At 32.1% G+C, this 144,179-nt stretch overlaps 9 protein-coding genes and 2 long non-coding RNA genes across 16 annotated transcripts; 4 read left to right on the plus strand and 7 right to left on the minus strand.

Moving 5' to 3' along the window:
• Positions 1-1,788: 1,788 nt before the first annotated feature.
• Positions 1,789-8,047, minus strand: LOC111708712 (uncharacterized; the record flags this gene model as incomplete). Its single annotated transcript, XM_023482171.1, has 11 exons — positions 7,946-8,047; positions 7,718-7,758; positions 7,274-7,324; positions 6,996-7,085; positions 5,944-5,977; positions 5,602-5,689; positions 4,866-4,920; positions 4,438-4,517; positions 2,827-2,855; positions 1,958-2,074; positions 1,789-1,841 (listed from the first exon to the last, which is right to left on the minus strand). Coding segments are annotated over exons 1-11 (682 nt in total), but the record flags the coding sequence as incomplete, so codon positions are not given.
• A 2,609-nt stretch (positions 8,048-10,656) lies between these two features.
• Positions 10,657-17,262, minus strand: LOC111708715 (uncharacterized). The gene is made up of 7 exons (XM_023482175.1): positions 17,129-17,262; positions 15,738-15,919; positions 15,065-15,245; positions 13,388-13,577; positions 12,676-12,825; positions 11,818-11,941; positions 10,657-11,525 (listed from the first exon to the last, which is right to left on the minus strand). The coding sequence occupies exons 1-7, from the start codon at positions 17,226-17,228 to the stop codon at positions 11,283-11,285; spliced, it is 1,170 nt and encodes a 389-aa protein (XP_023337943.1). The 5' UTR covers positions 17,229-17,262; the 3' UTR covers positions 10,657-11,282.
• A 2,819-nt stretch (positions 17,263-20,081) lies between these two features.
• On the plus strand, positions 20,082-28,264 carry LOC111708719 (uncharacterized). 2 transcript variants are annotated; one of them, XM_023482180.1, is made up of 10 exons: positions 20,082-20,165; positions 21,646-21,751; positions 22,526-22,636; positions 24,351-24,410; positions 25,322-25,396; positions 25,623-25,721; positions 25,994-26,015; positions 27,030-27,138; positions 27,655-27,738; positions 28,141-28,264. In XM_023482180.1, the coding sequence occupies exons 2-10, from the start codon at positions 21,682-21,684 to the stop codon at positions 28,186-28,188; spliced, it is 678 nt and encodes a 225-aa protein (XP_023337948.1). In that variant the 5' UTR covers positions 20,082-20,165; positions 21,646-21,681; the 3' UTR covers positions 28,189-28,264. The 2 variants fall into 2 exon arrangements, with proteins under 2 accessions (XP_023337948.1, XP_023337949.1); XM_023482181.1 differs by having other exon boundaries at positions 20,097-20,246.
• Positions 28,255-62,292, plus strand: LOC111708717 (uncharacterized). 2 transcript variants are annotated; one of them, XM_023482177.1, is made up of 27 exons: positions 28,255-28,304; positions 30,106-30,156; positions 30,998-31,036; positions 31,285-31,588; positions 31,809-31,880; positions 32,427-32,703; positions 33,205-33,435; positions 35,381-35,440; positions 35,725-35,856; positions 36,138-36,266; positions 37,593-37,723; positions 38,086-38,165; positions 38,462-38,541; positions 39,069-39,219; positions 39,659-39,733; positions 51,899-52,016; positions 52,135-52,257; positions 56,938-57,001; positions 57,078-57,145; positions 57,575-57,661; positions 58,015-58,098; positions 58,270-58,348; positions 59,248-59,297; positions 59,419-59,489; positions 60,407-60,463; positions 60,842-60,912; positions 61,792-62,292. In XM_023482177.1, exons 1-27 carry the CDS (start codon positions 28,255-28,257, stop codon positions 61,887-61,889), a joined length of 2,832 nt encoding a protein of 943 aa, XP_023337945.1. In that variant the 3' UTR covers positions 61,890-62,292. The 2 variants fall into 2 exon arrangements, with proteins under 2 accessions (XP_023337945.1, XP_023337946.1); XM_023482178.1 differs by having other exon boundaries at positions 28,263-28,304; positions 30,065-30,156.
• Positions 39,986-43,105, minus strand: LOC111708722 (uncharacterized). The gene is made up of 3 exons (XR_002766722.1): positions 43,043-43,105; positions 42,492-42,658; positions 39,986-41,534 (listed from the first exon to the last, which is right to left on the minus strand). It is a non-coding gene; the product is annotated as an uncharacterized LOC111708722 (long non-coding RNA).
• Positions 44,259-49,260, minus strand: LOC111708721 (uncharacterized). Its single transcript, XR_002766721.1, has 8 exons — positions 48,580-49,260; positions 48,234-48,331; positions 47,861-47,984; positions 46,129-46,758; positions 45,594-45,679; positions 45,077-45,152; positions 44,582-44,643; positions 44,259-44,527 (listed from the first exon to the last, which is right to left on the minus strand). It is a non-coding gene; the product is annotated as an uncharacterized LOC111708721 (long non-coding RNA).
• Positions 62,293-64,962: 2,670 nt separating the features above from the next.
• Positions 64,963-70,295, plus strand: LOC111708718 (serine/threonine-protein kinase dyf-5). The gene is made up of 3 exons (XM_023482179.1): positions 64,963-65,025; positions 65,715-66,963; positions 67,780-70,295. The coding sequence occupies exons 2-3, from the start codon at positions 66,627-66,629 to the stop codon at positions 69,246-69,248; spliced, it is 1,806 nt and encodes a 601-aa protein (XP_023337947.1). The 5' UTR covers positions 64,963-65,025; positions 65,715-66,626; the 3' UTR covers positions 69,249-70,295.
• A 2,649-nt stretch (positions 70,296-72,944) lies between these two features.
• On the minus strand, positions 72,945-86,401 carry LOC111708710 (probable tubulin polyglutamylase TTLL1). The gene is made up of 15 exons (XM_023482170.1): positions 86,328-86,401; positions 85,507-85,539; positions 85,250-85,328; positions 83,712-83,851; positions 83,578-83,656; positions 80,604-80,705; positions 80,421-80,457; positions 80,278-80,345; positions 79,903-79,968; positions 78,500-78,622; positions 77,909-78,008; positions 76,958-77,053; positions 76,520-76,578; positions 74,921-75,009; positions 72,945-73,364 (listed from the first exon to the last, which is right to left on the minus strand). Exons 1-15 carry the CDS (start codon positions 86,383-86,385, stop codon positions 73,291-73,293), a joined length of 1,203 nt encoding a protein of 400 aa, XP_023337938.1. The 5' UTR covers positions 86,386-86,401; the 3' UTR covers positions 72,945-73,290.
• A 5,840-nt stretch (positions 86,402-92,241) lies between these two features.
• LOC111708714 (peroxisomal sarcosine oxidase) lies at positions 92,242-98,368 on the minus strand. Its single transcript, XM_023482173.1, has 11 exons — positions 97,826-98,368; positions 97,246-97,319; positions 96,761-96,813; positions 96,001-96,096; positions 95,137-95,219; positions 94,346-94,382; positions 93,918-93,938; positions 93,594-93,672; positions 92,508-92,611; positions 92,408-92,439; positions 92,242-92,341 (listed from the first exon to the last, which is right to left on the minus strand). The coding sequence occupies exons 1-11, from the start codon at positions 97,851-97,853 to the stop codon at positions 92,262-92,264; spliced, it is 687 nt and encodes a 228-aa protein (XP_023337941.1). The 5' UTR covers positions 97,854-98,368; the 3' UTR covers positions 92,242-92,261.
• A 788-nt stretch (positions 98,369-99,156) lies between these two features.
• Positions 99,157-116,622, plus strand: LOC111708713 (uncharacterized). Its single transcript, XM_023482172.1, has 20 exons — positions 99,157-99,182; positions 99,506-99,622; positions 100,665-100,775; positions 101,966-102,094; positions 104,179-104,261; positions 104,548-104,613; positions 104,857-104,938; positions 105,206-105,287; positions 107,491-107,653; positions 107,962-108,072; positions 108,595-108,721; positions 109,348-109,418; positions 111,192-111,297; positions 111,582-111,653; positions 112,855-112,945; positions 113,062-113,144; positions 114,546-114,680; positions 115,512-115,626; positions 115,924-116,063; positions 116,119-116,622. Exons 2-20 carry the CDS (start codon positions 99,518-99,520, stop codon positions 116,410-116,412), a joined length of 2,166 nt encoding a protein of 721 aa, XP_023337940.1. The 5' UTR covers positions 99,157-99,182; positions 99,506-99,517; the 3' UTR covers positions 116,413-116,622.
• A 3,042-nt stretch (positions 116,623-119,664) lies between these two features.
• Positions 119,665-127,883, minus strand: LOC111708716 (uncharacterized). Of its 4 annotated transcripts, XR_002766720.1 has the most exons (8): positions 127,801-127,883; positions 123,466-123,552; positions 122,499-122,676; positions 121,573-121,709; positions 120,706-120,974; positions 120,539-120,576; positions 120,049-120,464; positions 119,665-119,747 (listed from the first exon to the last, which is right to left on the minus strand). XR_002766720.1 is itself a non-coding variant. In XM_023482176.1 (6 exons), exons 2-5 carry the CDS (start codon positions 123,538-123,540, stop codon positions 120,891-120,893), a joined length of 474 nt encoding a protein of 157 aa, XP_023337944.1. In that variant the 5' UTR covers positions 123,541-123,552; positions 127,801-127,878; the 3' UTR covers positions 119,665-119,747; positions 120,049-120,890. The 4 variants fall into 4 exon arrangements, 1 of the variants encoding a protein (XP_023337944.1); XR_002766718.1 differs by having other exon boundaries at positions 120,049-120,576; XR_002766719.1 differs by having other exon boundaries at positions 120,539-120,974.
• Positions 127,884-144,179: the final 16,296 nt, after the last annotated feature.

Here is a 144,179-nt window from a genome sequence, read left to right on the forward strand (position 1 = left end):
TACATAGTACAAATAATACTACATAGTACAAATAAAACTACATAATACAAATAATACTACATAGTACAAATAATACTACATAGTACAAATAAAACTACATAGTACAAATAATACTGCATAGAACAAATAATACTACATAGTACAACTAATACTACATAGTACAAATAATACTGCATTTGCTGATTTTCAAAATTTAATGGAAATCGAAATTTTGTGATAGAGGCTAATTTTTGAAATTTTGATCATTCATAAACGATCTTTGGGGTCACGTGAGGTCCCACACAGAATTTGGGTCCGATCGGTTCATATATTTGGTCCTTTATTGGATACCCAGATAGACACCCAGACAGACAAGCAAAGTTTATATATAAATGTAGTATCATTTGTACTACGGAGTATTATTTGTACTATGTAGTATTATTTGTACTATGTAGTATCATTTGTACTACGGAGTATTATTTGTACTATGTAGTATTATTTGTACTATGCAGTATTATTTGTACTATGTAGTATTATTTGTACTATGTAGTATTATTTGTACTATGCAGTATTATTTGTACTATGTAGTATTATTTGTACTATGTAGTATTAATTGTACTATGCAGTATTATTTGTACTATGTAGTTTTATTTGTACTATGTAGTATTATTTGTACTATGTAGTATTATTTGTATTATGTATTTTTATTTGTACTATGTAGTATTATTTGTACCATGTAGTATTATTTGTACTATGTATTATTATTTGTACTTTAGAATATTATTTGTACTATGTAGTATTATTTGTACTAAGTAGTATTATTTGTACTGTGTAGTGTTATTTGTACTATGTAGTATTATTTGTACTACGGAGTATTATTTGTACTTTGTAGTATCATTTGTACTATGTAATGTTATTTGTACTATGTAGTATTATTTGTACTATGTAGTATTATTTATACTATGTAGTATTATTCGTACTATGTATTATTATTTGTACTATGTAGTATTATTTGTACTATGTAGTGTTATTTGTACTTTAGAGTATTATTTGTACTATGTAGTGTTATTTGTACTATGTAGTATTATTCGTACTATGTATTATTATTTGTTCTATGTAGTGTTATTTGTACTATGTAGTATTATTTGTACTATGGAGTTTTATTTGTACTATGTAGTATTATTTGTACTATGGAGTTTTATCTGTACTATGTAGTATTATTTGTACTATGCAGTATTATTTGTACTATACAGTATTATTTGTACTATGTAGTATTATTTGTACTATGTAGTATTATTTGTTCTATGCAGTATTATTTGTACTATGTAGTTTTATTTGTACTATGTAGTATTATTTGTACTATGTAGTATTATTTGTATTATGTAGTATTATTTGTACTATGTAGTATTATTCGTACTATGTAGTATAATTTTTACTATGTAGTATTATTTGTACTATGCAGTATTATTTGTACTATGTAGTATTATTTGTACTATGTAGTATTATTTGTACTATGGAGATAGTATAGTATAGATAGTACTAAAGAGTCCAATTTTCTCTTCAGAGAATTTTAATTTAGCAATGCACACAACGGACTCACAAACTTCAATGCCGTTGCTGCCCGAATGAGTAGTACAAGGATTATTCACGAGAAAAAAAGTGGAGTTTCATTGCAATTTTTTTTCAAATACTCATCATAAAAAAATTGAATTGAAAATACCCTAACCGTAATCCCCTCTTCTGTGACAAATTGTCGATACACAATTAAATATAAATTTTTCATTTCTGAAAAAAGTTTATAAAACTGACCTCCGAGAAAAAAAAGTCGATTCGCTGGCTCCTGTAAAAACACAAGACACGAACTGATCAAACAGGTTCCATTAAGTTTACAATCAATAAATACTTAATTTTGATTTAAAAGAAAAACAAATTTTAATCTTATATTTTCAAAAGTTTAGTTTTTGGAATAAAACTCTCCCTAAAAGGAAATTTTCCGGGAAGAATTGAAACAACGTTGATTTGAACTTCATCTTTGTCCGGCACAAGCCGAGCAGTCATAACTTCAGATCCAGATTCATCATTGGCATAATTTAATCTAGAAACAGGATTTTATTCATCTCCTCATCTATATATAAACTTTGTATCCAATAAACGTCAAACTGGCTAAACTGATCGGGCCGAAAACTTTTTGGGACCACTCACAGTCACATGACGTCAGGGCAGGTTTATAGACAGTCAAAAGTTTAAAAGTTGTGTCCTCAAAAAGTGTTGACATTGAAAATGAATAAGCTTGAAAATGTGCCAATTTACATTAAAAATCCGCCAAAATTTTAGAATGATTAAAAATTGCGATTTTTCAGATTATACAGTATAAAGCAAAAATTATTAACGGGAAAGGGGGCGAAAAGCGCCTTAAAAGCAAAGTGCTCTTTATATCTTTGCAACCTTATTGGTTTAATCTTACAGCATGTTCATTTGCTGTGATTAAGCTAAAAGTGATAGCAAAATTTCCCATAGAACCAGTAGGAATTTGACAAGTCTTGTTTCAGATTATGATATTATTGAACAAGATTATTTGACAAGTTTTGTTTCAGATTATGGTATTATTGAACTAGATTATTTGACAAGTTTTGTTTCAGATTATGATATTATTGAACTAGATTATTTGACAAGTTTTGTTTCAGATTATGATATTATTGAACTAGATTATTTGACAAGTTTTGTTTCAGATTATGATATTATTGAACAAGATTATCGGTTAGACCAGCAATGCCTTATTCAAATATAGCTTTTATTTCTCTTTTTAGAAAAGTATCAATGTTTGTTATTTAATTATATAATACGAACCCAAATACAACACAATTCTCTGGTGTCATCTTCAGTTATCAGATTTTTAAAATTTGATTGTTATTTCTAAACTTGTTTTGCACAATTTAAATGGGTCTGGGTGTTCCATTTTCTGTGTCTGACAAAAATTATTTAATGTCTATCTGAACTCAACAGTTAAGATTCAAGAAAAATAGTACGCATGATCAGCCCGCGTAAAACAAGTGTTCACTATGGTTTAACAAAGTATAAAAAAAGAGAACAAGTGAAAATTTATGTGTAAGAGATCAAATTGAGGACGGCCTTGATCTGTAATAAATACAGCAATTCACATATTTGTTATCCTGAAGATACCTATGGATATATTACGTTGTGCATTGTCTGTAAATCTAAATGCGCTTATCATTAACCTTAAACGGGGGGGGGGGGGGGCCATTGGCGATCCCCCCCTGTAGTTTTATCGTCCTAGCACTCTCATTTTCGACTATATCACAGTGAAATTTTGTGACTTTTAATGAAAAGTAATTTAAAGGATTTTTTGTAATTTTTTTTTTAATTTATAGGGTAGGTTACAGGGTGGAAAAAAAGTCCGGTCTGTGAAAAAAATCTAAAATTGCCCATAATTTTTGTGTGAATAAAGCTACAGATCTAAAAACTACATTTTTTGAAAAGCCCTTGAAAAATGCATGTAGATACATATGTGTCACACTATAAGATTTGTTAAAATTTTTTTTTTTTTTCATTTTATGACCCTTTTTTAGGTTTATTTTTTAACCCTCCCTAGCGCCCAAACTACTAAAGTTATCGGTCCAACTTTTTTTCTATGAGCTGGCCTTAAAAAATTGGGCTATGAACATACATTTCAACCCTATACCTATTATCTAAGGCCTTTTTCTAGAGGGGTTTTGCCACCCCCGGCTATACATAGATTCAGATCACCCAGCCTTTCTGTGTTGACATCGATAGCTGACGAGATCGTGCCCATTGGTTTGGCATTGACAGTTTACAAGCTAGTGTCCGTGTTGACATCGATAGCTGACAAGATCGTGCCAATTGGTTTGGCATTGACAGTTTACAAGCTAGTGTCCGTGTTGACATCGATAGCTGACGAGATCGTGACCATTAGTTTGGCACTGATAGTTTTCAAGCTAGTGTCCGTTATGACATTAATAGCTGACGAGATCGTGCCCATTTGGTTTGCTAGTGATAGTTTTCAAGCTAGTGTCTGTGTTGACATCGATAGCTGACGAGATCGTGACCATTAGTTTGGCACTGATAGTTTTCAAGCTAGTGTCCGTTATGACATTAATAGCTGACGAGATCGTGCCCATTGGTTTGAAATTGATAGTAAAGTGAAAGTGAGTTGTACCTGGATAGATACGAGTTTGAGAAACCCTTGTGGAGTAGGGCATTTACTACAGATCGACAGGCAAAATTGTCCCCAATCAAGTATTACTTTCCATTAAATTTTCATATAATTGTTTTGGTGTACTGTTTTGACATCCGTTGTCTGTTTGTAAACAGTGCAAAACTTGCTTTATCTGATTAAATGTTTTGTCAAAACTTCAAATGAACCGGAGTTTTCTGTGAAAGTAAATGCAAGAAACAACCGTGGACAATTCAAAAATCTGCCTGACATGGCGTGTAGACTGGATACAGCATTGCATTTTCATCCTCATTCCATCTAGACTCCAATATCTCCTTTCCATCACCTTAATTCAAATCATTTAAAGGAGGAAAAGAAGCGAAAATTCAGAAAGAAATTAAGTCTTAGCCAAAAACTCTGATTTTCTAATCTCTATATCTTTGCAATCCAATGTTGTTGACCTTTGATATTTCAAACTTTGAATTCTGTTAGTTAAAATCGTCTAAGTTTGAAATATCAAAGGTTCACACCAACAGGTTGCAAAGATATAGGGAAAAGAAAATTAAGTTTGTGGCAAAAAAATTAAATGTTTAGATTTCAAAATTTAGAATTTTGAATTTGAATTTTGACACAAGGTGTAACTAATCTCATTTCAAAGAAAGGTTTATTTAAGTTTTCACGAAATTGCATCAACCTGTTATTGTTGCATTAACTGTTCCCTTTTTTCCCTTCCTCCAAATCTGACAACCCTATAATTAGATAATCCCTGTATTTAAATAAGCCCTAAAATTAAATAATCTCTATAATTAGATAAACCCTATAAATGAATAATCCCTATTATTAAATATTCCCTGTATATAAATAATTCCTATAAGTTAAATCATCCAAATAGTTAAAAAATCCCTATAATTAAATAATCCCTATAATAAGATAATCCCTATAGTAAATAATCCCTATAAATAAAAATCCCTTTAATTAAATAATCCCTATAATTAGATAATCCCTATAATTAGATAATCCCTACAATTAAAAAATCCCTATAAATAAAAATTCCTTTAATTAAATAATCCCTATAATTAGATAATCCCTATAATTAGATAATCCCTACAATTAAAAAATCCCTATAAATAAATAATTCCTATAATTAGATAATCGCTATAATTAAATAATCCCTAAAATTAGTTTAGATTTAAATATATTTTAAGAGAAGGTCTGGGATCCCTGAATCCCTGTATCCCTGTATCTCTTTACTACCTACGAAGGTATGGTGTCCCTGAATCCCTGCATCCCTGTACTACCTGAGAAGTTCTGGTATCCCTGTATCCCTGTATCCCTGTACTACCTGAGAAGGTATGGTATCCCTGTATCCCTAAATCCCTGTACTACCTAAGAAGGTATGGTATCCCTGTATCCCTGTATCCCTGTACTACCTGACTGGGTCTGGTATCCTTGTATCCAAGACAAACTGCAACTCTACTCCGTCCATCAGTTAGAGCAAACCCGGCTCCAGCATTAAAACTTGAAGACAATAATGAATATTTTATTTCTCGGGCCAGATTTAATGAATTATAGAGGTCATTAAACTACCTACCGGTGGCGGTTCAAATATTTATGAACTAAATTTTGAATAGGTCATTCAATATTTCAAATATTTATGAATTAAATTTTGAATAGGTGATTCAATATTTGACCCGGCGGTAAGTAGCTCACCGACCTAGCTTAAATTATTCAAATTCATTAGAATTGGTTTAAAAACTAAACTTAGTTCATACCTTAATACAAAGTCCTCTAACTCACAAGATTTCCCTGGATCAAACCAATTCTATTCTTAATCTAAGAGCTAGTAAGAGAACATCACCGTAATCAAGAATTGTTACAAAGGAGCAGATAAAATGGTATAAGAAAACTTTATTAGAAATTCATTTAAGATTTATTTATCCTTTTCATACAAGAAGAGAAAAAAAGCTTTCTACAAAAATTATTCATAAAAAAAAACTTTTAGCAGTTTGAAATATTCGCAAAAGGAAGAAAACACAAAAATTTGAAAATTCAAAATGTATAAAAATACAAAAAAATATAAGAACATACAGGGAGTCCCAAAAAACATTGGAATTCAGTGACGAATTTTATATCGTCTTTGCTATGAATTAGCATTGTAATACCTAATTTCAAAAGCCATAAAATTATTATGTCAGCTAGAGTTTATTTTATGAAAAGGGTAAAAGACTGTAAAGATGTGTCTATAATGTCTCCGCAAGATAAACAATGAAGACGGACAAGTTTGCTCTGTTTGTATACTGCAATTTTCTTGGTTTACAAAGTACAACCGTATGCAGTCAAAACATAAACAAACTAAATGTGAACATAAAAGACGAAACTCATAAAGATTACAGCTTTCTCAGTTGGTATCACTATACTAAATTAAAGAATTATTTAAAAAGACGATATCGAATTCGTCACTGAATTCCCATGTTTTTTTGGGACACCCTGTATCTCCAAGCTTCAGTGCTAAATTTAACCCATAATACTCGAAAAACCTAACATTTTCTGCAAGAAACATTTATATAAGCCTTATTCAATTTTACGAAATGATATATTCTTCTTAATATTTCTTATTAGTCCCAAAAAAACATAATTTAGACTGATTAACGATCTAATATGATATGGGACACCCTATATCTGGCCATGTAAACGTTTCCCTTCAGGGCTTGCTAAATTTTTCATTATCTTTGTGAACAGGGTCGGCTCAAACATTTTCTAAAAAATTTTCTACGTGAAGAATCTATAAATTTTCTTGTCAGGATGAAATTAATGAGTTGGTTTCCTGAAGGATAGATAATAACTGCAGAGTGTTGAGTATTTACTACTGCTCCATTCTCCTGGGTCTCTTCTATACCACCAGCCAGTAGGAGAACTAGATAGATAGATACATAGATAGATATATAGATAGATAGATAGATAGATCGATAGATAGATAGATAGATAGATAGATAGATAGATAGATAGATAGATGGATAGATAGATAGATAGACAGATAGATAGATAGATAGATAGATAGATAGATAGACAGATAGACAGATAGAAAGTAAGGTAGATTTTTACCTTCCTCCTTCTCAGTATTTTCAACCTTTATGATTTCTTCACTTTTAGATCCTTCACAAAATATTATTATAATTTATTTTCTATATATTGGTTCAGATATTAGATTAGAACTATAATTCAATTTATACAGAAGTTTTTCAACTAACGACTTTAATTCTTCTCTAATGTCGTCTTCTTCACAGTTCAAGGAGCTGTAACAGGAGATGCTGCAGACATTCAAGTCAACAATTTTGGGAAATATATCCCTTCTTTTTTTAAAATCCGCAAAATAATTGTCAGTTTTTCATTTTTATTTTGGGATATTTGTGCATGTAGTAAAATTTTATCTTAAAATCTTTTTTATATTTTTATCTCAGGAATATAGCATTTAACGTTGTAAAGAACCTCAAATAATGGAAATAATGGAAAAATATACTAAATATATATATGTTATCAAATTATTACCTCGGAGTTGCAAGATCACCAAAATTACGTCAAAAATTATTCTAAAATATATTCGTTTTCGGTAAATTTTTTTATTGATGATTAAAAAATGCCTTTGCTAGTTTGATCTTGAGCAAGGTGGTTGTAGATTAAAAATGGATAATTAAACTTAAACCCTATGAACAGAGTTATCTACATATAAAAGCGGTTGATTAAACCCCAAGAGCAAATATGCTGTTGTTTACAGACCTGTTATTGGATAATATGAAAAATGCTGACATACTTGTAAACATTAAGAACTGTACTGAACCCTGCTATACACTGAAACAATAAACAATAGAATATCCAGCAGTCAGAACATTATGTTGAAATCTCGGTATTAAGCATTCATCTCCATCAGAGCAATGGATTAATTCAATTCCTTTTTATTATTTCATGGTGTTCATACTCTGCAGGGATAAATTGTATTTCACGTCAAACTAGCATACTGCAGCGAAGTACGTATTCGTCGAAAGTAGTCTAAAGAATTTATAAACTTCAACATTTGAAATGTATGGACTAACACAAAGTCATAAATAAGCTAATTCAAAAATCTTTATTTGAAAAATGGGTTCTAAAGTTAAGTCTCACTGACATTTAAGCTGGGCCCGTAATTCACCGTGATTGAAGTATCATGCACGTATCCTCTAATTTTAAATTTTCCACAATATGATATTTAGATCAAGCCCAAGTAACAAAAGTGAGGAATTTCCCCAGATTCTCCAACCGTGGTGACTTTCTTTAAGGAATTTCCGAGGAATTTCTCGAGAATCATTTCCTCTAACTGATTCCTCGGAAATTCTCGAGAAATTCCCTAGAATTGGTCCCCAAGATGAGAGATTTTTGTGGGATCACAGTTTTGAGACTCAGTTTTGAGAAATTCCTGAGAAATTCTCCGGAATTTTTCCCCACGAAATTCCTCAGAATTTCTCCAGAAATATTCTCCGGAAATTCCTGAGAAATTCTTTGGACTTTGTCTTACGGATTTTTAGGGGAATTTATTAAGAGAATTAGTTTCAAGAAATTCCTGGGAATTTCTCCGGAATTTCACCCCAAGAAATTCCTGAAAAATTCTCCTGACTACTTCTCCGGAAATTCCTGAGAAATTCTTAGGACTTGGTTACCATATTTAGGGATTTTAAGGGGCATTTAATAAAAGAATTAGTTTCCAGAAATTCCTGGGAATTTCTCCGGAATTTCACACCAAGAAATTCCTGAGAAATTTCCCAAATATCCAGTCATTTGAGAAATTTCCAAAATCTTAAAAATATACCACCCTCAAATACCTACAGGAATTTGGGGAATTTCCCAAATGCCTGGGTATCTGGGAAATTTCCCAAATGCCTAGGTTTTTGGGAAATTTCCTATTTAAAAAAAAATGTAAATGCTGTCGTGTCATGGGAAATTCCCGAGAAATTCTCAGGACTTCCTCACAGAATTTTCAAGTTCCGTTTTTCACCAATAGGTGTCTCTGAGGTTCTCTTCTTTTATGCACTGCTCAAACTAAATCTTTTTTTCATTGCATCCTTATTGATAAAAAATGATAATTAATAATTAAGATCAAAAACGACTATAACATTCTGACTTAAGAAGATGGTTATACTTCTAAAAAGTTGGAGGGGCAATATAGTTGTTAAGTTATTCACTATTTTTGTGAGTAAATATTTCAAGATATTCCTGAGGAACTCTTGAGAAAATCTTGGGAATAGTTCCAGGGAAATTCCCAGGAATTGGTTCTGAAGACCTTTTCGCTACAAATTTTCTCTGGTTTTTCTGAAGAATTGGTAACAAGAAATTCCCTAGAATTGGTTACAAGAAATTCCTTGGATAGAGTTACGAGAATTTCCTCGGAATGGGTTACAAGAAATTCCTGGGAATGGGTTACAAGAAATTCCTCGGACCTGGTTCCTCGGAATGGGTTACGAGAAATTCCTGGGAAAAGCTGATGACATTTTCACCGGATTTTCCTGTGAAAGATTCCTGGGAATTTCCGCGGATTCCCAGGAAAGATTCCTGGGAATTTCCGCGGATTTTCCGCAAAATTGTTACTTGGGGGTATTCAAAATTACCGATATTCCACAATATGATATTTAGATCAGGTATTCAAAATTACCGATACTCCACAATATGATATTTTGATCAGGTATTCAAAATTACCGATACTCCACAATATGATATTAGATCAGGTATTCAAAATTACCGATACTCCACAATAAAGTTCCGACATCACGTATTTAATCTTAACTCTATTGAATAAAGTATTATTTTTATTATTATTTTAAGCCGTCGCATCGGGGATATTAATCCAATTTCTTTAGGATTTATTTATTAATGATAATGGCATCAAGAAATCTATATATATAAAGTTGCAATCTCTGTTTATCGGTGTGTTTGTTTGTTTGTCCGATCCTAGCTCAAGAACCCCTGAACCGATTTGCCTAAAATTTTGATTGGGGAACTCGAGAGAGTCACGGGAATGTTCTTTGCTTTGTTTTGAGACTCTAGTAAAATAGTAGTTTATGTCAAAGCACAGGTAATAAGTTGGACTAACTATGACTCCCCTGGGCAACGCTGGGTTCCCATGAGCTATGTCAAATAATGCTAAATGTTTTTGGAAATGTTAAATGAACGTTGATATTCGGATTTTAATTTTAAGTAGCTGGTGTTATTGTGATCCAAAAAAGGGCACGCTCTCGCGTTAAAATCTATGAGAATTTTGCCTATTAAAGAAACGAGTCCTTTACAGTATTAAAATGTACATTTTTTGGAACACAAAAAAAAATGACACTTTAAAGTCGATCCAGTCTTCGAATTGGACATTGAAAAATAGATTTTCTTTTATATACAAATAGGTTTATAAACAATTAATAACATTTATTTCAGTCATAAGAAAATACAGTTATACTTATTCCCAGCGATTTAGTAATCATATATCTTTAAACTGTTTTCTGTAAATATTACAGCGTGCACACATATATATAAGATCTAGGCAATATGCAAAACAGTTTCTTTATGATTTTAACAGTTAAACTTTTTACAAAGAATCATATATTAATCATTGATGGACGGTGGGAAAGTGTTAAATGACAAAGTCTTGAGATTCAGAAATTATTATTGTTTTAACTAATCTAATTTTGGTAAAAACCAGAATAAAGCAAGATAAAATAACTGTTTTAATACTTATTTCACTTAAAAAGACTTCCTGGTGTAAAAACAAGTTAAAGTATTGCATATATTGTCATAACCAGAGTAAAGCCGGATAAAAGTCGTCTTTGTTTAATCTTTATTTTCAATTTGTAACAGTTGACATCATACTAAAGTAAATTGTCGTTATTACTTTTAATTAAATAGCTGTTGATAAGAACAAAACTGAATTTCCAACATGTAGCCGAAAAATTGCTTTTCTCTTACTTGTTTGGCAAGCTACATGGTCACAAAGTCGCACCAATAAACCGGTTTTTAAGTGTGTTATGACTTACGACTCAACTTGACACAGTTTTAAAAGCAGAATTTAAGAACTATGATAAGTTGATAACAGAGTGAATCATCATGAGATTGCACAAAAGTGTTGTCGCTTGCACGTCAACCTAATTCCTGAGTAGAGGATATCAAGGTTAAAGAGAGGACACTGATTGACCTCGAGGTCTGCCCAGGTTAACCCTTGGCTAGAGCATCCTGCTCCAACAACTACAGGATCTATCCTGGACATACAGTGGGATGTGGTGAGCTCCGTGCAGCAGGTTAGTAGCCCCAGCTTCTTCTTCATCGAGAAGGAGTTCAGTATAGAAATCTAGAAATAAAAATTTAATTTTATTGTGAACAATCGATTACAATATATAGTCGAAACTTTTCCTGTTTAAAGGGACTGTTTAGGTAAAATGAACTGGGGTAGGGGGTGAAGTTGATTGTTTATCGTAAATATGAGTATTATTATAACTTTGACACAGTTTTATATCAATTTTTTCGAGACAGGGACATCAGATAGAACTAATATTGGTCGAGATCAACTTCTTAAATGTTTAGGGTTCTGCCAGGAGTACCACTTCTCATTTTATAATAACAGAACACACACATTGGTTTACCTCATCTGTAATAATCCCGTCTACCCCGGCACAGATAAGCCAAGCCATTTTTTCTACAGAGTTTACTTTCCAGCTGATAATACTGTGGTATCTTCCTTCAGTAGAGTTACGGGTAACAACAGACCTAAAAGTATTATTATCATTAGTGTAATCATCATCAATTACTTTCAAACATTCATTCAGCCTAAAACTTTATAATTATAAAGTGCATCTTATTTTTCGTAATCATTCATGTCATCCTAATTAGAAATCATAAAGTTTTCATTATAATCAGCAAGAAAAGGATCTTATTTTAAATTCTGATCATAAAAATGCACTGTAAATTTCAAAACAAAAAAAGCAAATTTTGCAGCAAAAGTTTTGTTGAATTAACGCGTTTTTTGTCCCTTTTTTTGGGAGACATCCAACTTTTATGCCAAAATTTGGAATCGAAATTTAGAGTGTATACATGTGTATGATCAGGATCTATTTAGAGTGTGAGTAGATGTACTTTAATCTCTACAAAATATTTTAAAAGTTCCTTTAGAAATATGACAGAGACACTGTCATTGAATTAAGGAGAGTAAAAAACATCCGTTAAATTAATCATACAATCATTAGAAATTAAAACAATATCTTTTAATCATTACAAAGACAAGTATACGTTTCACTTCATATTAAGAAATATACTTAACATGATGTTTTAAGCCTTTCAACAATCTTCAGTAGGAAATATTTTTTAAACGATCCAAGAGACATGAGAGATGGGGGATCATAAAATGCATGGAGAAATGTTTGGGTGACACTAGCCAGAAAAAATGTAATCTAAATTTTCTAATGATTCTATTTCTAGCAATCATATCTGCAGTCTAACTGTACCTGGTGATAATATCCTGGTATCCTCTCCAGCCTGCCTGGCTGGCTGTTCGACTGACAGCTGCTGTATCGTAGCAATCTGTTACAGCTTCTGAAACTGGGTTGAGAGGAACTGAACCAATATGGAAGCTTGCAGCTGAACTACCGAAATATCTAAATACAAATTTCTGTTTTACATTGTGGACTTACAGTGATAACCAGAAAACATTACTTGAGTGTATTTGATGTTGTTACAAAGCAAATAGCGTTACTTTTTGAATCACTAATTTAGCTAGTGAAATGGGTCTGTTTACACTGCAGAATTGCCCTGTCTCATGCTCATTGGACTTTTTAAAGTTATAACTTGATTCTAAAAGTCGTCTTCCTTTTTTAGAGTAGATTAACTCTGAGGCCGAATTCAAAGAATTTCAGCCATGGCTTAAATTTAAACCGCGGCTTTAATATGGTTGGTTCCATGCTTAACATTCTATTCAGTTTCTCAAAATTTCAGCGAGCGCGCACTGAAAACCGGTTTTTGGATGATTTGAGACGCAGCTTAAATTCATTAAATTCGGACATTGGAAATTTTAAATGCTCAAAAAAGGCAGACCACATTTGGAATTGGTAGGACTATATAGGGCTATTTTGTGATTATCGTTTTATCAATCATATTTGTAAAATTAGATCGTAAAGTCGCCTGATTAATTGTCTTGATTAGCACTGTACTTAAACTTACAGGGATGCCAAGCTGATACTTAAACCCTTCCTCCCAAGTGCTGTCTGTAAAGCAGCGGTCATAGAATAATCTGAACTGAACAATCTGATCTTAGAACTAACTCCTAGGGCTGAACTCTTGTCAAAGATATGGTTGACGAGAAAATCTGCTAAACTGATGTCGACCAACTTCACATCAATGTATATTCTCTCTAAAGTTTGGTTTAATTATGGTTGGATGTAATTGAGATTAAAGGGAGTGTTCACGAAAAATAGGGGTATAGGCTTACGGCGAAAAATTATTGATGGTGATCGCTAAGAATCTTACTTCTATCTGTTGCGTAGCTGTAAGGAGAAAATTATTTAAAACGACTCGTACCGAAGAACGTAGCGTCCATACAAATTCATAAAGTTGCCACATTCGATTCAGATCGTAAAAAAGTAAATTTAATTCCAAAGAAATCATTCAGATATTATAACCTATAATCATTGATTTTTGTTCGACGCATTCGTATATATAGTTGAGATTTCATCTAATTGTTTATTTTTTAATAATCAGAAAGTTACTTTTGAAAACATTCATTCATGTTTCGTGTATTTTTGATAATGAAGACGACATTTTCATATCTTCCAGGAATGTTCGAAAATCCAGCGCCAGCCGTGAAAACAAGTTGTAAGCGAAATATTGACTTAAAAATAAAATAAAATAAAAATCATTTTGAAACATCAAATATTCACGAATGTGCCAAAAAAAATCGATCATTATAGGTTGTAATATAGAAATGATTTGTTTGGTATTAATTTGATTTTTTACAATCCTAGAAATGAATATTGCAATTTTCTAAATTTGTATGGACACCCCTGTTTTTCTTTATGTGTCGTTTTTAACAATTTTCTCATCATAGACGCAACAGATAGAAGTCAGATTAGTAGCAATCACCATCGAATATTTTTCGACGTTATACCCTCTTTAATTTTTCGCTAAAACTCCCTTTAACACGTAAAAAATAAAAAAAGTTGCATGACAAATATTCTGCAGATGTGATGATAATTCAATTAAAATAAAAAAATCAAACATTTAATATTAATTAAAATACTTTTTATACCAGTTTTCCAAGTACCCTTTCAAGCAAGCTAATTCAGTTAAGTTGCTCTCCTGTGCATTCCAATTAAATAAAACTTAGAACTTGCTGCAAACTCTAATTTTCTAATCCCTATCTTTGCAGTCTAATGATGTATTCTAAACGTTGACTTTTTCATGTGGAAGAATTTTGAGATTGAATCATCAAATATTAACGGTATTAAGTTGCAAAAATTAGAAAGATTAATTAGAGTATGAGTAGAGTTTTTAATATCTAACGTCTAAATTACCCCCTAAGAGTAAAAGAGAATAATTGTCAACAAAAGTACATGTTTTCTTACAAACAACTATAAAACCCTCAAATTACAGAATTCCGACTTAGAAGTTGAATCTCTACCACAAACTCAGATTTTCTAATCCCTATATCTTTGCAACACAATGTCATAGACCTTGAATACTTCAAACTAGATATGAATTTAATCAAATCAAATAATCGAAAATTGAAATGTCAAAGGTTTACACTATAAGGTTGCAAAAATATAGGAATTAAAAAATTTGAGATTGGATCAAAGACTCAATTCTGATATTTTATTCACCGCAATTAAATTCCAAATATTCCTAGTTGTGAGTTAGCAGCAAACTGATCCATCCACTCTGCAAGGGTTGGTATAACAGTAGCCTGCTCTATCCCACTACTGTTCACGTAGATATAGTTCTTCTTAATCAAGCTGTAGACCATATCCCTAGCTGGTAGAATACTTTTAAACAGGGGCCGACACAGACCGTTCAAGAACAAACCCTAGGGGTAAGGAACAGTGTTATTAATTAATTTTTTATTATTTTAATTTATTTTGACAATACTTTTCTTTTATGACCATGAGAACGGAAGAATGGGATACGGGGACAAAATTTATTAAATTGAAGAGATCGCTGAACTACCACATAACGATTCAAATCCTGAATCACCAACTTAAGCACAACTTTGAATCGGTGAATCACGATTTGGTAGTTCAGCGACCCAGCTTATAATCATAAATTCGGTCCTGGGTTTCTCAAATTTAGTTGTGAGGCATTTAGTCAATTAAGAAACTTAAATCTGGTGTAAGAAATATATTATAATAAACAATTTCGCAAACTGTAAAGCATCTCAGTTAAAAAAACTTTAATATGTTTTAAAGTTTGAAGACCAGAAAAAATGTCGCCAACTTATGCGTTTGCATAATCTTAACATGTACGTATATATGGAGCTTCTAAAAACTGTCTCTGTAAAGAAATCAATAACACAAATTTCCTGTGATCGACCGATAGCTTCCGGGTCAAGTGGGTTCGGATCATTCCAGAGGAAGACGACCTGGTCCTTGCTCAGACTAATATCAAGTTCTACAGAATTCATCCCGGCAGCTAGACCAGCTGATGTAGCAGCTGCTGTGTTCTCACAAGCAGCAGTGGAGTCTCCACCCGACCCTCCAATCACTGTCAACATAATATAGTTTTATATTTGAAAAAAAAGTCCCCAGAAATAAAAGAGTTGAAAGAATTTGGCACCCCAAGGAAATTCTATGTATATAAGTATATATTCCTTTCTGTATGATAATTGATATATTATAAGTTGACAAATAGCGCAAATTTGAAGTCACAAATGTCCTTGCTATTTATAAAACACGCGCACTGTTAGTTAAACTCTAAAAGAAAATGCAATGCAAGAGATCCATAGGAGGGGGTTGCTGTTAATCTCCAGCAATACAGAGTATATATAACTTTGGTTTTTTATTCTATTTCATTAATAGTTATCATAAATAACATTATGATGGTGATCGGATACTTGTGACGTCAAAACAGTACAGTGTTTAAAATACACGTTTTTATCAAGAGCATTTCCTGAACAGGGCTGGGGTTGAATTGAAACAAAATGTACTTAAATATTTTTAAATTGTATAATTAAACAACGGCGACTTTTATGATTGTACAAACAGTTGAACCCATAAAACTGTGGAACAGGAAGACGACAGTTAAGTCATCTGATGTGTATTTTATGTTTACACTTTACTCTTAAAGGAGGCCAGTCCACCCTCTTAAATTTTTACAAAAGATTACAATTTTTCGTATTATTCAACTTTTATAAAGTTTCTCATATTTTTTTAGTTATTTAAAATTATTTATAATTTTTACTAGTTTGAATTTGTGTGAAAAACAACATGAACAAGGAAAGCCAATGTTGAACAGAATCAAATTGTTAATTTTGTCCGTTATTTTTTCGCGAGAAACTCTAGGATGGCCATTTCAGGTATTAATGTCAGAGTTACTGTTGAAACCAAAATCAAAATATAAGATCCTGTAAAACAAAGTTATAATGTTATACATGAAAAGGGAAATTTTAAGTTATAAGCTGAAGGGTTTGGTTCTGAGATGTCGATGGGTCAATCTTCTGATCAATCCAGAGATGATTTCAAGGATGTACGGGGGGAGGATCGAAGACTTAAGCCGCCCAAATTACCAGATTAAGTTCTGTGCTGAAGCTTTTTTCGAAGTGTCTTATTTATAAACAAAGTTAAAAAGTAAAAAGTTTAATCATCAGCTAAAAAAACAATTTATGAAGTAAGAAGGGTATGTGTATTTTGCACAGTTTTCCTCTTATTCCACAGTTTTCTTGATCCCACCGTATCACTAAAATGTCCTGCTTCCCTAGAAAGTTATCTGGTTTATTAATGGTTGTAGGACAGGTCAGAGTCTGTGTTCTGACATCAGTTATAGAGAGCAGATATACACACAATAACACAAACATTATGACTGATAAAACAACAGTATGTCTTACACTGATATTTATGAAATGTTTTGGTTAAACGTGCGTTACCGCGCGCATAGGTTGACCTTGTTTCTAACATTGGCCAGAGAATGATGGAGAAATAGCACAGAGAAAAAACATACGAAATAAATAATTCACGAAAAGGAACTTGCCCGATACACGTAACACAAGGTTACCCTTAACAATCACAATTGAAAATAATTAGTTTTCAAAATTATGAAATTTATGTTTAATTTAAAATTATGGAAAAATAATTCATGCTGGATCAGACAAAGCTTTAAAGAGTATCATTGTAATTCTGCCATTGTCATCTTTTCAAGGAGGATCACTTGAAATTACGCTAAATGTACACCAGAGTTTCAGTAGAAGTAAATATTTCCATTTGCTGGTAGCGCCGATTGAAGGATTTATAACTCTAATTAGATAATGAGATAGATAGAAAGATATATGTTACCGCCAAACTATTTCTATTGGTTCAGAATAGACATCAAACACATGGCTAAACCCTGATTGGATCAGGCGCTTATGGACTCTACATACAGGAGTGTGTAATATACTTGATTTTTCAAAAACTAAGGGTTTTTTGAGAATAGGATGCGTTGGACATGTTTTGTTTATAGAATACCATGTGGGAAGTGAAAAAAGTCCCTTTTTTGCGCCCACAAACTCAAATCTAAAAAGAAACCAATATTTTTGGTTTTACATATATTAATGTATTCGCAAATTCGCTTTATCAAAATATAAAATCTGCATATATATATGTAGTATGTATTCGCAAATTCGCTTTATTAAAATATAAAATCTGCATATATTGATGTATTCGCAAATTCGCTTTATTAAAATATAAAATCTGCATATATTGATGTATTCGCAAAAAAACCTTTTACAATTCTAATCCTATATCTTTGCAACCTAATATCGTAGACATTAGATATTTCAAATCGTGGATTCTGTTAGAGCAAATAATCAAAGTTTGAAATATCTAAGGTTAACACCATCAGGTTGTACTGAAATTTTTAGCAAAGGCTCAATTCCATTGGTTCTTAACAATTTAAAGTTTAAGCATACTTTTTTAAGCTGAGCAATTGAAGGTCAATCTATATTCAGATTTCAATTTTACCTCGTATTGTTCTACATACATAAAATACACCTAGAGCATAACCTCACATATTTCCTGTTTCCGTGGTTTCGCTTCAACCAAGAAAATTTTGAACAAAGGAATTAAAAACATTATTTTTTACTTAAAACTAAAATCATGATTTTTTCTCTACATTTTTTGAATGCGTTAGAAGTGATATAGAGACTCGCCTTAGAGGTTTATAAAAAATATTTTTTCTTATTTGATCAATTTCATATAAACTCAAACCTACCAAAATTAAACAACAAAAAAAACCATGCATGAAGGAACCAGTAGAAATTTGCACAATGCACAATTTGCCCTGGAACTACATGCTGTTTCTCTCGTTCTTGTGCCTAAAGCCTAAACCAGAGAAGCTACGAGGTCACAAAGTTTTACCAGCAATTCCACATAATTATTATATTATAAAGATTTATTCACACACAAAGATATTCTGCAGGTATATTTACAGTGAAAGGTCTTATGTAACAAATAAAAAACCAAGGATTAGCGACATAATTGAAATGTCATGAGAAAATGTTTGTTACGTTAACAACCCAACATAGAGTTGTTTTTATTTTTTATCGTTTTCCCGATATACCTAGTTTTCTTGGTCAGACCTAACGTTGTAGTGCTTTAAACTAATGTGTTAAAAGTGAATATAATAGGATGTATAATATATAATATGGCTGCGGGGTGCAATTATCTCACAGATAATACTATATATATCTAATTTTCCGTCTGCTGTAGAAACCTGTCATAATGAATATATGGAATAAGTTTAACAAAAAAAAAGTTTAATTGTCTTGGTGTCCAACCGTCTGCATAGCGATTGAATACTTAAAAAAAATAAAAATACCAAAAAAAAGATAACTTAATGGGAGTGTTCACGAATAATGAAAAGGGGTATCGGTTGATCACATGATCAATAACATGCTTGATTGAATCAATCCTATGTTTCTAGTTGTAAAGATATATAAATAGATATAAAACATTATCCCTGCCATCCGAAAACTCATAAGATTGAGGACAAAAAAACTTACATTCCTAATTCATCTGCTAAATGCTCCAATGATGCTAGGTAAAATATAATCAGATTGCAACACAAAAACTTACATTCCTAATTCATCTGCTAAATGCTCCAATGATGCTAGGTAAAATATAATCAGATTGCAACACAAAAACTTACATTCCTAATTCATCTGTTAAATGCTCCAATGATGCTAGGTAAAATATAATCAGATTGCAACACAAAAACTTACATTCCTAATTCATCTGCTAAATGCTCCAATGATGCTAGGTAAAATATAATCAGATTGCAACACAAAAACTTACATTTCTAATTCATCTGTTAAATGCTCCAATGATGCTAGGTAAAATATAATCAGATTGCAACACAAAAATCTAACTAAAATTACTCGTCTGTTGGCTTTTCTATTTTATAAGTTTTAGCTTTGCAATCGTCTATCAATACTAAAGAGTGAAACCTCCAACAGAACTTGGTATGAACTTAATTTATTATCATTCCTTAAAACAATTTGGGGGGTCGGAGGGGATGGGGGCCGATGCATTTACATGTGTTCTTGGGTCCCAAAAACGTTTAATCAACCCTGTACAAAATCCTGAGTATAAAGTTTCAGTCTCAGTAAGTGTACTGTACAATGTACATAAAACAAAGTACATATGTACTATGTTATGTACATTTGATTTTTAAACAATAATAAGTTAGTTTATATCCATAATTCATATCTCAAATATAGTTGTAAATGTGAATAACCTAAGAAGTGATTAGACCCAATGTAAGCTCTAAATTGATTAGCTTAGTGATTTATTTAAATTCATTGAAATGGTTTACTTAATAAGATATTATTTTACTTCAGGTATAATAAGCAAGGGCGTATCAGGGGGGGGGGGCGTAGCTCCCCCTAGAAGTTAGAACTCAAGAGCTATCACACTTTTAAAATCTGAAACTCAAAAGTGAATGACATAAAAATATTAGTTTGCTGTTTTTTCTGCTAGTTTTATTTGAAGGAGAGATAAAGTATAGTAAATGGAAGGTAATTGGACTGTATGTGTATTGTGTACCTTTAAAGTATCCAAGGAGCCAAATGTTTTGAATTTACACTTCAAATTTTGCCCCCCCCCCTCTAGGAGCTCCTAGAGGGAAGGGGAGGCAAACAAAAATTTGCGCTTTCCGCATATTTCGTCCCCCTTAGATTTATTTCTGTCTGCGCCCTTGAATCTATAAAGATAAACATTATGTTTGGGATAACCGATTAAAAAAGGTTAAGACGCAAATGTATAGTGGTTGAACTGAATTTTTAGTATGTAGGACAAATTTTTAGGATTCATTTGAGATATAAAAAACGTTACTACGGCGTATATTTACCGAGTTTGAGTGCAAATTCGACCTTCAAAGCCGTGAATTTGGGTGGTTACTTTTTTAAATCATTTTTTTAAATTATGAAATAACGACGACAAAAAATGTTAAAAACATTCTACAGTAAACTAATTAGTTGCTAAGTTGGAGAAAATAAAAATTATCTCTTTTCATCGAAAATAAGTAATCTTTTATAATTGTTAGTTTCTATAATCTCTCATTATTCACAAAGATTTTCTGAAAATTTTATTGAAAAGACGACATTTGAAGAATTTGTAGAAATCTGCGAACAAATTCATAGAAAATAAGAAATAATAATAAATAATTGAATATAACTTTTATTTATTGACATCTAACTACTAATTAGTTTACTGTATAAATTTTACTTTATTTTTCGTCGTCGTTATTTAATAATTAATAAAAAAACGATTCTATAAACGTGGCCACACAAATTCATGATTTTGAACGTCGACTTTGCACTTAAACTCAGTAATTATAATTGTGGAAACGTTTAATATGTCTCAAATCAATTCTAAAAAGATTTTCTACAATACTGCATACTCAGTTTAACCACAATACATTGCCGGTCACTCCCTTTAAGTGAGCCTCCAGGATCAGAGTGGCATGTCCGAATCCTCTGTCCTCTGTATGAGGAACACTTGTTCAATTTTGATAATTTCTTTCATTGTCTCACCAGCATAAATTCGTCGTTTTTAAAGAGAAACCTCAACATGAAAACTATCAATTTCCAGTCAGAAAAACCAGCATAAATCACTCGTAGTTCATCAAACTAAGATATTAATGGTGCCGTTGTAAATCGGACATGCTGCTCTAAATAAATGGATGCTCACTTTAATTTAGGTGTAAAGTCAATTAAAAAATATATTTTCACTTTTTAGGATGAGAAGAATAAAAAATATGTAATGTGAGAGAAAATGTGGCTGTTAAAATCCAGCTGTTTGATCCTTTTCTTCAATTTTATTCTGCTCGTGAGCCAAAGAACAGGCAATACAAGAATTTGACTTTTATTCGCTTATTTCTTCTAAATTCCCTCCCCCCCCCCGTATTAGGGTTTAACGTTAGCATATACAANCCCCCCCAGTATTAGGGTTAAACGTAAGCATGTACAATTTTACTCAGAAGTTAAACAACAGGCAATACAAGAATTTGACTTTTATTGGCTTATTTGCTTCTAAATTCCCTCCCCACCCCCGTATTAGGGTTTAACGTAAGCATATACAATTCTGCTCAGGAGCCTAACAACAGGCAATACAAGAATTTGACTTTTATTCGCTTTTTTACTTATAAATTACCCCCCTCCTTCTTGCCCCCCATATTTACAGAGCTAAATGTAAACATAAACAAACCTGCATTGCAGGTCCAACCTTCAGTTCTAAGGGCAGTTTCTTGGGTTGGGTTTTGAAACGGTGAAAAATTTGGAAAAAATAAGCCGTTAAAAAGTTCAAATATAGCTTATCTAAACATTCTATTTTTTGGGATCTTGATATCTGTTAGTTCCCTTATAAACTCTAGCGCAGTCTTTATGAATGTGCTATAGCCGGTCTAACGGCTGAGCCAAATAATAATTGGCGGAATGGTATCCTGGGGGTGACATCGGCTAAAAAAAGTTTTATTTTTTTGAATTCGAAATTTCTCGGGCAACGCCTGGCACTTCAACTAGCATAATATAATTGCCATGCATATACATCACTAAATTTTGATATTATCAAAAAATTATCTTTAATTAAGAAAAAGAAAATTAACTTATTCTTGTATTAGTCGCAAAGATACATTCTAACTTCCAGAGGACTCCAACTAAACAATTGATGATGATTGGTCTGGAGTTTGGAATGCCTTTTGATATTGCAAATACACTTTCTAACCCGCTAGGTCAGTATCAAACAGATATGTAGTCTAGACTAGTCGGTACGATTGACAAGTGCGCAACTAGTCATTAAGCAAGGGGGGAGGCAAAGGGAAAATAGTTAGCGCGTAGCGCAAATTTTTTTTTTTTTGCCCCCTGAACATTTTAGGGGGGTAACCACCTTACCAATTCAGGATATTTTGGGGTGAAAGCTTTATATTTGGGGCCATTCTTTTCAGTTTGGGGCAAGTTTAAATTTATATTTCAGGAGAAATTTTGTTTTTTGGGGGTAATTTTCAGTTTGTGAGCAAATTTTTTCATTTAAGGGCATTTTCAAAGCATACGATGGAACTTTTTTTAATCAAAGGGTTGGGCGCAAACCTCTTAATTTAGGAGTAATTACCTGAAAGTGGGGTGTATTAATAAAACATTTGGAGATAAAAATAGATTAAATTTAGGTGCAAATTATAAATATTTGGTGCCCTTCTAAAAAAGGGGCAAATTTAAGTCTGGTGGAGCAATATGAATAAGAATGTGTGAGTATAAATTTAAAAAATCCAATTTTGGGTCATTTTTTTAAGAAAGGGGCTAAAATAAAAAGATTTTGAGCTAATACTATCCTCCCTTATTCAGGCTAGGTGTGGGCCTGGCCTACCCCCCCCCCCCCCTAGTTTCGAGCCTGACGATTGAATACATATTTAGTTCAGTTAAACTTGTAAATTCGTGTACCGGTTTGGATCATTCAACGATTAGAACCATTTGATATATACACGGTTACCCACAAAGGATGAGACTTCAGAGACACGACTAAATTATACTGTATGTTTCCTAATATTCTTGATTCTCTACAGCTGACAAATTATACGTATGTTTCCTAAAATTCTTGATTCCCTGCAGCTGATAAATTGTTTTTTCTTTCCGAAATCATTAAATGTGCCTTTTAAAGGCAGACGTATCAATTTAACCTTGACATCGACATATATTAAGAGTTTCAGGTCGTCTTTACAGTCTCATCTTTTGTGGGTAACATTTTCACATATCCTAGAGATATTTGATGTTACCCAAAAATCTAATCTTACCCATCAGAAAGTTTTTCAACTATATAAAAGGGAGAACCTACAAAAAAAGTGCACAAATTACAGTAATAGTCTAACCTTAGACCTTAGAAATAGTTTGCCGCATTCAACATTAGCAATATTTGTTAGGACAATTATCACAAAATAGCCCTAATCCTGCCATTTTACCAAAATGTTGTTTAAATTTTAATTAATTCAATAAAATCACGAAAATGTCTCATTCTAAACGAAATCATTCATATCTCCGGTAATTGTCAAATCACTAAAATGGGAGACCACATTTTGGAAATGGCAGGACTAGGACTTTTCTGTTATACTTGTTTCATACAAATATATTGCTAAAATCAGTTTACCAATGTAGAATACCGCAAACTATTTCTAAGATCAAAGAAAACAATGAAGTATCAATCAATTTACATTGTACCGGCTTATTTTAGACTATCACTGTAGTTAATCAGACATAATTTAAACAATCCTTTTAAATAACAGAAATAATAAACAATCCCTTTAAATAACGGAAATAACAAACAATTCCTTTAAATAACAGAAATAATTTACAATCCCTTTAAATAACAGAAATAATAAACAATCCCTTTAAATAACAGAAATAACAAACAATTCCTTTAAATAATAGAAATAATAAACTATCCCTTTAAGAATTCAGGAAGGACCCTGACATCTCTAAGCTTGGTTGGAGTTTCTATCTTTCTTGCGCTGGGTATAGGTAAACAAATGCAGTATATACTTGAAAAGAATTCAGTAGCGAAAAGCCAAGATTGAGTGAAATAACAAATTATAATATACATATGTACATTATACATTATAACAATACTAACGATTAGTGTTGGACCAACTAAAGTTAATAAAAATACACAAGACATTCGCCTGGGGCGAATATATTTCCTCTGATCAGATGCTTCATGCCTAGATGGCCAATGATACTGCTTTCTTTGCCGGTTACATAAATGCTGTATATCACTCCTTTCTCTAGAGCATTGATCTTACCCTAGCTGCCCCTTAAACCACTCTTTCTATCTCTAGATTAGAAAAGGGGTTCAATACTCTTGTCCGCCTAGCCTATTATGTATTTAAGGCTGCAAACATACTCGGGGTTCACCCATTTGGACTGGATCTGGATTGTTGACTTTATTCTTGGATTGCATTTGTTAGGCATCATTTCTCCAACTGGGAGCAATGAACTTTTACGATACTATATACATATGGGGGAACCCTTGCTGGGTTCACTGTAGATATAATTGCTCGCAACTTTTCTGATAGATGCCAATTACAATACAAAGAAATATGTCGCTTAATAATTATGTTCATGTTTTTAAAAGGACCCTCCTCAAATTCTCATTTTCCATAAAAAATGCAGAAATTAATTAGATGCTGCTTTTTTAATAAATGCGTTTCTAACAATCATGCTTGAAGCAATGATATCTGTAGTGGCAAACCCTGTTTATACTGTATATTACATGTATGATATGAACAATTTTACACAAGGCCAATAATGTAAAAGGTAGCAAAGATTAAATTTGATGTAGTATAGATTTTTTTTTGTTAAAGGGTTGCAAAGCTCAAATGTTTATCAACCAAAAATAGTCTTAAAACACACATAATTAGATTTATTAATAGTTCTGGTTCCGTACAATATGGTGGCAAACTTCTTGGACCCTGAAGGAGTTTTCTCGGCTCCCGCACTTTTGGCAGGTCTTGGAATTTTTGGAATTTACAATTTACATACCTTAAAAATGTTGGGGTTTTTTAAACATATCTATTGCAACATGTAAAAACTTGTTTTCTACTTATTTTTCCCAATGTACCGTGTTGTTTATCCTAAATTCATTTGGAATTGTTCTAGAGAGACTTTTTTTACTTCTTCCTGGGGGGGGGGGCGCTTATCACCCTTGGGACCTGAAAACTTTGTTTGTTTCAGTGAGAAGAAAGAGATCAATTCTGAAAGAATCTCGACCTCCTCCGTCCTACGGAACCATTCATGATTATCTAGATATAGAAGATGGGTTTTCATTATTAGGTAATGTATAAAAAACTTCAAATGAGGGGTCCTAATAAAACATCTTTGTAATTATCTCACGCCACTTTTTCTGCACGGCTACTTTGTAACCAGTCAGTTGCTGAAACAAAGCTTTTCAAATTTACTGACCACTGCACGTGTTGATTAAGCACAATGTGTTGTTCTTGGTAAAATCTTGGTAAAATCTTATTGGTTTTCCGTTAAAACCAATTTCTGTATCAATTTGGATTCATAAAAATAAAGAATATCAAACTAATTTTCCCATTTTCTAGGAGAAAATGAACCTGCCTGCAGGTAAACAGTACAATTAAAAAGATTCGTGATTAATTTTCACAAAAGTTCCCTTGATCTTTTAGAAACCATGGTGAAGATTAACATTGATTCACAGATAAAAGTTACAATTATGTAAACTTTGTTAATTTCTCCATCTATCCGAGAGTCCGCTTCTAAAGAGAATTTTAAAAATTAAAAAATACCAAGTATCAGATTAAAACAAGAATATCTTCATCATTTTTGCTGATGCAAAGGTTTAAGGGGTACTTTTGTGAATTGTACATTTAACTAATTCAATGGAAAGTCACTTTTAGGCATTCATTGTAAGTGTTTTTTTTTAAAGGTACTGCAGTAACTGTAATTTTAAGGGCAATGCCCGATTTACAATGGTACCCTATACAATTCTATACAATATTCAACACAGACGATCCGGTACTTGTGTCCCTTGAAAATACCAAACATGTTACGTCCATTAAGCAGTTTTCAAAAATTCGAAAGTAAATATTTTTTCTGTGACTTCTAGTTCTAGAAATTAGGTATTAATATAAGTCCAACTTTAAGGGGGATTTCTTGTTAATTAAGTGGATTAACATCTAAGTTATGAATTTATGAATGGAGTGAAGTAGAAATATTATTACAAAAAATATACCGAATTTATTGACAATTAAAGGACGATTTAAAAATTTCTTTGATATTTTTCTTAATTTTTAAAATGTGGTCTACTTTTTGGTGCTTTAAAAATACAAGAGATTTGTTAAATTTGAATTGATTAAATAAATAAAAGTTGTCAATCATTCCAAAATATTTACTCAAAGGAACAGTCGGACCCTCTATTCTAATAAGTACATTCCCAATTTACAACAAGACTCAGATAAAGGAGTTTAAGGGCAGGGGTGGATCCAGCTTTTTAAAAAGGGGGGTCGTCGACCCCTTGACCCCGCCTGGATCCGCGCCTGATAAAGGGTACCCTGGTAGATTCGTAAATATGTCAATAGTCCTGTTTCCCACTTTTAAACCTTAAACTAAACTGCGAAGGAGAAGATTGGTTTGTGATCTCCACTACCTGCTGACAGATGTACCAGTCTGGGTTCAGATGAGTATCCGAGCCTTCTCTAGAAACCTTAACCTAGGGGAGTACAGGCAGGTTCGGAGATATATTACTATAATCGTTATAAACATGTTAAAAGAATCGGTGTCTGTAAGGTTAAATGGGTGAAGGATTGATATGACGTCTGGCCAGAGTACCAATTATTTTTTGCCATTTTCAGAAAGTTTTTTTTATCACGGAAATTTTTTAAATTTAATCAATTATATCTCCTAGGGACTTACATGGAAAATAGATCGTTCAACAGTCTGACAAATATTTACTACGAAGATTGGAATTAGAAATTTGATTTAGAATAGAAGAATATAATATCGCTCATATCAATGTCTAATTTTATCATGTGAACGATAAAAAACTTCAAAGTATAATTCAAGCCTCATTATTCCTGGAATAAGTAAATCGGGTTTTTTTTTCAGCGAGATATAATCCCAATTTCCTGAATATTTTTAAACAAAAAAATATTTTAAAATTTTGAAAAAATTAAAAAATATTTTGTTCAAAATTAAACTGTTCAACTTTTTATTTCTTGCTGTTTATCAATTGAATAAATTCTAGGCAGCACTGAATGGTTTATTGAGAAAGGATTGTCACATTGTTTACAAACACTGCACAAAATCTAATATGCAGATTTTAGCACAGGTCAGATGCACACGTTTTCAACTGTTTTACAGGGAATATATAAAACATTTTCCATTGCCAAGGTTTATCAAAGTATCCAAAGTGTTCTAAGAATGTTCCGCAGGACAAAGAACTAAGTTAAAAATTAACAAAAAAGAACTTTTAAATTTGCAAATGATTTATCTAAAAATTGTGACAAAATTAAATATTAGTATCGGAACAGTACATCTTAGATAGTGGAAAAACGACACTTACAACTTCACTGAACGACGGGTTGTCATTTAATAATAATAATAAAAATATTAATAATAATAATAATGATAATAATAATTATATATTTTTTCGTCTTTACTTAATCTTAGTTTTCGACCTGATTCTTATAAAGAGTTTTACATCTTATAGTTCTAAATATTCCTTTTTTAGGGTTGGCCGAATTTGAAATCAGGAAGAAGACGACCCCCGTATCCTTAATACATGAGAATTAAGATTTTAAATTAACAAGTTTTAGTTTAATTTTGTTAGATAATTAGTTCAAATATGTTTTCAGGTAAAATGAACAGTTCCAGCCTCATGGTGTTCGTCTCCAGGTGTGTTCAAGTTCAGGTTTATTTAGAGCATTGTTCAAATATTTGAACACAAGGATTTGGAGTACTATTTAATTCAGAAATAACACTAATATCATTGTTAAGCTTTTATATACCTAATAATTGACACATTTTGGAATAGTAAAGCGATGCTACATTTTTATTTCGATTTCTACAGTTTCACTATTAAACATTTTACCTTATCCAAACAAAACTTGCTACCAAACGTTAAATAGCTTGAAAATTATTATTGATTCTAATTTGTAAAATATGCTTTAAAATCACAACCTGCACGAAAATACAACTTACTTTAAAATTGGTTTAGCTTTGGATGTGTTTCATATTCACAAATAAAATTAAATTACCACTTAAAAATTAAAATTTATCACTTTAGCTCAATGTAGCCTTTTTTTCTGTCCGATTCTAGATAAAATCGGAAAGGTTTGAATTTCTCTTAAATCGTAAATCAGCGATAGTATTCGTTTTTCTCGCTGAGAAAATTTTTGAATAATAAAAAAAAATGTTGTTTGATTCTTTTTTAACCTAGAAAATCATTGTATCTCTTCATTTTTTGAATGAAGTGTAATTTTAAGCGGTTTTTTTAAATTGCACTGCACTGGAATTATTTATGTTCTGGCTACGCTCGACCCAAATAAATACGCTCAACTTTAAATATTCACATATGGTGGAAATATCTTGAAGTATAAACACATGAACTAGTAAAGTTTATAATCCTGAATTGTAAACATTGTGCTTAGTATTATTATATAAGGAATTGTTTTACAGAACACTTTAAGCTTACTTACATTAAAATCAGTAAGAATTACGGTGTATCAGAACTATGGATTTAACACTTCTCATTTATTTGTTATTTCTTGTTTATTGTTAAAATTTCTCCTTTTATTTATAAATTGGTTTGAGAACAGGCGTTATCTGGAAACTAAACTTTCTGTATCAAAGCAAACCCCATGTAAAAAAATTGTTATGGGTTTAACGAGTTCTCAAAAAAATTTTGAGGCAATTTAGTGAAGGGGTTCCTGAGTTATGATCGGACATACAAATAAACAGACAAACAGAGATTACTACATTTTATAAAAGTAGATGTGTTTCCTGCCCAGTATTTTGGCAAATCATTTACTGATTATTAAAAGGTTTATGTTTAAATGCAATAATTTAAAAACAGACAAGCGCGGCGGGGAACATTTCTATTTACATAATATTAGTGGAATAAGAAGACGACATTTAAACGATATTATTTGTATTCGGTGGTTTCTATAAAGCAAATTGTTTTACCTGTAACTTGGAAATGGACTTATTAAGTTGAATGATCTGTGTACAACTGTACAACTGTACAGTGCACAATGAATTATTAAACCCATAACTTTATCTTATTTTTTTCACAGTTTTATATTTATTTATTTATTTAAAGATTTATTCACACACATTTTTCTATTTATCCAGGTACCTGATTATAAAGTGGATGTGTCCTGGTTTTCCAGTTACCTTATTATAAAGTGGATGTGTCCTGGTTTTCCAGGTACCTGATTAAAAAGTGGATGTGTCCTGGTTTTCCAGTTACCTGATTAAAAAGTGGATGTGTCCTGGTTTTCCAGTTACCTGATTATAAAGTAGATCTGTCCTGGTTTTCCAGTTACCTGATTATAAAGTGGATGTGTCCTGGTTTTCCAGTTACCTGATTATATAGTGGATGTGTCCTGGTTTTCCAGTTACCTATTTCCATAGTAAATGTGTCCTGATTGCAGATAAAGGATAGTTATCTATGATTGAGGTTCAGTTTGTCCAGGATGAGACCAAGAATGGTTCAAGAGGATGAGAGAACAACTGACCATTACAGGGATATTTACAATCCTTAAATCAATCTTTTATATCTCAATCCTTTTTTTCTTGAAATTGAACAACACAAATTGTGTTCTTACCTAAATTCCACAAATTTATAGATTTATAATATGGCAATAAAATGTTTATACACCCCTGAGTTAATGTTGGTGTTATTAATTGTTAAAAATATGTTATTAAGACAAGAATCATAATAGACAAAGTGATTGGTATTATTATTTTTTCTTTTCCACGGAAAGAGATGCTGTTTACTTTACTTTTACTTGAACCCCAAAATGGGTATGTAGAAAACATATTTACTTCTTTTCACTTGCAAATGTTGATTAAAAATAATAATTTGTAACTAACTTACTTATTTAAAAATATAAACTGAAAAGTTTACAATTAATAAGATACAATGCATACATTTTAGTTAAAACCACTACAAATTTAATATTATTATTATTTAACTTTTTTCTGTATACTACTTCATGAGTGTTTCTGACAATTAAGTCATTTGATCATGGTTTGATAAAGGGTTCCCTTTAAAATATATTGTTTTTCTTCAGAAGACAGACATAATGACTTAATATACATATTTATACTTAATTGGGAACCCAGCTTTGCATGAAGATTTCCTTATAAAAAGTCAACCTACTTAACTACTCAAACTAAAATCGAGTTCCCAATATATCTTTATTTGAGGCAAATCGGTCCAAGGGTTCTAGAGCCAATATTAAACATCCAAACAAACACCCAGACAAACCGAGATTATTTTATATATATATATATATATATATATTTATATATAAATACAATATAAATAAAAACAGATAGAGGATTGTTTATACCTGGTTCAGGTTTCATCTAAAAGTATTATATCTGCTCTCAATCCTAAGGTAAAGTTAGCAAGAGTGACCCAAAAAAATATTATAATTAATTAGATACTTTTGGATTGAAATCTATTTTCGCAGTTTCGCAAATTGCCCATAACTTTTTTTTGTTTTTAATATTGTTACAGATCTGAAAACTACATTNCTATACATAGATTTAGACCCCCTAGTCTTCCTAGGATTAAATGAAAGGTCACTAAGAACTAAATTAACAATTTAGTTCTTTACATTAATTATTCATTTAATTTGTTTAGTTTGAGTCTTCATGCTACTGCAGGACGGAGGGATGAAATATCTCAACCCTTGAATAAATCCTGGAACTATTTCTCCGGCTGGTTGGATGGTAAAGAAATAGACGTAAGAGATTCAGGAACAGCTGATAATGTAAATATAGGTTCTAGAGATGATCAGAACAATTTTGAATTAGATTTTGGAGTTGACGGAGGCAAAAATGAGAAGAGAAACGAAAGAGAAAGAGAGAAGGAAAGCACAAGAGAAAGAAGAGAAATAAAAGAAGGAAGAATCGGGAGTGTGGAATTTGTTCATCCAAAGCTTAAGGAAAATTACCAAAACAAGAAAATGTTGAATTAATCCTGATTTTTGCCATTTGTAATTTTCTTTTGAAGTTCAGATATTGTCCAAGTTTGAAATAATAAAAGTTTACACCATCCTGTAGGAAAGATAGGAATCTTGTTGAGAGAGAAATAATTTTATATGTTTTTGTTTATAAATGCATCTTGAGTTCAATGTTAAAGATTAATGTTTTGAGTGTGTTTAGACGGACATAGAGAAGGATAAAGGGGATCCAAACAATCCCTGGGTTTGGTTAACCTCATTCTCAAGGATACCGGTATGTTTACTAATCAGAGACCAAAACTTTTGGTTGGGAAACCGTATTCGGCTTAACCACAGCAAAATATATCTATTATCTACTAAGAAATCTTAATTCAAGGGTTCAAAATAGGGTGCATTGTGTTTTTCGAAAATTTACATAAAACAACTTTTTCAATGCTCAATTTTTTATTTCAAATTATTTATCTATAATTCATTTTTTTTACAAATGACAAAGACAAATTATATTAGTCTGCATCTCTTCTTGAATTTATTTACAACGACTTTAATGACGACCTTAAAATCCTTAGATATAAGTATTTGAAGGATAAATCTGATATTTGGATTGGAAAACAGTCTTCTACGGATCTATAAATGATCTAAAAAGGAAATACAAAAGAATGAAGCTTCAGGGAATCATTAATGTAAGAAATATATCTGTATTGATTCTGAACGGTCGTCTCTGAAGTCTCACATCCTTAATATGACCCTGTAACTAAAAAAAATTAGGTTATAGAATTAATATATACAATAATTTAAACATAAGAAGTAAGTTTTATTTAAGGTTGAGGCTATTCAAGAGTTCTGTTCTGCTACAAGAGATTATTGTCCCCCGGGACGAGAAGGAGCTCAGGGTGCTCCTGGTCTTCCTGGTTTCAAGGGACAGAAGGGTGATCATGGTCTTAATGGTAACACAGGACTCAAGGGGAGCCGGGGACATCGTGGTTCAATAGGTCCAGTTGGTCCTCGTGGACCTAAAGGAGAAGATGGTAGGGCTGGTCTACCGGGACTGGATGGAAGGGATGGATTGCCCGGAGAACTAGGACTAGACGGAGTTCCAGGTTAAATATCTCTTAAAATCTTTTCCACTCTTTAATTCACCAAATTTTATCTTTATTTTGTTCTTGGAAACCCGACTTTGTCTCGAACTTTACCATTCTAGGTAATTAAGATAATAAGAGTCTATTAAAAAGAAGAATTTCTTCTAAAAATGGTCAACGGATGGGTCAGTCTGATAAACAATCCAGAGTTTATAGATATACCGAGTTCCTAATTAATATTTGAGGCAAATCTGTAAATAGAATTCTGATTTATGATCGGATATACAAAGAAACCAAAAACGACGAAAATATTAATTATACGGACTATACGGACTATACGCACTATATGTCATAATATTATCAATATATATAATTATATCTATTATAAATCCTGAATAAAAAGTAAAAAATTATAATAGGAGCAAATCTGAGATTCTCAGGTATCATCCATATACCCCTTTCATTTTTCCTTTACAATCCCTTTAAGAACTGAGAAATATTTTGATTTTGTTTCATATTTAGGAAGGAATGGTTTGGATGGTATCCCGGGGGTAGACGGTATCCCTGGAACCCCAGGTATGGCTGGTGTTCCTGGAACTAACGGTCGGGACGGTTTGAAAGGATCTACAGGTCCACGGGGTCCGGTCGGACCAGTTGGGGAGCGTGGTCTACCTGGACCACGAGGACGGGCTGGAGATGATGGTTTAGCAGGACGACCCGGTACACCAGGGATTTGTGCTTGGAAAGTGGCAGGCAAATTATAATTTTGTAATAATTAGTAGAAAACAAAGGCGCAACTAGGGGGGGGGGGGTTGCGCGACCTCCCCAGCACCTGAGGGGGGATCGCCCTCTCCCCTGCAGAATGAAAAGAAAGATTGGCGAATATCATTATCACAGGAGTCAGGAATAATAAAACTAAAAGAGTTATTGTAGAAATTGTATTCTTCTGGGGTTAGTTTAAAAAAATATATTTTTATCTTTCTGAATTCTCAAGGCTAAAGGCTATTGTAAACATTTAATGTAAAAAAGTTCCGAACTGTATTTAAACATGGAATTTTTTTGGTAAAATATTCTAAATTTGAAATATCAAAGGTTTACACCATTCAATGCAAAGATTTAGGATTAGAATATTTGAGTTTGTGGCAAAAACTCAGTTCCAAATCTAGAGAACATTCTTAGACTAAACCTGGCAAACTTCTAACTGATATCATATTTGAGGATCAGTAACGTTTCGTATAGTACATTTTCGTATAGTAACATTTTGTCTAGTTCATTTTCGTATAGTAACATTTGGTATAGGTAACATTTTGTATAGGTAACATTTCGTATAGGTAACATTTCGTATAGATAATATTTCGTATAGGAAACATTTTGTATAGGTAACATCCATAGTAATTTTTCGTATAAATGTAAAAATTAAAGAACGTCGAGATATTTTTGTAAGAAAATCATGAATATTTCACTAAGAAAACTGCGAACCATTTAAAGAAAATCCGCAATATTACAAAAACCTCAACCATGTCTCTGATAAGACTTACTAAGTCTACTCGTGGAAAGGATGCAATAATCGATAACAACTATCATAAATATACCTTTAATAGTACTAGGGAAAATGTTAACTAGTGGACCTGTGCAAACAGAAGTTGTAAGGCAAGGATTTCCACCCGGAAATCAACAGGGAACCTTGTAGGACAATCAATTCCTCTGCATGATAATGGTAATCAGCTCCTGATCAAGAAGGCTAAAGAACATGAGAACATGGCCAATCATCAACGTCTTAAGTTACTTGCTGAACAGTTTGGCGTTCTGCCTGACGAAGATTATCTGCAGCAGGTGGCTAATGAACTTCAAAAATCGGATAATTAATAAAACTGTAAAAAAATGAACATGTAACATTAAATATAAATACCAAAATAGCTGATATTCGGTGTTTCATTTTTCATCTTTATTTTTACATTTATACGAAAAATTACCCTAAGTGTTACCTATACGAAATGTTACCTATACCAAATGTTATCTATACCAAATGTTATCTAGACGAAATGGAACCTATACAAAATGTTACCTAAACAAAGTGTACTATACGAAATGTTACCTAGACAAAATGTTACTATACGAAAATGTACTATACAAAATGTTACTGATCCATATTTGATAACTGTAACCTGTTTATCTTTTTTGAAAGAACTTCTACAAAATCGAAAATAAAATAAGATTATGAATGTTGGTTAGATTGATCAATCATCAAATTCAATAACTTAAAACGTATTATTATCTGTCCTTTTTCTATGTAGTTGATACAAATTATATATGTTTTTTAATGGTTTTTATCAGAATATATAAATGATTAGTTCTTGTAATTATATCTGTAATTAAACCAGGTACTTTTTTTGCGCTCCGTGCACACATGAAAAGAATGTATTGACTTATATCGTTAATTTTACAGTTGTTGAAAGTAAAAATTTAAAAAAAACACACAAGAGAAAAAATGATTTGAATTGAACACAGCCAAATCAGAATTCAACCACTGAAAATTTCCTTTTTTCGACATCAAACCCTTTTATTTAGAAAAAATTTCCTACAGGGGGGGCCAGCCCCCCCCCCCATGCAAAAGTGCTAGTTGAGTCTCTGTTAGAAAACCTAACCTATTTGATTTAACATTTTTGTTTGACTTGACTTATTATTATGGTTGAATCAGGAGCTTGTGATGAAATGGAACATTTAATGATTCCTCCTTCAATCAGCAGCACTACAGAAGGTAACATACAATCAGCAGCACTACAGAAGGTAACATACAATCAACAGTTTTGATGATAGTTAAAGATTTGAATTTAATTTGTGCTTCTGCGTTTTTTCTTGAAAGAACTTTAAGTGAAAGTTCAGGTCAGTTCACAACGGTACCCTTTAAAGATTTTACTCATCTATATGATTTTTAAAATTTTTAGACTTTAGTTGATGGTTTTCTAGAATGCAAACATTCCCTTTAAATCTTAATTGTCACTGTCAGCTACATAGAACACTTTCATTTTATATATACTCCAGGTACCAGGCCGGTCATTGTAAAGGAACGTGAGAACCTAAAGTTAACATGCGCAGTATCCGGGGATCCTAAACCGGTGGTCAGCTGGAGTAGGACGGATAATCTCACTATTATTGATGGACAAACCTTGAGAAGTAGGTTTATGCTTGAGCGTTATAAAAACACTAAACCAGAGAGGAGGGGAGGGGAGGGGAGGGGAAGGGAGAGATTGCATCAGAGAAAATACTCTCATATGTGAATATGTGAGATGAGATCTGCAAGAAGCCCCATCTTGGGCAACCCATATTTGTTTAAATGAATTGTCTGCAAAAAAGTAAGATTTTCAAGCATGAAGGGGGCGGGGAGGGGTGAGCAACCATAGACCTCGTTCTCGACCATGGATTTGAATTATGTTTTCTAATATTTTTTTTTACAGTGAGTAATGTCATTGGTGGAGTCCTGAATATAACGCATATCAGTCGTGAGCATATGGGAACCTACGCATGCGTAGCTAATAACGGAATTCCTCCAGCTGCCACCCAGCTCTTTATGGTTCATGTCTACTGTAAGTAAACTCTTTCCATACTTAAAATATCAATATTTAATCAGAATGATTAGAAACTATTCCATTATTTTCCTCAATGTCATTTTGTTATTCTTCCAAATAATGTTAGACCGATTTTAGGCATATTTTGAGAAGTTTTGAAGCTAAGTTGTTTTAAATTAGCTACAAATGTGCTTTCATATTTTTTTAAAATTGTAAAATTATATCATTTATCATTTATATCAATCCATGTTTTTATCATGGAATCCTAAGGGAGTTTAAATTATTTTCACTGACCAAAATTTGTCTGTGGGTAAATGACATGTCTTTGTGAAGAATAGAGCATTTAGGCCTAAGCTGAGAACTCTTGTATTGTGGATATCAAGATCAGTGCTTTGTTAATCTGCAGATTTATTTAATCTTTATTTGATATCCCGCATGATATCCGTACCCTGGAGGAATAACTGAAATTAAGAGGCATTGGCCCTCAACTTAAAGTTGCCCGCAGTGGATATAGCGATTAAGCGATCGGTATTATGAGTATATTGAACATGAAAGTTTCCAATTCTGGATAGATTTGAAATATTTACATCTTAAACCTCGTTGAGACGTGAAAAGTCTTACAATGAAACAGGGGCGGATAGAAGGATTCTGTAGGGGGGGGTAAATATTTTTAATTTGGTTCGCGNCCCCAGGATTCTAGGGGGGGGTAAATAACCCCAATAACCCCCCTTATTTACGCCACTGATACAGTTCAAAATCTACGATTAAAGAAAGTAAAATACGCAATTTAGTATAACTCAGTTTAAATGCTGACCGTAAAACTGTTGTTAAAAAAAGGTTTGTATCAGACATAAGAGGGTTACAGAGATCGATTATCAGCTAAAATATACGGCATGGCTTGTGTACAAGTTATGTACACGACCAATCAGCAAACATCTGTATTCAGGGATATTTAAGGATCCTTTGGATACGAAACACAAAATATTCAAAAAAAAAAGACTGAATTCATAAATGTTACGTTTCATGTTTAAAATCGGAGCATTTCTTTAAAAGTTGTAATGGAATGGGAATATGTCCAACAAGTGGGCGTGAGATGGCACTCTAAAATCCTATCATAAAAACGTAGCATGTTGTGCCGGGTCAACTTAGGCATACCCAGGCCCCCCTGTGAAAAGAGATAAGCAGTCGGTGTAGTCTGTGCAGTTTGTATATAGTATGACTGGACAAATTTTTTATGAAAAACTTGGCAGTTTGAAATCAGCGGAATTCAATCAAAATCTAGTTTTACATTTTATATTGGGTAATGTACAATTTACATCAAACGATCATAGATTTTATTTTCAGTTTCTCCGACGGTAATAGTCCGTGAGCAGGTGGTGGGGGGCTGGGCTGGAGAACTGCTCACCCTGGAGTGTATAGTAGAAGCTTGGCCTGAACCAGTCAATTACTGGGAGAAGGACGGAAAGCTCATCCAGGTCAAAGGAATTGATCCTTTGCAACAAACTTAAATTTCCAAATCCCTATATTTTTGCTACCTGAAGATGTACACCTTTTATATTTCAAACTTGGATTTTTTGATCTAACAGAATTCATCGTTTGAAAAATCAAACATTGGGTAACAAAGATAAAGAGTTTGTGGCAAAGACTCAATTCCTTTAAGTTTTTTTCAGCAGTTCCACGACAAATGTGTGTTCGCCTTACAATACAGTAAAAGTTTAATTGCAGTGAGAATAATAAACTAAACCTCCATAGAATTTCGATTTTCAATGTTATGGAAATCTACAAAATAAAACAGACAATTCCGTACAATGTCATTTTTTAAATAGTAATATTTTAGGTTGATGAAAACCATGAAATCAAGCAATCTAAAGGCAGGCTACAGTATAAATACATCAGCACACTTGTTCTCACGCTCAGGTCCAGTAACATCTTTTAAATTTAATTTATTTAAATTATTAAACAAGTGTTAGAAGTAAAACAAAGACCAATTTTTGTTTCCAAATTACATTTCAGTAGATAATATTTTTAAACACTTGTAAGAAAGCAGTTTTTTGGGAGGGAGGGGGGTGCGGGAATAGGATAGCTTTTTTTAGGGAATAGGGAACAATAGAACAATGAAAGTTTTCTAAATATGTGTTCGTATACTTTGAAATGAGTTCTCTGTACGGTGTTAAGTGTTAATTCCGATTCTGATTCTTAAACTATATTGTCAGGGAGAGAAAAGACGAAGGAACTTATTATTGTGTGTCTAAGAACGAGATCGGGGTCACAAGAGGAAATATTCAACTCTATAGTAAGTAACTTTTTATAACGATCATTCGCAGATATTTCGTGGTGTGTGGGGGGGGGGGATATAGTTTTGTCTTAGTACTTTTTTTCCTTCACAATGCCTAGGTTGAGATTGGAGATTAAGGTTTTGTAAAGAATCTTTTCAAGTTTGAACTAAATTGATAATTATGTTTCCAAAATAAATAATGTGGGATTAATTACTTTGCTTTTAAATAAATAAATAAAATGGTCAACCATCACCCCATAGGAGTCAGGGTTAAGCTCTCATCAAATTTTAGAAATAATGTGAAAAGTTTTTAGACCATGTTGTAAAAATGGAAGCAAATTTTTGGTGATTTTGATCGTTTTCAGCAATGCAACACACTGTACATCAGAAAAAGTCTCAAATTTAAATTCTTAAATCTGACTTTCTCTTTCTAATTTTGATGGAAGAATACAATTTAAACCAATTTTTATCAAGTTACTTGATTCGGAGAATTGTAGATATCAAAATCATACAGATTTAATAATTTGTCAGTTCATTTTTTTCAGAGAGAGACCCGAACCGTCCCCCACCTCCGAAATCTACGGGTAAACTTGAGTTTGAATATTTCGGAGACCGAGCTCCAGAGCTCCTGGGATTCCAAGATATTTGTCCTAAACAAGAACCGTGTCCCGACTGCGCCAGTATGGGTCCTCTCAGGTTGGATATATTTCAATACATTCAACTAACAAACAAAAAAGATTTCAAACGGTAAATGAATCATGTTCAAACAGTGGTGGGCAATTACATCAATACAATGAAGACGGCCTTTTCATTATAAATTTGATTGTTAACAATCTTTTTTTTCGTATTACAAGTTTGCAAATAAGCAAAGCTTGATATGAATAAAAATTTAAATCGAAACTCGTGTTCATTGTATTGATACAATCGCCTACCACTGTACTAAAAAATAAATGTAGTTATTGTAGAAGTAAGTAGAGTTAACAGTTTTTATATGCAAACGTTTTCTTTCATTTTTGTACCTCTAAATTGTTGAATAAAAGAAACCGGATTTTATAGATACAAAAGAGCTAGATCATAATTTGGAAAACTACACAGTTGTAAAAACTTATTTTTCATATTTTCTTAATTATTCTAGATGTGAAGGTTCTGCTAGAATATTTGGAGTTGGTATTTCAGCATTTGACCCTTCACTTCCTGGAATATTTAACAGGTAACCCAATTTCACTTTTAATCCTTCACTTCCTGGTATATTTAAGTGGTAACCCCATTTCACTTCTAATCCTTCACTTCCTGGTATATTTAACAGGTAACCCCATTTCACTTCTAATCCTTCACTTCCTGGTATATTTAAGTGGTAACCCCATTTCACTTCTAATCCTTCACTTCCTGGTATATTTAACAGGTAACCCCATTTCACTTCTAATCCTTCACTTCCTGGAATATTTAACAGGTAACCCCATTTCACTTCTAATCCTTCACTTCCTGGAATATTTAAAAGGTAACCTTACTTCTAATCCACTTGCTGGAATATTTAATAGGTAACCTCACTTCTTTTCCTTCCCTTCCTGGTATATTTAACAGGTAACCTCACTTCTAATCCCCTTCTCTTCCTGGGATATTTTCCAGGCAACTCCAATTCACTTCTAATCATTCACTTCCTAGTAAATTTAAGAGGTAACCCCACTTCTAATCCTTGCCTTTTTGGAATATTTAACAGGAAACCTCACTTCTAATCCTTCACTTGCTGGAATATTTAACATGTAATCTCACTTCTAATCCTACCCTTCCTAGAATATTTAACATGAAACCTCACTTCTAATCCTTCACTTCCTGGAGTATTTAACAGGTAATCTCACTTCTAATCCTTCCCTTCCTGGAGTATTTAACAAGTAACCTCACTTCTTATCCTTCCCTTCCTGGAGTATTTAACAAGTAACCTCACTTCTAATCCTACCCTTCCTGGTATATTTAACAGGTAACCTCACATCTAATCCTTCCCTTCCTGGAGTATTTAACAAGTAACCTCACTTTTAATCCTTCCTTCCTGGTATATTTAACAGGTAACTTCATATCTAATCCTTCCTTTCCTGGAGTATTTCACAAGTAACCTCACTTCTAATCCTTCCCATCCTGGTATATCTAACAAGTAACCTCACTTTTAATCCTTCCCTTCCTGGAGTATTTAACAAGTAACTGCACTTCTAATCCTTCACTTCCTGGTATATTTAACAGGTAACCTCACTTCTAATCCTTCACTGTCCTCTTATATTTTTGAAAAAAAAATTTAAATTTAGTCTATGTTACCCCAGGGTATCCATAGGTTTCTTCAAAAAATGTCAGCCGTTTTGGTCCAGCCGTTTGGCCAGCTATAGCTGACAAAAATACATGAGCAAACAGCTTTATTATATAGATTTATTCCACTTCTTATTTCTAGTTCTTTTCTTCCTCGTATATTTAATGAACCCTAAAATAAAGAAGATTAAGAACTGGTGTAAAGTAGAAAAGAATTTGTAAGAACAAAACCCAAAATACCCCATGCCCCGAAATATTGTAAACCAAAATGATTTTCTTAATCGGTCTTGTAAAACCACTGAACCACTCACTTCCATTTTGGAAGATAAGATCCCCTTTCTGTACTTCTCAGTTACTATTTAGATATATATATATATGTATATAAACTTTAAAACTGCTCCTCTCTACCTAAAATTTACTTGCCTAAAAAGTTTATTTCATGATTTTGATAAAATCTCAAACAGTTAGAAATTGAGGAAAAAATTCAGAAATAAATGACAAAAATTTCTATTCCTCAGTTTACTATGGCTAAAGAACTTGGATATCCTTATTCATTTACAAGATATCTTTCTCCATCTTTACAATAGAGATGTTCGAAAATAAAGATGATGACCGATGAACATATTCCAAAGACCAAGATAAAGAACAACACCTTCACTGATTCATAAGTAATGGCATCATATTCAAGATCTGGTTTGCAGAAATTCTTTGATTTTTTTCTAGAAAAAAAGTATAATCAAGTATGGGATGGGTTGTGAAATTGTTAAATAGGTGCTTCTCCCTCAATATTTTCTACTGTTAGCGTTAGGTGTTTAAACAATCTTAACCCAATAAAGGCTGGTGGGGGGTCTGAATCTATGTATAGCCCCATAGAAAAAGGCCTTAGAGTAAAGAAATGCTTATTCATAGCTCAATTTTTCAAGATCAGTGTCTGAATTTGATGAATTTAAGCCACGTCTTAAATCCCTCAAAAACAGTTTTAATTGACCGCCGGCTTAAATCTTGAAAAATAGAAAACAAATTTAAATATTTGAGCGGTGGCTTAAATTAAAACCGCCGCTTAAATTCTTTAAATTCTGCCTCAGCTCATTGAAAAAAATAAATTATTAGTTTGGTTGCTACGGAGTGTTGAAAAATGCCAAAAAAAGGGTTATTATAAAATTTGATTTTTTTAAAACAAATATCAATATGTAAATCTTCTTTCTATATCCATTTTTTAAGGGCTTTATAAAAATGTAATATTTAGATCTGCAGCTTTAGTTACAAGAAAGTAATGGGCTATTTTAGATTTGATTTGATTTGAACAAGGACCAGACTTTTCTGACTTTTACCCTACCCTATGCATTAATTAAAAAAAAAATTACAAATAATCCTTAAAATTACTATTCCTTAAAAGTAAAAAAAAAATCAAAGTGATAGTGTCAAAAATAAGAATGTTAGGGTAAAAAATACAGCCTGTTTAGGCTTAAAATCCCAAAAAGTTAGTTAAACCCATTGTGACTCAGCCAGAAATAAAAACTGGACCATATCACAAAGCCACTTTTTCTGCAACATGGAGTCACAATTTCAATACCTCTTTTAAAAAGTAAGCTATGTGTTCAGCAAATTAAAAGTAGCGCATTTTACAATTGTCTTCTTTTAATTATAATTTCTGATATGCTGTTTGGCTGAAGTACCTGGGAACATGTTTATCAATTATCCTGTCCAATATTCCCCTTTCTTTTATCTCAAGTAGAACTGAGTTTATTTGAGGAACCAGAGGGTTGCCTTTCGTAGTTGCGAAGGAATATAATTCAAAGGACTTGGAAAGTTTCTCCTTAGATAAGCCAATATCGCAGACATCCTTAATTATCTTATACGATTAGTAACTTATCATGATTTGACCCTGCAGCCTACATACCAGGAGAATTATGATTATTTGAGCAATAATCGTTTCAAACTGGTAGCATAGGCAGTCCACATTTTGAAAATGCAAGGACCATAAGCATTTTGTGATTATTGTATGACAAAAATTTTACATGTGAAAAAATTATTATCTTTACTTGCATTATCATCCTAGCTAACATAATAAATATTGTATTTGTGTACACAGATTTTAATCACTTTCTGACCATTAACAGTATTTTCCTTCAGCCATTAAGATCTGTTGGAATATAAATTCCCCTTAACACCTACTGACAAAAATTTTCAAAGTGCCAATTTCTTGATGTTCTTTATTACTATTTACCTGGTGTTCCGTTTGGTATTTAGAGAAGTACATGTCAGTAATAGTAGTAACATAATCAGTCTGGTCTCTAAAAAAAACTTTATCTCCAGATAAGTTCAGACACATGAATTATTCTCAATCTCATTTATATTAGTATTTTATTATTTTTTTATATTTTCTAATAAAACTAAATGTTAAAACAAAATGTTGAAATGAGTTAAATAAAGGGTATAATAATAGTCCTAAAATTTCAACATGTATTGTCACAGTGTGTTATTCATTTATGCATTTTGAAAAAGTTCACACGGATTTTGCAAAATCAAATGTCTTTATTCAATAGTGTAAAGTCTTTTTTTGGTATTTTTAGTATTCTTACAAATCTATTGGGATTAGTTTTATGCAAACATTTTAATGTATCATATCTTTTTTTCAATTTAAAACTTGCCTTACAAGCTTAAGTCTGTCCAAAGGATTGCTGTTCAGCCTTACCAATTGTTCATACAATTTCAGATTCTTTTAATAGCATTGATTATTTATTTAATCACTCTGTTTGGATGTTATCAAATATTTAAGCTACAGACAGACTGATCTGTCCTAAAAAGATTTCAAAGTAGGATTGTAGCTGGCCAGGCTTTAATGTACAACAAAAATCTAATTTTTTAGTTTTTAAGTTTGGTAGGATTAAAACACTTAATTAATCTTCCTGGCCGATCTTTTCTCTTATCACTATTTCCCCTGATGTCATGGATTTATGGCAGTAAGCTTTAATAATATGGATGAGAACTTGGTTTATATTTCTTTGACTTTTTAGACATTTTTTTAAAAAGCAGCACAAAATTCTGTTTCATCAAAAGTAAGGTTACAACATTTTAAAATTAGCCCCAGCTAACTAAAAACTATGGTTATAAAACAACTGTATTTTTTTTCACACATATCTCTTCTCAATGTTTAAATTTTGCATATGTGAAATGCGAGGCACATGTTTAGAATTAATGATTTTGAAAATTCTTTAAATTTCTCAAATACTTGTAGATTCTTTTGAAGTCCAAACCCCATAAGAACAAACCAACTATCTTTATTATTCATAATTTGCTTTAAATTGGGAAAGCATTACTATGAATTAGATGAGAAGGCAATAGCTGATCATAAAACTGGTAAATATATCTCAATTTCCATTTTTTTTTTAACTAAATGTGCAAGTCATTAAGAGAATAATTGAGACAATTGGTATCAATATTTCACTATAAGTTTAAAAAACATAACAGTTTTGGATGATAGGTGGCATAATGTAGCCTCTTTAAACTTGGTTAAAAAAATTCTTTCAGTTTAAAATATTTTGTTTTTCAACAATTTTGTAATCACTTTTTTATGCATTTTTTACAATTCACGGTATGTTTGAGTGAGATAATCATTTTGCTATACTAAAATTTTTATGAACTATGTGGAAATGGTTCAACTCTAAAATGATCATAAAATCCTGCCAAATCCGCCAGGAAAAGTTCCAATCTGAAAGTAAACTCCGTTTAGATAAAAAATTGAAAATTCTTAATTTGTTTTCACCTTGTAGTTTCCTTCTAGTGCTTCTTCCAAGGTGTTTATTTCAACATCTTTATGATTTTCAACTGTAGTGGTAAAAAGTTTTATATTAAACTTAAAATATACACTTATACAAGAAACCTTATTGATCATTTGACTCCAGTTTTATTTCTGTTCCATCATTTCAGAAAAATACATTTAGTGGCGAGGTATCGAAGATATCTTACTCTCTACTTATTAAACAATATGCCAAAATGTCTCAGATGCAGGAAGGGTGGACAATCTAACCCCTTAAGTTTCCAGAAGAAATTATATTCCTATGCATTTCCCAAGATGTATACTTTTTAAAGATGCATAATATATTACTTCCAACTTATCAAAGCAAAGATACATGATATACAGGAGATACATATTTTTCAACTTATTATTTGTACAAAATGTCTTATTTTCAAGTTTCAACTTTACTAAATTTGCAAGCTATCTTGCTTTTTACTTTTTTATGAGACATAGATGCCTTACCCGCATTTGATGTAAGGACAGCTGTATAGGTATTAAACAAAATCATACCAAGAAACAAACTACTCAGAACTAAAATCTACACAATTTAAAACACTGAATGAATGAATACAAAATAAACTTGCACATTGAATTGCACACTGTGTTTCAAAGTATAAAGGAAAAAGGTTATTTTTGGATTTTTTAACTGAACTGACGTGTAATGTAAATCCTCTTGGTCTAAGTAACAATAATATGTCTAATTAGCGTGAGAACCCGGTGTTGTCCAGGTTTAGACTATAATTCATAGTTATAGTTACTTTTGCTGTTTTGCATTTTAATTTATTATTATGGTTGAATTTCTAAAATTTCAAATGTCACCCCAAGGTTAACCATAGTTCCCTTAAAAAAAAGAATGCAGCCAATTAGGTCCAGCCGTTTGGCCAGCTATAGCAAACTTGTATACATATATATTTATATGTCCATAGACACAGTGTCTTGTGCTAATAGGACTGATCAATACAGCTCAATTTATATCTACCTTGTTGCTGGTTGAAATTGGTTGATTGATAAGAGGAATCTGCCAGGCACTCGCCATAAAGAAATTGTAACAGTTCTCAGAGACATCTATGTTTAAAAGGAATGACTTAATTCTCTCTTTTAGTCAATAATCTCTATATATATATATATATATATAAAGAAGTAATCTATGTTTGTTTGTTTGTATGTCTGATCAGAAATCAAAAACCACTTGACCAATTTCCCTTAAATTTTAATTGGGGAACTTGGTAGAACCACAAAAATGTTCTTACCTTGGTATACAAGTTTCAAGTTGAGAAGGTTAACTTTTGTAAAAAAAACTTAGTTTACAGGCAAAGCTGGGTTCCTGGGCTATTTTCACAAAATACCAGATTGGGAACTCAGATTTGCTTGGAAACTACACTTTATAAAAGATTAAATTTGAGGAACATCGGACTAGTCAAGGAGTTTATGAGTTATGGTTGGACATTCAAACACAAAACAGACAAAAAAAGATTATCATTTTATATATTTAAAGATGCTTGTCAAGTTGTCACCTAACAGGGTGATACAGGGGTTTCCACTTTCTCTAGACTTAATCCATGTAAAGAGAATTCCTAAATGTATTATATTATCTTAAAGTTAAAAATATTTATCATATGTCTGAGAAGGAATTTGTTCCTTTAAGTAATTTTAACCTTTTGAAATGGTTCATTGACATCTTCTCTATTATAATTTTTCTATAGTAACTTACTACATTGTCATTTAATAGCTATAATTATAATTTAAACTTTTCTTCATAAATCATGATATTTTCTCTATTTTTTTTAATCTTATATATACTATTTATCTAATAAAACTAATTACAGGTCACAACTCTACACGTTGGATTGTTGTTAAAAAAGGGGGGCTAGGCACTGTGGTTAGAATAGACTTTGGGCTTAGTGGCCTATACGTTTAGGGCCAGGTTTGACAGATCAAATGTTGTATTTAGTTATAAAGCAAATAATGGATGTCAAGATCTAATGACTTACAGGGAAATTGATGTATGCAAAGCATGTTAAAATGGAATTAATTCAATGTTTATGATAAACCAAAGTTCCTGTTATTAAAATGTATATGGTAAGAGATATCCAGACATCTGAAGCAATTCCTCCAAATATAATTCCAAACAAATGTCGAGTTTTCTGAAATATTTTATGTCATAGAAGAATCATTGTTATTGATATTTAATGAAGTACAAGGTTTGTGTTTCAAAACAATTCTAAGATATTTCCAGAACTTTATTTTTAGTCTTTAAAATAACTGAAAACTTTGTTTATGTTATTTTTGGGACTTAATTTAATAAAATCATTTGATCTGGGAAAATCTTCATAATAACGCTTATGTTAACTATAACAGGGGGTAGAATTCATTCTTCATTCAACCAAATATACCTTTTGGACCATGTTTTTGAAAGGATCCCTTCAAGGGAAGATTGAATTTGACTAAATCATCTATATTACAAGTTCTCAGATATGGTGTTCACCTTTGTTAATTTACTGGTATTTAAAAGGGAGTGCTCGAGAAAAATGAAAGGGGGGTAAAGGCTTACAGTGAAAAATTTAAATAAGCACTTTTGATCGCTACTAATCTTACTTCTATCTGTTAAGTCTATCAGGAAAAAATTGTTAAAAACGACTCATACTGAAGAACGTAGCATCCTTACAAATTTAGAAAGTTTCAATATTCAACTTGAATCATAAAAAATCAATCTAATTCCTAACAAATCATTCAGATATTACATCCAATAGTCATCGATTATTTTTCGACGAATAGTTGACACTTTATAATATTTTTTTATTTTTTATGATCTGACAGTTATTGAAAACATTTTATTCCTGTTTCGAGGATTTTTTATATTGAAGACAACATTTTCATATTTTCCAGGAATGTTCGAAAATCCAGTGCTTGCGAAATAATTTTTGAAAATACAAAATAAATATATTATGAAATATTAACTTTATATGAATGCGTCGAAAAATAATTGATGACTATTGGTTGTAATATCTGAATGATTTGTTTGGAATTAAATTTATCATTTTACAATCCAAGTTGAATGTTGCAACTTTCCGAATTTGTATGGATGCTACGTTCTTCAGTATGTGTTGTTTTTAACAGTTTTCTCTTTATAGAGGCAACAGGTAGGAAGTAAGATTAGTAGTAATCAAAAGCGCTTATTTTTCGCTGTAAGCCTATACCCCTTTTCATTTTTGCGAACACTCCCTTTAATAATGAACAAGAAGCTACCTGGGTTTTAGATATTCTTGATACTAAGTAAATTCCATCCTCCCCAATTGGATGCAAGAACTGAAAATCTTGATTTCTTTCAGGTGTTATTGTTAATGATATAGCTGCCAAATCAATTTCTCTTCTGAAAAAATCACCCAGCTTTTAATATACAAGATTTCACGGAGCGGAATTCCCTCTTTAATTAACAATTTAAGCTTTTTATTGTGGCTCTTCAGGTTGGTATTATTTATCAAAAACAGCAAACAAAGTTTTTAAAGTGTAATCTTGTTAATCGAACACATCACTCTACAAATGAAGGGTTGTAACTGAGCACACTCATTTAATAAGGGCTCTGGGGGCTCATATTCTTACATAACTCGCTATATACTACCTTTCCAGACTCCCAAGTATTCCATTCCAAGACCCATTTATCTTCATACCAAATGTATTTGATTTCGGGTTAATACAAGTTATATTCCAACCCAACCTCTGAACAGAAAATATTGGTTTGGAGGGTCTTAATTTTAACTGACTTTGAATGGTTTGGTTTTTTTCAATCTGTAGGCTGCAAAAGCAATTTTATTAAAGGGTTTAAAATAAACTGACAGCCCCTTTACAACCACCTCATAAAATTGAGCAGTACAACAGAAAAAATGGAAGAATCATTTTAGCCATTCTTACACATGGTGCATTATTAGCGGAAACATAATGAATACTAATGTTCAGTGTTTAACAACCTCTTTTATGATTTCTATAATTTCCATTGATATTCCTGAAATACCAGAACAATGGGTCAAGTCAACATCCTTTCCATACAAGGAGAAAATGGAATCATTTAACACTCCTAGACGAACAACCGCAGGGAGAACCGATACTAAAACAAAAATATGTAAAGTAACAAAATTTTTATGAATTTTCTCAACTTTCTTTTATCTGAAACAGCTTGAGAAACCATTGTATCCGTTAATACTAAGCTTGAAACTGGTAGTGTAGGGATGATCAGAATCCATCTCCCAATCAGAGAGATTTTCATTTTGTCTTAACAAAGTTTACATATTAGTTATATCAGGTAAACTTTGATTGGACTAATTAAGAAAAACCTTTCAGGTCCTTTGCATGTTTAGTAATGGTATTGAAGTAAATACTCTGTAAAAATTAATGGTTGATGCTTTTTTTAACAATTTGAAGAAATTGTGGAACTACAATTCATTTGATCAAGATAAGTAGAATGTAATGCAGACTAAAAATATTAATGTAAATTTTCTCCGCAGATTTATATACAGTAAAATAACGTTTTATTGCTGCTATAGTAAACACTTTGACTAAAAATGTATCGAACAGAGGCTTCTTCAAACAAATTCCCTGTTAGTTTTTTTAGACTGACACACCCTAAAATAATAAGTGAAGGAGTTTATTGAGTTATTTTTAAACTATTATAAATTAGAATATAATACTAATGAAATTTACTCAGAATCCAGTGCGCTACGTGCCCTTATATCTAATGATGATCTTAGCTTTTTAAACTTTACTTACCCCGCGCTGTGAGCATTTTCGTATATTTTCTCAGATTTCCCTAGTTCTCAAGCAATGGAAACTTGAGTAAATTGCAAATTGGCAGCCTTAGTACATTCGATTTCTGAGCCGGGTCAACTTTTCAACAAGGTTGATGCGGTCAGACTTTAGGATGAATTTACTTTTACTGAAGGATCAGAGGTGAGAGTGTGCACAACAGTTTGAAATCTTTTATTTTTTCAACCAGTCCTCCTTTTATTAACGTGCTTTTGAGAAGACTAAAAATGTTAATAATTTCCAATATGTTACAGAGTAAATTTGCTTTAACTACTTCGTATAGGACTTTGTACCTGTATATAGTCCTGTATTGTATAGGACTGTATACACTGTATACTGTATAGTGTATATAGTCCTGTATTGTATAGGACTGTATACCCTGTATATATAATGCATATAGTCCTGTATTGTATAGGACTGTAAACCCTGTATACTGTATAGTGTATATAGTCCTGTATTGTATAGGACTGTATACCCTGCATTCTGTATAGTGTATATAGTCCTGTATTGTATAGGACTGTGTACCCTGAATACTGTATAGTGTATATAGTCCTGTATTGTATAGGACTTTTGACCCTGTATACTGTATAATGTATATAGTCATGTATTGTATAGGACTGTATACCCTGTATATTGTATAGTGTATATAGTCCTGTATTGTATAGGACTGTATACCCTGTATACTCTATAGTGTATATAGTTATGTATTGTATAGGACTGTGTACCCTGTATACTGTATAATGTATATAGTCCTGTATACTGTATAGGACTGTATATCCTGTATACTGTATAGTGTAAATACTCCTGTATTGTATAGGACTGTGTACCCTGTATACTGTATAGTGTATATAGTCCTGTATTGTATAGGACTGTGTATCCTGTATACTGTATAGTGTAAATACTCCTGTATTGTATAGGACTGTATACCATGTAAACTGTACAGTGTATATAGTCCTGTATTGTATAGGACTGTATACCCTGTATACTGTATAATGTATATAGTCCTGTATTGTATAGACTGTGTACCCTGTATACTGTATAGTGTATATAGTCCTGTATTGTATAGGACTATGTACCCTGTATACTGTATAGTGTATATAGTCCTGTATTGTATAGGACTGTATACCCTGTATACTGTATAGTTTTTATAGTCCTGTATTGTATAGGACTGTGTACCCTGTATACTGTACAATGTATATAGTCCTGTATTGTATAGGATTGTGTACCCTGTATTCTGTATAGTGTAAATACTCCTGTATTGTATACCCTGTATACTGCATAGTGTATATAGTCCCGTATTGTTTAGGACTGTATACCCTGTATACTGTATAGTGTATATAGTCCTGTATTGTATAGGACTGTGTACCCTGTATACTGTATAATGCATATAGTCCTGTATTGTATAGGACTGTAAACCCTGTATACTGTATAGTGTATATAGTCCTGTATTGTATAGGACTGTATACCCTGTATACTCTATAGTGTATATAGTTATGTATTGTATAGGACTGTGTACCCTGTATACTGTATAATGTATATAGTCCTGTATACTGTATAGGACTGTATATCCTGTATACTGTATAGTGTAAATACTCCTGTATTGTATAGGACTGTGTACCCTGTATACTGTATAGTGTATATAGTCCTGTATTGTATAGGACTGTGTACCCTGTATACTGTATAGTGTAAATACTCCTGTATTGTATAGGACTGTATACCCTGTATACTCCATAGTGTATATAGTCCTGTATTGTATAGGACTGAATACCCTGTATTCTGTAAGTGTAAATCCTGTATTGTATAGGACTGTGTACCCTGTATACTGTATAGTGTATATAGTCCTGTATTGTATAGGATTGTGTACCCTGTATTCTGTATAGTGTAAATTACTAAATACTCCTGTATTGTATAGGACTGTATACCCTGTATACTCCATAGTGTATATAGTCCTGTATTGTTTAGGACTGTATACCCTGTATACTGTATAGTGTATATAGTCCTGTATTGTAAAGGACTGCGTTCCCTGTATACTGTATAGTGTATATATTCCTGTATTGTTTATGACTGTGTACCCTGTATATTGTATAATGTATATAGTCCTGTATTGTATAGGACTGTAAACCCTGTATACTGTATAGTGTATATAGTCCTGTATACCCTGCATTCTGTATAGTGTATATAGTCCTGTATTGTATAGGACTGTGTACCCTGTAAGTCCTGTATTTTATAGGACTGTATACCCTGTATACTGTATAGTGTATATAGTCCTGTATTGTATAGGACTGTGTACCTTGGATACTGTATAATGTATATAGTCCTGTATTGTATAGAACTGTATACCCTGTATACTGTATACTGTATAGTGTATATAGTCCTGTATTGTATAGAACTGTATACCCTGTATACTGTATAGTGTGTATAATCCTGTATTGTATAGGACTGTGTACCCTGTATACTGTATACTGTAAATACTCCTGTATTGTATAGGAGTGAGGACTGTACCCTGGAAACTATTGGGAAGCCTGTGTTTAAGAAGTATACCCCTGACCAACAAGGAGGTTGGATGATGGATCCTAGTCCAAGAGATCCTACAAACCATCATAAGGAAATATTAGATATTTAGTTTATCCTCTAACAAATGTATATCTGAAGTTTTAATGTTTGCTTTCCTAAAAAGTTTCCTTATTTTTCAATTAAAAATATTTGAATATCATATTCTGAAGATCTGGACAATTAGTGGTGGATTAACTACAGGAGAGAGAAGTACAATTCAAGAATTTCCTGATGAGGATAGATTCAGGTCGGAGCAGGCTTCAAGAAACCATTCTCTCAGGATACCTTTCATGGTTAGTTTATTCATTACTCAGGACACCCTTCATGGTTCGTTTATTCATTACTCAGGATACCATTCATGGTTAGTTTATTCAATACTCAGGACACCTTTTATGGTTAGTTTATTCATTACTCAGGATACCATTCATTGTTAGTTTATTCATAACTGAGGATACCTTTCATGGTTAGTTTATTCATAACTCAGGATACCTTTCATTGTTAGTTTATTCATAACTCAGGATACCTTTCATGGTTAGTTTATTCATTACTCAGGATACCATTCGTGGTTAGTTTATTCATTACTCAGGATACCTTTCATTGTTAGTTTATTCATAACTCAGGATACCTTTCATTGTTAGTTTATTCATAACTCAGGATACCTTTCATGGTTAGTTAATTCATTACTCAGGATACCATTCGTGGTTAGTTTATTCATTACTCAGGATACCTTTCATGGTTTGTTTATTCATAACTTAGGTTACCTTTCATTGTTAGTTTATTCATAACTCAGGATACCATTTGTGGTTAGTTTATTTATAACTCAGGATACCTATCATGGTTAGTTTATTCATTACTCAGGATACCCTTCATGGTTAGTTTATTCATAAGTCAGGATACCTTTCATGGTTAGTTTATTCATAACTCAGGATACCATTCGTGGTTAGTTTATTCATAACTCAGGATAATATTCGTGGTTAGTTTATTCATTACTCAGGATACCATTCCTGGTTAGTTTATTCATAACTCTGGATACCATTCATGGCTAGTTTATTCATAACTCAGGATACCATTCATGAGTAGTTTATTCATAACTCAGGATACCATTCATTGTTAGTTTATTCATAACTCAGGATACCATTCCTGGTTAGTTTATTCATAACTCAGGATACCATTCATGGTTAGTTTATTCATTACTCAGGACACCTTTCATTATCAGTTTATTCATTACTCATGGATACTTTTCAAAATTAGTTTATTCATTACTCATGGACACTTTTTATATTAGTTTATTCATTACTCAGGATACCTTTCATGGTTAGTTTATTCATTAAGAATACCTTTTATGGTTAGTTTATTAATTACTCAGGATACCTTTCATTATCAGTTTATTCATTACTCAGGATACCTTTCATTATCAGTTTATTCATTACTCATGGATACTTTTCAAAATGAGTTAATTCATTACTCATGGATACTTTTTATATTAGTTTGTTCATTACTTAGGATACTTTTCATGGTTAGTTAATTCATTACTCATGGATACCTTTCATGATTAGTTTATTCTTTACTCATGGATACCTTTCATGATTAGTTTATTCATTAATCAGAATACCTTTATGGTTAGTTTATTCATTACTCATGGATACTTTTTATACTAGTTTTTTCTTTACTTAGGATACTTTTCATGGTTAGTTTATACATTACTCATGGATACCTTTCATGGTTGGTTTATTCATAACTCAGGATACCTTTCATGGTTAGTTTATTCATTACTCATGGATACCTTTCATAATTAGTTTATTCATTACTCAGGATACCTTTCATGGTTAGTTTATTCATAAATTAGGATACCTTTCAAGGTTAGTTTATTCATAACTCAGGATACCTTTCATGGTTAGTTTATTCAAACTCAGGATACCTTTAATGGTTAGTTTATTCAAACTCAGGATACCATTCGTGGTTAGTTTATTTATAACTCAGGATACCATTCAATGTTAGTTTATTCATAACTCAGAATACCTTTCATGGTTATTTTATTCATACCTTAGGATACCTTTCATGGTTAGTTTATTCATAACTCAGGATACCTTTCATGGTTAGTTTATTCATTACTCAGGATATCTTTCATAATTAATTTATTCATTACGCAGGATACCTTTCATGATTAGTTTTTTCATAACTTATAATACCTTTCATGGTTAGTTTATTCATAACTCAGGATACCATTCATGGTTAGTTTATTCATAACTCTGGATACCTTTCATGGTTAGTTTATTCATAACTCAGNCAGGACCCCCTGAATGGAGACACCTCCGAGACTCCACACCAGGAACCTCAGAGAACCTGTACAAGATCATCTCCCTGCCACTACCAGGAATGCCTGGCTTGCCACACACCAACCAATCATGTACGTGACCTCGATCCCAACTATGTCATCAGGAGTCTCACAATACAGTTCTGGCAGGCAATCAAGTGGAACGATCCCTTTGCCATAGAAGTCTTCAATGGATTATACGAGAACTGCATGAGGTCCAACCCAGGCCTCCTGACTTGCGACCGCTCTGCACTCTACGCCGCCCGAAGAACCGCCATGGACCTTCTGAACTCCCATACCAACATGACCGCTCCTCCCTCCAACACTGATCCTCCAACCAATCCAGCCTCTCCACTAAATCCAGATCCTACAAACAGCCTGGAACCTCCCACCGAACCTGATCTGCCCACCCATCCGATCCCTCTTTCCAACCCCAACCCTCCAACCAATTCGGTCTCACCTATCAACCCAGGACCTCCAACAGAACCTGATCTGGCTGCCAATCCAGCCTCTCTGCTCAAACCAGATCCTCCATACAATGTGGAGAACCTTGCTGAACCTGATCCGCCCACCTATTCCATCCCTTCTTCCAACACTGATCCTCCAACCAACCCAACCTCTCCGCTGAAACCAGGCCCTACAAACAGCCTGAAAACTCCAACCGAACCTGATCCGCCCACCCACCCAATTCCTCCTTCCAACCCTGTTCCTCCAAACAATCCAGGCCCTCCAATAGGACCTGACCAGGCTGCCAATCCAGCCTCTCCGCTCAAACCAGATCCTCTAAACAGTCTGGAACCTTCAACCGAACCTAATCCGCCCACCCATTCAATCCCTTCATCCAACTATGATCCTCCTACCAATCCAGGACCTCCAACAGGACCTGATCCGGCTGTCAATCAAGCCTCTCCGCTCAAACCAGATCCTCCAAACAATCTGGAGCCTACAACCGAACCTGATGCACCCACCCATCCAATCCCTCTTTCCAGCCCTGACCCTCCAACCAATCCCATCTCACCTACCAATCCAAGACCTACAACCAAACCTGATCCGCCTACCTATCCAATTCCTCCTTTCAACCCTGATCCTCCAATCAATCCAGCCTCTCCACTCAATCCAGAGCCTCCAAGCAATCTGGAACCTCCAACCATACCTGATCCTCCAATCAATCCAGTCTCACTTACCAATCCAGGCCCTCCAATAGAACCGGATCCGACTGTCAACCCAGCCTCTCCGCTCAAACCAGATCCTCCATTTGAGTTTGATCCGTCTACAAATACTGTTCCTCCACTCAACTCTGATCCTCCTATGAACCAGTTATTCCCATTCCTCGATGTAGAAAAGCAGCTCCCTCAGGAAACAATTCACGGACTAGCAGAAGATCCTGTAGCTGAGAACCTTGCTCCGGACAGCTCCACTCATCATATCTCAGAACTAAACCTAAAATCTCCAATCCTACTAAACCTACAAAACCTAGAATTCCAATACTCATTTATTGATAAAAAAAAACCCTTCAACTGTTTAATCTTTATTAACTATTATTATTTATATGCATGTACGCCAATAACAATCTGTATTTTGTAGGAAACCTCGTTACTGAAATATACTTTTTCAAGAAGTTATCATCTATCTGTGTCTGGTAGAAAAGAGGGTTTTCCTTGCCAACTCGCCTTTCCCTCTTTCGAGTATTATTCCTTTTGTTCAGCTCACAATATTGTATAGGGTCTAGGGAACCTCAAATGTATATTTTCTGGGGAACCTTGAATGTATATTGTCTAGGGAACCTTGAATGTATATTGTCTAGGGAACCTTGAATGTATATTGTCTAGGAAACCTCGAATGTATATTGTATAGGGAACCTCGAATGTATACTGTTTAGGGAACCTCGAATGTATATTGTCTAAGAAATCTCGAATGTATATTGTCTGGGGAACCTTGAATGTATATTGTCTAGGGAACCTCGAATGTATATTGTTTAGGGAACCTCGAATGTATATTGTCTAAGAAACCTCGAATGTATATTGTCTAGAGAGCCTCGAATGTATTTTGTCTATGGAACCTCGAATGCATTGCCTAGGGAACCTTGAATGTATATTGTCAAGGAAACCTCGAATATATATTGTCTAGAGAACCTTGCATGTGTATTGTCTAGGAAACCTCGAATGTATATTGTCTAGGGAACCTTGAATGTATATTGTCTAGGGAATCTCGAATGCATATTGTCTAGGGAACCTTGAATGTATATTGTCTAGACTCTAGGAAACCTCGCATGTATATTGTATAGGAAACCTCGCATGTATATTGTATAGGGAATCTCGAATGTATATTGTCTAAGAAACCTCGAATGTATATTGTCTAAGAAACCTTGAATGTATATTTTCTAGGGAACCTTGAATGTATATTGTCTAGGGAACCTTGAATGTATATTGTCTAGGGAACCTCGAATGTATATTTTCTAGGAAACCTCGAATGTATATTGTCTAGGAAACCTCGAATGTATATTGTCTAGGGAACCTCGAATGTATATTGTCGATGGAACCTCGAATGTATATTGTCTAGGGAATCTCGAATGTATATTGTCTAGGGAACCTTGAATGTATATTGTCTGGGGAACCTTGAATGTATATTGTCTAGGGAACCTTGAATGTATATTGTCTAGGGAACCTCAAATGTTGTGTACAATGGTTCCTTCTTCTACTTTAGTGAAGAAAAAGAAGCGATAGGTAAGCTAAACAAACCTTGAAGAATATCTGAAGATTTAAAACAATAAATTATTTTTGAATAAAAAAAATTATTTAGTGAAGATGGATTTATCTACTCATGAGCTGAGATGTTTACCTATACCTAGAGAGAAGCAAAAAGATTTGGTAATTTAAAAAAGCTCTTAAATGGATTGTTCTAGAAATTGAAAAATGGTATATAAAACATAATATTGTCAGGATTGGGATTATTTCTGCGCCAGATCTAAATACTAATATATTAGAATACCTTTTATAGAATCAATGACTATTGGAGTGCTGAGATAAGTTTTAGTACATGAGATCCGTAAAACTTTAGAATAGGAATACGATTTTTAATTTCAAATTTCAAATAGTTTTTGACTTGAAACAAATGAAACACAGTAATTGTTCAGTGAACAGTACACCGACCCATTGCACTTTACAAGTTGATTTTAAACTAGTTAAACTATTAGCTTTAAACCAACATCAAATACACATAATATCACTTTTTTTTCCGCAGTTTTACAGGCCTCGAAAATTTATCAATATGAAAACGTTATATTTTGAATAAAATAGATGGAGCCAAATCTGCGGTGTGAGGATGTTAAGAAACGAGAAGGACCAGAGTTCCTTACAAGACTCTACCCAGAGATGGGAGGACGGGTTAGTAGAAATTTTAGACAATAGTTTTATCCAATTTTCAAGAAAGTGCAGGCGCTAAACAGTATATGTAATAATGATAATAGTTGAATCAAGCATATCATTAAATAGATAGATCGATAGTATAGAAAACTGTCATTATACGGATTCCTAATCCGAATAATTATTATTATGATATCCAAAATATCCTGATCTCCAAATTCTGTATAGTTCCTTTATGGGTAGTTTTTTAAAGAAAGGTTACGCCATTTTTTCTAAACTTTTCTTTTAGTTTCTCAATGTGAATCCGTTATAGCATCGGGAAAGGTTTCGTAAGACATTTTCTTTATGGTATTTATTCTGAAACCCTGTTTTAGGTGTTTGTTGACCTTGCTATCGATGAAAATGGTCTTTGGGCAATTATGGCGATGAAAGAAAATAACAACACTCTAGTTTTAAAGGTCGTCATTGATTTATAACATTTCAGCCCTTTTTCTTGGTTATGGGCAAGGAGTATGGAGTAGATATCTGCATGGAATTTATCTATCTAGATATCTGCCTGTAATTTATCTATCTAAATATCTGCCTGGAATTTATCTATCTAGGTATATGCCTGGAATTTATCTATCTAGATATCTGCCTGGAATTTTGAGTTGACCTGGGCCTGGAATATTACGTTGAATCACAATCTTGTGGGAGATATGTTTATAGGTTTGAAAACTCTGTTGAATCATTATCTAAGCAGTATGCATCTATGCATTAAATTATATTAGCTTTATTCTAAATCTTAACCCTAACCGAAAATTTGACCTTGATTACAAGCAAAAGGAATTGAGTCTTTGCCACAAACTCAAATTTTCTAATACCTATATAGTGTAAACCTTTGATATTTCAAATCAGATTATTTGATCCAACAGAATTCATAGTTTGAAATATCTAAGGTCTATATGACGTTGGGGTTCAAAGAGATCACAAAATCAGAATTTGTGGCAAATAATTAATTCCTCTGAATTAGGGTTTCCAGCGAAAAGGAAAAAACGTTTCGCGAAAATTTCGCTTCATTTTCGCATTTCGTTCGCTCGCGAAAAAATACGAAAATTTCACGAAAAAATGGAAATTATGCTTGTGAAATCAAATTCTCTTCATCAAACATTTATTAAAGTAAAAGAAAAGAAATTATTTATATGACATAATAAAACTTCAAATATTGAGCTATCAGAGCAGAGAATTCCACAATCTCTTTGAGCAATTAATTTTTGAAGCTATAAAACTCGTGGTTTTCACTAAGTTTTCGCATATCGCAAAAATATTTTCGCGAAATTCTCAAATTTTGCGAAATTATTTTCGCATTTTCGCTAAAAAAATTCGCGAAATGTGACCGAAAATTTTCGCATTTTTTCGCGAAACTATTCGTTCGCTGGAAAGTGGAAACCCTACTTTGAATAGAAGTTTTCAAATTAAGTATAACCAAAATAACCTTCTTTTTAATATTTACCTTGCACGTGACCCTCGTTTCGAAATCGACCTTGACCCTGATTTTTAATTTAACCTTGATCTTGATCTTGACTTTGACCTTGACCTGAAAATATCTTATTCCTGATATTTTTAAGCTTGTGGAGTACTTTACGCAGTGGATAGGACTGATACTAGAGATACAAAGGTATCTCTTGAATTATAAATTTGTATTCTCGTGTTTAAAAATTTAAATATTTGCAGATATTTTATTTTACATTTAGTAAATCAAACATCGATTTAAAAGATGTGTTTACGATTTTATTTAGATACGACTCGCATTGGATCTATACACACATCAGATGCTGGAGATAGAACTACCCTTTACAAATCCCTTTAGGTAGCTGACATATATAGCTGATTGATAGTAGATATTTAGGTAGCTGATAGCTAGTTATAGATCTTTAAAAAGTTGATAGATTGTAAGTCTTTAGGTAGTTGAAAGCTAGTAGGTAGATCTTTTTGTAACAACTAGTTTGTAGATTTGTATGTAGCTGAGAGATAGTATATCTTTTGGTAGCTGGGTAGCTTATAGTAGATCTTTAGGTAGCTGATAGCTAGCATATCTTTACGTAGCTGATAGCTAGTAGATCCTTAAGTAGTGGATAGATATTAGATCAACCTTTGTGGGTAACCCTATTAATATATTCTATGAGCGGCGGAAGGCAGGCGGCCATGAGCCACCACTATTTCCCCTTCCGTGCCACATATCAGCTTTTTTCTCTTCCGGCAGCCATGAGCCACCACTATTTCCCCTTCCGTACCACCACATTTGACTCTTCCGGGCAAAACTACTTTTTAAATGGTATATTTAGGGCCTTTAAAGTGTGATTTTAAAAATCCAGCCGCGTCACGCTAAAAAGAGCACAACTCAAACCATTTATTCAATTCTACTTAAGATTAATATTTACTGTGTTGAATTCTTAAACTGTTTTACAATGAAATTTTTGACAAATTTGACTGAGTATTGCATCTTGAAATATCACAAAGTTGGTTAATGAGTGATTTTAAGATGGATTTAGTATAATGAGTCAATAATTGAATAATCTTTAGACTTTGTGATATTTCAAGATGCAATACTGAAGTACGGAAGGGGAAATAGTGGTGGCTCATGGCTGCCGGAAGAGAGAAAAGCTAATATGTGGCACGGAAGGGAAAATAGTGCTGGCTCATGGCCGCCTGCCTTCCCCTGGCTACTTCTATAAGTTAAATTTACATATTTCATTTTTCTTCAATTTAAATTATTTCATGTTTAAGGCACACAACTATGCTTGGTTATAATCCAAGAAAAGATAACAAGGATAGAACTAATAGGTAATATTTTCTGGATTTAATTTTTGATTGTATATACATTTCTTCAGAAAGTTTCAGAGTTTCCCATTTTTCCACCTGAAGAATTGAGGTAGATATTAAAGAATTTGTCCAGTTTCCAATTCTTCAAAACAAATAAATTTCCAATAATTTAAAAACTCATCAATGTTCAGTCTTTTTTAAATTCATTGTTTTATTCATCAATTATCGGAAATCAAAGACTTTCTAAATCCTTGTTCTGAATCCTAGTCACTTACACTATATAGTAACTGTTAAGTTTAAATTAATCATTGTATTTTCCTTCATTTGTGTTGTTTAGCAAGTTTAAAGTTTAATCAAGTTCATAAGGAAGACGACATTGTTTACTATCTTCCTACTCAGGCCTAGTGGGTTTCTGTATACCTGGGACGGAGGAAATCAGCTCACATATCCTATCAAATATCATGATATAGGCAAGGGTTTGTCAAATCAGTAATTAAGAACCAGTTTTTTAAATTGTGTGCATTAACATGTTGATTTTTAGTCTAAACTGTATTTTTAATAATAACTATCTGTACCTCCTGAGTCAAATTTTGACATTAGAATTTATAGTTTAAACTATTAATGGTCTAAGACATCAAATTGCATACCATAGAGATTAGCAAATTGAGACAATTGTAGACCTATCTATGAACCACTCCGATGTCATAAAAAGTAAAGCGTTAATTTATCGTGGAATTACTGGTACGTTCTTAAACGTTGAATTAAAGAAAAACAAATCCTATTTTTTTTTCTTTAACAGCTCGTCAAAATAAACGTCTTGTTAGAAAACAGTAAGATTTTAAACTAAGATAGCTTTAGTTTATGTGATCGCAGAATTATTAAAGACGGGTTAAATTTCTCAGGTTTATCTTTGAAATAGCCTTTTCATATTCATATTTATGAACTTTCTTTTTATGACTTAAGTTAAAAAAATTGTTGCCTGGCTTGCATTAAAAAAACTTAAAATCTTTTTGTTTCTCACAGCTCTTTAGAAAAGAATTCGGTTAAAAAAAACAAGAATCAAAATTTGGGTTTACTTCAGTTATGTTTCTATGAAAGGAATTGAGCCTTTGCCATAAACTTAAATTTTCTAATCCTTATATTTTTGCAACCTGTGTAAAAACTTTGATATATCAAACTTAGATTATTTGACCGTACAGAATTCATAGTTTTGTATCTAAGATAATGATTCAGATTCAGATATATATCATATATGGGATTAGAAAATCAGAGTTTGTGGCAAAAACTAAATTTTTTTCCAAAAAAGATTTTATTGCTGATGACTATTTGAATGACCCCTTGGTTTACAGGATACAAGGAGCCCCCACCTCTCACAACAGAACCTTCGGAGACAGGATCTTTTACTAATCCACCAACATACATAGGATTGAAACTACCGGAGAAATAAATCTACCGAAGACCTCCGAATTCTGTCGGATTAAATCTACGACTTCCAATGGATTTGAAGGATTAAGGAAACAAGAAACATATTCTCCGAAATCTGTCGGATAAAATCTATCGGAGACATCAAGTTTTATTTAAGTTTTGTCAAATTTGTTAGTAATATTGTATTTTATATTATTTGTATATTATTCAGATGCTTCGTGTTGAACATATTTCATTTAAAACTGAAAGACATTGCTTTGAAATTGCAGAAATAACCAGATGTAAAATCGTGTTACTTTGATGGCATTAAAGTTTTAAAGGACTAATTATTTTAGCACATTTTTTTTCATTTCCAATAAAAACTGTTCTCAAAAAGAAACATCTTACTCATTTTGAATCAATAAAGTCTGTTAATTTCTAATCTTGTTTATGTTAAGAGATTTAATAAAATTTAATAAAAAGAGATATAATCGCAATTAAATGAGGTTTTGGATTGACAATCTACCAAAAATAAGTCGAACTGTAATTTTTCTTTCGATTTTATGATTTTGAAAAGAGAATAATATGTAAACGTGGAGATTCCAACATAATCTAGCGGTAAATCAAGGGTCCATGGAGCAATAATATCTTTGTAGATTCTCTTTGATGTTTAAGAACACATTTTCTCGATTCATTTTTACTTTATTTTTAGAAAATGATTGAAAATGCAGAATTAGATTATGTTTTTATTAAGTTAAAAATCTATGTAAATAATGCTTGCAATACATGGATTCATGTGGTAAATCTAACACAGGTTGAGATATTTTAAATGTCCCAATAAACATGAGAATTCATTGAAAAAAAAGTGGATCAAAATAGATTTAATTTTCTATGTTTATTGGAACACCCTGTATTTCAATTGGAGGGATTATTATTTAAAATACGTTTTAGATAAAATATTTGAATGTCGGAAAATTACAAAATTTGAACAAGGACTATCTGAGAAATACAAAAACTAAGTAAAATTATTTTCAATTCGGTTTTATCAACTTAGATGCTGAAAAGTGCTTCAAGCTCTTCGGTCTTGCAGAGAAAACTTGTAACCCTGTATAGCACACTTCATAGCATATTTCAGAATCTCAGAGCGTTAAACCTTCTTGAATATCTTGATCATCTTGATCATCTTGATCATCTTATGATCTGTTATCGATTAGTTTTTTTTGATAGAATTCTATATTGTCAGATGTTGAATACACTTTTATGGCTTCTTTTCTTCTATATTCCATTTCCATCTATATTCATTTTGAAGGAATTACATTTTCCATGAGATTTATAGGGGTTGTTATAAATTACATAAATCTTAAATGCAGCATGTTTTTGTAAATATTTCATTCAGATGTTATTGTCTTAAATCTTTATACCACACATGTTTAGGTTTGATCTTGATTAATCGTTATTACACATGTTTAGGGTTCATCTGGTGTAATCTTGATAACACGTGTTTAGGTTTGATCTTGATTACTATTAATTACACGTGATTAAACTTGATCTCGATGAATCTTGATTATACGTGTTTAGGTTTAATCTTGATAAATCTTGATGCTATAAATGCTGTGAGAACTGTTAATAAAACGAACCAGAAAGCAAAGTTCAAGAAAGCGTCCTCATCCGGAAACATATCCAGGAAGGACGGAAACCAGGAATAAAATTTATCAAAAGCCTGAACATTTTATCCAATATATTAGCTGACAGTTGAGGCTAGATACAGGGTTACACACAAAAAATGAGAGTTTTTACTGATTTGACCTTAATTTTTTTATTATTACGATCCTCAGGTTGAATCTGGTATTGAGCCGAAGCCGGAAGTATTATCTATTAAACGCAAGGCAGTAACTTAGGTGGGAACGGCGGGGCGCACGCCCCCCCCCCCCCTGACGGAAATCGAAAACTATTTTAACTCATACTGCTGTAAATGGACCATCAGGTTTCAAGTCCAAAACACCTAAACTTTTTCTTCAGAATATGTCGAATATGTTAATATGCAGTCTTCTGAGTTATAATCTCAATTTTCAGAAAATGCCACTTCGGAAATCAAATTCATTTTAAAGATATCTTTAGGGAATCAAGTGCATTTACAGGTCTAAAACAAAACGTAAATTTGGTTTAAAGACGTATGTTTCTGCTGGTTTATTAACAATATTTTTTAACTGTTGATGGCAGAGTCATGAACAGTCAAAAACATACTGTAGTAAAAAACCAAAGTCCAAAGTCAACTGCTGGACTAACTAGTTACGGCCTGGAAAACTCTTTTTGGTGGGATTTTTAAGGTTTCCACGTCAAAACCTCTTTTTTAGGCAGTATTTAAACAGGCATACTGTTCACTTGTGGCTCTGATTTTTTGCTAAAACATGTCTTATGACTGCTAAAGAAAATTCACAAAAGGAATTGACTATTGAGTCTTTGTCACAAACTCTGCTTTTCAAATTCCTATAACTTTGCATCTAAATGTCAATTTTAAACTATGAATGCTGTAAGATTAGGAAATTAATATTTGAAATATCAAAGGCTTACAACATCAGGTTGCAAAGATATAAGAATAAGAAAATTTGGGTTTGTGCAAACCCCTTCCATGGGTGCCATTAACTGTTCAAAATATCGCAAAATAAAAACAGAATCAGCTTAATCAAGTCTTGAAACTAAAGATACATTTGTTTTCAGACCAGAAAATGCACTTAATTTTTTCAATATCTTAAAAATGAAATTACTCAAAATTCCCTCGTTGGCACTTCCTGAAATTTGAGATTATAATTCCGTAGACTGCATATTAATATATGCCAAAGAAAAAGTTAAGATGTTTTTACTTGAAACCTGCAGATGGGCCATTTTCAGCAGTATGAATTATTATTAATTAATAAATTAATAATTATTAATTCGAGTCTAAAAGTCAACTTCCTATTCCAGAGTTTTCTGGAATTATCACTGTATTTCATTTATTCAATTATTCAACAATATCTACCAGCTGTTTCATTTTGCAAAACTTAAACTTTTTTTTAGTTTTTTACATATTTGTATGATATTATATAAATAAATAAATAAGTTGTTTCCAGATATTATTGTTAATCTAAAATGCTGTGTTGATGACATTAAACGATATGAAAGAATTCACTTAACGAATAAAGGTAAAAAAACTTTTTAAGCAGGGGGGCTCTGCCCCCTTGCTACCCCCCTCCTCGTTCACTTGGTGCGCCCAATCCTACAAAAACACCCAGTTACTGGCCTGGTTAAACGGACTACTATGAATATGAAGGACAATGATTACATCTGAAGGAAACCGTGGATATAATTTGTGAATAATCCTGTAGATTAAAAAATTCGTAAAGCAAAATTTGCCTTTTTAATGGAAAATATTCTAAAAACTCAATTAATTTCTTAAATGCAATTACAAAATTGATATAATTGGATTCCTTAATGGTGGCTTTTTGATTTTTCGTTATATGCGCCCCAAACCCATCAGGTTTAGCATTCGGGTGTCTTGACATTGTGTAAACTTTAATGGAAATCTAATCACAGGGTTATAAGTTTTATCAATGTGTGGGTCGAGGGATACTGAGGATATAGTGCAGATAGAAGAGTAAGGTTGGAACTAGAAAATATTGATCCTCCAGTCTTACTCAGCACCCGGAGAAACCAAACCTGCTTTCTCCGCTTACAAATCTCAACACATTCTTCAGTTGCAATCAATCATACACAGAGCTCTTATCATTCTATCATTGGATAATTTTCATTTTCTTTAAATACTTGTAAAAAAGTACACAATATATGAATAGAAATTTAATTCAATAGACAAACAAAATATCTATATTTTCAGATATAAATCAGAGATGCTGGATCTTAGGGATGCTTTAAACCATAGACTGTATCCCAAAGATTGTGTGGTTTGGTTTGGTTAATGTGGTTTATATAAGTGAATGAGTCAATACCACATCTGAGTTGGTGCTGAACCACAGCTAGCTCTCTAAATTGTTTGATCAATTTAACTTTGTATCGAAATTAACTGAGGGAGAGATATACAACGGAGTTTACACAAAACCTTCACGCAACGACCAGAGGACGAGGTGTCTTACAACCTTGAAACAAAGCAGAGATCACAGTGATGTGATTTTAGAGAATATTTTTTACAAATTCGAAATAAAACTATGTAATAAAATATGTATCGAAAACAGAGAAAAAAATAAGGCCAGTAATTTCCAGAACCATAATGGAAGAAAATTCAAAAAAATTCAGGAGATCTAAAAGAAGTCAGAAAATCTAGGTGATCAAGAAAATCTCCCAGATTAGAAAACCTTAGAAGATCAATGAGCTCTTGAAGATCATGAGAACCTAGAGGATCAAGAAGATCTTCAAGATTATGAGAACCTAGATGATTAAGGAGATCTTGAAGATTTGGAGAACCTAGAGGATCACGAAGATCTTGAATATTTGGAGAACCTAGAGGATCACGAATATCTTGAAGATTTGGATAACCTAGAGGATCTTGAAGATTTGGAGAACCTAGAGGATCAAGGAGATCTTGAAGATTTGGAGACTCGAGAGGATCAAGGAGATATTGAAGATTTGGAGAATCTAGAGGATCACTAAGATCTTGAAAAGAAGGAAAATCTGGAAGGTTCTGAAAATCCTGCAGGATGGAAGGTGTGCGTGACAAGAAACCCCGGAAGATAATATCACCGATAAATCCTAGAGTCCAGGTTGGGTGTGGAGGATAGGGGTAGAACATATCATGGCTCCGGAGGGTGAACCAACCTCAGGGGCACTTCTCCAACAAACAGAGAAGGTGTCCGAGGTCCCCTCCGAACCCCTCAGAGGACTGAAAAGGTATAAGATGCTGAACCTGGTCGGAGATGGAACCTATGGTCTGGTGTATTTAGCACAGAACCAGGAAAACAAGGAGAAGGTTGCAATTAAAACAATGAAGAGAAAATACTACAGCTGGAACGAAGTGATGGACCTCAGAGAAGTTAAATCATTGAAGAAACTAAATCATCCGAATGTTGTGAAGTTAAAGGAAGTTATTCGAGAAAACAATAGACTCTACTTCGTATTCGAATATATTAAAGGAAGGAGTATCTTGTTTTGGCTATAACCCAATTTTTTAAAAAACACATTCATCCAAATTATACATTATTTAAAATATTTTGAAACCCTAAACCGACCATTTTGTAGCTAAAGGATGCTTTTCAGTTAACTCAGGAATGTACTTAGTTTTATGCGATATTAAAAAATCAATGAATGTCTTAAAAATGTATGTGATACTTTGGGGGGTGTAATACTATTCAAGACAATGAAGGGCAGATTATTTAAAAAAATGTTCCATAAAAAGTTTGTGTGATTGCTAATAATGCCCTATACACTAATTACTTTTTATAGCTGAAAATCCCCGACTGTGCAAAGGTGTACACTAAGTAATAAACTTCCCGGATTTTAAGTGCGAGGGAATTCTGGTTCAATGAGTCATTGCCCACACAACTCAATTCTGATTCCAGATAATTTTCTTCTTTTTTCTAAAACGAATAATATAGGAATTGTGTTTGTCTTTAAAAATTATCAACATCATGATCTGTAAGTCCAGTTTTTTGTCCCCGCATTTTTCGCTACTGTTGTTTACTAATTTTTGTTTTTCGTCTTTATTCAAAGTAATTAAGTCTTTGCATTGCTACAAACTCAAATGTTCTAATCCCTATATCTTTGCGTCCTGATGGTGTAATCCTTAGAATTTCAAACTCAGATTCTTTGATCTAACAGAATTCATAGTTGGAAATATCTAAGGTCAACGACATTGGGTTAAAAAATATAGGCATTTGAAAGTTTTTGGGAAAGACACAATTCCTTTTGATTTTGTCTTGGATCTTTAAAAAAATATTGTTCTGTTCCAGGTGATCTTCTAGGACTGATGAGAGAAACGACTGAACCCTTCTCCGAGTCTGCAGTTCGAACCATCATCTTCCAAGTGCTCCAGGCGCTATCCTACATGCATAGGAACGGATTTTTCCATCGAGATCTGAAACCAGAAAATATTCTCTGCTCAACTCCTGAACTGGTCAAAATTGCAGATTTTGGCTTAGCTCGTGAAATTCGTTCTTCTCCTCCCTATACGGACTATGTGAGTACTAGATGGTATCGAGCTCCTGAGGTTCTGCTTCGATCAACAAACTACTCCAGTCCAATAGATGTCTGGGCGGTTGGATGCATCATGGCGGAGCTTTATACTCGCCGTCCTCTCTTTCCTGGAACCTCAGAGATAGATCAGATCTATAAGGTTTGCTCCGTCCTAGGAACTCCGTCCAGCTCCGACTGGGCCCAGGGTCAGCAACTAGCAACCCAGATGAATTTCAAGTTCCCTCGGTTCACTGCGACCCACTTATCTCAGGTGCTCGGACCAAAAGTGAGTGCTCGAGGTATATCCTTAATATACTCAACCCTATCATGGAACCCGGCCTGGAGAAGTTCCGCTCCTGAAACCTTGAAACATTCTTACTTTAGAATAAACTCTCAACCTGGTTCGGCTTCATCAAACCACTTCTCCATGTCCCTTAAACCAACCAGGTCTAGAAAGGTTATGAAACCTGAAGGAGACAGGATTCAGGTTCCTGTTGCTCCAGTAGAACCTGTTTATGTACGGGAAGGACTTAGAAATTACAAAGACAACCCTGCACCTCAAAAAGATAAAGAGGAATTAAAAATCCTTCTTGAGTCCCTTAAATCCAGTGATGTGATGTCGGTCCAGCATAAACGCGGGAGTGCTGGAAACAGAAAAATACTCCAGAACTCTTTTCCTCCCGCGATCTTGTCAAGAAATCCGCGAATTAATTTCCAGAATTCAGAGGACAGTTCAGGTTCCCCTGGGCGAAGGTTCTCCTATGCCAAGCTCAACCAAAGGTTTACTAATCATGTTCCTTCCAGTTATGTGCCATCCTTCTCTGTAAACAAATCCTTCCCAATGAAAGCCAATTCTATGATAACCAATGGACTAGATCTCACCCATCTGAAAGACTCAAATCAAAACCCAGTAATAAATGGTGGAGTTCAAAATGGAAATATAAAATTACAGTTTGAGAAGACGGAATCTATCACAAACTATTCGACCAAAGTCGACTTTACGTCTCGTCTAGTCGAGTCATTCTCTGACTTTCATCTCGGAAGTGGAACTCAAGTTCTCAACTTCGGAGACAAAATGCACAAGGTTCAGAGTTTGCCGGATATTAAGTCTGATTCTCTCCTGGTAGGACAGAAAGCTCTGCACTCCAGGTCCGACTATAATACCTACCTCCCCTCCCAGCTGGAGGGTGATATTAGGAAACCTGTGTTTGCCAGGACAGATTGGAAAGCTAAATATCTCAAGTAGCTAGTTATAGTAGCTGCTGTAGGCCTTAATAATACCAGATCAGTCCAAGAAATGTATCCGTCCATTTGTTTACGTACGTATGTAATTGTATAATCTGTTTAAAAAATCAGAGCTTAGGATCCGGATCCATTGGATCTTCAACATTTTAACTTCCTGGAATATATGTTGACCCACGACTCTTAGTGGCACAATACCAACCTAATTTAACAATAAAAATACTTTCTATTTTTAATACATAAGTTTTAAGTGTGAACTTACAAAAATTATTTAAATATTCTTGTTCTCTAAATGAAAATATTCAGCATATCATTTTGCGAAAAATGAAGGAAGATTCACTAAATTTCGGATTAGGAAAAGAAACTTGAGTGAAGACCAGAAAACTCCGAAATAGGAAGACGACTTTTAGACTCAAGTTATGACTTCAAATACTTTAACAAACATGAGACACAGAAATTTTTCAGTGTATACAGACCTATTGATTTAGATATTTATTTTAAAATTAAATACATTTTAGTATTCTATACTGTCGTCTTTTTATTCCAGAGCTGTCTGGTTCTCGCTGTAGTTAAAGTAGGAAACACTCGAAATATTGATTTGTTGGATCCGAATCTGCATCAAGATTAAATTGATTTTAAGCACTGATAAGAAGCTTAGTATGTACAACAAATATTTGACTTTTTAAAACAAAAACAAAAAACTTAAACCGAAATTATTGCAATGAAAAATATCAAAATTTCCATCTTAATTTTCGATTATATTAATTGAAAATAAAAAAAACCATCCATTACTATGAGGCCAGGAAACTCAAATATGTACTTCCAAGTAAACTTTTTTTTAGAACCTTTAACAAGCAATATCTCTCTCATGTTGTTTTTTACTATATCTTGGCAACTGTAAAATATATATTTTCCCTACGGCACAAGAAATACTTATCTACATATTAGCTGTCATTGTTCTCTGTAGTCGACTGTGTACCATATTGTTAATACTGATGAAAACAATGCATTCAAAAAAGAATTGTTAAAATATAAATGGCTATTTCTGTTATTTTTTTAATTACAGGGATTTTGTGCATTTTATGTATTTCAAATAGTTATTGTCACAGAGTTTCAAGAAAACTAAAACGACCAGCCCTCACGACATGAATAAATTAAACGGAATAGAAAATGTTGGAAAATTTGACTTAAAATCTGCAAAATCGATTAAAAATTCGAATTGAAAATGTTCAACCTTGAAAATGTCAGAATTAGGAAATGGCTTGCCTGAGTCTAAAGTTTTGAATTAGACTGTTTTCTACGCACTAAGCTGGATACTTTTAAAGAAACCAAATAAGTTGAACACATTCTCTCTATTAGGTCAATTATAAGGTAGCCTCCCCGCAAATAATGAATACGTTTAACTAATAGGCGTCCATTTTGAAAGCTAAAAACTCTAGCTAAAATGTTAATTTATGTGCAATGTAACATGTTCACTAAATCTGAGTCCGAATTTAATGAATTTGAGCCGCGTCTCAAATCTAACAAAATCCGGTTTCAAATGAGCGCCGGTTTAAATCTTGAAACATTGAATACAATTTCAAGTGGAACCAAACATATTTAGCTGCGTCTCAAATTCTTTAAATTTGGCCTCTTTGCACATAGATAGTTTTTAACCAAAGATTCCCAACTATTCTCTTTTTCGGAAGAACATGTTAAGTATATAAAAACAAGTTTCCATATCAGATCGAAACCGTTTTTAATCGTTGATGAAAATCTTAAATGGCGGCGAAATAAATGCATACTTCAACTGTTAAAATCTAATCTTACTCTTGAAATAAGGAATATTGACTGTTGACATAAAGCCAATAGTCGTGGTATTTACTTCCCCAATATTCCTGTCAAACCACCCACCTTAACCAGACATTTTGCAATACAACGAGATATAGAATAGATATCGAGGAAGAATAAAAACAAGTCAAACATTTTTAGAAGAATATATTCAGGGCAGCAACAAAAGTAGAGACTTTAGACACGGCTGTACAGATTTTACAGAACTTTTTCGGAGCGGGTAATTTTTTTTTAAATATCCGGCTAACCTTAGATATTTAGCGGCTTAACTCGATATTGAAATTCAGAGGAAAAACTTTGAATATGACAGGGTTAGAAAACTTTAAATATGATAGGGTTAGAAAACTTAAAATATGACAGGGTTAAAAAACTTTAAATATGACAGGGTTAGAAAACTTTAAATATGACAGGGTTAGAAAACTTTAAATATGACAGGGTTAGAAAACTTTAAATATGACAGGGTTAGAAAACTTTAAATATGACAGGGTTAGAAAACTTTAAATATGACAGGGTTAGAAAACTTTAAATATGACAGGGTTAGAAAACTTTAAATATGACAGGGTTAGAAAACTTTAAATATGACAGGGTTAGAAAACTTTAAATATGACAGGGTTAGAAAACTTTAAATATGACAGGGTTAGAAAACTTTAAATATGACAGGGTTAGAAAACTTTAAATATGACAGGGTTAGAAAACTTTAAATATGACAGGGTTAGAAAACTTTAAATATGACAGGGTTAGAAAACTTTAAATATGACAGGGTTAGAAAACTTTAAATATGACAGGGTTAGAAAACTTTAAATATGACAGGGTTAGAAAACTTTAAATATGACAGGGTTAGAAAACTTTAAATATGACAGGGTTAGAAAACTTTAAATATGACAGGGTTAGAAAACTTTAAATATGACAGGGTTAGAAAACTTTAAATATGACAGGGTTAGAAAACTTTAAATATGACAGGGTTAGAAAACTTTAAATATGACAGGGTTAGAAAACTTTAAATATGACAGGGTTAGAAAACTTTAAATATGACAGGGTTAGAAAACTTTAAATATGACAGGGTTAGAAAACTTTAAATATGACAGGGTTAGAAAACTTTAAATATGACAGGGTTAGAAAACTTTAAATATGACAGGGTTAGAAAACTTTAAATATGACAGGGTTAGAAAACTTTAAAGATGACAGGGTTAGTCTCAAATCGTAAATCCTTAACTTTATTAGTTTGGGTGCTAGGAAGGTTAGAAAAAATGCCGGAAAAAGGTTCGGGAAAATTTAAATTCATTGTATTTTGTCTTTGACAAATATTAGGATGTGACACATGTTTCTATAATCTATATTCATTATTCAAGGACTTTTTAAAGTTTTAAAGTAACATTTAGTTTTTAGTTCTGTAGGTTTAGTTACAAATCTAAAAAGAAAATTTAACACGAACCGACCTTTTTCCGCCCTGTAGCCTATACTTTTAAGGAAATATTGTCAAAAATGAAAGAGCTACGGCAAAATATAGAGGGGGGGGGGGTCAAACGCTCCCCTCCCCCCAGCCTGTTTATGGTTAAAGCTTTAATCTGCCAATGACAGAATTTCACCTCTGAAATGAATTCTACGGCTAAGGTTTCAGCCAGTTTTCTGTTTTCTCTGTAGACATTTAAATTCTTAATTAAAAATTAATTAATTTTGAAGATTCAAACTTGTTAGAACTCATTTTGAAATCCCAACAGCCTTTACCCGAACAAAATAGAAGCAGAAATAATTTTTATTTTAATAAAAAACAATTTGCACCCACGTTTACAAAACGCAAGACATCTAAACTTTGAACATAATTAGTTTGTTTTATTAAATTAAAATAGAAACATCAAATCAAATATATATATATATTCTGTAGTTATATTGAAACAGATAATTCAACTATAAATACATTATGTAAGTCATTTACATATATTAAAGTTGGGCAAAGCATTCTTCATGATAAAACTAGCATTATGCTTACATTAATAGCTGATCAACAGAGCATTCTTCATGATAAACTAGCATTATGCTTACATTAATAGCTGATCAACAGAGCATTCTTCATGATAAACTAGCATTATGCTTACATTAATAGCTGATCAACAGAGCATTCTTCATGATAAAACTAGCATTATGCTTACAATAATGGCTGAACAAGTGCTCGAAATCATTCTAGGAGAATAGCTTTTATGCACTATTTTTATATTTCATTATTGTTTCTGTTTCTTGGATTTCTGATCGTTCATTGCTGCTAGTTCTTCGTCTAACAGTAACACAAAATGTCCTAAACATGAAAATGAACGACAATTTAAATTTTTTCTTTTTTTAAAAATCTTAATTTTAGCAAATTTGACCCTAACTCAAACATATTACGAATTATCTGCTCCCCGAAAAGAAAAATATGAATAATTTATTGAAATGCATTTAAAAAATATTTTTTTCGAAAAACTGTAGAAAAAACTAATTAATGAAAAAGTCGTAAAACTATTAAAAAAATGTTTAAAATTTAATCAAGATTGTAACCTTGGGACTTCGTAACTTTTCTAGTTTTAATTTGACACCCAAGGAGTTTAAAACTGTTTTAATTAACTTTTCAAAACATAAAAAAAATAAATTTACTTTTATGTGGTTTTATAAAAACCGGGTTAAATGGTTTGTAATAAACAGAGTTTGTGTTGGTTGAGGTCTTGTTCTCTTTTTATTATTTACTTTTACTTCTCAATTAACCTTGAGAAAGAAATTGCATGTTGCTTGTGGTTCGTTCTTTGTTAAACTATTTATATCTAGAACTTTTAGGATTTAGTTAGGTTACGACGACAGAACATTTATAAAGTTTCCTCTTCGATTTACAACAATACCCATTAAAACCCCTCCAAGCTAGCTACGATGATTGATATATTCTTCATGAGAAGCCAGGAATAACACAGATAACTGTTTAGCATATAAATATTCATTTTCAATCACAGTTCTCTGAATTAGCTGGCGTTTTTAGTTTGAATACTGTCATTAAAAATAAAAATTTCAAATTTAATCGACACCCAGCTTAATCTGGAGAAAGAGATATGTGTCAACGAAATAAACTGTTTCTTTTTGAATAGAGAAGAACGTACACAGGAAGAAGACATTCAAGAATACTGATATATAAAGAAAAACTGTAGATTTTAAGCTTTCTTTAATAAAAAAATACTGACCCCACCTATCAGAAAAAAGCCTAAGGAGAATATAATTGACTTTAGTTTTCACTTTTTTCAAAAATACATGTCTGATTCACAACGGTACCATATAAATCTTTATCTGATGAAGGATAACGGAGCATTTTTTATTTTTCTGGCTAAAAAATTGAATGCCTAGAGACGTTTTCTCAGTTATGTACAAAAGCATGGAAGTAATCAAAGATTACTTAAAATAACAGATAGGACACAAGATGTCGTCTTTTCAAAATTTGGATGAACAAGTTACACCCGATTCGCTAAACATTTTCTAGCTGTGATTTCCCAGGCTAGCCAAGCAAGAAAGTCACAGCTAAATCACAGCTAGAAAATATCTAACGAATCGGACAATTGTGAACAAGTTTAATCCAAATCCAAAAAAGACGACATCTAGTGTCCCATCTGTTATTTTGATTAATCTATGGAAGTAATGTAAAATAAAAACATAGTATAGCAAACACTATTTTCATTTCCCAATTGGACTTGTGCTCATTAAATGAAGATACCTGTGTTTACCTCTATTAGACAACGGTTTAAAGGATATCGTTTGAAATGCCAACTATATAAGTGGAAAGTCTTTTAATTCAGTTTTTCAATCTTTAAATCCAAAGATGTACACCTTCACACGCACCTAGCTGATCCGGACTTGGAGTCTTGTTCCATTTAACATCCGGTACTCCATCCGGGGGTAGAACAATATTCATTAAATCATTAATTAATCTAGAATAATATTCATTAAATCATTAATTAATCTAGAATAATATTCATTAAATCAGTTATTAATCTAGAACAATATTCATTAAATCTTTAATTAATCTAGAATAGTATTCATTAAATCATTAATTAATCTAGAATAATATTCATGAAATAATTAATTAATCTAGAATAATATTCATGAAATCATTTATTAATCTAGAACAATATTCATTAAATCTTTCATTAATCTAGAATAATATTCATTAAATCATTAATTAATCTAGAATAGTATTCATTTAATCATTAATTAATCTAGAATAATATTCATTAAATCATTAATTAATCTAGAACAATATTCATGAAATCATTAATTAATCTAGAATAATATTCATGAACTCATTAATTAATCTAGAATAGTATTCATTAAATCATTAATTAATCTAGAATAATATTCATTAAATCATTAATTAATCTAGAATGGTATTCATTGAATCATTAATTAATCTAGAACAATATTCATGAAGTCATTAACTAGAACAATATTCATGAAGTCATTAATCATCTAAAATGATATTCATTAAATTATTAATTTAGACATATATTTAAGTATATTGTTTAACATTACCTATATTTAAGTATTCTGTTTAACTTGACCTATATTTAAGTATTCTGTTTAACATCACCTATATTTAAGTATTCTGTTTAACATCACCTTATTCTGTTTAACATCACCTGTATTTAAGTATTCTGTTTAACACCACCTGTATTTAAGTATTCTGTTTAACATCACCTATATTTAAGTATTCTGTTTAACATCACCTATATTTAAGTATTCTGTTCAACATCACATGTATTTAAGTATTCTGTTTAACACCACCTGTATTTAAGTATTCTGTTTAACATTATCTATATTTAAGTATTCTGTTTAACATCACCTATATTTCAGTATTCTATTTTACATGACCTTTATTTAAGTATTCTGTTTAACATCACCTGTATTTTAGCATTCTGTTTAACATTACAAGTATTCTGTTTAACATTACCTGTATTTAAGTATTTTGTTAAACATGACCTATTTTTAAGTATTCTGTTTAACATCATCTGTATTTAAGTATTCTGTTTAACATCACCTATATTTAAGTATTCTGTTTAACATCACCTATATTTAATTATTCTGTTTAACATCACCTGTATTTAAGTATTCTGTTTAACATTACCTGTATTTAAGTATTCTGTTTAACATCACCTGTATTTAAGTATTTTGTTAAACATGACCTATATTTAAGTATTCTGTTTAACATTACCTGTATTTATGTATTCTGTTTAACATCTCCTATATATAAGTATTCTGTTTAACATCACCTATATTTAAGTATTCTGTTTAACATCACCTGTATTTAAGCATTCTGTTTAACATCACCTGTATTTAAGTATTCTGTATAACATTACCGGTATTTAAGAATTCTGTTTAACATGACCTATATTTAAGTATTTTATTTAACATCACCTGTATTTAAGCATTCTGTTTAATTACCTGTATTTAAGTATTCTGTCTGCCAAAGTTGTTGAACTTAAGCTAGGGGAAGCATTTACCTAGGAATAAAACTATTGAACATTTTTACGTATTATGGAAAAAGAACCCTTTTTATCTTCTTCCTCAATTTTTTATTTATAGTCATGAAAACGATATGTTAAAAGAGCTGTGCATTCACTGGATAATATGCAAAAAACTAATTAGGATGTTTTGGCTTCGTAATAATCTGGCTTAAGTAAATAACAGTTCTCACTAATAAATAGAAGTAAAAAAATAAAAAATTGGAAAAGGCTTTAGGCTCCTAACATGTTAGTCATATAATGAAACTTTTTCTTAATTAATCAAATCTTAGTGAAGGTTAAAAGAAATATTTACATAAAAAAATCAAAGCTTTATGTTTGATTTGTAATGATGCCATATATTCAAAAGTTTGATTACCTCAATAAGCCAAGGTTTAAGATCATTATCAATAATAATATCGTATCCGTAGCATTCATAACAATGACGGTCTGATACCATCACAGGAGCAACAGACTAAATACATTCATTGTGAGTATGGTGTCCAGCAAACGAAAGAAATTTTTCGCAATTTTTTTTGTAGTTTCGCAGATTTACACGAATTTTTGCGAAAAAAGCTAAAATTTTTGTCAACATTTTTATTCGCGAGACGATTTCTCCATTCCGCTGGAAACCATAACTGTGAGACAGTCTGTAAGAAATGTAAGCACATATAAACTGTAGAATTAAAGGGTTTGAACACGTAACTTAAAGTGACCCTCCATTTATATTAGTGTCATGTTCGATTCCCAAAAGGTAAAATGTCAAATGCTTTGTCAGATCAAGTTTAAATTAGATATCCAGATTTTCAAATTTGAAAACTGATAATTTTAAATTGTGGTTCCTCTACAAGAGAAACTTGATTAGTTCTGTTGCAGGACAATGGTGTTGGATTTATCAGAATTAAACAATTTTCAAGCCAGCAAAAACAACTTTATCTTCTACACTATTGGTCAGAACAAGGTTTTAATGGTTTAAATGGATGTTCACTTGAAATTACAACGCCAGTCTGTTCAAGTCACGACTTTTAAATCGTTTTTGCTCTTATCATAATCTTTAAGTTTACACAATTTGTATCAATATTTCACAAAATTTTTCATCAATATTTCACAACAATTTACATCGATGACTCTTAGTTTTCATATTTATTTTTTGGGAGGGGGGAGGATATCGTATTTGATTCGAAAACATAAAATTTCCGGATTGTTCAGAACCTTAACAGTTACAATAAAGTGGGATTTGAAAAAATGTTAACTGATTGATTGTATAATAAAACATGAACGATAATAATAAAACAGAGGCATGGTATACATCATTCAAATAAAGATATACCTTTAAACTGTGTACTATCAACCAATTGATCTCATTAAAAAGTTTATCAGTTGCAGCTTTCCCTCGAGACATTTCAAGAAATAATTTCAGGTTCTCAATACTAAACATTTCATATGGAACAATTTTAGGTTCTTAATACTAAACATTTCAAGAAATAATTTCAGGTTCTCAATACTAAACATTTCATGGAACAATTTTAGGTTCTCAATACTAAACATTTCATGGAATAATTTTAGGTTCTTAATACTAAACATTTCATGGAACAATTTTAGGTTATCAATACTAAACATTTCAAGAAATAATTTCAGGTTCTCAATACTAAACATTTCAAGAAATAATTTCAGGTTTTCTCAATACTAAACATTTTATGGAATAATTTCAGGTTTTCAATTCTAAACATTTTATTGAACAATTTCAGGTTTTCAATTCTAAACATTTTATTGAATAATTTTAGGTTTTTAATTCTAAACATTTTATTGAACAAATATAGGTTCTAAATTCTAAACATTTCCTGACGAAATTGTCAAAATTTGTTTGACATCTTTGCTATCTTTCAATTACATGAACAATCCCTTTTATTAAACTGTTTACCTGAGTTTACCCCCATGTACAGTGTTGTACTCCACCCCTTGTTTCTGTATTGCTACATTTGTAAGATGTACAAATAGGTTATCCATCTCCCTTGCACTATCATCATACTTTACAGTACAGAACCTACAATAGTACAATATTGTACTTATATGATATCCATCTCCCTTGCACTGTCATCATACTTTACAGTACAGAACCTACAATAGTACAATATTGTACTTATATGATATCCATCTCCCTTGCACTTTCATCATACTTTACAGTACAGAACCTACAATAGTACAATATTGTACTAATATGATATCCATCTCCCCTGCACTGTCATCATACTTTACAGTACAGAACCTACAATAGTACAATATTGTACTAATATTATATCCATCTCCCTTGCACTTTCATCATATTTTACAGTACAGAAACTACAATAGTACAATATTGTACTAATATGATATCCATCTCCCTTGCACTTTCATCATATTTTACAATACAGAACCTACAATAGTACAATATTATACTAATTTGATATCCATCTCTCTTGCACTTTCATAATATTTTACAGTACAGAACCTACAATCGTACAATATTATACTAATATGATTTCCATCTCCCTTGCACTTTCATCATATTTTACAGTACAGAACCGACAACAGTACAATATTATACTAATATGATATCCATCTCCCTTGCACTGTCATCATACTTTATAGTACAGAACCTACAATAGTACAATATTGTACAATATTATATCCATCTCCCTTGCAATTTAATCAAATTTTACAGTTCAGAACCTACAATCGTACAATATTATACTAATATGATATCCATCTCTCTTGCACTGTCATCATATTTTACAGTACAGAACCTACAATAGTACAATATTGTACTAATATGATATCCATCTCCCTTGCACTGTCATCATACTTTACAGTACAGAACCTACAATCATACAATATTATACTAATATTATATCCATCTCCCTTGCACTTTCATCATATTTTACAGTACTGAACCTACAATAGTACAAAATGTATATGTGTTAGGTAATATAGTGTACTGAAATAGATTGTTCATTTCCGAGCACAAAAATATGGGTTAATCTACGAATTTAATTTTTTTTTTTGACTGAACAAATCTTAAAGTTAAATTCATTAACTTGATAAAATTTACTTTCCGTGGCTTTTTTTACCTGATACAGCTTTACCTACCCGCCTCCACCTTTTTTCCTGGCCTCTACTTTATTTGACTGCCTCAGCTTCCTCTGCTTTATTGACCTGTATCCACTTTATTTACCTGTCTCCACCTTATTTACCTGTCTCCACCTTATTTACCTGCCTTCACTTTATTTATCTGTCTACACTTTATTTACCTGTTTAGCTTTATTGATCTGTCCCAGCTTTATATACCTGCAGAATCCCAGCTTGTAAAAGTAAACCTTCATAGGTCTAAAGGATGTTACAAGAACATACAGCCTGCAGAAATATTCAGCTTAAGATACATATTACTTTTATAGGATGACATAATAAAGAATTTTTTCTGTGTAAACGTTATTTTCCCATATTTAAAATGCTATTTCTTTAAGTAAAAGACTAATTTTTATTGGTGGATAACATATTTTTTTCCTATTTTCCATGTTTTTATTGGATTTTGAACTTCATAATTTTAATTTAATATGAATTTAATTTAAAGGTAATTGTTTTTTTTTCAGGAATCAACCATTCTTAATCGATATCAAAAAGATTGATTTTACCAAAATAATTTCCTAAAAAATGTCCAATTACCTAAGATCAAATTTCTTTCCTCCCAAGAGGAGAGGGTTGTCTATATACCTAGAAATCACATATGTCTCCTAAACACGGATCAAAATAATATAAACATAAAAAATCATCATGTAAAACAGATATTTTTGATTACAAGAGATTACCTTGTTTAGGTTTGGATTGAAGACAGTTCGACTTTCTCTAAACATAACAATAAAAATATGTTATTTTTAAATTGAATAGAACCAACAGTACTACATTAAATACCATCAAATAAAATGTGTAGATTTTTTTTACTTGAAACTAGGATTACTTATTTTGGAAAACACATCCTTTAATCTTAATACCTGGACCATTTCTTAAGCTTGGAAAGCTTATTGATGAGAAATATTCCAGCACCTTGAGATTTCCCACAGGGTTTCATTATCCAGGTAGAGTTAGGGTTCTTTCTAAAATATATATATAGTGTTTCAGTATCCATCCTGGTAGAGTTCGGGTTCTTTCTAAAATATATACAGTGTTTCATTATCTTGGTAAAGTTAGGGTTTTTTTCTAGAATATATACAGGGTTTCATATCCAGGCAGAGTTAGGGTTCTTTCTAGAATATATACAGGGTTTCATTATCTAGGTAGAGTTAGGGTTCTTTCTATAATACATACAGGGTTTCATTATCCAGGTAGAGATAGGGTTCTTTCTAGAATATATACAGGGTTTCATTATCCAGGTAGAGTTAGAGTTCTTTCTAGAATATATACAGGGTTTCATTGTCTAGGAAGAGTTAGGGTTCTTTCTAGAATATAAACAGGGTTTCATTATCCTGGAAGAGTTAGGGTTTTTTCTAGAATTTATACAGGGTTTCATTATCCAGAGCTGAAAACTTTAGAATGGTGGATATCAGGATTAACGCTTAATCTACTCTTTTTCTTAATCTCCAGATTAAATATTGCTTGTTCTCCTCATGAACTTAATCTCCAGATTAATTAACAGAGCGGGATTAAGGATACCCCATTCTAAAATTTTCAGCTCAGGTAGGATTAGGGTTCTTTCTTAAATATACAGCGTTTCATTATCCTGGTAGAGTTTGGTTTCTTTCTAGAATATATACTGGGTTTCATTATCTAGGTAGAGTAAGGGTTCTTTCTGGAATACATACAGGGTTTCATTATCCAGGTAAAGTTAAGGTACTTTCTAGAATATATACAGGGTTTCATTATCTAGGAATAGTTAGGGTTCTTTATAGAATATACAGGGTGGCATTATCCAGGTAGAGTTAGGGATCTTTCTAGAATATATACGGGGTGGTTTCATTACTTCTAGAGTATATAAAAGGTTTCACTATCCAGGTAGAGTTAGGATTATTTCTAGAATATATACAGGGTTTCATTATCCAGGTAAAGTTAAGGTTCTTTCTAGAATATATACAGGGTTTCATTGTTCAGATAAAGAAATGGGTTCTTTCTAGAACTATACAGGGTTTTATTATCCAAGTAGGGTTAGGGTTCTTTATAGAATATATACAGGGTTTCATTATCCGGGTAAAGTTAAGGTTCTTTCTAGAATATATACAGGGTGTCATTGTTCAGGTAGAGAGAGGGTTCTTTCTAGAACTATACAGGGTTTTATTATCCAAGTAGGGTTAGGGTTCTTTCTAGAATATATACAGGATTTCATTATCCAGGTATAGTTAAGGTTCTTTCTAGAATATACAGGGTTTCATTGTTCAGGTAGAGAAAGTGTTCTTTCTAAAATATCTTCAGAATATATGCACATTATATCTTCATCGTTGTATTTAACCACATTTATTTTCAATGATTAAATCTATATATAAATTTGGCTTGTCTGTCTGGGTCTGGGGTATCCAATAAACGTCAAAACGGCTGAACCGATCGGGCCCAAATTTTTTGTGGGACATCTAGGGACCCCAGGGAAGGTTTATGAAAAATCAAAATTTCAAATATTTGTCTCCATCAAAATTCAATCGTCATTAAATTTTTAAAAATTTTGAAAATCCGCGAAATTTTTTGTGAAAATCCGCGAATTATTTTTGTTTTGTTTTACGATGTACACAAAGAGAACATGTTCACAATTAATTTAGAAGATGGGCGCGAAGCGCCCTAAATGCCTAAAAAGAAGGGCGCGAAGCGCCTTGAATTTCTAGTTGTTTAAAATTGTGCTGAAAAATATTTTCAAGATGCGTTTAAACCTAAAATATTGTATCTTTATGCATTTTTTAGTGTTTTTAAGCCTAAATTATTGTTTAACCTGTACTTCTCTACAAACATATTGTAGTATGCTGGAATGAAATATTGTATAACTTGTACTCTTCTACAAACATATTGTAGTCTGCTGGAATGAAATATTGTATAACCTGTACTCTTCTACAAACATATTGTAGTCTGCTGGAATGAAATATTGTATAACCTGTTCTCCTCTACAAACATATTGTAGTCTGCTTGAATGAAATATTGTATAACCTGTACTCCTTTACAAACATATTGTAGTCTGCTTGAATAAAATATTGTATAATCTGCACTACTCTACAAACATATTGTAGTCTGCTTGAATGGAATATTGTTTAACCTGTATTCCTCTACAAACATATTGTAGTCTGCTTGAATAAAATATTGCATAAAATGTACTCCTCTACAAACATATGTAGTCTGCTTGAATGAAATATTGTATAACCTGTACTCCTCAACAAACATATTGTAGTCTGCTTGAATGAAATATTGTATAACATGTAATCCTCTACAAACATATTGTAGTCTGCTGGAATGAAATATTGTTTAACCTGTACTCCTCTACAAACATATTGTAGTCTGCTTGAATGAAATATTGTATAAACTGTTCTCCTCTACAAACATATTGTAGTCTGCTTGAATGAAATATTGTATAACCTGTACTCCTCTACAAAATATTGTAGTCTGCTTGAATAAAATATTGTATAATCTGCACTACTCTACAAACATATTGTAGTCTGCTTGAATGGAATCTGGTTTAACCTGTATTCCTCTACAAACATATTGTAGTCTGCTGGAATAAAATATTGTATAACCTGCACTACTCTACAAACATATTGTAGTCTGCTTGAATGGAATATTCTATAACCTGTATTCCTCTGCAAACATATTGTAGTCTGGTTGAATGGAATATTGTATAACCTGTACTTCTCTGCAAACATATTGTAGCCTGCTGGAATGAAATATTGTATTACCTGTATTCCTCTACAAAAATATTGAAGTCTACAGAAAGGAATTATTGTATAACCTAAACTCCTGTACAAACATATTGTAGTCTGCTGGAATGAAATATTGTATTACCTGTACTCCTCTACAAACATATTGTAGTCTGCAGGTAGGATAAAGGTGGTTGGTATAAAATCCAGATACAAATATCGACCTTAAAAGTAATTTTATTATTCAGAATTTCAAGAAAACGTTTTTTTTGGTATAACCTTCTTGGCTTTTCTCCGCGAGGGGGTTTCCTTCTCTCTCCAGGTCCCTCCTATACCTCTTGATATTCTTCACCATTGTATCCTTCCTCGTGAGCTCGTAATGGTTTGGGAAATGGTTTATCATCTGGAAATCATTCATTCTAAATAAACACATGGAACTAAATACATAAATGTGTACTTCACTTTCTGAGAGAACAAAAACTGAAAGCTGTATTTCAAAGTATTCATCCCAGAAACTGCATTGAGTTTTATTTGGAGAAAAATGACAATGTTGCCCTTCATAATGTTCTTTCATCTTACGTATTAGTGTTTTTGTATGTAATGTATATATAGGACATTTATTTTCAGTATGTGAAAATGGAAACCAGTGGTTTAAAATGTTAGGAGTTGGGTCGTAAGGATGTATCTCTATAAAATTAAATAATTATATCCAGAGTTTACGGTGAAAAAAAATTATCCAGTTACTTATATCCAGAGTTAATGGAGAATATTATCCAGTTACCTATATCCAGAGTCTACGGGGAATATTATCCAGTTACCTATAGCCAACTTTCTACGGAGAATATTATCCAGTTACCTATATCCAAAGTCTATAGAGAATATTATCCAGTTACTTATATTTAGAGTATACGGAGAATATTATCCAGTTACCTATATTAAGAGTATACGGAGAATATTATTCAGTTACCTATATCCAGATTCTACAGAGAATATTATCCAGTTACCTATATCTGGAGTCTACAAAGAATATTATCCAGTTACCTATATCTAGAGTCTACAAAGAATATTATCCAGTTACCTATATCTGGAGTCCACGGAGAATAATATTCAAGTTACCTTTATCCAGAGTCTACGGAAAATATTATCTAGGGTTACTTATATCCATAGTCTACGGAGAATGTTATCCAGTTACCTATATCCAGAGTCTACGGAGAATATTATCCAGTTACCTATATCCAGAGTCTACAGAGAATATCATCCAGTTACCTATATCCAGAGTCTACGGAGAATATTATCCAGTTACCTGTATCCAGAGTCTACGGAGAATATTATCCAGTTACCTATATCTAGAGTCTACAAAGAATATCATCCAGTTACCTATATCCAGAGTCCACAGAGAATAATATCCAAGTTACCTTTATCCAGAGTCTACGGAAAATATTATCTAGGGTTACCTATATGTAGATTCTACGGAGAATATTAGCCAGTTACCTATATCCAGAGTCTATGGAGAATAATATCCACTTAACTATATCCAGAGTTTCTGGAGAATATTATCCAGTTACCTCTATCCAGAGTCTACGGAGAATATTATCCAGTTACCTATATCCAGAGTCCACGGAGAATATTATTCAGTTACTTATATCTAGAGTCTACGGAGAATATCATCGAGTTACTTATATCCAGAGTCTACGGAGAATATTATCCAGTTACCTATATCCAGAGTCTACAGAGAATATTATCCAGTTACTAGAGTCTACGGAGAATATTATCCAGTTACTTATATCTAGAGTCTACAGAGAATATTATCCAGTTACCTATATCCGGAGTCTACAGAAAATAGATTTCTACATGTTTGTGTAGACGCCCAGTAAAACTGCCAATCATCATCAGGACCTGTAGAGAACATCATGGAAGATATTAAAGTTCAAATTATTATTATTTTTGAACATTTTATTATTATTAATGAACATTTTATTATTATTCATTTTTTTATTGTTTATGAACATCTTTTATTATTTATAAATATTTTATTATTATTTTTGAACGTTGCTTATGAAAAAAAATAATTTACCGACTGGCACCCAACCTCGTTTTTCTATATTTCCTGAAATTAAACACTTGTGATTACTTTTAAAACATTAAAAACGTTTGTTTCCATCTTGTGATGAAACTGGCAAAATGAAATTTTATTTCCAAACGTCACATTTTTTAGACATTTAATTAGTTTTTCAGGTTTCAAGGACAACACAAATTTTACGAATATTATTTGGAACTTAAGTTGACATTTAAAAAAATGTGTAATTGTGTCACTTTTCTCTAAATTCGAAATATCACTAGACATTTTGTTAATGTTATATTTGAGAAATGTGCCCTAGCTCAGTATTTTTGTATATAGCTTTAAGAAATAACATTTACAAATTAAAAAAAATCCTTTGCGGATTATTAAATTAGACAAAGATTGAAGACGACAATAACTACGCGGCTTTGTATTGGTCATCACGGGAGAAATGTTTGAGATTGCTGATATAGCCCCTTAAATTAATCTATATATATACTTTGCTTGTGTGTCTGTGTGTTTGTATCAAATAAACGTAACAACGGCTGAACCGTTTGGGTCCAAAATTTGTGTGGGACCTCGCGTGACCCCAGGGAAAGTTTATAAATGATCAAAATTTCAAAAATTTGTGTAAATTCTTTTTTATTTTTGTAAGTTTTGAAAATGCGCGAAAAAATAGTATGAAATCCGCCAACTCTTTTTTTATACTGTACAAAGAGAAGATGCTCACAGATAAAGCAACAAATAAGTTGAAATAGAGCCTAGTATCTTAGAAAATCATTAAAATATGACTGATTTTATTATCTACTGGCATCAATAAAGTGTAAAAAGTTTACCTAGAATAACAGATTTATCCATATCAACACAATAGGATACCTGGGCTCCAGTAGACATTCTTATATATTTATATATATCTAACAAGATTCAATTCATGTGTTTAATTTTTAACAAAATTTTAGAAATGTTTCTTTTTATATTTTATCACAAAGTGTTCCACAAAAATAAAGATGTAAAGTTGCTAAATGTGACATTGAACAGATACAATACCCTTCTAAACCATAAACAGATCGTTTTTAATAACAATTTTAATGTGTAATCTATGAAGCATGCTCCATACATTCTTTTTTTAACGTCGAATTTAATTGTTTAGTGGGGCAATCTGTATTTTGAAAACCTTTTTCTTAATAACTACACTGTAAATATCAAAATTAAACTGACCGACAATACAATATCTTCTAAAAAAGTAAAATAAATATCTTAAAACAAAACCAGAAAAGGTCTACTAAAGACCCACAAATAGGAGTAAAATCTGATGCTTGTTGTAGCTGATTAAATAGATAATAAACGTAATTTCAAGTGACACTCTTTTCTATGTCTGATTCACAACAGTACCCTGAGGTAAAACTATCGTAATAGATATTTCCTACTGTTTAGTTTACTTTAACTAGTATATTCTGTGTATTATAGTTAAACTAAACTGGAATTATATATCTATTGTTTAGTTTACTTTAATTAGTATATTCTGTGTATTATTGTTAGACTAAACTGGAATTATATATTTACTGTTTTATAGTTTACTTTAACTAGTATATTCTGTGTATTATTGTTAAACTAAACTTGAATTATATATCTACTGTTTAGTTTACTTTTACTAGTATATTCTGTGTATTATTGTTAAACTAAACTTGAATTATATATCTATTGTTTAGTTTACTTTAACTAGCATATTCTGTGTATTATTGTTAAACTAAACTGGAATTATATATCTACTGTTTAGATTACTTTAACTAGTATATTCTGTGTATTATTGTTAAACTAAACTGGAATTATATATCTACTGTTTAGATTACTTTAACTAGTATATTCTGTGTATTATTGTTAAACTAAACTGGAATTATGTATCTATTGTTTAGTTTACTTTTACTAGTATATTCTGTGTATTTTTGTTAAACTAAACTGGAATTATATATCTACTGTTTAGTTTACTTTACCTAGTATATTTCTGTGTATTCTTGTTACACTAAACTGAAATAGTATATATACTGTTTAGATTATTTTAACTAGTATATTTCTGTGTATTATTGTTAAACTAAACTGGAATTATATATATATACTGTTTAGTTTACTTTACCTAGTATATTCTGTGTATTATAGTTAAACTAAACTGGAATTAGTATATATATACTGTTTAGATTACTTTAACTAGTATATTCTGTGTATTATTATTAAACTAAACTTGAATTATATATCTACTGTTTAGTTTACTTTAACTAGTATATTCTGTGTATTATTGTTAAACTAAACTTGAATTATATATCTACTGTTTAGTTTACTTTAACTAGTATATTCTGTGTATTATTGTTAAACTAAACTGGAATTATATATCTACTGTTTAGTTTACTTTAAATAGTATATTCTGTGTATTATTTTTAAACTAAACTGGGATTAGTATATCTGCTGCTTAGTTTACTCTATCTGGTTGTCTAATCAATATTTCAAGTATGTCAATAGTTCGCCATTCTTTCTTTACATTAAATGCTAAACAATATCCAATAAATTCTATATAAATAAGTTAATTATGATTTCTTCTTGTTTTTACATTCATACTTCATAAACATAAAATTACAACACACTATTTCTTTAATTAATGCAAAATATTAGTTTATTAGAGAACGATATAACAGGCGGCCTTATATTTAATTATGCAGTTTAAAGCTAAAATTGTTATCAGAACAAAGAAGCGAAACACCTGGAAAGTCTAGTTATTACAAATTTAAAATACCTACAATTCATATCACTGTGGGCGAATTTTAAAATAGACAACGCAAATTTGTTGTGAAAAAGGGTTCCAAGTAATGCCTATAGTTCACATTTTAACATTTACATCTAAAAGTAGTTGAAGTGAAACAAAGGCAATAAGTTTTAAATGCTTTATTTCCTTTTATAAAATATTTAAACTGCGACTTAGAATTGGTGTTTAGTAGATATAGGTATATATTTAGCGATAAAAAACATTATACATTTAAAATGTTATTTAAGACTAGCTGAAGAGCCCGGCGTTGCCCGTTGGAAACAATTAAAAAAAATTTTGAAATAAAGTTATGATTTTTTTTAGCCTTTTACACCCATGAGTGTCAAAAAATTCAATTAAAGTTTATGTTTCTGGTAACACTGTGCAGTGCAGTGGACTTTTTATAGTTTTGATCCAGAAAATCTACTGTAGGAGAGCAGCGATACGTCTTATCTAAAATATATTGCTTAATATTAAGATGAAATATCATTATTAAAGTGTCTGAAGACGTAATGTTAAGAGACCCTCTATCACGTACATGGTACCCTTTAAAAATCTCTCCGAGTGCAAAAAATCGACATTTTTCTGTTAGGCCAGATATCTTTCTCTTAATTTCCTTCTTTTTTCTAGGGTAAAAAATCAGGCAAGTCAGTTAAAGATGGAAAACCCGCCATAGAAAATAATCGATTTTCAAATAGAAAGCAGGGGTAACTTCGTCATTTTTTCTCAGATGAATGTTTATTTTTTATCGTTGTGAATCAGACACGGCACTCTATATAAAAAAGTCACTGTACTAATAAGTGTTGGAACCTTCAAGGCTGGTTTAAGTATTTAAAAAAAATATAAAACTAAAGATGAGGGAAATATATATACCGGATAAAACTCGGTTATATTTTACTTTGCCTTAATAAGATAGATAAGGAGCTAAGGATTTATAATATAAAAAATAAGGAATTCCAGCCTTTGTTAATTGTTAGAGTGTTAATAATACTATAATTACAGGGGGCTTCGCGCACATCTTCGATTTTAACTTTCAGTTGTTGCTTTATCTGCGTCAATTTCTCTTTTTTAATTAGCAAACAATAAAAAAATCTCGGATTTATTGATTTTTTTTCGTGATTTAAAAAAATATAATTTGTTTAGACAATCTATGGGATCATGCGACTGTGAGGTTCCAAACTAAATTTGGTTCGATCTGTTTAGCCTCTTTTACGTTTATTAATTAAAAAACAATCAAAAAACAAAAACGCCAAGCATATATTTATAGATCAGTTCCAGTGCTGTCCCATTCAGACACAGTAATAAATGGACATCTTGATGTTCTTTACCTTTGTTTTATACCCTGAGCCAAGTCTGCCAACATATTTCCAGTAACAGGTCCCAGTTTAAATCCAGTTCCTTAAATATTAATCAAAGGAATTGAGTCTTTGGAACAAAATCAAATATTTAAAACTCAATATCTTTAGATTTCGATGTTGTAAACCTTTGATATTTCAAACTAAGATTATTTGATCTAACAGAATTCATAGTTTGAAATATCTAAGGTCTGAAACATTTGGTTCCAAAGATATAGTAATTAGAAAATCAGAGTTTGTGGCAAAAACTCAATTCCTTTAAAATTGACTGATTCCTTAAAAATAAGAGAGTCGTGGTGTGGAGGGAGGGGGAGGGGGGCAGTGATAGAGAGATTTTTGGGTTTACCTGAGAATCCAGGGTTTATCTGAGAATCCTGTGGTTACCTGAGAATCCTGGGTTTACCTGAGAAACCAGAGTTTACCTGAGAATCAAAGGTTTACCTGAGAATCCAAGGTTTACCCGAGAATCCAGGGTTTACCTGAGAATCCAAGGTTTACCTGAGAATCCAAGTTTTACCCGAGAATCCAGGGTTTACCTGAAAATCCAGGGTTTGCCTCAGAATTCAGGGTTTACCTGAGAATCCTGGGTTTACCTGAGAATCTAGTGTTTAGCTGAGAATCCAAGGTTTTCTTGAGAATCCAGGGTTTACCTAAAAATCCTGGGTTTACCTGAGAATCCTGGGTTTACCAGAGAATCCAGGGTGTACCCGAGAATCCTGGGTTTACCTGAGAATCTATGGTTTACCTGAGAATCCAAGGTTTACCTGAGAATCCAGGGTTTGACTGAGAATCATGGGTTTACCTGAGAATCTAGGGTTTACCAAATCCAGTTTTACCTGAGAATTCAGGGTTTACCTAAGAATCCAGGGTTTATCTGAGAATCCAGGGTTTATCTGAGAATCCAGGGTTTACCTGAGAATCATGGGTTTACCTGAGAATCTAGGGTTTACCAAATCCAGGGTTTACCTGAGAATCCTACTCCAACAACTATATTGGGTGCTCCAGGTAAAGTGTCTATTATAGGGTTCCAGTCCGGAGTAATTGTATAGATACAACTCTCTTCAATCCGAACCTGAGGATTTACTCCGGGAAAAGTTGTCCTGTAAAATAACAAACATAGTCTAGCATTCGATAACTTGACATTGGGATGAATAAAGATTTAAGATTTAAAGAATGTACCTTTGTTTAAATTATTGTCAAATTATTGTTTTAATAAATTAGTTTTTAATATTCTAATAAGCCAGCCCAATGTGTATACAAACCCTTTCCTCTGACCTTCATGTATATTCAAATGTATCTATACATTTCTGTTTTTTTGTTAAATCAATTTTATAATTTAATTTGATTTTTATTCCAACCTGACAAAATCCTGCACCAGAATCTTCAAATGCTCAGTGTCTTCGGCATCTCTTGAGTCAGGATCTATCTCAGGACCATCATGAGGACAAATCTGAATCATCATGAATAAAATTTAATTCATAATCAAATGAGATTTTGTTATCTAGTTAACCAAGAATTCACCTACCTTAGCTAACCCTGAATATTCTAGAGCGGAAAGATCTCAGGAGTTTTCCTATTTTAGCTAACCCTGGATATTTTAGACGGGAAGATCCCAGGAGTTCTCCTACCTTAGCTAACCCTGAATACTCTAGAACGGAAGATACTAAGAATTCTCTTACCTTAGCTAACCCTGGATACTCTAGAACGGAAGATACCAGGAGTTCTCCTACCTTAGCTAACCCTGGATATTTCAGACCAGGAAGAAATCTGCAGGAATTATCCTACCCTAGCTAACCCTGGATATTCTAGACGGGAAGATCCCAGGATTTCTCCCACTTTAGCTAACCCTGGATAATCTAGAACGGAAGATACCAAGAATTCTCCTACCTTAGCTAACCCTGGATATTCTAGAACGGAAGATACCAGGAATTCTCCTACCTTAGCTAACCCTGGATACTCTAGAACGGAAGATACCAAGAATTCTCCTACCTTAGCTAACCCTAGATATTCTAGAAAAGGAAGATGCCAGAAAATCTCCTAACTTAGCTAACCCTGGATATTCAAGACGGTAAGATCCGAGGAACGGGAAGATCCTAGGAGTTCTCCCACTTTAGCTAACCCTGGATATTCAAGAGCAGGAAGATACTAGAAATTCTCCTACTTTAGCTGACCCTTGATATTCTAAAGCAGAAAGATACCAGAAGTTCTACAACCAAAGCTAATCCTAGATATTCTTTAGCGGGAAGATGCCAGGAATTTTCCTATCTTAGATAACCCTGGATATTCTAGAGCAGGAAGATATCAGGAATTCTCCTACCTTAGCTAACCCGGGATATTCTAGAGCAGGAGGATACCAGGAATTCTCCTACCTTAGCTAACCCTGAATAATCTAGAGCTGGAAGATGCCAGGAATTCTCCTACCTTAGCTAACCCTGGATACTCTAGACGGCAAGATCCCATGAGTTTTCCTACCTTAGCTAACCCTGGATATTCTAGAGCAGGAAGAAAATTAGGAATTCTCCTACCTTAGCCAACCCGGGATATTCTAGAGCGGGAAGGCCCCAGAAATGTTTTCCATCTTCTCGTTCACAAATCCAGGTGTGTGGAAGGAAATCAGGGGCTTCTCAATAGTATACAGGGATCTTTACAGGTTTCAGGGGCACCTGGTATCCTAGTTTAGCTAACAAGGGACCTCCCCACGGACCTACGAATGAAATGAAAATATAATATTTGTATTTTTTGTTATTTAATTTGGAAGGAAGATAATTACCTGGGCAAATAACACAGCTCTGTGCAGTAAACCTTTGAAGTAAATTTTACGGTAAAATTTCTGGTCTTTTAAATGTATAACTGCAATTTTGTTTTATTACCTTGAACCTGAAGTTGTTGAGATGTGAACTGAATTAGAATTATGTTTAATATCTTCCACATCCTCTCCATCTTTTATAACAACTCCATATTCTTTACAAAGATCCTGAATTAAGGAAATAATTAAAAAAATTCAAATTAGAATAATTCTCTAAAACAATGCAGAGATTATTTGACAACATATGATTCGTATTTTAGCAGCACGGCATGTTTTCGTGAAAGAAATTTAAGTAGCTAGTTTAACCAATTAATTATAAACACCAAAGGTTTAGTATTTCTTATTGGGGCATTTAGTTTTCGTCCTTGGCAATTAGATACAATTTGTCTAATTCTATCGTATAGAATCAAATCCTAATTTCTAAAATATTTTTCAATTTTGAAATTTTCATCCAAAGTTAGATGACATTTTTTAAAAGCTCGAAAAAGATGAAAAACCTTTAACATTTGTCCTTCATTAACTATCGGAAATTAAGGAAGATTTTTGTAATATTTAGATTCCTTTGTTTTCAATATTAAAATAATTTGGTTTGAAATCAACAAGATAAAAATAACCAGTGCTTGGAACTTTTGAATGATGGATATCGGGATTAATGCTTGATCCACTCTTTTTCGTAATCTCGAGGTTAAATAATGCTTGTTCTCCTCTTGTTTTTAATCTCCAGATTAATTAACCGATCGGGATTAAGGATATTTCATTCTAAAGTTTTCAGCTCTGAGCTGGAGAATGGATAACCTTTAATCCCAACTACTTAATCCGAATATCCACTGTGGAAACTTTTCATTTTAGTCCTTAATCCACTCTTTTCTCTCTCTTTGGATATCCGTACATTGTTTTCTCCAATGAGAGTGCTGGAATATGTAAATTGTATTAACCAATGACAGCCTTGAAAATAAATTCTATCCAATGAGAGAAATCCGCAATTTCTAACAAATAAGGAATATGTTGTCAGCCGTTTTGTAAATTAATCGGTGAAGAAAAATATTTAATAATACGATTCAGATTCTTTTTTGACCAATTTTAACTAATGTATTAATAAATAAATGGGTGAGAAATTAAGTGCAGGCCCTTCCAGTCAGATAAAAATAACCTGAATGCATTTTAGAGCTTTATCTGCAAAAATAACACCTCCAGAGGGATCATAGCAACCCAAGGCAGATTTTCCTAACCTGGAAAAGTAAAAAAGTTTATCAAAAGTCGTCTTATCATTACGCAGCATTTAATTTTAAAAGCCAGCATGCACTCAGCATTAAACATTCATTCAAAAGAAAGCTTTAAATTATAGAGTAAATTTTCCTTTAAAAATCTTGACTAATTGAATGCACAGAAACATGGGACATTTATGAGCTCCCCCCCCCCCCACCTCCCGTGCTAGCAAGGAAAAGAGTAGAACTCAAAATCAAATTAAAAATACCTGACACATGGAAATTTCTCCCTGCAAACAGAAATTTGGTTTATTTCAGATTTAGAAATTTATTTAGAAATAGCATTTTATGTTTGCATAGAAAACTATTTAATAATTTTCTACGATGTACAATGCTAAACATGTAAATTTAGTTTGTTAAGTTCAACTATATATAGAGAGACATCTTTATTTATAAGATGTTGTATTCTTAACTTTTTGATAATCGAATGCGGCAGATATTTAGTTTTTTAATTAAATGATTGTAAAAATTATATTTCAGTAAATGAAACTGTTTTCAGCCAAAATAATACTTTGACATTGTTACTTACAATAGTATTTAAGTGAAAAATTAGAAACAAAATAAACTTTCTAACCCTATTTGAATTTATAAATCTTGTTAAAGTTAAGGATACTTCTGATTTGAAACCCAGTTTTTCCTGAGTTGTTTAGAGTTGTACACTGTATTCTGAGCACCTTTACAAAACTATACGTTTTACAATTGTTCCGTAAATATTTCAATCAATGCATCTTTATTGAATTTGTACCAGTCAACACGTTATTTACTGATTTTATTAATGTATGTTTTTGTAACAGCATAAAATCTTTAAATTAAAAAAGATTACAGTGATGACCACAAAACAATGAAATATGAATACCACAGACTACACAGACTGCTTATCTCCTTTCACATGGTAGGCTACGTAGTACGTAGGCCTAAGTTGACCCGCACGGCATACTACGTTTTTACGATTGGTTTTTAGAGAGCCATCTCATAACACCCATTCAGGGGTTAAGTTTTACAACTCCAATTTTAAATATGGAACATAAGACTTATGAGTTCAGTCTTTTTTTTGAAGATTTTATCTTTTGTATCCAAAAGAATCAATAAATATCTCTAAATACAGATGTTTTCTGATTGGTCGTGTACAGTACTTGTACATAATAGAACATGATGCAGAGAATATCGCATATTTTAACTGATAATCAATCTCTATAACTCTCTTATCTCTATAAATGAATACTTAATTGTATTTGGTGTTGTTACAAAACAAATAGGTTTACTAGACATTTTTTAAATCACCAATGTAGTGAAATAGGTCTGTTTACACTACATAATTTCTGTGTCTCATGCTCAATGGTCTTTTTAATGTAATCACTTGATTCTAAATGTCGTCTTTCTATTTCAGAGTTTTCTGGTTATCACTGTAAAAATATTGAATTTTCTCACCCGGAACCTTTTTAAAGCTGTCGATGGTGTCGTTGATGAACTTAATATTTTTATTCTCCGCAAAACAAAGAAGACCTGTTTTCCTGAATATAAATAAAGTTTCATTAAATAATAAAGTTCATCAAAATTCAGGCACATTGTAAAGAAAGTTTTTATTGCAAACTCAAATTTTTCAAATCCCTACATCTTTGCAGTTTGATGGTGTGAACCATTGATATTTCAAACTTAGATTTTTTGCTTTGAAATATCAAAGGTTGCAAAGAAATACTAATTAAAATTAAAATTCAGTTTGGGGCAGGAGCTCAGTTCCTTTTCCTACACATACACGACAGTAATTCTAGTTTCACAGACACGACAGGAATTCAGGTTACACATACACGAAAACAATTCAGGATACACAGACACGACAGTAATTCAGGATACACAGACACGACAGTAATTCAGGATGCACAGACACGGCAACAATTCAGTATACACAGACACGACAGGAATTCAGTATACACAGACACGACAGCAAATCAGGATACACAGACACGACAGCAATTCAGTATACACAGACACGACAGGAATTCAGTATACACAGACACGACAGCAATTTAGGATACACAGACACGACAGCAATTCAGGATACACAGACACGACAGCAATTTAGGATACACAAACACGACAGCAATTTAGGATACACAGACACGACAGCAAGGTAAACGGTATAGAATGAGCTAGGTAAAGTAGTATATTTATTAGATTAGATTAGAAGCGCGCCATTGCATTCATCTTTTCATGAAATGAAATCTTACTTCTGCATGATCTTTAATCTATAATCTATAATCTATTTTCTATATAAACAAACTAGTTTAAGCTCACTTGATAAGTTTAACTCCTGTTTTCTTTTCTATGTCTTCCCATTCTTTATACGCTTCTTCCATGAGTGCTGTAAAGAAGGGATCAGGATATGCTTTTCTTAAATAAAAATGCTTTTATGAAGTAAAAATGCTTTTCTAAAATAAAAATGCATTCTTAAATAAAAATGCTTTTATAAAGTAAAAATGATTTTCTAAAATAAAAATGCATTCTTAAATAAAAATGCTTTTATAAAGTAAAAATGATTTTCTAAAATAAAAATGCTTTTCTAAAATAAAAATGCATTTCTAAATTAAAAATGCTTTTCTAAAATAAAAATGCTTTTCTAAAATAAAAATGCTTTTCTAAAATAAAAATGCTTTTCTAAAATAAAAATGCTTTTCTAAAATTAAAATGCTTTTCTAAAATTAAAATGCTTTTCTATAATAATAATGCTTTTCTAAAATAAAAATGCTTTTCTAAAATAAAAATGCTTTTCTAAAATTAAAATGCTTTTCTAAAATAAAAATGCTTTTCTAAAATAAAAAAACTTTTCTAAAATAAAAATGCTTTTCTAAAATAAAAATGCTTTTTTAAAATAAAAATGCTTTTCTAAAATTAAAATGCTTTTCTAAAATAATAATGCTTTTCTAAAATAAAAATGCTTTTCTAAAATAAAAATGCTTTTCTAAAATTAAAATGCTTTTCTAAAATAATAATGCTTTTCGAATATAAATATACTTTTCTAAAAAAATGTAGATATAGCTTGAGATTAATACAAAACCTGATTCCTCTGCTTTGTCCGTGAGAGCTTCCTCTACTATGGGGAAGCAGAAACTGGAAAGAAATTGTTAAAATTAATTAAATTCAAAATTAAGATTTGCTAAGATGGAGTAAAATGGTTTGCTAAAAGTATTGCCTAGTAAAAAAAAATTTATCTTGATCTGCACTTAATTTCCTGTTTTTTAAGTATAAAATTGTATTTTTTACAGGCATTTTATAAATCTATATTTTATGATTGTACGAACTAGTAAATTGATAATAGATATATATTAAATAATGTTTATGTTATCCAATAATCGAGAGCAACTCACTGCACGCACTTGGTTGGAGTTTGTAAGAATAAAAGATAATCACTGATCATTTTTGTCTAAATATAAAAATACAAATTTTTTTTTACAAAAAGATAATTTCTTTGTATTTTTGCCAAATTGTTTTTCTGTTAAATGCTATCTTTATCTATTAAAGAGAAGAAGGTTAAATATTTACCTTTTCTAACAGTAGAACTTTAGTTCCTCTTTTAGCAAGCTGGAAGGCAGTACAGGATCCGTTAATTCCAGCACCTAGCAGTACAGACAGTGTAGTACAGTACAGTACAGTACAGTACAGTACAGTGCAGTACAGTACAGTACAGTACAGTACAGTACAGTACAGTACAGTACAGTACAGTACAGTACAGTACAGTACAGTACAGCACAGTAGAGCACAGTACAGTATAGTACTGTACAGTACAGTACAGTACAGTACAGTATAGTATAATACTGTTCAGTACAGTACAGTACAGTACAGTACTGTACAGTACAGTATAGAACAGTACAGTACAAATCATCGTCAAATTATTAAAAATACATCGACATCAATAAAAACTGTTTCAACAAAACATTTCAAATGTATATTGATCCACTGTATATTTTTTTAACACTTTTTTGACATTGATTAATGGCTCACAACCAAACACAATATGTATTTTGTCTGATGTCAATTGTATTTTTACAATTCAGGGATTTATAAACCTATTTATGAAATAAATAAAATTTTCGTCGTTGTTTAGTATTTCAAATAATCCTACCTATGACCACATGATGATATTTCTCCATAGTTTAAGGGGGAGGGGGGGATCTTGAGTCTATCTAGAAGATAAAACAGTTCTCTATAAATTATAAAAGTACAATTGTAATTTAAAGGGTTTAAAGACGTAATATTATTTGACGATCCATTTATTGGCGTTTCTGATTCACAACAGTACACTTAGAAGCACTGTCTTATTATTTTCATTTGTGGTTTCTCTCTAAAAGTGACCTGTAAAGCAATTAAGGAATTTACCAGAATAAAACACCTTTTATGCTAAAAAATCGTCAGTATATTTTTCACATTATCGAACAGATAAAGGGTTACTGTTGTGAATCGGACATGGCTCTTTTAAATGGAGGATCACATTCAAATCAAAACAACAGTCTCTTTAATGAGTTTCTATTTAAGAGTTGTTTAGCTGACCAGTTCAAGAAGAAACTAAAATTAAACAAATTCGAACATTTATCTATCTTGTAGTTTTATCTCTGGTACAGGGTGTCCCAATAAACATGGAGAAAAAAATCAAATTTACAATAAAGTTTTGAAAAAGTTTACCTTTCTGATGGAGGATTTTTTATTTCATTTACTGAATTGAAATGTGAACTTCTGGATAAATCTATCAATTAAATGACAGACCACTTTTTAAACATTCCAAGACGAAAAGAGTGTTATCTTTATTGTTTAACTTGAATAGTTTTTGTGTTCTAGACAACAAATTATGAAAGAAGTCACAAATTACCATTCATGTTGATTAAGACATCCTTTAAATAAATATTTACAATTTTAAATAGTTTGCCTTGTTTGACAATTTTATTATAAAAAAATGAAATTAAAGAAAGTAAAAAAAGTCCGCTATATTCATTATACCCCCTTCCTCCTTTTTAGGGTAGCATTCACATTTTAGTTTTTCCTTCATTCTGTGACGATTTTTCATTGCTCTTCAGACTTTACAACATTTTTTTGTTGTACGTCTTTAAAATTGTTTTTGGTCATAGCTGGTCTCACAAAGAGTTTTTTCTTTTTTTTAAAGAATCGTACATACGAAAGGTCTGATATAGGTTGGATGAATAAAATGAATTAAGCACCAAACATGTTGAAAATTAATTGGATTAAAAGATCAAATAATAATCAATTAGAAATAAAAAATGAGGAAAATAGAGATACGAGGATGCAAGAAAGAGCTGAGTTTGGGATTTTTGCGCTTCAATAAACCTTCTCTAGCTAGTCGTACTCAGTTCGGTCAGTTTAGTTCTCCGGGTAGGTTATCTAGCTAGTCGTACTCAGTTCGGTCAGTTTAGTTCTCCGGGTAGGTTATCTAGCTAGTCGTACTCAGTTCGGTCAGTTTAGTTCTCCGGGTAGGTTATCTAGCTAGTCGTACTCAGTTCGGTCAGTTAAGTTCTCCGGGTAGGTTATCTAGCTAGTTTTACTTGGTTCGGTCAATTAAGTTCTCTCCTTTTGTTATTCAGCTAGTACGACTCAGTTCGGTCAGTTTATTTCTCTAAATAGGTTATTCAGCAAGTAGGATTTTATTTGGTCCGTTTAGTTCTCCGGGTAGGTTATTCAGCTAATAGGACTTGGTTAGGTCAGCTTAGTTCTCCGGATAGGTTATTCAGCTAGTAGAGATTGGTTAGGCTTAGTCAGTATTTAGCTGAAACGATTTTGTTTATGATCAATGTAGAAAACGACCAAGATGTCCTTCTGGTCTGAGAACTACTCCTTCATCAAGGATGTGTACGACACAAGGGTCACCAAGATGACGGAGTGGATGGATTACATTGAGATGGCGATAGGGAAGGTATTGTAAATAGTAAAATACTAAAATATTGAATTTACAGGGATTATTCATCCTTTTAAAAATAACCTAATAATAACCTAAATTTTGGGATAAGGATCAAAACTTAGTCGTCTCACCTCGTTGAGATGTTCCGGATCGAGGGTATAGAATAATGGTGTCCAAATAATAAATAAACGTTATAAAAATGAGGTTCAATTGTACCCGTTGTGGAATATGGATTTTATTGATATTTCCTTTACTTCGATAATAACAATTTGACAATTAGAAATGTGCAAAAAGTTTTCTAAATAAAAAAATATCGTCCGAAAATGTTTTAACTTTAGAAAACACCCGTTTGTTTAGATAAGAAATCATAAGACGTTAAAAACTGCACTGAGCTGTGTTTGTTAATTGTCACATGAAATGGAATTAAATCAAGAGATTCATTAACGAATGTGTTAATTGTTGGTTAAAATAAACCGTTAAGAGACGACCGGATAATTTTGTTCAGTTTTATTTTAAACCAAAATTGTTTAAATCTGAACGAAATTTTTATGTTTCCGGAAATTTTGAAAGCAGTAAGCACAAAGGCGGACCACTTTTAGGAAATGCTAAGACTATGAGATTATTTTTTTTAAAGAATCATCTATATATATTTCGCTTGGGTGGGTGTCTGCTTGTTTGTTTGTTTGTATCCAATAAATGTCAAAAAGGCTAAGACGATCGGGCCTAAATTTTGTGTAGGACCTCACGTGACCCCAAGGAAGGTTAATGAATTATCAAAATTTAAAAAATTTGTGTTTAAAAGTTTTTTAATTTAAAAAATTTTTTTAAAATGCGCGGAAAATGATGATGAAATCCGCAAAGGTTTTTGTTGTTTTTGTTTTATACTGTACAAAGAGAAGATGCTGACAGAAAAAGCCACAATTAAAAGTTGAAATAGAAGATGGGCGCAGCCTAGTACTTAAAAAGTAGGCTTACAAATGAATGCTGCAAAAATAAGAAGAAGACAATCTGAATCCGTCTCTCAATTCAACTGCTTATCATTCAATTATTTTCTAAGGTGATGGCTACGAAGGTGTACACCAGTGCAGAGTTTAAGAGAGAGAGAGATAACTTCCTGTCCCTTTGCAAGAACCTGGAGAGAGCTGAAACCAAGAAATGGCTCTCAGAGGTACTTTTATAACTTTATAAAAATTATAAAACAAGTTTGATTCAGAGTTTAGCAGTTTTCTTACAAAATCTGGTACATTTTACAGTTTTAACAAATAAGAAATAAATATAGAAATCATTGTCATGATCACTCTTTATTCTTTAAACTAGATATCCAGGTACGAATTACAAAAAAGTGTTAGTTGAACTAGCTACGACCAGCTCAACTACCTTTCTGTGCCACTGGGATTCTCTTGAAACATTACAATAGAAGTATTTAAACTAGTGCTAAAACTTTGTATATTTAACTTTAAAAGTATTTTAAGATTTTTAATTGAAGTATATTTTCAAAATAAGAGCTTAACGAATTCAAGGATTTATATTAATGGAGAGATTCTATTTCCTATTTGTTCGGCATTCATACATGAAACTGATTTTTGTAATAACATATCTTATAAATGTGGTCTGCCTGTTTAATAACTTTCAAGTTAGAAATATTATAACGGCTAAAATTTATTAAATATTCGATACTATGCCCTTTTTAAACCTTGAAAGGTAATACTAATGTCCTTATTTAGTTTTCCATGTCTACAGAGAGAGAAATAAATTATTACTTTGATATGGTCAAAAATATTATATAATAAAAAATAAAGTTGTCCGAATTTGTCAAACAGAAACTTATAAACATCCAGTCAATAAATTCTCCCTGTCTGTAGACTGTCAGCAGGTTTCCCATTTTTTTCCCGGTTCAAATAGGACCCGTGAAAACCATTAAAACTTTTGGAAATTAACGTTGGATTCTGACTTAACCGAATTAAGAATTATTGTTGCTTTACAGGACTGTGGATGACATGCTGAAAATAGTTGACGGGACGAATTTTCAGGATAAGTTCAATATGGAATTGTAAACTTGTTTAAAATGTCTCACCAAGCTCTTTTTATTATCTAAGGGTTAAATTTATTCAAAAATCCTTTAAGAAAGGTTCCGCGGTTGATTTCCAAAAGTTGTAAATGGTTTATAATAAAAACAGGTCCTAACCTAACCTTTGGGAAGTTGCCACTTGGGATATTGCACATTTGGGAAGTTGCAACTTGGGAAATTGTCCCTTGGGAAGTCGCCATTGGGAAAATGCCTTTGGGAAAGTACCTAACACCTTCTGTAAAGCCTTTACGGGTTAAAATTGATCCGTGGAAAAAATGGTATCATTGTAGGTGATGGATGTTTTGTTTCGGGATCGGAACAATGAAGAGAAAAAAGAAGAAAACAAAAGATTTGAAGTTGTAATTGAACGCCATCTTAGTTTAGTTCCCAGAGTAAAGGAAACTCAAGTTAAAAGTGAGGTAAGAATTTGTTCACGATTTTGATCATTATTTTCAGAGTTACCTTCAAAGAATTAATCCCAGGACCTTTAATACAAGAAATAAGACCTAGTAGCAATTTTAGATTCTTCTCTCAAGTTTTGACATGTATTATGATATTGTGTAAACACTAGTAGACTGTTTTTAAATCAAAACTAATAATTTTAAAACTGATATAAGATCTGAGTCCTATGTTATAAGATATTAACACAAAAATTTTGAACTATTGATCGTTTAAAACCGTTTTTTTATGGATTATTTTGTTTTGATTCCGTTAGAGACTTTACGTTTTTTATTCTATCGTGAAAACTGCGTGTACATGTCTATTCGTGTATTCTGCTGATTCAGCTGTTTTCCAAGCATTTAGTTGCCTCGTATCCTGGCTTCTCAAGTTTTAATGAGATCAGATACTGAATAGTAAACCCTGTCCTATATACTACATAGTAAACCCTGTCCTAGATACTGCATAGTAAACCCTGTCCTAGATACTGCATAGTAAACCCTGTCCTAGATACTGCATAGTAAACCATGTCCTATATACAACATAGTAAACCCTGTCCTAGATACTGCATAGTAAACCCTGTCCTAGATACTGCATAGTAAACCCTTTCCTATATTCTACATAGTAAACCCTGTCCTAGATACTGCATAGTAAACCCTGTCCTATATTCTACATAGTAAACCCTGTCCTATATTCTACATAGTAAACCCTGTCCTAGATACTGAATGGTAAACCCTGTCCTAGATACTGCACAGTAAACCCTGTCCTATATTCTACATAGTAAACCCTGTCTTAGATACTGCAAAGTAAATCCTGTCCTAGATACTGCATAGTAAACCCTGTCCTATATTCTACATAGTAAACCTTGTCCTAGATACTGCAAAGTAAACCCTGTCCTAGATACTGCATAGTAAACCCTGTCCTATATACTGCATAGTAAACCCTGTCCTATATACTGCATAGTAAACCCTGTCTAAGATACTGCATAGTTAACCCTGTCCTATATACTACATAGTAAACCCTGCCCTAGATACTGCATAGTAAACCCTGTCCTAGATACTGCATAGTAAACCCTGTCCTAGACACTGCATAGTAAACCCTGTCCTAGACACTGTATAGTAAACCCTGTCCTAGATACTGCATGGTAAACCCTGTCCGAGATATTGCACAGTAAACCCTGTCCAAGATACTGTATAGTAAACCCTGTCCTAGATATTGCATAGTAAACCCTGTCCTAAAAACTGCATAGTAAACCCTGTCCTTGATACTGCATAGTAAACCCTGTCCTAGGTACTGTATAGTAAACCCTGTCCTAGATAATGCATAGTAAACCTTGTCCTAGATACTGTATAGCAAACCCTGTCCGAGATACTGCATAGTAAACCCTGTCTTAGATACTACATAGTAAACCCTGTCCGATATTCTACATAGTAAACCCTGTCCTAGATACTGCAAAGTAAACCCTGTCCTAGATACTGCATAGTAAACCCTGTCCTAGACACTGCATAGTAAACCCTGTCCTAGACACTGTATAGTAAACCCTGTCCTAGATACTGCATAGTAAACCCTGTCCGAGATATTGCACAGTAAACCCTGTCCTAGATACTGCCTACTAAACCCGGTTCCAGATACTGCATAGTAAACCCTGTCCTAGATACTGCATACTAAACCCGGTTCCAGATACTTTACTAAAACATTCATTTTGCAAAAACATCATTTAATTTTTTTAATAATCAGGGCTGATTAATTTTTCGGAGGTCCACATTTTTCCACCGACTAGAGAAATATTTACTAAAATTCCTGTTAAAAGATAAGCAGGATTATTTAACGTGAATTTTGACATTTTTATCAGTTTTAAATCAAGACTTGACTACGACTAGACTCAAAAATGCAATCTAAAACATTTGCGTCTGTTTGAAGTTTTTACAATATTGTTAAAGAAATAATTTTTACTAACATTAAAAATTTAAAAGTAAATAAATAAATTAAAAAAATACTTATTTTCTCATTAAATGGATTGGATTTAAAGAATACAAGGTTATCGAGGTAACTAAATTTTATTTAGGTGTTCTGGAAATGTTACGAATATGGAGATGATTTGGTTCAAATATTTGAGTTTATTGATGATCAGAGGGCAAAATCTGTCAGGAAAATAGATCTTTAAAGTCTAGCATCGCTTGGTAAAAATACGCAGAAACGGGTAAACCTAACGGATCCAACTTTAAGTTGGAACCAGTAAAACAAATAAGACTTGTCCTGAAAGATCAAAGAGCATTTATTTCAGCAAAATAACAAGTGAATTGAATATTTTTTACCCAAATTAATGTGAGCTAATATTAAGAAAATATCAGTTTACTTTAGATTGATTATGGATCATTAGGGTTCCATTTCCTGAGATTAAAATTTTAGAATGTGACTTTATATATTTTTCTAGAGAAATAATTATACCTGATCCTGAAGCAACCGAGGAGATGATTGATAAACATGGTTCCATTGTCAGGTAGGATACAGGATACATGATACAGGATACAGGATACAGAATACAGGATACAGGATACAGGATACAGGATACAGGATACAGGATACAGGATACTGGATACAGGATACAGGATACAGGATACAGGATACAGGATACAGGATACAGGATACAGGATACAGGATACAGGATACAGGATACAGGATACAGGATACAGGATACAGGATACAGGATACAGGATACAGGATACAGGATATTATTATATAGGATTATGGAGAATAAGAGGAAAACAGTCGAGGAGTTTATAACTAAAGGTGAAAGATTAATGGAGGATCCTAAATCTCCAAAGGTATAGAATTTTTTTGATTCAAATTAACGGAAACCCCTGAAATATGAAACCAATTCAGAGTGCACGATTCACAAAAATACTCTTTAAATTCTACCTGATAAATAATGTGGAAGATATCGTGGTTTTTCCAAATTGGAAACTGAATAATTCTCGCAATTTTCTCCATTAATTCTATAGCAGAAATGTAGAGTAATTAAAGTTGAAAGGGTACCGTAAGTTTTTAGTCCTTTTAACCCGGATTTTTTTTCATGTAAAATATTTGCTTAGTTTCTGGAGAACCACGTGAACAAGCTGAAGGAAGCCTGGGAGGTGGCAAATGAGAAAGCTCAACTTAGAAAGAACGCGTTGAGTAAGTTCTGCGTAAAATACGTTTTTATAAACTTTGATAATTGTAAAATATACAGGGTGAGTAAAAAGTGTACACTATAGTTTCAGTAGAAGTAAATATTTCCATTTACTGATAGCGCGAAATAAGGATTTATCTCTAATTGGATAATGAGATAAATAGAAAAATAGATGTTACCGCCATACTATTTCTTTTGGTTCAGAATAGAAAACAAACACATGACTAAACCCTGATTGGATCAGACGCTAATGGACTTGGCATACTGGATTGTGTATTTCTTAAAGGGAGTGAGTGACTAGACATGATAGTTGAGCTGGGAGTGTAGTATTGTTGAAACCTATAATACATTTTTATCCTCCAAAATGGAAAATCTGGGAGAATTTTAAAGATTTATTTTTGCTCTTATACAGCAATAAAAAGCGTAAACACGTCTAATAGGTCTCTCATAAGTCCTAAAAAATGTCACTACAAAACTGCACTCTTAGCTCAACTACATTGACTAACCGGCCACTCCCTTCATACCTTAGTATTTGTAACAATTTTTTGTAAAGCTTTAGAAATTAATGTTTGCTCCTCAATACGGCATTATAACAAAGATATAATTTACTTTTATCAATTGAAGAAGTATTAAACTTTATATTCATTAATTATGTTCTTTTCGGAAATAGAACACCAATCATCCCTTGTATTATTTAAAGATCTACGCTTGAGTATCAAAAATATGGTTTCTTCCTGTGAAAATGTTATCAATATCGATAATTCAAAATAAAGATATGAATCAAAATTAATAATCCCAAAATCATTGATTATTAATGAGTAATGAAAAAGTCCAAATTGAAAGTGTTTATGTGCAAATTTTTCAATGTAAAAAAGTATAATCTGAATTCAGTCCTCGTCGAAAGATTGATTAAATCACAGGACTTCCGGATAAATAAGGAAGGAGGGGGTAGGGTAGAGTCACGAGAGTTGCTAACTGAAAATATGTCGATCAAATTACCTAGAGAAATTCTTGTAAAACACTGTTTAGTAACTTATTTTGGGTCTCAATTCTTACATAATTTTTTTGGATTTGTTTCTTAGTCTGGTTGTAAATGCCTTTTTTTACACTTTCCCTTTTATTTCGTTTCTGGATTTTTTATTAAAAATGTGCACAGTGATGTCTGGTGAAAAAAGGGAACCTTGAAAATGTTTATTTTCAAATCATTATACGCACAAAATATTGCTATGAAATCTTATTTTGGAATTTAATAATTATTAAAGTTTTCTAGCTTCTTTTTGTTTCGTTTTATGATTTTTAGTTCAACACTTGTGTGATAACATAGAATTAATTAATTGAAAACTTTCTCTTTAAAAGAGTGCATTTTGTAAACTGCTCGTTAAGCATAAATAGATCTGTCTACAGCTAGAGGTCAAGTATCAGCTGAATTCAAGTAGCAAATTATAAGATACATCAATTCTGCAAATCTTTAATTTAAAAATTTTGCGATTAAAAGGACTGATAGCGATATTCCAAGTTATTCTGCATGCAAAGATAGCAATGTCCGATTTACAACGGTACTCTTGAATTGATAAAAGAAGAGGACGATAATTTCGTTTTTCCTTGAAATTATGCTTACAGTCCTTGTAATAAATTTATAGCTGTTTAACTTATTATCTCGTTATGTTTACTTCATTTAATCTATAATCTATATATACCTTATTTGGGTGTCTGGGTGTTTGTTTGTTTGTTCTTATCCATTACACGTCAAAATGACTGGAACGATTGGCCCACATTTTGTGTGGGACCTCCTTTAACTCCCAAGGAAGGTTCATGGAACATCAAAATTGATTCCTTTGAACGCGCCAATTCGAATAGAAAATGAGCCAAAATTTGAGTATAGTTAAAAACACTTAAATGGCCGATATTCAGAGCCGCAGTTAAAAGCTTATACAATTATTTATAGGACGCGCGAAGCGCTCTCAGAGCCTAGTATTAAATACTCGATTTATGTTGTTTGACAATAGAATATTACTGAAAGCCAAGAAAATGTAAAAAAAATCGTTATTTTATTGATCGAGAGAAAGCATCTATAATACTGGGGCTCGGAGCACATTTGAAGGTTTAATTTAGTTGTGTTCCAAATTCCCAAAGTTTAGACGGTATATTTTTGTAAATAAGTGACGAATCTCTTTCAGTTAAATTTTATGATATGTATATTAATGTTAGATGAAAACCTTGAGCAGTGGAAGGTGTACGAGGAGAAGAGGGTCGACTGTGCTAAGAATCTGGATATGGCGGATACAGAGCTCAAGGGGATCAAGAAGAACTTCAACATGGAGCGCGGACCTCAGGAGCTCACAGAGAAGCTCAAGATTGCTGCAACCATGAGGTAGCATATACACAGGAGGGATTGGCAGTAGGCTACAATAAGTGAGTCACAATGGGACATAAATAATATTGAAGAGTTGTGTTTAAAAGAAATAAAAAAGGGACACAAATCCGCGAACCTATTTTTCAAAAAAAAATTTAAATAAACATCAGAAAGATCTTTTTTTGGAAGAAGCATAGTTTTATTAACATTTTTATTCCCATTTCTTCTGCGCAAGGAATTGAGAAAGTATAGGGATTAATCAATTTTGTAGCACAGACTCAACACCATGTTTTACTCTTTACACTTTAAATGCTGAAATATCTCAGGTTTGAGATAGAAGAGTTGTTTAACCTGACTGAGAACGCAGTAAAGATATTGAGTATATATTCTCCTGATGACAAAAAGAAGGAGATGGAAGCTCAAGTAACAATACTTAGGTAGGATCACCTTGAAGACGAGGTCAATTATGTGTTTGAATTCAAAAATCTTTAATATAAGGCGGAGTTATACATAAAATTGTACCATACATTACAGTTAAAAAGTAGAAAAAAAACAGTTTAATTGGTCAAATCAGAATTAAAAGTCACATGTAGCTTGGAAAAATATAAAACTGTTAGATCAGTGCGGGATTCATAATAGCATAGTTAATAGAATTGTATATTTCTTTTATCAATCTTTTTTTAATATTATCTTCGAATCTGCAACCCAGTCTTTTAGATTGATATCCATTAGAGGATAATCCGAAAAATAGAAATCAAAATTTTTGGAAACACTTTTTTATCTTTTTTATCTAATGATGATTTTTCAATAATTCTTCAAATAGAAATGCTGTGCAGATCAAAGGTGATTTAAAATACTTTGTAATTTGATTCTCATATTTATTTCATTCCAAATGATATTAAAATAAAATAATTAAAAAAAGATGTAGGAGCATATAAAAATAACACTATTTATTATAGGGATAGATTGGTAGTGCTGAATAAGATTGATGAAACGCTGGCGGATATTTACACATTCAACAACGAGCTCATAAAATTCGATGCAACCCTAACAGAGCTGGATACCTGGATAAACGGGAAAGCAAAGGTATTTATCATACGAAACTTTCTCTGTCTATCCTGTGTATCATATATATTCTATATCCTTTATATCTTCTTTATGATTTTCATCCTATGCCTGTATCTACTGTATCTACAGTATTCTCTGTATCCTCTGTATTTTCTGTATCCTATGTCCTGTATACAATGTCCTGTATCCTGTATCCTGTATCCTGTATCCTGTATCCTGTATCCTGTATCCTGTATCCTGTATCCTGTATCCTGTATCCTGTATCCTGTATCCTGTATCCTGTATCCTGTATCCTGTATCCTGTATCCTGTATCCTGTATCCTGTATCCTGTATCATGTATCCTGTATCATGTATCCTGTATCCTGTATCCTGTATCCTGTATCATGTATCCTGTATCCTGTGTCCTGTATCCTGTATCATGTATTCTGTATTCTGTATTATGTAACCTGTATCTTCTGTGTTCTCTGTATCATTTGAATGCTCTGTATCCTCTGTAGTCTGTATCCTCTGTATTCTCTGTATCCTCTGTATTCTCTGTATGATCTGTATCCTCTGTATCCCCTGTATCCTCTGTATGCTATGTCTATCCTTTATATATATATCCTCTGTATCCTATGTACCCTATGTATAATACACTATCCAGGAAAAGCTTGAACTGATCAGGAAACCTGAAGATACAAATTCTCCTCCTGATCCTGAGATGAGGGTTACAAGGTTATACATACTTTTATAAAAAAGGAGTAATCTTTAATTGCCTGTCCATTAATGTCCTTTCATATCTCAGGAACCTTTGACAGATTTGCCTCAAATTTTGATTGAGGAACTCAGTAAACCCAAGGCTTCTTAGCCTGGTTTAAAAATTTTTAAATTGAGTTAATCTGATTTTTACTGGGAAACCCCAAGCCAGTATAAAAACTTCATTTAGCAATTTTTGATTTCATTACATTCATCAGTAATATTTAGATAACAAAGAACATTCTCTCTCTTAATTGACATTTGTATTAATTTTTATATATACCTTTACTTGACTCATTTATAGTACATGCTAGGCATCAAAACTGAATTAGAAAGTAACCACAGCATAAATGATTTTCAGAAAATTCAGATCATGGCGGTACTAATCTTTAAAGATGAATACGGAAAAGTCTGCTTTTTAAGCGACATTTTATTCTCCATAAAATAGCATAACATCTTACTAATTTGTTTTTGATTAGGTCAATGGAGTTAATGGAAGAATATTTATCTATTCATGATTCTAGGACAATGGTGTTAATGGAAGAATATTTATCTATTTATGATTAGGAAAATGGAGTTAATGGAAGAATTTTGATCTATTCATGATTCTAGGACAATGGAGTTAATGGAAGAATGTTTATCTATTTATGATTAGGACAATGGAGTTAATGGAAGAATATTTATCTATTTATGATTAGGACAATGGAGTTAATGGAAGAATTTTGATCTATTCATGATTCTAGGACAATGGATTAAATGGAAGAATTTTGATCTATTCATGATTCTAGGACAATGGAGTTAATGGAAGAATTTTGATCTATTCATGATTAGGACAATAGAGTTAATGGAAGAATATTTATCTATTTATGATTAGGACAGTGGACTTAATGGAAGAATATATATCTATTCATGATTCTAGAACAAAGGAGTTAATGGAAGAATATATATCTATTCATGATTCTAGAACAATGGAGTTAATGGAAAAATATTTATCTATTCATGATTCTAGAACAATAGATTTGGAAGAATATTTATCTATTCATGATTCTAGAACAATGGAGTTAATGGAAGAATATTTATCTATTTATGATTCTAGAACAATGGAGTTAATGGAAGAATATATATCTATTCATGATTCTAGAACAATGGAGTTAATGGAAGAATATATATCTATTCATGATTCTAGAACAATAGATTTGGAAAAATATTTATCTATTCATGATTCTAGAACAATGGAGTTAATGGAAGAATATTAATCTATTCATGATTCTAGGACAATGGAGTTAATGGAAGAATATTTATCTATTCATGATTCTAGAACAATGGAGTTAATGGAAGAATATTTATCTATTTATGATTCTAGAACAATGGAGTTAATGAAAGAATATGTATCTATTCATGATTCTAGAACAATGGAGTTAATGGAAGAATATTTATCTATTCATGATTAGGACAATAGTGGTAGTGGAAGAGTAAATATCTATTTATGATTAGGAAAATGGAGTTAATGGAAGAATATTTATCTTTTCATGATTAGGACAATGGAGTTAATGAAAGAATATTTATCTATTTATGATTAGGAAAGTGGAATAAATGAAAGAAAATTTATCTATTTATGATTAGGACAATGGTGTTAATGAAAGACTGTTAATCTATTTATGATTAGGAAAATGGAGTTAATGGAAGAATATTTATCTATTTATGATTAGGAGAGTGGAGTTAATGGAAGAATATTTATCTTTTCATGATTAGGACAATGGAGTTAATGGAAGATCTACTGAAGAGAAATGGAATATGTACTAAGGCTGAGGAGACTAGGGCAGAAATATTCCCAGCAAAGGGAGAAAAAATGCCAAAGGTAAAGCTGGGAGAAATTCACAATTCACAATTCACAAGATGAGAAGATTTGCATAGTTAATGGGACTGTAGAAGTAATCTAAAGAAGGGTTTGCCAAATTTCCAACGGTTCCCTTTATTATCCTTTGTGAATATATCCTTGTTTTCCTTTATCATAACTTTTCATAATATGCAATATCTATATGCACAACTACGACATTGAGTTGCAAGGATAAAGGGATTAGAAAATCGTGGGGCAAAACCTCAATTATTTTACGACTAAGATTATTTTTTAATCGGTTTCAGGATGCGAAAGACTTTGTTGAGAGATTGAAAACTGTACGAGCCGGACTAACTAAATTGGATGAGGATGTTCAGGTAATCAACTATTAACATGATATAAAGAATACGGTGGAAACCATAAAACAGTGGAATTCTAGCAAGGGCGTATTCAGAATTAAATCTAGGGGAGGGGCGAAATTTACGGGGAGCGCCAAAATGCCCCCCCAGGAGCTTCTAGAGGGAGGGGGCAAAATTTTAAGTGTAAATTTAAAACAGTTGATTTTTGGATATCAGGCATGAGTATAAGATACTTTAAAGGTACACATTTAGTCCAATTACCTTGCATGTACTATACTTTATCTCTCCTTCAAACAACACTAGCAGAAAATCGTTCTCTAAGAATATACCAAAGACCAAAACACATTTGATTTCAAATAGAAGAAACCGAATGCTGCTCACTCTGGTTCGTCCGGTGTGAGTCGTCTTCGTTATTTCTTTTCACCAAGAAATTTTTTGATCATTAGGGTTTTATCGATTTTATTATATTTTTTGATAGAATAACAACCTAAAATTCTTTGAATTCTATTTATTACTTTCTTGAAATGAATTACGCTTAAACTAAATACACTTTTAAATGAGAATGCAGTATTGTGGAGAAATTTCTTACGATTCATTTAAGACATATAAACTTTTTAATGAAGTATGATTAATGAGTTTTAGCGCAAAGTCGACGTTCAAAATCCTCCATTTGGGCGGTTACGTTTAGAGAATTGATTTTTTAAAAATTTGTCGGCGTTATTTAATAATTAAAAAAATGGATTCTCAAAACTTAACCACCCCAATGAATGATTTTGAACGTCGACTTTGCGCTCAAGCTCAGTAATTATACATAATTAAAACGTTTAATCGTCGCTAATGAATCCTAAAAAATTTCACCATAATACTGCATTCCCAGTCCAACTACCATACATTGCCGGTCACTTCCTTTTATGCTATACATTGACACCCGTATAAATATGAAAGACAACCTTTCAACTCAATTTTTCTATTTTAAATAGCTCAATAAACATGAAACACAGCTTTTTTTAAAATAATAAGTTGATTTTCTAGCGAAGCAGTACAACTATTTGCTTTATGACATGCATCATAAGAAAACTTACATGTCGTCTTCCTGGTCCACAGTTTTATGGGTCTTGCTTTATAATCAATAAAATTTATTTATGACAATAATGTTCATAAAAATAATCGTTGTATAGATAATAATAATAATACAAATGATAATAATGATAATATGAAGGCTGAGTGCTGTAAGTTCTCTGGTGATGTTAAATTCTTTGCTGAATATCAAACTTCAATACGACATTTCTACCCTTGGTTATCCAGTGCAGGTTTATATTAAAGCAGAAACTAACCTTTATATTCAAGCACAAGACAATCTTAATATTTAAGTACGTAAAAAGAAAGAAACACCGATTGAAAATTGAAATATTTCTTTATATTTCAGAATTAAAGGTATCTAAAGGATTATCAAGTCCAACCTCCCTCCTCGCTGCTTGTAATCAACTGGGAGAATGTAAAAGTTTTGAGGTAAAAGATAAAATACTGTTATTACTACTCACCTTTCAATTACTGCATACACCAGGGACCAATTTTAGTGAATTTGAGAGATCGCTGAACAACTTAACTCCGGCTCACAGAATTGATTCGGCGTTGTGTAGGTAGTCACAAGTGAGAATTTGAATTGTTGATTCAATGTTTGATCCGGTATTCGCCTACAACTCAAAATCATTAAATCCAGGCCCTGTTTTTTTCTATAATATAATTCACAGCATTAAATGTCAAAGGTCTTTAAACATAATTCACAGTATGAAATATCAAAGGTCTTCATCAAAAATATCGAGCACACGTGTGAGAATTTTAAGATTAGAGTTTGTGGCACGTGTTCAATTCCTTTAAATAAAATGTTCTCTTTAAAAATATATTCAAATAACATGGTTTCTACAGATACTGGAAGGAACAAGGGAAAGAATCCATGTCGCCGTAAGCCCCACAATATATTGTTCGAACCGCAAGAGCTCGCAAAACTTTGTCCAAACCCCGTAGTATCATGTTCGAGTCCCGCAAAAGATTCTGCTTGTTCAGAACTGTCTTCTTCTTTTCCTTTTTTAATAAATTTTAGTAAATAATTTATGAAATCAATTGTTTTTTTAAAGGGAATTATCAAACATATAGCGTGGCTCAAGGCGGCATGATTCCCCCTCCCTCCTGTGGACTGGAGAGCCCCTCGCTGAAAGGAATGGATTACAATTTGAAAGGGTTTGAAAGATTGTTTATCTATGCATTGAATAATGCAAATATATAAACACAGGACCGGATATACAGATTACACATATTGGTTGAAATTGAAATACTTTATGCAGGTTAACTCACAATATTTACAACCCTTTGCATTATTTACGTTGTGGTTTATCAAAGAAAGACACTAGTTTTCAACTGCATTTTTTGAATAGGACTCAATAAATTCCTTCGTTAACAGTAAACTTTAGCTGGTAACCCTGTATCTCAGGGGTATTTTAAAATGAAGAAAACAATCTACAGTGATAAAAGCTACTTGTGAATAAGAACATGTTGAAAACACTTGAATAAATAAGCTGTGATACTGCTATAATCCTCTGTTGGTCCTATTATAATCAGCTGTTGATACTGCCAGAATCAGCTGTTAATACTGCCAAACTCAACTGTTGATACTGCTATAATCAGCTGTTAATACTGCTATAATCAGCTGTTGATACTGCCAGAATCAGCTGTTGATACTGCTATAATCAGCTGTTAATACTGCTATAATCAGTTGTTGATACTGCCAGAATCAGGTTGTTGATACTGCTAGAATCAGCTGTTAATACTGCCAATTAGCTGATTCTGCTACAATCAGCAGTATAAATTTTGTCAGCTGTTGTGTATGTAGAACTAAATTTATGAAATTTTTAGGATGAATGTGTGAAGAATTTGTCAACTCTAGATCTAGCAGTTGAAGCTGCCAGCAAGATGATAAATCAGCAGCATGCAAAGATTACCCTACTCAGTTATAGGTCACGTTGGGATGCTGTACACTGTACTGCTCAGGTTTTAATAATTACACCATTTTTATTATTTAGTTATTTTTAGTATAGCCCTTCAAGTACAGTGGTATGAAATTATATCAATACAATGAAAACGACTTTCGTTTTTAATTTTGATTTATATCAATTGCTGTTAAACAGCATGGATACACATAAAAAAAGAAGTCAAGAGAAGCTGACAATTAAAAAAGTAATCTTCATTGTATTGATATAATCGCTTAACACTGTAGTTACACTGCGAACACTATAAAGCTTTAAAATGTAACACCATTTCACAATCTCTCTCTCTCATAAATAAATTGAGTCTTTTTGGCACAAATTCTTATTTTCTAATCCCTATCTTTGCTACCCGAGACCAAGGCCATTAGATTTTTCAACTTATAAATTCTGTTAAATCAAATAGTCTAAGTTTAAAATATCAAATCTGTCCATCATCAGATTGCCAAAGATTTAGGGATTCGAAAATTTGAGTTTGTGGCAAAGTCTGAGTTCCATTCATCAATTGACAAGTCTAGTTTCTTTCATTTTTTACTATTAGAAATTCTTACTAACTTTGAAGCCGGAAGAATTTGAATCAAAAAAGGAAAAATTGAAAACATTTGAAATAAAAAAATAACAAAGGAAACGAGTTATTGCCACAAACTCAAATTTTCCATTCCCTATAACTTTGCAACCTGATGGTGTCAAACTTTGATATTTGAAACTTAGACTATTTGATCCAACAGAAGTTATAGTTTCAAATATCTAAGGTCTATACGATATAGGTTGCAAAGATATTGGGATTATAAAATCAGAGTGTGTGGCAAAGACTTGATTCCTCTTCCTAATTTTGAAGGATTGGGTGATCAGATTAACCGGTTTGGTTGAGTGTTGGGACAGGTTGGATGGAAGGGTTGGAGTTTTATCCAGCTGGGTCGCGTCTACGGATGGAAAGGAACCGGATGGAAAAGGTGGAACATTTTTTTAAAAATTTTCTTAGGGACTGCATTGATTGGTAAAGTAAAACAATTTTACCAATCAAAGCCCTTAAAGTTAAGATTCATCAATGCTTTCTGTCACAAGAAATATATCGTTTTTACGTTCTAATTAAATAGGTGAACAGTCCCTTTCTGCAGAGTATGTATATTATAAGGGACTTGAAAAGTAATATTGAATTCAACGTTTGATTTGTGACATCGGATTACAAAGATATAGCGTTTAACAAATCAGAGTGTGTGGCAAGAACTCAATTCCTTTAATTTGTTCAGATGATTTATCAATTGAGAAGCTAGAAGAGCACCTTGATACACTAAAAGCAACCTTCAAGGAGAAGGAAGGTTTGGTGCAGGATATCCAGACTACTTGTGGAACCAAGATCTTATATCCTGGAGTAACTGAATCTTCAAGGGTAAATTATCTAATTGATGCTATTTTTTACAAACTCTTATTAACCATGTTTTTAGGCTGAATCAAGACGATCCACTATTCTCGCTACAGAGCTTCAGCCTTCAACCACTGAACCTGTTGCACAACAAACCCCTTCTGTAATAGAAGCAGCCTCCCCCGAAAAAGCAGCTACTCCAGAAACAGCTGTTGCTAAATCGGAAGATGTTAAGTCTGAAGATGACTCTAAATCTCCCGAAGTTCCGAAAACGCCTGAAGCTCTAACTACAGAAGTTGGTGCAAAACCTAAAGTTGAGATTACTCCACCTAATCCTACTCCTGTAGCTGCAGCAGTTGCTCTTGCTGGGATTTAGTGCAAACAAGAAGGCACTCAACAACAAGGATCAATAACTGGACCGAAACCTATATAAATATTTAAATATATAGATTCATATAGTGATTCATGAACTAGAAGTTACTTTCTAAGATATATAGAATAAATGCATGTAATTACAAGGAAAAAACGCAGGATATAGGAATACTTCATGTTAATGCAAATATACCAATAAAGCACAGTTATTAAACCTCTTAGTTGTATTTAAACTCAAATTTTTAAATTTTAAAAATGCATATTAATGTAAAGCTATAATAAAACTATAAGCTCTATTGATGGAGACATATATAGAGTTACCCCCCCACATGACGAGATTTAAAAATAATGTATAGAATATGAAACCAAAAATGCAAAAAAAAGATTAGATAATTTCTGTAGAGTCGTCTCTAAGTTCTAATACTTTGTGGATATCCCAGTACTTGCTATTCTGTGAGCTGAATTTACGATAACCTGGGGCGTGGAAGGGGGTTGGGGTGTCCCACACAACCCTTTAAAATAGCCTTTTGAGAACAGGTAAGGATGTTTTATATACGCCGGAAAATGTAAATAAAAAAAAACATTTTTTGACTAATAAAGCAAAATATGTTTTTTGAACAAGTTTCAATCTTCCATTTTAATTGTGAACATTTTTTCTTTACATTGTAAAAATTGTGGATTTTCGAAATTTTCAAAAATCGAATTTTGTAAGAGGCCAATTTTTGAAAATTTGATCATCCATAAACCTTCCCTGGGGTCAGGCGTTGTCCCACAAAAAATGTGGACCCGATCAGTTTAGCCGTTTTGACGTTTGTTAGACACAAACGGATAGAGGACACCTAAATAGACAGACATGCTAAGTATTTATATAGATAGCTGAAACATTAAAAAATGTTGGGCTATTTGAAATTTGTTATTTACTGATAGATTTTTCAACCGTTCTAAAATCTAAATTTATTTAAATCTGAATTTATTAATCTTAAAAGTCTCTAATTCTAAGCAATAGAGCCCTTAATGAGAGGGGTTAGGTTAGAAAATAAAAATAACAGATTTCTTCTAGTGGTAAATGTACAGAATGGGTTAAAATCCCAACACTGCACTGGACTTGATTTGAAAAGAAGATGATTTTCCAGAAACTTAGTTCAGAGTTCCGATTTTTAAGAAGAGTTTATTATTGCAGTTTGTGGGAATGTAACAGAAGAGCCCGAGAAGCATCGTTGAACGAAACTCCCAAGTTTTCTTTCAGGGTTATAGCATTGGTGTAGATTTTGATTTCTGAGATTAAAAAATAAAAAATGTAAAAAACAATATTTCATGACAAAATTATTGATATCCACAAAACTGCCTAACCCCATTTGTAAAAACCCAGGTTCTAAAACTGGTGTTCATAACGATACCATGTTTTGGGCTTAGGGGACTCAAGGGAAAAAAACGTAGGTAGTATTGTCAATTTGTCACCGAAAATTCTAATAGTAAAATTCAATAATGTACCAAAAAATGGAAATAGCTTTGAAGCAAAATAAGATTATTTAAAGTAGTCAAAACTAATAGTTTTTAGCTCTTATTACGAGTTCACAAAAGAAACTGAACAACACTTGCCTTAAACTCTAATTTTTTAATCCAATCTTTTCAGCCCTCATGTGTAAAACATTTGATATTTAAAATGTTGACTACAAAATCTTGTAGAATTGATTGTTTAAAGAATCCATCATATTTTTGCTTATTTTTTTACGTTAAAAAGTAAGATTTTATCCTTACACGAGATGATACTATTATTACTTCCGTTCTGGGAATACTCGCAGAGATTAGTTTATTTGCTCTTCAGAATATATTTTCTACTCTTGAAGCCTAGAATCTCACTATTCATCCTCATCTTATTTTATGATAGTAGTTTACAATACAATACACCTAGATTCTTTCTCATCCATTCTTTCTCAATATTCAAACTTTGAAGCGGATTCAAAAGCTAGAATTAGCAATATTTTACTTTATTGGTATTTTTTTTCGTAATTAAGTTTAAAAAGAAATCTCATTTAGGTAAGACTATTGTCGACAATTTAGATAAAAGCATCATGCTTTATGTGAAATGAATAAAATTGTGTTTTCTAGACGCTTAAAGCAGATTAAAAATCTAGTTATCACTTATCTTGTGCTCTGGAAATTAAAGGAATTGAGTCTGTGTCACAAACTCTATTTTCTAATTTTAATATCTTTGGAACTCAATATTGTAAACCAGATATTTCAAACTATTTAATCTCTTAGAGCAAATAATCTAAGTTTTAAGTATCAAAGGTTTACATCATCAGGTTGCAAGATACAGGGAAATTTGAGTTTGTGGCAAACGCTTAATTTTTTTGGTCCCAATTCAAAAGAACTGGTACTTTTGTTGCCCCGCATGACCGGCCTGATGTATGATAAGATATATATCGTTATTTTAAAAAAGTTTTCAAAAATTTTACCACTTTTAAAATAAGAAATAACAATTCTGGCTTCTTTTAATGTTCTTTTATTTTTGTACGAAAACATTTTTTTCTTAAAATGATGTTTTTTTTACAATCATAGAAATAATACTTCAATTTTATCTATACATACGTACAATAAATAGCGAGTAAAACAAAAAGTTTATGTTTCATGTTTGCACGGATACTCAGCATTGAGTATTTATATTTTACTTCATTTTTATCAATTATAATTATCTATAATCTAGTAATTAATATAATTTTAGAATTTAAAAAAATTAACATGTTTTGTTTCATGCATAAACATATTACATGAAAACGCATAAAAATATAATTAATTAACAAAGCACTGTTATTTTATGAAAACATTGTATAATATGTATAGACTGAACAATGTACATGAACACTGTACATTTTAACCCAAAATTTCCAATATAGAACAAAAATACAGTAAGGCCATATAAAATTGTATATTAGGAAGACGATTGTTAGATTACAGTAAGAACCACAAACTCTGGAATAGGAAGATTACTTTCAAACCTAAGTTGTGACTTTTAATAGTCCAAAAAACATGAGACAGAACAATCGGGCAGTGTAAACACTAAACAGACCCATTTAACCTTTATAAATGATTTAATAAGTTACTAATAAAACTATTTGATTTGTAACAACAATTAATACACTTGAATAGTGTTATAATGTCGTCTTCCTATTCCACAGTCTCTGGTTCTCACTTTAGAGCCATGAACATAAAAAATGGTAGTTAAATGCATCTAGTGTCCGTTCTTTCTAAACTGTGAGTTATATAATATATAATTTAAATAAAACATTAGCTAAATAAACATACATTATAGGGAACTGTGCCGTCTAATCTTGAATTCTAAAAATTAAAAATAATTTATGAGAATGATCAATAATTAGTTTGGAAAATTGATAATTATGATGATAATGATGAATTATCAGTTAAGAAAATTAAAAATAATCATGAAATTGCTTTAATATCATTTCTAAAAATTGATAATTATGATGATACGGATCAACTATCAGGTATGCAAATTGATAAAGATTAAAAAAATTTAAAAATGATGAAATTTAAAGGTCAATTATAAATGAAAAAAATTGATCAATGATCCAATTTGATAATTAATGTTTAAAAGAGTTGCTCGATTTTTAGACTGTACCTGTTTCTGTGTATTTCCTTCTGAAGCAGCAAGTATTAGGTTCCCAACTTCGATTTTACCATATTATACAGTGAACATGAAAAAGTTGTTGAATTATAATTAGAAATAAGAAACTGGATATTCTTTCATGACTTTCACCCGTTCCTTATATCCGTTTAATAGGGTTGCTCCCTCGGGCCTTAGAAAGTACACACAATATTGTTTTTTTTTAAGTGGAATTAACTATTGATTTCTCAGTTATTTATGGATTTGATCTTTCACTTAGTAAAACTTTTCACTATTTCGATTTTCCTTAGTATGGGTAGGGAGGTAGAGTGGGAGAAATTGTTTGGTTTGGATTTGGGCTGGTAAAGACGACATGACGTGAGAGTGGAGAGGATAGATTTATGGTCAACAGATATATATATATATATAGCCTAATTATTGAAACTGTTGTGAATTAATTAGAAAACCAACACATATTTTTCAAACTGTAAATTTCTTTAATAACCTCAAAAAATAGATGCAAAATCAAATATCCCAGGTTTTCTGAAAACAATGTTATAATTATTTTGACAGAAATTATCGATATTTTTACTTTCAAAGATTGTCAGATTCGCTTAATTAAAAAAAATGAACCCGTTTCATTTTTTTAAACCTTGAAGTTTATGAATCTACCTTAATCTTTCTTCCCAGGAGTTGAGGATGTAGTTCCAGTTCGCCGTAAAGCATTTTTACATTTTCCAACATTTTTCAGCATTGTTCAGATACTGTTCTGCATCTTTATTCTGCCCCCCCACCCCCCCTATTCCTATTGTATTCCAAAAGTGCTAAAGATTCGTGTTGTTTTTATTAATGTTTATTTATTTAGTTTCTAAAAGTTGAAGAAAAAAGTTACCCGAGCCTCCTGAGTCCGAGAGAAGCATTTTATCCAGATTTTTCACAGACTAAATATCATAAATCAATATATATTTGGTTTGTCTTGGTGTTTATATGTCTGTCTCTTGGCATATGTTTTTGTTTCCAATAAACGTGAAAAGGCTGAACCGGTCAGACCATTCTATATATTTGTTGAAAATCTGCAATTGAAAACAGAATAATCCGCCAAATCTTTTATCAAATTTTGTTATCGGCAAGAATCGTCCTGTAAAGCTGGTTTCTAAATAGGACCCATACTACAGCTAGGGTTAAGCATAAATAGTTAGTTTAATATATTAGATGCATACAATAAAACCCTATCAATAATCTATATACATAAAATTGTAATCTCTGTTGATGTGTTTGGAAGTTCAAACCTTGTGAACCATTTGACCGATTTGCCTCAAATTTTGTTTGGATCACTTGGTAGACCCATTCAGGAATGTTCTTAGCTTGGTTTAACAATTCTAAATTAAGCGGGTTGGCTTTGACAAGCAAAGCTGGGTTCCCAAGCTAGTTTTCTAATAAAACCAACAGAAACAGCTATATAACACGTATATAATACATTTACAACTGACAGCGAACCAAAAACTAACGAAATTAATAATGTTTTCAAATATTTCCTACCTTGCACTTTAGTTCAGCTGTTTTATCTCTAACAGTTGAGCATTTCATAAACTGGTTTGGGTTTTTTGAAAATGTAGCAATATCTACTTGATCCACCTTTAGGAACAGAAGTTTACTTTTCAGCAATGCTTGTTCACCTAAAAATATTGATGGTGTGCTGAGATTCTCCAATTTGTGTGCTTACATTTAGGTATCTTAAGGGAATGCAGACGTATTTTAAGTGACCTTTTCATAGGAGAGTGGCATGTCCGATTATTAATGGTACTCGTAAAAGTTTGTTGGATCAAAGATGACAGAGATAGCAGTATCTTCGTTATCCTTTATTAGACAAAAATTTAGAAAGTACTGTTGTAAATTGGACATGTCACAATTAAGAAGGGTCACTATTACTTCTTTACTCTACTTCTTTTAACAGAAAGATATTGAATTTTAAATTTATCTTTGGAGAAAATGTTTAAGTGTTTGTCTCTGTTAGGATTGCAGCAGATTGTCGGAATATTCTCATTAAAAAGTTAGAAAGAGTATTGAGGAGCTTGCATCTTGAATACTCAGGGCTTAAAGAGACCAGCTAGACATGGTAGTTGAGCTGAGAGTGCAGTATTGAAGAAAAATTTTGTATGATTCATTTGAGACTTATAAGACATTTCTAGGGTGTATAATTGTTCTGCAAGAGCGAAGATTTAATCTTTCAAATACTCCCCCGGCAGGTTGTGGTTGTGGTTTTGTCGCGTCACGCCTCTCAAGCAGGTTTTGGTGCGACAATTCCATGAGGATTCTGAAGATCGGAATTTCCACTTTTGCTGAACAATCATACAACATAAAAGGTCTTGTAGGTCTCAAATGAATCCTAAAAAATGTCTCTACAATACTGCACTCTCAGCTTACTACCATGTTTAGCCAATCTCTCTTTTTAGGAGAAAACTCACCATTTTTGCACTTATCTAGTCCAGATAATCGAACATAATCGCAAGAACCAAACTGTTTCTTTTTCTTCTTATTTTTTGCAATCTTGTGGCCTCTTCTGTTTCGTCTCCTTCTTGTCAGAGTTCGAATGCCGGATCGTTTCACTAATCCTGATGATACAATTAGTCCTGTTTCCTCCTCCTAGGGTAATAATTCTTTATAAATGTCTAAAAAATACAGATTTTTCACCCCTTTTAATGCAACAGAGCCCAACAAGCAATGCTCTTTCGATCTAATGCAGAGAACGTAACCCTGTAAAAGATTTTATCACAAACAAAGGAGCTGATTACTCGTCTCAAACTTTAAATCTAACCTTATCTTGTAAAGTTTTGATATTTCCGTTTTTTTACATATTTTTTTTTAAATTCTAACAATATTTTTTACATAATTATATAGTAACAGAGGCAAATATTTTGACATTTCTATATTTGTTGATTTTGATTTTCTTCTTGTTTGTACATCTTTCATCATATTTTGGCTAATTAAGAAAAAAATGAAATTCTTTGAGAAATCCTAGCAGTTGGCTAAGCCGCTAACTTAAGGAACAATAGGTTGAGAGGTTTCAGCTTTCCTATTTTCCTATCAGGGGTTATGTTTCTGTGTTCCTTCTTGCACTGAGCTGAGATGTTAAGCCAAGATAAGCTAAAGATGGAGTTCTTGTTTACTAATCCTATATTTCTCCACCACCCTGTGAGTCATGATCAACTCTACTCAGCGCTCTTCCGTAAAGTTGGGGGCTATTATGGAAGAGCTCCGTACCCTACCGAGATCAGTAAGCAACGGATATTTCAACGTTTAAAAGTTTATAAAGCTTTGAAGCGAGTTTAGCGAGTAATTGGTTCCTTTATTTATAATTTTTAATAATTTACTGCAGTCGAAAAATAGTTGAAATTTAACTTAATAATATTTGCATGAATTCAGTTTACTAACCTGCGTTCCATTGTTGAGCTGAGATTGAGCTAATGTAAGGAAGACGACTACTAGTACTAGTAGAGGACACCTCATTCTGCTATTTATCTTAACAGAGTAATTGTATGGAAGTGCTGATGAAAAACATAAAGGAATTGAGCATTTGCCAAAAACTCTGATTTTCTAATCACAATATCTTTGCAACCCAATGTTGTAGTGCTTAGATATTTCAAACTATGAATTCCGTGAGATCAAATAATCGAAATTCGAAATATAAAAGGTTTACACCATCAGATTCCAAAGATAAAGGAATTAGAAAAATTGAGTTTGTGGCAAAGATTAAGGTTAAGGAAGATTATCAGAGCGGGGAACTTTTTTATGGAATATCCTTAATCCTGATCGGATAATTAATCTGGAAATTGATAACAAGAGGAGAACAAGGATTATTTAATCTGGAGATTAAGAAAAAGAGGAGAAATTAAGCATTACATCAAACACATTTTAATTGTATCATAGCATCATATATATTTAAATTAAGTTTTATATGTAATATCTTAATAGAATGTAATGTCTGGAGTAAATCATAAAACTTTATCTTCACACTCTTAGTTAGAACAAAGGCAAATAAAAAAAAACATTTTTCTTTTTCTTGTTTTCTCCTACGGTGATAGGCGATTATATCAACATAATTTGGACGACTTTTTTATTTAAGTTTTAACTGTTAGCAAGCTTCTTCGAATTACAATTTTTAGTATAACATCCATAAACCTTTCCTATGGTCCCACAAAAAAATTGGGCCCGATCGGTTCAGCCGTTATGACGTTTATTGATTACAAACAAACGAACAAAGTAATAAACAAAACCCAAAGTATCAATGTATACATATATATAGATGATGGAGGGAAAAAAAACTTAGTTTATAACTTTAATTGCTTTAACTAAATTACTGGTTTCAATGTGAAGAAGTTTAAGATGGATTGTTTTTAAACAAAGAAGGACATATCCATGGATTCTAGGATAACTTACTTTAAATTAGTTCCAAAACAAACACTTGGTCCATTTCTAACACTGAGTATGAGAATTGACCAAAATGCAAAGTTATCTTTTTCAAGAGTAAATATCTTAACAATTTACATCCAAGCTGAGCAGAACAAAACACTACACCATATATTTATCCAAATGGCTAAAACAGTATTGTTGACTTGAAAAGTCACTATAATAAAATAAAGAGATCTAAAATGGATATTTCTAACATTTATTTTAAAAAAAACGAGTGTTTTGAAATATTTGCATTTAAGGCGGAGTTAAAATTGGTTGATTTAGAAATTAACAAAGGAATTATGGATGGATATTTGATGGTACTTCATGGGAGTGTTGTAGAGCTTCATGTTGGTGGAGCAGATCATCAGGAACTGGGGCAACAGGGCTTATCCAACCTAGTAGGCAGAGATCGCGGCTTTATCATGCTGGATTTGAGCGATTATGTTGTCTCTGGAAGTGGAGTGCATGATAAACTGGGAACCCTCGGGTAAGCCTGTCTGCTGCTAATTGAGTATCTGCGTCATCATCATAAGGAGTCAAGAGGCTCCCTGTGTCGGAGCTGTTACTAGTTCAACTGTCCTAACATGACTGAATACCGGGAGCTGGGATGAGCGGAGATTCGACATGTGGGCACTACATGAGGAGGAAATGGATCTTGAGTACACATTCATCTGGAGAAAAGGCTACGGCATTTGAGTCGGAAAAATCGTCTTCCTTATATTTCGAATTAATTTTAACAAGTATATTGAATTAATACCTATCTACTTTAAACTAATATCAAGGTGAGAGAAATAGTTTCTGATGATACTTGATTTCATTTTCGAACATATCACTATTTTGAAACAATTACCGCATTTCAGCACATGTCGCGTTTTTGGAACATATCCTGGTTTTGAGACAATTACCAAAATTCATATCAATATCAATTTTCAAGTATTTACGCACTTACGTAACAGAACAAGATTTTTTGATAAGGTAAAAATAAGCAAATACAATTAAAAACAAATTGTTCTTTTATAATTATAAAATCATTGAGAAATCAAAATATTAATATTATTTTGTTCTTGCAATTTAGATTTCATCAGAAATGCGGAAATTTTGATTTTTTAAATGCTAGAAAATAAATCGTCGATATTCTCTGATTTAACAGATAAAATGTGGAAATTTTAGATTCTAGAAAAAATTTTGCAGTTAAGTTAGTCTTAATAAGATAATTTTTGTTTTCAAGGATTTATTTTGTAAGTAGTGAAAATTTGTTTTGTTTTATTTTGGGGATTTTACTCAAAAACGGGAAAGTTGATTATAACTCGAAAACCCGACAATGATTCAAATTAATGATTTAATAATGGAACTGTTTTCCCCGTCATGCTTAATAAAATGTTGGGTATAGTTTTTATAATCGACTTTTACTCTTGATATGGGCCGAGATCCTTAAACCCTAATTGCTACATTTGTGCCCATTTTTAACACTCAGAATTAGAACTGGGCCAAAAGTTAGTTTTGGAACTAATGTCCCCTCCAATAATTAAAATTTGTAGAGTTGATGAAAGGTTTGAAAAAGTTAACTAAATAGGTTCCACAGTTTTTGTGGCAAAATAATTCCAGGATCTAACAAGGACATTAAGAAATTAAGAAATTAATTTCAAATATATTTTATATCATCATTAATTACCAAAATTGAAAGTCAAATGAGTAAATTCTATTCGTTTTCTAATCTCAAATTGTTAGGAGGCGTCTTAGGAGGCATTAAATTTTGGGTTTGGTGTTTGATTTTTAAACTGATACAGTGATAAAACTGATGACTTAGTTTCAAATGTATCTCAATCTTCTTATCAAGTGCTAGAGGAGTAAGTAAGTGACTAAGTAAGTAAGTAAGTAAGTAAGTAAGTAAGTAAGTAAGTAAGTAAGTAAGTAAGTAAGTAAGTAAGTAAGTAAGTAAGTAAGTAAGTAAGTAAGTAAGACATGTTTAAAAAAGTCCTTTATTCAAGTTCGACCAGAAAAATAATCCCTAAAAATATGATGCTATGGAAGCATTTCATAAACAAAACATATTTTTAAAGGGAAAGGGAAAGATAAACCGTAATTTACTGATACAATGATTGACACTATTTTATTTCTCTCCAATGGTGGGCAAAAGACAAAAGTTTGCAGTAACTTCAAAGCTAGTAAAAATTGATCATTAGGAAAAAATGACGTTTCAGATATCTTTGATTTTTGGATTTATATATAAATAGTACTTCGAGATTTTTTATTTAGACTTGAAACAAATAGTAGAGATTTATTCATATTGAAAACAACATTTCAATGCTAAAATTATAATTACAAAAGGCGTCTTTAAATATTAAGGTTTTTTAAAGCTATATATTTAGCCTCATAATATAAGGCAAAGAAAAGAAAACTGTCGTACAGAATATTATCAAAAAAAGGAATCCCGGTCTTTTTTCTCTCTCTGCGTCAGTGAAAACTAAGAGACAAGATATGGAGGCCAAAACTTTGAAATTAAATTCCAAAATGTTCATAAATAAACCAACTTTATGTTTTTGCTACTCCCTTGTATTTCACACTCGACTTGAGTTGAAAACACAGATTGAGACATGCACAAAAAACGTTCATAGAAAATTCATTATAAAAATTAATATTATTATTGTTATAAATATTTATTCACACACAAATATATAAATACATATATAAATAGTTTAGTTTAAATTTGTTTAAATAAATTTTTGAAAATACAGGTTTCCAACAGAAAAGAGAAAAATATACAAAATTATGCACAAATAGACAACATTGATCATTACTCATAACATTATCATTTCAGTTATTACGTAATCATCGAATCCTTCAACATATAAATTATTCATTCTTGTATTAAGGATGTAAGTGAAACGTTCGAATTTATAGTTTTACAAAAAGGATGAAATACATTTTTAATCATTGGTATAATTCATTCATAATTTCAGTAATGATATATCATTATCAAATCCTTCAACATGCATAGATATAAGTGCTGGAATTCATTCGCGTATTTATAAGTTATTATTTGAACAAGGCAATAAAATAATCAAATCTTTGCCGCCAACTCGGTTCTTTAAATCACTAAATCTATTTTGTTAACCTTTGATATCTCAAACTTAGATTATTTGATTTAAAAGAATTTACAGTTTGAAATATATAAAGCTACTTCATTGGGTTGCAAAGATATAAGGATAAGAAAATCAGAGTATTTTGTTCAGGACAGTTCTAAATAAATAAGAGAAAATCTAAAGCGATCTTAGAACTCTTAAAAGTAGCAAAAATATTGAAAATTGAACATACCTCTGGTTAGGCTGGAGGACTGAAAATGACTGAATGATAATAATTTGTTTCTATAATTAGTGGATTAAATTAATAATAAGTAGAGAACAACTGTTTTAAAATATTTGATTCACACAACAATTATATATTTCATGACTAACTTTGCTCTAATCTAAATGTTATTTTCCGTTTCTGTATATATTTTAAATATCAAAAGTAAATTTTATATTTAAACAAGAAAAAAATTGTAGTGTTACAGCTGGTATATCTCGAAACTCTTCAGAGCTGAGAACTTTAGAATGATGGATATCGGGATTAATGCTTGACCCACTGTTTTCTAAATCTCCAGATTAAATATTGCTTGTTCTCCCCATGCATGTAATCTCCAGATTAATTAACAGATCTGGATTAAGGATATCCCATTATAAAGTTTTCAGCTCTGGAAACTTTTAAGAACTATATGCTTGGGTAAAAATACAAAATAAAAATAAAATAAAAATAGAAAATAAATATTATTATTTTGTAATTAAAAGAAACAAGAAAACGATGAGACTTCTTCTCCAGGTGTTTACTGAAGTTAGCTCTTGTAAAGTTGTCTGTTCAATATTCATATCATGAAGATAACAACACTCGGATATTGAAATTTGTATCGCAAAGTTTAAGTCACAAAAAATGCTAAACTTTTTATTGTATTTGACAGTTAAAGTTTTTCAAAATATTTCTAGATGAAATCTGTTTCTTGTGTCTAGTATGTACACTGTACAGTCTGTTTCTTGTGTCTAGTATGTACAGTCTGTTTCTTGTGTCTAGTATGTACAGTCTGTTTCTTGTGTCTAGTATGTACAGTCTGTTTCTTGCGTCTAGTATGTAACTGTATACAGTGTGTTTGGTTCAAGAATTACCATACCTGGGCCCAAATTTAATGAATTTCAACTGGCAGAAGGTAATTCAGCGATCTAATTCATTAAATTTATTAAATTAGATCCCTGATTGTTTTAAATTTTTGAGATAGTTTTTTTTAAATAATATTTCGCTAGCGCTGGATTTTCGAACATTCATGGAAAATATGAAAATGTCAAAATCAAAAATCCTCGAAACAGGATTAAATGTTTTCAAAAGTAACTATCAGATCATAAAAAATTATTATGAAATATCAACTTTTTACGAATGCATCGAAAAATTATCGATGATTATTGGTTGTAATATCTGAATAATTTGTTTGATATTAAATTTATTATTTTTACAATCCGAGTTGAATGTTGCAACTTTCTGAATTTGTATGGACGCTACGTTCTTCAATATGAGTCGTTTTTAACCATTTTCTCCTTATGGACGCAACAGATAGAAGTAAGATTAGAAGCGATCAAAAGGCGCGCTTATTTTTCGCCGTAAGCCTGTACCCCCTTTCATTTTTCGCAAACACTTCCTTTAAGTTGAATGTTCTAAAGTTCTATTTTATTACAAAACTGCTCAAAATGTTAACCCTGAAAAATATTTGGACATAAACGACATGCGTTGCAAAACATTTTGGTTTTACCCCTTCAGGACTGGATTTTGTTACTTAGACAAGCATTAAAGTTGAAATATATGTTGGCCTTGGTATATTTATGTGGAGGCATCGGCGGCGCGCCTGAACACATAAAACTAGGTTCTTAGGATACCAAAGTTCCCAACTGTTGTTTGATGACGAATGTTAGTATTTGAATTCCTGAGGCCGAATTTTAAGAATTTGAGCCGCGGCTTAGAAGTAAGCCGCGGCTCAAATATCGTTGGTTCCACTTAAAATTGTATTAAATTTTTCAAGAATTAAGCTGGCGCTCAATTGAAACCGGTTTTTGGCAGATTTAAGCCGCGGCTAAAATTCATTAAATTCGGACAAGAACAGTTCACATATCACGTGTCATCTTGATTTCATTTTTTTCGTTTAAAAATTCATCCATTTTGAAGAAAGGGCTGTATCATGCAAAGATGGCAACGCCTGGTTTAAAACAGTGCCCTTGAAATCTTTTTCTGATCAAGTATGAATTAGATATCCATGTTTTTGTTTCGTTAAATTGTTTGTTTTCATTTGCTGGCTGTTTCTACACGAAAGTGACTTGTGCATTCCTTGTTTATAAGAAGGAACGGAGAAACACTTTTCGAGTCAGAGAAACACATTTTTGATCAGATTAAAGTTTCAAGGTTACCGTTGTAAATTAGGCATTGTCACCTTTGCATGGAGGGTCAATTGAAATTATGCTTACAGTCCCTTTAAGGCAAATTTATACACCTCAAATGTAATCGTCATAATTGCACAACGCACTTGCTGATATTATTAAACAATAAAATTGTTGGGAGGATCCCGTTTAACGGATACCGTTTAAACTTACAAAATAGATGTAGATATTATGAAAAAATATGAAAACAGCAAACTTAAACTTTATTATCCCTTTATCTTTGCAAGCTGAGTGTAAACCTTTGATATAACTAGACTATTTGATCTAACAGTATCCATAGTTAGAAATATTTTAGGTCTATGACATCGGGTTGCAAAGATATAGTTATTCTACAATCATAGTTTATGGCAAGTTAAATCATGGTTTTTTTTTCAGCAAAACCTAAACATTTGACACCGAACTTCTTGAATATGTCATAAATCATTTTTTTATCAAATTTTTCTAAAAAGAATTATATCGGTTTAATGATTGATATATTAAAAGTATCGCTAAATATTTTAGTATGTTTTTATTATTTCCGGATATAGTTCCTGTGTAGTAAATGCCCTACTCCATAAGGGTTTCTCAAACCCTTACCAATCCAGGTACAATTCAGTTTCACTATCAATGTCAAAACCCAACACTTTCTCGTGAACTATCATTGCCAAACGCATTGACACGATCTCGTCAGCTATCAATGTCAACACGGGCACTAGCTTGTAACTATCAGTGCCAAACCAATGGACACGATCTCTTCAGCTACAGATGTTAACACGGGCACTAGCTTGTAAACTATCAATGCCAAACCAATGGACACGATCTCTTCAGCTATAGATGTCAACACGAACACTAGCTTGTAAACTATCAGTGTCAAACCAATTGATACGATCTCATCAACACGGGCACTAGCTTGTAAACTATCAATGCCAAACCAATGGACACGATCTCTTCAGCTATAGATGTCAACACGAACACTAGCTTGTAAACTATCAGTGTCAAACCAATTGATACGATCTCATCAGCTATCAATGTCAACACGGACACCAGCTTGTAAACTATCAATGCCAAACCAATGGACACGATCTCGTCAGCTATCAATGTCAACACGGACACTAACTTGTAAACTATCAGTGCCAAACCAATGGACACGATCTCTTCAGCTATATATGTTAACACGGGCACTGGCTTTTAAACTATCAATGCCAAACCAATGGACACGATCTCTTCAGCTATAGATGTCAACACGGACACTAGCTTGTAAACTATCAATGCCAAACCAATGGACACGATCTCTTCAGCTACAGATGTCAACACGGGCACTAGCTTGTAAACTATCAATGCCAAACCAATGGACACGATCTCTTCAGCTATAGATGTCAACACGGACACTAGCTTGTAAACTATCAATGCCAAACCAATGGACGCGATCTCGTCAGCTATCAATGTCAACACGGACACTAGCTTTTAAACTATCAATGCCAAACCAATGGGCACGATCTCGTCAGCTATCAATGTCAAAACGAACACAAGCTTGTAAACTATTAATGTAAAACCAATGGACACGATCTCATCAGCTATCAATGTGAACACGGACACTAGCTTGTAAACTATCAATGCCAAACCAATGGACACGATCTCGTCAGCTATAGATGTCAACAAGGACTAGCTTGTAAACTATCAATGCAAAGCAGTGTACAAGGTAATATATCTAGGTATGTTCAGGTTAACAAATATGGGGATTGCTGTATTTATTACACCTGTAATTGTTTTAAAAAAAAATAAAAGATTACAAAACAGCAATTTTTGTAGCTTTTTTCCTACATTTTGATTTATTTAACTTAGCAACAATAATAAATAGAAAAACAGGATCAAAATATTTAAGATAATAATTTATCATATTAAGTTAAGTTTTATACATATTGATTTAAATATTTCAACGAACAGAACTTAACACTCACCACAAGGTAAAATTTGATGATTCTCTTTATTTTTACATCTTGATTTCGGACTCGTAGACCTTTTAAACGATCAGGTTCCAAGGAGATAGGGACTTAAAGAATAGAGTTTAAGTCAAGCGAAAATCAATAATTGTTTGGCAAAAAGTTTATTTTTCATCAGTTGTCTCAGAGGTGAAAAATAATAAGGATATAAATGATAAATTCTTTTAGTTTTAGGCCAACCTTAGTTCAGTTTAGGGAGTTTTTGCCACAAAGTCAAATGTTCTGATCCTTATATCTTGTATATTTTTCTAACAGAATTTATAATTTGAAATACCAAAGGTCTATACGACATCAGCAAAAACTTATTTCCTTTGTTAACTGTGTTCACACACCAAAAATTAAAATTATAAGATAAAATTTAAATAGTTAATTTAAATAGTTCAACTTTTGATTTACTCAGATACAGGCGTGAAAGGTTAGTGTTGTCAGAGGTGTATACAGGGGGTTTCCCCCCGGGACCAGTGAAGCCTAAGATTTTAGGGGGGTGTCAGACCAGGCTTCCCCACACCCCGGCCCTTTGCAAAAATTCCTGTATACGCCCCTGCGTCTGTTGTGAATCTGTTTTAGCAAAATATTGAATTATTTAAAATTAATTTTGAGAGAAAAAAATAGAATTGTCAAGAAGAATAAATTAATGTGCTTATTACAAAATATGAGGAAACATACTTCTTTGTTTTCTTCTTTATATTAAAATTTCTCAACTTTTCATAATATTTCAATATTTCATTTTATTCGTCAATTTTATCCCGTTTCTTGTAAGTTTGTACTAAAACGTGTTAAGGTGAAGGTTTTCTTTTTTTATCATATAATAAATTCAAGAAGTGCATTTCAACTGGTTCAGGGTAAAAAAAGAAAAGAATTACTCTTATTTTTATCTTCTTGTTATAGCGTTTATCTCAAAGAGATTTTTATTTTTATTTTTAACTTAACCAATTATTTAATTTTTCTAAAAGTTATTTATTTATTTAATGGTTACGGTAACACCACCAGCAGGCGATGTCTGAGGCTTACAAAGGAATTGAGTCTTTGTCACAAACTCAAATGTTTGAATACCTATATTTTTGCAATTGGATGGTACACAACTTTGATACTTTAAACTTAAACTATTTAATTTAATATAATTTATAATTTTAAGTATTTAAGGTCCACGACATTGGGTTTAACAGATAACTTCTGAGTTTGTGGCAAAGACTCAATTTCTTAAAGTTGTCGAACACAGTCCAAAGAAAACTGCAGTCAGGTTAAACAAAGTTTTTGAGACACTTCTTAATCCCTAGATTTAAGAGCTTCAAGTTTGTCATTAGGTTTACAGGACTAATGGGAGTTTAAAACAGAGTGTACATTTATATTTTATGGGAAGAAGTCTTCATACATGGTTGTTAACCCTAAACAATGAGTTTACTTCGTTTTAAGATCGTCTTTGACCAAGATTTTCTCCGGCAGCCAAACCAAACATCTCCACCTACGATGAAAAGTGTAAACAACCTCACGTGCAGTACTCTCGCTTCAAATTAAGTTAAAAACCCATAAAACTAGTGATTTACATTTGCAACCAATTGTCATTTTATTTGAGAAGATAAAAAGTTGTTTTAGCACTGTTCAATTCCGGATTATCCCTCAATACCCCGAATTAGTAAGAATATTTTCATTATAATAAAACATTATATTTGTACCCTGTAAACCATTGTTAATTAGATGTATTCTTCAGGATCGAAATAAATGGATCCTATTTATCATCGCCTTGTGGGTAAAACAGAGGATGAGAAGTTTATTCTGTGTGTCGTTTGAATGTTATGAATGTTCGAGAAATGTTAAACGGGACTATTGGTCTTGGGAAATATATACCCTCTTGGTTTTGTGCCTGGAAAACTAACTACAGTAGTTCTCACCGCACAGTTCGAGATCACTCCACTTTTCAACTCAACAATAGTATCCAAGGAATGTATGGTTCTTTGAGACTAAACGTAACGGATATTTCACTGGAAATGATTAAGAATTCAAAGAATATCTAAATATCATCCATCTTTTAGAAGATTCAGCGTTACTTGACTGTCTCTTTTACTTTACACTGTAAAATCTAAGAGTTAGCGTGAGAACTTGAATTTAAGTTTCTATTTTGCTGATCGATGCAAATTCAACTTTTCTTTAAAACTTTAGGAAACGGTTTTGCAACCGTTTGGCGGTAATCCAACTTCCACAATGCTCTTTGAGTATTTTCATTTTCTTTACTCAACAGATCTCAGAATTAATCTAATTCGTGTTAAATACTACGCATTGAAATCTAAGATTTGATCTAACTCGTGTTAAATACTACGTATTGAAATCTAAAAAAGTATCGTTGAACAAAACTCCCAAGTTTCCTTTTTGGGGTCTTTATCAGTTGGATAGATTTTAATTTAATAAATAGGAAATAAAGGGAAGAATTCTTTAAACAAACAAAAACTAAAATTGCCTGACCCCATTTATGAAACCGGGTTTCCGATACTGGGGTTCATAACGATATTCGTAAGTTTTGGACTGTGTTACTGTGTATACGGAAAGCTTTAAACACCAAAGGCTTTCATTAGGTCTCATTAAACTTTTTTTTGAGAGGTAATAGCCATTTTTTTCAAACAGTGACTTTATTAAAAAAAAATTGCTAATTACTTGAATATTTAAAATTTCTTGTGAGTTTCTAAATTCTTAAAGTTGTTTTCCAAGTCATCCTCTCCTCATTAAACTTAATGAAACTTTTTTAAAAGTATAAATATCGTAATCATTTCATATAATTACATATCAGTTTCTTACAATTTACAATTAGCATGAAATGTGTCAATTTAACAGAACTGAACACACATTGTGCTTTGTATTTTTATTGGTAAAATTACATTCCGTTGAGTCTTTGCGTAGTGAGAGATTAAAGTTTGTTCCTAATTCTAACAGCTTAAAGGGACTGTAAACGTAATTCTGAAAACGTAAAAAAGCCAAAAAAAAAGGTCGGAAAAATATGTGACACATGTTTATGTTTTCATTTTTCAAGGGCTTTTGATACAATCCCCGGCCTGTACCCTACACTATAACAAAAAAAAAAATTTGTAAAATTCTCTTAAATTACTGTTCCTTATAAGTAAACAAAAATCAAGATAAAGAAAGAAAGTAAGGGCAGCCTGTTCAGGGCATTTAGAGAGAAAAGAAATTAAGTAAAGAGAATACAACTGATCTAATATATCTGTTAAATTGTCAACAAAGGATTTTAATGAATGCTTTAAAATATTAAACCCTGAATTTAATAAATTGCAAAAAAAATTGATTAGCTTTTAATCAGAACTTCCATAAACAGACTCAAATAATGATTCTTGAGTTAAAGTGCAATTTACTTCCATTTGCAATTAAGAACAAATTAAACCTGGTGGCGGTTGCATCTTGGCAGGGTGGCTAAAAATGTTAGGGGGCAACGGCGTATACAGTAATTTACTAGGGCCATTTTCTGTAGCAATGCTTTGGGGGGAAGCGATTTTTCAGGGGTGAGCCATTGCTTTAACGCTCACTCCTTGGAAATACCCAATTTTTTGTTCCTTGTAAAATTTAATATTTAAACGCTACCCACTGCACATATTTTTCTTACCCGTCAATCTTTTAATCAACCCTGTACGTTGTAGATGGATCAATGTAGACTGTATGTAGTTGGATCAATGTAGACTGTGTGTATTTGGATCAATGTAGGCTGTAGTTGGATCAATGTAGGCTGTAGATGGATCAATGTAGACTCTGTGTAGTTGGATCAATGTAGGCTGTAGACGAATCAATGTAGACTGTGTGTAGTTGGATCAATGTAGGCTGTAGATCGATCAATGTAGGCTGTGTGAAGTTGGATTAATGTAGGCTGTAGATGGATCAATGTAGGCTGTGTGTAGTTGGATCAATGTAGGCTGTAGATGGATCAATGTAGACTGTGTGTAGATGGATCAATGTAGGCTGTAGATGGATCAATGTAGACTGTGTTTAGTTGGATCAATGTAGGCTGTAGATGGATCAATGTAGGCTGTGTGTAGTTGGATCAATGTATACTGTAATTGGATCAATGTATACTGTAATTGGATCAATGTAGACTGTGTGTAGTTGGATTTATGTAGGCTGTAGATGGATCAATATAGGCTCTGTTTAGTTAGTTGGATCAATGTAGGCTGTAGATGGATCAATATAGGCTCTGTGTAGTTGGATCAATGTAGGCTGTAGATGGATCAATGTAGACTGTGTGTACTGTGTAGTTTGATCTATGTAGGCTGTGTGTAGTTGGATCAATGTAGGCCGTAGATGGATCAATAAAGGCTGTGTGTAGTTGGAACAATGTAGGCTGTAGATGGATCAATGTAGGCTGTGTGTAGTTGGATCAATGTAGGCTGTAGATGGATCAATGTAGGCTGTGTGTAGTTAGATCAATGTATGCTATAGATGGATCAATGTAGGCTGTGTGTAGTTGGATCAATGTATACCAGATGTAGTTGGATCAATGTATACTGGATGTAGTTGGATCAATGTATACTGGATGTAGTTAGATCAATGTATATTGTATGTAGTTGGATCAATGTAGACTGTATGTAGTTGGATCAATGTATACTGTATGTAGTTGGATCAATGTATACTGGATGTAGTTGGATCAATGTATACCGGATGTAGTTGGATCAATGTATACTGGATGTAGTTAGATCAATGTATATTGTATGTAGTTGGATCAATGTAGACTGTATGTAGTTGAATCAATGTACACTGTATGTAGTTGGATCAATGTATACTGGATGTAGTTAGATCAATGTATACTGTATGCAGTTGGATCAATGTATACTGGATGTAGTTAGATCAATGTATACTGTATGTAGTTAGATCAATGTATACTGGATGTAGTTAGATCAATGTATACTGTATGTAGTTGGATTAATGTAGGCTGTACTTGGATCAATGTATATTGTAGTTGGATCAATGTATACTGTATGTAGTTAGATCAATGTATACTGTATGTAGTTAGATCAATGTATACTGGATGTAGTTAGATCAATGTATACTGTATGTAGTGGGATTAATGCAGGCTGTACTTGGATCAATGTATATTGTAGTTGGATCAATGTATACTGTATGTAGTTAGATCAATTTATACTGTATGTAGTTGGATCAATGTATACTGGATGTAGTTAGATCAATGTATACTGTATGTAGTTAGATCAATGTATACTGTATGTAGTTAGATCAATGTATACTGTATGTAGTGGGATTAATGTAGGCTGTACTTGGATCAATGTATATTGTAGTTGGATCAATTTAGACTGTGTAGTTGGATTATTAATGAATACTGTAGTTGGATTATTAATGAATACTGTAGTTGGATTATTAATGAATACTGTAGTTGGATTGATTCTAAGTTTCTTTTTTAACAAAAATTCTAAAGGAACTCTCTTAATACAACCTAATAAAAAGTTTTCCTAAAAAAAATATGAAAAAGTTAAATGAACAAAAAAACTGTTTGTAAAGGTAAAGGTAAAAATATGATTTGTTGCCAAAACAGTAAAAAGTCTGAATACGCTTCTCGTTTCTTAAACCTAAAATTAATTTTAAAAATGTAAGAAAAAGTTGTTAAATAATAAAAAATGTTAGATTTATGCTTTCATCAATTAAAAGTATTTTTGCAAAGAAAACACAAGTTTAAAACAAATGAAATTCTGAAGAATTGAATTAAAGTTTAAACTTTCAACTGTCTGTTATTTATTATGGTAAGTTTAAGAAGTCAAATAAATTGAGAGAAACTACATATTAGAAGGTGCACAAATCTTGCAAGAAGGAAATGATTTGGACCCAGTTCCTGTTTTGCCGTCTGTAGTCTCTATGTTTACTGTATAACCTGCTTTAGCTGAAAAGTCGGGCTGTTAATTTAAATAATAGAAACTTCAGAGATATTTTATCTAATGCTAGTTTTAATTGTAGAGTAACGGCTAAACCAAATGATCACAGTTGGCAATGATGAATGCACAGAGATAACCAGAAAACAGTGGAATAGAAAGACGACATTATAGCAATACTTGTTTTCGATGTATTTTATTCTGTTACAACGTTTAAATAGTTTTACTATACATTAATTAAATCATTGATTTAGTGAAATGGGTCTGTTTACACTAAATAATTGCTGTGTGTCATGCTAATTGGGTTTTTAAAAGTAGTAACTTAATTATAAAAGTCGTCTTTCTATTTCAGAGTTTTCTGGTTATCACTGTAGTTTGATGATGTTTGCACATTTCCTTAAACTCAATATAGAGTGAATAGATATATGAATACATAGCAAGAGTTTTTTTTAATACCGTGTTACATATTTAAGATCCAATGCCGGGGGAAAATGAGTTTAATAATGATATAAATATCAATTGCATTCATATTTCAAGGCTATTAATTTACCTTGAATTAAAAATAAAAAGAAGTTTCTTTAGAATTATCAAAAAACTTATGGCGGTCTATGTATTCATATATCTGGGATTCACTGTACTACTTAATTTTACAGTTAGATTTTGTAATGTTAGAAATACTTTATACATGAATGTGATACTTTCTAATTTATTTTATTGCATATTTATAGAAATTGAAAACTTGTGCTTTTCTCAATACCTCTTCGAAGAGTTTTTATCGAAAATATGATTTTAACAAAATTTAATGTCAAATTCATTTCTGCCATTTTCTCAACTATTAAATTGCCGGAACTCTAATATTTTATCAGTTTTGAGTTATCTTTTTCCAAACACTAATAGTATTTTTGAATTTACTTCTATCCTCTATGCTAAACATGTAATAAACTTTGTAGTAATCCCATATTTATTAAACCCGAACATACCTATATATTATGTTGTACATTGTAACCTAACTGCGCTTGTAAATGTCAAACCTGTATTGCGATTAAGCCTAACTAAGCTTATCAATAATTACTTAAAACTTTAATTTTATATTCTCATTTTGGATTTTGAAATCTCACTACCGCCAATACCACGAATTGAAAATAAAAGTTGAAATTTTTAATTTGAATTTTTGATTTTCAAATCTCACTACATGACTACCATCAATACCACAGTTTGAAAATAAAAATTGAAATGTTATATTCTCATTTTGGATTTTCAAATCTCACAACCGCCAATTCCACAGTTTGAAAGTTTAAATTTTTTATTCTCATTTTGGATTTTGAAATCTCACTACCGCCAATACCACAAATTGAAAATAAAAGTTGAAATTTTTAATTTGGATTTTTGATTTTCAAATCTCACTACGTGACTACCCTCACTACCACCAATACCACAGTCTGAAAATAAAAGTTTAAATTTTTTATTCTCATTTTGGATTTTGAAATCTCACTACCGCCAATACCATAAACTGAAAATAAAAGTTGAAATTTTTAATTTGGATTTTTGATTTTCAAATCTCACTACCCTCAATACCACAGTTTGAAAATAAAAATTGAAACTTTATATTCTCATTTTGGATTTTCAAATCTCACAACCATTTTTTTTTATCGATTTTGATGGTTATTATATCGTTAGAACTGACGAGGGTCAACCCAGACCGAAATATATTTTCAATAAATGTGGAACTAGCATCTACTTTTTACTCTACAGAAGTTTGGTCCATCACCATCACAGAATTTTAAAAGAATCAAGTTGTAAGAAATCAAACAGTATAAATTCAGTACAGTCGTCTTTTTAATTTTATCTTTTCTGGGAAACCCTGTATTATATAGATGGTTTCAAGGAAACTATATTATATAAGCTTTAAGTTGGAGTTCTTGTTCTGTTGTGAAGAAAGATTTCATGATTTTGCGATGTGTCAGAATGTGACAAAATCATTGTTTTTAAATGCTTCAAGTTTATTTATCATAGTTACACAGTGAGTCTCAATAAAGTTTAGACATCTTATACATGTACAATGTACAATTTGTCTACATTGCTTTCTGTTTGATAACTAACCCTTGCTAGTTGCTTGATGACACTCCTTTTAGCAAAACCCTTGTGATCTGTTGGATGTCACTCCCTTTAACCAAATCCTTTCTTTCTGATTGATGACACTCCCTTTAACCAAACCAAACTCTGAACTGTAATTACAAGTTCTAGTTTAGTTTCACGAGTTTAAAACTATTCACTCCAGGGAGGGATGGAGAGGGGGGGGGGACTATTCACTCCAGGAAGGGATGGGGAGGGGGGGACCTATTGTTTAAGAAACCTGATAGTTTATAATCTTATTGTTTACTTATAAACTTATTGAGTGAAAGTATAGACATATAAAGGTATAGATAGAGGTATAAAGGTATAAGAAAGTATGAAAAGAATGTAAAAAGATGTATTTTCTATTTCAACATTGAACGGTAGAACCCATAAAACTATGGAAGAGTAAGACGACATTACGCCATTCTATCTGTATTTGATGTGTTATATTTCATTGTGGACCAATGTATACGTATTCTCATGCATTTGCAGAAAAAAAAAAGCTATAGGAACAGTTGTGTTTGGATTTTCATAATCCCGATGGCTATTTTTCCAGTGTATCATGTAGGATATCGAATACAAGGTATTCTGCAGATTAACAAAATATCAAGATCAAGAATTGATCTTGATATCCACAATACAAGATTTTCTCAGCTCAGGAATTTCAATTAATTATTTAATTTGTCCCAGATAATACAGTGGTGATCTTCCTGAGTAATTCAAATAGGAGTTTAATTTTAAATGTTGAAATGTGTTGAAACGGAAGTAAAACATTTAAATTATGCAACATATTCTGCGATATAAATCATGCAACATATTCTGAAAACAACCTACCCACCACACAACACACCGGCAACCACAACCCCACCTGCACACCATATGACCGGCCATCACATCCCCACCACACCTCCGGCCACCACAACCACACCACCATTTCCCAACCCCACCCCAACGACACCACCTCACTACAACTTTGACTTTAAATGCATAAATTAATTAATTAGCATCAAACTGTTTGCGTGATTTATAAACATATTTACGGAAATGAACAGAAGGGAAGTTAAAAAAAAAATATATATTTGTATATTTGTAAACCGTATCCAATGTAAAAGAAAGTCTTTATTTCTGAACAGACAATGTCAATCTGAATATTATCTTACCCTAAAATAGTGAACATTGCCCTTCACAATGTGAAAACAGACACTCTCACTTTATCCGATAGATAATGGAATTGCACAGGGTGTCCCAATAAACATGGAAATTAAGTTACGATTTTGATATCGACTTTTTAAATGATTTTTAATTATGCCTACTATAGGAAAGCTGGAATCGGTAAATGTTTTTGTCTGCTATAAGAGGTAAAAATCTGTTTGTATATAACTTGTACTGTACTGAACGGTTGTACTGATATAAAAAACAAAACAAAAAACAGAAATGTTACTAAATGTTGAAGAATAAGAAAATAGCTTATTTCTTATTTAAATCCCATATTCATTGGGACACCCTGTAGCTTAGTTTTAGAAAATCTCAGTGATTATCCTGCTCATTACTTCAAAATATCCTCAACCGAAAGCTATCAATTTTGCAAGATCCGAACCAGTGCATGAGGATTGACAGGCTTATAGTTTTCATCGTACCAGCCCGTCTGGTGTACCCAGAATGCAAATGACTCAGCCCCTTTTATGCAACAAAAATAAGCGGGCTGATTGTACAAAGATTATATTGTTTGTTTTCAAATATGTATAAACTTATTATTTTTCATTTTTTACAAACACACTTTTTTTCTATCCATAGAGGAAATGAGCCTTTGCCACAAACTCTGAATTGCTAATCCTCATATCTTTGAAACCAAATGTCGTAGACCTTAGATATATTTTAAACTAGGTTAAAGTGTTTGTGGCAAAGACTCGATTCCTTTATAAAAGTTTAATTTATCAACGTTTCAAAAACTCTCACAAAGTAAATAAAGATTCTTTTTGCTGTTTTAATAAGACTTTATCTAATCAATTATGAAATAATTCTAACAAAGAAGTAAAGAATTATTAAAACATTTTCTCAAACTTTCCGTTAACTTTCTTAACTTTAAAATTCTGCAATTTCTTTTTAAAACTAATTGAAGCCATACTGAAGTAAACTCCAACCAACGAAAATAGTTGCATTTGGTTTTCTAAATTTATTATATTTCATTTATTAGAATTTATATTTTCATAGTGATTTGAAGGTTGCAAGCTCTTTCTGAATTTTGCCAATTATACTTCTGAAAAATCCTAGCTAAAAACAAGTGGTTTTTTGTTCTAACAGGTTTAGAAAAAGACCAAAGCGTTGCGACACAGAAAGTTGGCCCAGTCTTGATTTTTTATCATATTTTTCAAGTTTCGATTTATGTGCAACAAATTCATTTTATTTTTTCTTGAAAGGATGGTTCATTTTTTCCAATTTCTTTTGTTTACCCGAAGGAAAAGTTTAGTTTTATAAGAAATGTTATTTACGTTAAACTATTTTATTTTCAATATTAGTTTATTGGAAAATGGAAGAAGTTCAAAAAATAAAAACTTCCGCTTGTCATATTAAACCACTTTAATAAACAGTATACTACTTTATAGGGCCAACAACAATAAATTCAGTTCTTGTTCTGTGTAATGGGTTATGACAAATTTTTCAATGATCAAGACTGTAAGAGTAAAATTCAAGTGGGTAATTTCGCATTTTTCGCGAAAATAAATATTTTGCCGAAAATATCGCATTTTTTCGTTTTTCCTTCGCTCGCAAAAAATGCGAATATTGATTTTTTTTCGCAAAATTTCGCTAAAAAAGAATTCGAAAATGTTGAGCTCTCAGTCTCAGAGCAAGAATTCCACAAGTTTTTTTCACAATTATTTGTCGCAGCTACAAAACTTATGGTTTTCGCGGAATTTTTTTTCTTAAAATATTTTCGCTTCATTCATTTTCGCGAAAAAATGCGAAACTTCGCGAAAAAAAATTGAGAAATGCGAGCGAAAATTTTCGCAGTTTTTCCGGAAACGTTTCGTTCGCTGGAAACCCTAAACGTGCCCTTTAAACCGTTGACATATCAATGATGTCGGAATTATTATTATTAATTTACAGAAACGTTTGTAATTGCATGTTAAATACTTTGCAGGCTGCTATATATCTAAGAAATATTAAGTTCATAGTAGTTTAAAATATTCTCGAAATATTTCACCAGTTAACACACTTGTAAAACTTGGATAAGAGTTTAGATTTTTTTTGGCGAGTTATTTATGCTAAGTTCATGATTTGTAATCAAAAGGTGACAATTTAGTAGACTTTACATGCAACTTTTTACGATTTTTTTTTGCGTAACAATTTTTAATTTTTTTTTCTTCTTCTGAAAACTTTTTTTTATTCAAACAAAATTTATCATTCCTCACTGCTAATGTTCAAACTGAAATTGAAAAATTCCTTGATGATCTAGAAAATCTGTGAATTCAATTTCATTCTTAGTTAATTAATTATTAAATTAGTTTCTCTCAGACTAGTCTGCCAAACCTTTACAACATATTTTCCAAATTATGAACTGATGCCTTGTACAATGTACACCAAGGAGAATTGAATACGGTGAATCTTCATTTAACGCCAGAGATGCGCCATATGTCTGTTTATCATTTGTGTTATTGTTTACAATCTTTATTATTGTTGTTACGCAAAAACTAGTTCTTCAGCAGTCCAAAAACGGAAACCCTATCGCCCCCCTTCTTCTATTCAATTCTCCTTGATGTACACGATATCCTTAAAGCGTACATTACAAATTGAATTTGGAGTCCAAATTTCATCTTTAACATAAACAAATATTCTTTTCCTCAATATTCTTAGATAGATACATTATTGGACACTTGTGTAAATTCCAAATTGTTGAAACATTTATTTTAATCATCTATTTCACAGTCTACAGTGTACGCTCTACAGTGTGCAGTGTACACTCTACAGTGTACAGTGTACAGTGTACAGTGTACACTGCTCACTGTAGAGTGTACACTGTAGACTGTATTGTGTACACTGTTCACACTTTGTGTACACTTTATAAATTTTATTCTTTACGTTTCCATGCACGCACATATCTCTGTTCACATGCAATAATAGTACAGCAGCAGTGTATTGGTGGAATAAAACAACTACAGTGATAACCAGAAAACTCTGAAATAGGAAGACGACTTTATAAATACTTTAGTGTATTTGATGGTGTT

This window comes from Eurytemora carolleeae, unplaced genomic scaffold (genome assembly GCF_000591075.1).
Source record: "Eurytemora carolleeae unplaced genomic scaffold, Eaff_2.0 scaffold902, whole genome shotgun sequence".
Lineage (NCBI taxonomy): Eukaryota > Metazoa > Arthropoda > Copepoda > Calanoida > Temoridae > Eurytemora > Eurytemora carolleeae.

What these genes read in the sequence shown, in the direction of transcription:
- LOC111708716 (XM_023482176.1), bottom strand. Translation starts at nt 123,540, where the DNA reads ATGAGGTGTCCTCTACTAGTACTAGTAGTCGTCTTCCTTACATTAGCT. An exon ending in AGCTCAACAATGGAACGCAG is followed by an intron (nt 122,677 to 123,465) that starts GTTAGTAAACTG and finishes TTATTACCCTAG; the next exon opens with GAGGAGGAAACAGGACTAAT. An exon ending in ACTAGATAAGTGCAAAAATG is followed by an intron (nt 121,710 to 122,498) that starts GTGAGTTTTCTC and finishes CAATATTTTTAG; the next exon opens with GTGAACAAGCATTGCTGAAA.
- LOC111708714 (XM_023482173.1), bottom strand. Translation starts at nt 97,853, where the DNA reads ATGGAGAAATATCATCATGTGGTCATAG. An exon ending in TACAACTCTAAACAACTCAG is followed by an intron (nt 93,939 to 94,345) that starts GAAAAACTGGGT and finishes TTCTGTTTGCAG; the next exon opens with GGAGAAATTTCCATGTGTCA. An exon ending in GAGAAATTTCCATGTGTCAG is followed by an intron (nt 93,673 to 93,917) that starts GTATTTTTAATT and finishes TTACTTTTCCAG; the next exon opens with GTTAGGAAAATCTGCCTTGG.
- LOC111708718 (XM_023482179.1), top strand. Translation starts at nt 66,627, where the DNA reads ATGGCTCCGGAGGGTGAACCAACCTCAGGGGCACTTCTCCAACAAACA. An exon ending in CGTATTCGAATATATTAAAG is followed by an intron (nt 66,964 to 67,779) that starts GAAGGAGTATCT and finishes GTTCTGTTCCAG; the next exon opens with GTGATCTTCTAGGACTGATG.
- LOC111708717 (XM_023482177.1), top strand. Translation starts at nt 28,255, where the DNA reads ATGTTTTCAGGTAAAATGAACAGTTCCAGCCTCATGGTGTTCGTCTCC. An exon ending in TTGTTCATCCAAAGCTTAAG is followed by an intron (nt 31,589 to 31,808) that starts GAAAATTACCAA and finishes GAGTGTGTTTAG; the next exon opens with ACGGACATAGAGAAGGATAA. An exon ending in AATCAGCAGCACTACAGAAG is followed by an intron (nt 35,441 to 35,724) that starts GTAACATACAAT and finishes TATATACTCCAG; the next exon opens with GTACCAGGCCGGTCATTGTA.
- LOC111708719 (XM_023482180.1), top strand. Translation starts at nt 21,682, where the DNA reads ATGTGGCTGTTAAAATCCAGCTGTTTGATCCTTTTCTTCAATTTTATT. An exon ending in CTTTCTTGCGCTGGGTATAG is followed by an intron (nt 24,411 to 25,321) that starts GTAAACAAATGC and finishes ATTTATTAATAG; the next exon opens with TTCTGGTTCCGTACAATATG. An exon ending in GAAAATGAACCTGCCTGCAG is followed by an intron (nt 26,016 to 27,029) that starts GTAAACAGTACA and finishes TAAACTGCGAAG; the next exon opens with GAGAAGATTGGTTTGTGATC.
- LOC111708710 (XM_023482170.1), bottom strand. Translation starts at nt 86,385, where the DNA reads ATGTCTACTGGAGCCCAGGTATCCTATTGTGTTGATATGGATAAATCT. An exon ending in GGAAAGAAATTTGATCTTAG is followed by an intron (nt 79,969 to 80,277) that starts GTAATTGGACAT and finishes ATATTTCTGCAG; the next exon opens with GCTGTATGTTCTTGTAACAT. An exon ending in TCCAAGTCCGGATCAGCTAG is followed by an intron (nt 73,365 to 74,920) that starts GTGCGTGTGAAG and finishes TTTCATGTTTAG; the next exon opens with GACATTTTGTGTTACTGTTA.
- LOC111708715 (XM_023482175.1), bottom strand. Translation starts at nt 17,228, where the DNA reads ATGTTTGTGTTATTGTGTGTATATCTGCTCTCTATAACTGATGTCAGA. An exon ending in AAGCTATCGGTCGATCACAG is followed by an intron (nt 15,246 to 15,737) that starts GAAATTTGTGTT and finishes CCTTACCCCTAG; the next exon opens with GGTTTGTTCTTGAACGGTCT. An exon ending in AGTATCAGCTTGGCATCCCT is followed by an intron (nt 12,826 to 13,387) that starts GTAAGTTTAAGT and finishes ATTTGTATTTAG; the next exon opens with ATATTTCGGTAGTTCAGCTG.
- LOC111708713 (XM_023482172.1), top strand. Translation starts at nt 99,518, where the DNA reads ATGTCCTTCTGGTCTGAGAACTACTCCTTCATCAAGGATGTGTACGAC. An exon ending in CCAAGAAATGGCTCTCAGAG is followed by an intron (nt 100,776 to 101,965) that starts GTACTTTTATAA and finishes GTATCATTGTAG; the next exon opens with GTGATGGATGTTTTGTTTCG. An exon ending in AAAGGAACCGGATGGAAAAG is followed by an intron (nt 115,627 to 115,923) that starts GTGGAACATTTT and finishes TAATTTGTTCAG; the next exon opens with ATGATTTATCAATTGAGAAG.